We start from the raw sequence: 144179 nt of genomic DNA, 5'->3' as shown, positions 1-144179 counted from the left end.
TTATATATATGTAATCAGATATTTATATAACTGATTCACTTTGCTGTACACCTGAAACTATCCCAACACTGTAGTTCAACTATACTCCAACAAAAATTTTTGAAAAATATAGACATCTCTGACATGAAAAAAAAGGGTGTCTCATTTTATTTTTGCCTTCTCTCACCTCAGTTTCTTCCTTTTTTCAACATTAGCAACTAAAAAGGGGATGTTTAAATTCCATCACCCCAACCAATCATTCCCAAATGACCGCAAGAACATATTTTTATTTTCATTTCAAGTTTTGACCAAGGTTACCAAAAAGAACAGGAAGTAATAATCAAATGAAAATCCTAATGGTTTGAAATAAAACATGACACCATTACCACTAGAAGAGTTCTCTCTAGCAGGGTTCTTTGGAGGCAAATAAAGGCGAGAGGAAAAGAAATGTGTGTGTAAAAATGTTAATAGAAGCAAACAGAACACGAGAATTTTGCAAGTCTCAGCCCACCAGCAAAAGGAAGCACAGGGCTGAGTCAGCAGGATGATTGGGAAATGTGTGATTGTGGAGACAACCGCTTTGCCTAAATAGTAACAGGACAATATTAAAATCCGGTCTTTCCCCCTTGGGCTACGTGTGGTCTAATGGCTGGCACATCCGCTCTGCTAAACCTGAGTGGTGCTCTGGAGAACATTAGCTGTTGAGAAATCATTCTTTCCTGAGGGAACTTTAGAAGAAGGAACAATGAGATTGAAATTCATGAAGAATCTTGCCTGTGACCAAGGTGTCAAAAACTGCCTGCAATGCTCTAGAATCCTTTATGTGAAACTGGCATGGGTTAAGTAAGACTCCTCGGTTGTTGATTATTTCTGAGAATAATAAGTTCCCTTAAATCTAATTAAATCTGGGGGCCAAGGGGACATTTTGTGAACTTAGAGTCTGAGAGTTTCCAAAGCTTCAGAGTTCTGTTACATGGTATAGACTGTTCCTCTTTAAAGAAGAGAGCATGGGCTTGGGGAACCAAGGAATACCCGTGTATATTAGATGAACTAAACGAGACTAAAATAAAGGTGGAGAGTTGAGACTATTCTTAAAGCTCGGCCAATCATTCTAGCTGCCAATCAAAAACCATTTCTACTATACAACAGCCTGCATACAAACGTGTATAGTGGCTTTGCTCATAACTGTCAAAATGTGAAAGCAACCAAGATGTCCCCCAGGTGCTGAATGGATAAACAAACAGTGGTACATCCACACAATGAAACGTCATTCAGCCACAAAGTAAAATAAACTATGAAGTCATGATAAGACATGGAGAAATGTTAAACACATGTTACTAAGTGAAAGAAGCCAATTAGGAAGGCTATCTATTGTATGTACGCTTAGTTGCTCAGTCGTGTCTGACTGTGACCCCATAGACTGGAGCCTGCCAGGCTCCTCTGCCCATAGGATTCTCCAGGCATGGATACTGAGGGCGTTACCATTTCCTTCTCCAGTGGATCTTCCTGACCCAGGGATCGAACCAGGGTCTCCTGCACAGGCAGGCAGATTCTTTACCATCTGAGCCACCAGGGAAGTGATATATTGTATGGCTCCCACCAGATGACATTACAGAAAAAGCAAACACTATGGAGAGTAAAAAGATCAGTGGTTATGCAAGACAGGGGGAAAAGGGATGAATAGAAGAAGCAGAGAGGATTTTTAGGGCAATGTAACTAGTCTGTGTAATAGGACAGCGGTGAATACATATCACTACATTTGTTAAAACCATAGAATGCATAACACAGTCAGTCCTAATCAAACTACCAAATTCAGTTAATAATAATGTATTGAATTTTCCCCATCAATTGCAACAAATATGCCAGGCTAATGCAAGATGTTGCTAATAAGTGAAATTGTAGTGGGGTCGGGGGGAGGTGTTTGAGGGGGTGTGTGGGACCCTCTGTACTCTGTACTCATTTTTGGTAAACCTGAAACTGCTCTAAGAATACTCTCTATTTAAAAAAACATTTCTAGGTGTTTCCCTTTATATAATGCTCTCTTCAGTTCAGTTCAGTTCAGTCGCTCAGTCATGTCCAACTCTATGCGACCCCATGAATCGCAGCATGCCAGGCCTCCCTGTCCATCACCAACTCCCGGAGTTCACTCAGACTCACATCCATCGAGTCAGTGATGCCATCCAGCCATCTCATCCTCTGTCGCCCCCTTCTTCTCCTGTCCCCAATCCTTCCCAGCAACAAAGTCTTTTCCAGTGAGTCAACTCTTTGCATGAGGTGTCCAAAGTACTGGAGTTTCAGCTTCAGCATCATTCCCTCCAAAGAAATCCCAGGGCTGATCTCCTTCAGAATGGACTGGTTGGATCTCCTTACAGTCCAAGGGACTCTCAAGAGTCTTCTCCAACACCACAGTTCAAAAGCATCAATTCTTCGGTGCTCAGCCTTCTTCACAGTCCAGCTCTCACATCCATACATGAACACAGGAAAAACCATAGCCTTGACTAGACGGACCTTAGTCGGCAAAGTAATGTCTCTGCTTTTGAATATACTATCTAGGTTGGTCATAACCTTTCTTCCAAGGAGTAAGCTCTCTTAGATGTTGTTAAAGACCTTTCTTTATCTCAAAGAATACATAGTAACTTTGAGGCAGAGTGTCCCATTCAGGGCCTTGGAAAGGTGTTCTCATGCAGGAAAAAGGTGGAATCTATTTTAGTATCAGCTCTAGTTCCTCACTGAAGAGGTGTATGGCCTTGAGTGGTCTGGTACAGGTCAACCTTGCCCAAATATTTCTCAATTTCTCATCTATAAAATGTAGGTTTAGGGCTTCCCTAGTGGCTCAAACGTAGAGAATCTGCCTGCCGGCGCAGGAGACACAGGTTCGATCCCTGATCCAGACAGACCCCACATGCTGTGGAGCAACTAAGCCCAAGTACCACAGCTATTGCTCTAGAGCCCGGGAGCCTCACCTACTGAAGCCCTGGAGCCCTAGAGCCTGTGTTCCACAAGAAAAGCCAGCGCAATGAAGAAGCCCGCACACGGCAACTAGAGAGTAGCGCCCCCTCACCACTAGAGGAAAGCCCATGCAGCAACGAAGACCCAGCCTAGCCAAAAATAAATGAAAGTATTTTTTGAAAGATAAATCCCAATTGGTCATGATGTATTTGCCTTTAAAAAGTGTAGATTTTTTTAAAAGTAAGGCTTTCCCTGGTGGTCCAGTGGTTAAGACTCCAGCCCTCTACTGCCAGGGGGCATGGGTTCAATCCCTGGTCAGGGAACTAAGATCCCACCTGCTGCAAGGCGCAGCCAAAAATAAATAAATAAATAAAATAAAACAACTACTGAGCCCGAGCTCTGAAGCCTGTGTTCCACACACGAGAAGCCACTGGGATGAGCAGCCCATGTACCACAGCTAGAGAAAAGCCGCATGCAGCAGCGAAGACCCAGGGCAACCAAAAATAAACAAAAAATATACTAACTTTAAAAGCAATGCAATGCAATGGCCTAGGGAGATTTTTCTCTGCAAGAACAGAACATACTGAATCCTGCTAACAAATGAGAGAAATCGCAGGGAGAAACAGAGAGATGAATATCTCAGAAGGTTCACAGTCACAGTGATACCCCAGCAAGACGGCACTGAATGAGAGTCTGTCCTGTCTTTTTTAAGAACAGGAGTGTTTTCTGAGTGCCTCTCAGCCCTGATTTCCTGCTGATCCAGCGGCTCCAGCCCTAGAGCAAAGAGGAAACAGTGATGAGATGACCAAGTTTCCTGTGTTCTAATGGTGAGACATGTGTCCTTTGTGGAGACATCATTTCCCTCTTATTCACTGACTTTCATTCACTCAGTTTGGCCCCCTGCAGGCTGTGTGAGACTTGAAATTGCAGCCCTTACACATTCAAGTCCAGATTATCCTTCTTAAAGGGAATCAACCATTGTTGAAATCCCCAGATAATCCCCCAACCTCATTTGTGCTGTTTTTTTTTTTTTTTAATACTGCTTTCCCAGAAAGCCCAAGCTCTAAATGGAAAGAACAAGCAAAGAAGGGTTGATGGCTTTGAATGTCAAGTCTAATCCAAGAATCCAACCAAACATGGCATCAGGGCCCCAAGAAGCTTCCAACTCTCAAGCCCATTCCTCTCAGAAAGTCCCGGACCTTAACTTACAGCCTCAGAAGGAGCAAGGAGGCCACTTCTAGGCTGGAGGAAGCAGGTGCAGAGCAGCCCATTGCCATCAGCCCAGGTCGGAGCACAGGCTGGCTGCCTCTGAGACTGGGATCTTAAACTCTGATTTGGCTCTAAAAGCCTCCAGTGGGCAAAACCAGGAAATAACAAGAAAGAGCCAGAGTGGTTTCCAGAGCAATTGTGCCCAAGGGTCCTTAACACTGAGCAGACAGCCTGGGGACCTTGGTCCCAGGATGGTCCACTGCCGCCCTCTCCCCAGGATGCTATCTTTACCTGGTTGCCCAGGTAAAGCCGGAGGTACCTCACCACTGATCAATATAGCCTTCCGTGGGAGAGTTACCTGCCTTGTGCTTCTCCTGACTCTCCTCTAGAGGTGCTATGATGAATGAAAGTTGCTCAGTCGTGTCTGACTCTTTGTGACCCCATGGACTGTATAGTCCATGGAATTCTCCAGGCAAGAATACTCGAGTGGGTTGCAACTCCGTTCTCCAGGGGATCTTCCCAACCCAGGAATCAAACCCAGGTCTCCTGAATTGCAGGCGGATTCTTTACCAGCTGAGCCACAAGGGAAGCCCAAGAATACTCAAGTGGGTAGCCTATCCCTTCTCCAGTGGATCTACCTCACCCAGGAATCAAACTGGGGTCTCCTGCACTACAGGCGGATTCTTTACCAACTGAGCTATCAGGGAAGCCCATAAACCAGAATACTGGAGTGGGTAGCCTTTTCCTTCTAAAGGGGATCTTTCCAACCCAGGGATTGAACCCAGGTCTCCCGCATTACAGGCAGATTCTTTACCAACTGAGCTATCAGGGAAGCCCATAAACCAGAATACTGGAGTGGGTAGCCTTTTCCTTCTAAAGGGGATCTTTCCAACCCAGGGATTGAACCCAGGTCTCCCGCATTACAGGTGGATTCTTTACCAGCTAAGCCACAAGGGAAGCCGCTAGAGGTGCTAGCCGGCCACAAAACAAAGACACCACGCTAGCAGGATGGATAAAAGGAAGGTATGAGAGACTAGGGGACTGTGAGGAGGGTGGGAGGCAGGACAGTTGGGGAAATGAAGATGGGGTCTAGATTGGCAGAGTTGTGGACATGTCAGGATGCAAAACCCACCTCCCTTCCCTCTCCCCCTTCTTTTCTGGATCTTTGAATCATATTTTGCTCTAGCCCTGCCCCCCCTCTTCAAAACTCCGCTCCATTGAGTCTTCTTCACTGTCACCTGACTCTGGTAACCTCTCTTTCCCCCAAGCTTGTTGCACAATTTCAGTCTGAACTGCCAGTCAAGTGCTTGATGACATGCCTCTGGTTTCAAGTGTAAGAACCTGGTCCGTCGTCTAGCAAGAGGTCTCAGTTATTGAGGACAAGATTATGCTTGAAACGTCCCTTGCAGCTAAGACCTAGTACAGCAGTTAAGACCTTCAGCGCAATGCATGTGTTGACTCTCTAATTGCACTTCCTTTCGCCAGGCATTGGCAGAAGAACACTCGAGAGCTCCCCCTACAGGACCAACTGCAGGTTCAGGGGCCTCGTAGATGAAGGCAATAGATGGGGCCTGCCAGCCCAACCACGGAAGGTGATTGAAGTCGGTATTTCATCCAGAAATCGATGACTGTTTTTCAAACACACACGTACACTCGATTAATAAAACACAGAGTCACTTCAAGGCACTGATGACCTCTTATTAATTTTTTGTCATAGGGTGTTTTCAGGTAGATATTAGAAGTTTGGGTCCAAGACATTTTTTCACCTTGGAAAAAGAATTTCTACATCATATTAGAAGAGGTTGGAATGCCTGAGCCACATACCGAAAGCAGGCAACATGCTGCTCATCGGAGCACAGGGCCTTGAGTCCCCATTTATGACCTCAACCTCCTGCAGAGTTAGTGCCTCTGAGTGAATATTTTTTTTGGAACCTGCCAAAGATGCCCTTCTGAATGCGCAGAAGCTCAAAGCCCAGGGCAAAGTGTAAATACTACTGATGCAATCATCACCCTTGACCTCTGCAGTCAGACCCAATCTAGAAGTATGATTGGAGCAGTTCTACTTCCGCCGACAATCAACAGGGTCCAGTTGCAACCTTTCCCCCTACCCAGGGCAGATTATTCAGAGTCTCATCCTTGAATGGCCAGGAGGAAGAGACCGCAACACTTCATCGTATTTCCCAGCAGTGATGGAGACAGCAGAGTTCCTCCCACTCCCTGACCTAATGTACTACCCTTATTTTCACAAACTGGTGTGATAGTCATACCGAATAGAGCAGCGGTCCCCAGCCTTTTAGGCAGCAGGGACTGGTTTCATGGCTGACAATTTTTGACAGACCAGGGGCGTGGAGGGGGTGGTTTGGGGATGATTCAAGGACATCACATTTATTGTGCACTTTATTTCTAATATTATTACAACATCAGCTTTACCTCAGCTCCACCTCTGATTATCAGGCATTAGATCCCGGAGGTTGGGGACCCCTGGACCCAGTGAATTTCACTGAAATAAACAGACATCACTCGAATGCTATGATTATTACTTCCACTTCATTTCTACATGCTTCACAATCCAAGGGGCAACTGCCAAGTTAACCAACAGACACCCTAATTCTGACAGGGCTCCCATAGTTTATGATATCAACCTTTGCATTTGGGCAAAAATGCAGTGAGTCTTCGACTGAGATATGAGATAGTGATTCCTAACCCAAAAGCTGGGATCTAGAATTGAGCAGACAGAGGCTTGCAAGTTTCTCTATAGGGTGTCCACAACAAACCAAGCCAAAGTTTAAATTGCTTTAACAACTCAGTTCTCCGTGGTGACTTAAATGGGAAGGAAATTCAAAAGAGAGGGGATACGTGTGTACAAATCACTGATTTCAATTTGCTCTACCTTCACTGATTTCAGTTTGTTAGTGTTTGTAGACACTAACATAAAACTGTAAAACAATTATATTCCAATAACAATTAAAAATAAATAAATAAATAGCTTTAAAAAGTCCAGGAGGGCCAGCCAACCCCCATCCCCCCTCCCACCTCTACCGACTAGACCAGCGTTTATGAACTGCCTGTATGTTCAGTCACTCAGTTGTGTCCAACTCCTTGCTACCCCACGAAGGCAGCCCTCCCAGCTCCTCTTCCGTGGGAGTTCCCAGGCAAGAATGCTAGAGTGGGTTGCCATTTGCTCCTCCAGGGGATCTTCCTGACCCAGGAATTGAACCCGTGTCTCCTGCATTGGCGAATGGATTCTTTACCACTGAGCCACCTGAATTACTATGTGCCCAATCACCCTGCCATGCTTCTTATTCATTATTGTGTTCAATCCTCCCCAACAGGTAGAGGATGCTATTCTTACCCCTGTTTAGTCAAGTACATTAATCCTCATGGGTTGTATAAGAAAACCCAGGTAAAGCACCTAGGATGCAAGAAAGTCAAACTCAAACCAACACTTTCTGATTCCAAAGTGCATGCATTTTCTACTGTACTACATTGCCTGTCAAAGAAAATAGTATTTCTTTACCAATCAGCTCTCACAGCAAGGGTGGACATGGACAGATTTGGAGATGGCCTCAGTATAATAAAGTGGGGAGATGCTTGGAAGGCTTCTTAAAAATGATGGCATCAAAAATTCAAACTGCCTGCTTCACACATAAGCCCCAGCCGAGGTTTTTAATCAATATGCCCAGGAACTAGCCCTGCTAACAGAGATTTCAAAAACCATATATGAGCGACTTCCCTGGTGGTCCAGTGGTTAAGAATCCATCTTCCAATGCTGGGGACACGGGTTCAATCCCTGGTCAGGGAACTAAGATCCCACATGTCATCGAGCAACTAAGCCCAAGTACTGCAACTACTGAGCCCAGGCACCACCACTGGAGAGTCTGTGCGTCACAACAAAAGATCCCATGTGCCACAACTAAGACCTGATGCAGCCAAATAAATAAATAAATAACCAAACATGAGCAAACTCTGGGAGATAGTGAAGGACAGGGAAGCCTGGCATGCTGCAGTCCATGGGGTTGCCAAGAGTTGGACACACTTAGCAACTGAACAACAACAACCAAATATGAGCAGACATGTCCCACTTATTCATATTTGTGACCTTCTTTAAAAAATGGACACTGAGTCACCGATTTGGGTTCTAAGTGTGAGTATCATTTCAATGGCCCTTGAGGTCTCTAGATGGAGACCAAGTCTGAGGACCCAGAGGATGGGCATGGTGCAAGATGGGGCAGCTTACCTGCTTCAGGAGCTGTCTTGAACCCTCCAGCACCCTCAAGAATGGAGATAAGAGATTGTGAATACTGTGAGCTGACTGCCACTACGCTGCTAGGAACACGGCTCTGTCCAAATCAGTCAGCAATAGCCCTTGTCTTCATGATGACTGTGGAGCAGTTCTCAGAACTAAGCAGTGGGGAGAAGGCCAAGTGGGGTTAAACATGACTCAAATAAAGCTATGGATAAATTGATTTTGTCTTTTATGCGAACATTTGTCCCAACTGAAGAATTACCGTGTTGGCATGAATACGCATTAAAAGAACAGAAGCTGAGTGTGTTCCAGGAGAGCTGTATAGACTCTACAGGCAGCTAATGACATGGTTTACTTCTCGAGAAGAATCAGCGCTCATTTTCAGAGTGACCTTGTAGTTTAAACTCTTGAAGTGGAGAATACAATGAACAAGCTCTTCCACTGAATTCATAAGTAACACACACCCAGCAGTCCTAAGCCAATTTCTGGGCTTTTCAATAGGCAGTTCTTTGCCTGTTGAAATCTGGGGTTGATCATTCTTCATGCATCAGCCCTCCTAAGCTACTAATATCTGCAAATAGTTCTTTCTTTACAGGTTGAAGACACTGATTCAATAACAACCACTTGACATGGATCATCCACTTAGCTGCTCTCAAAACAGGACTTTGACACAGAGGTCAGGAGGTTCTAATTTGCCTCATAGACACCTGGCTAAATGGATTTGTTCCTGAGCAAGACTGAGGGGCTCTAAAGACAGCCATATACCTGGCCACAACCAGCCTAGCCCTTTTAATGTGTCTGGCCAGCCCTGAGGCTCTGATTACTTGAACCCATGGAGATTTATATTGTATTCATAGGTGTTCACAGAGCCCAAGAATTCTACCACTCAAATTTGTAATCGCTGACTCAGAAATGTGAATCTTATTAAAAAGAAAACTATGATCCAGAGGTAAGATAAGTAACTTGGTAAGAAGCTTGATAAGTAACAAGGTAAGTAAGGAACTTGTCTAAGGTGACCTAGCTAGGAGGTGGGAGATCTGTTAAAGAAACCTGACTCTGGACTCCACTGCCCAACCTCACTCCTGAATGTGTGTTGCATCTAAGACAATGGTTTTCAGACTTTCTAGCATAGGAAATGGCAACCTACTCCAGTGTTCTTGCCTGGAGAATCCCAGGGAGGGGAAAGCCTGATGGACTGCCGTCTGTGGGGTCACTCAGTCGGAAACAACTGAAACGACTTAGCAGCAGCAGCAGCAGCAGCATATTAGAATCCCCTGGAGGCCTTGTTAAAGTGCAGACTGTGGGGCCCCACTCCCAGAGTTTCAGATTCCACATTTCCAGAGTGGGACCCTAGAATTTACACTTCTTAGTAAGTTCCTGGGGAATGCTGATACTGTTCATCAGGAGCCAACACTTGAAGAACCACTGTTCTAAGATGTACGATAAGGAAGGAGAAATTGCTCCTCGGATCCAAAAATGCAATAAATTTATCCCCAAGCTCAGAATAAAGAAGTTTGCTCCAGTTTCTAAGTCTGTTCTGGGCTAAGTAAGTTAGGTGAAATTGTCATCTAGAAGGCACATTTTGGAGGCAATGAAGTGTCAGAGGAAAAGTCTTCTACCCTTCTGCTGAATCACAGTAAAGGAGTTTTGAAACTGAGTCTGAAATCAATGAATGAAGAAACCAAACCTCAGACAAATGCAGAAGACAGATAGAGGCGCATAGAAGATTAACCAGGGTGAAGATAGCAGGTGAGGAGCCGGTGAGTGAGCAGGAAAACAAAAGTACTGGTCGAGGGCTGAAACGAGGAACTTTGGCGCTCACGCTCGGTGTGGCTCTGTCTGGCTCTGTCTGGCATGTGCAGTCAAGAACATAGAACAATGTTGACTCAGCCAACATGGAAAACAGTATGGAGGTTTCTCAAAAAATTGAAAAAAGAATTAGCATTCAGTTCAGTTCAGTCGCTCAGTTGTGTCCGACTCTTTGCGACCCCACGAACCACAGCATGCCAGGCTTCCCTGTCCATCACCAATTTCTGCAATTACCCTCCTAGGTACTTATCAAAAAAATAACACTCAAAACGAAACATGCTCCCCAATGTTCACAGCAGCATTGTTTACAGTTGCAAAGATATGGGAGCAATCTAAGCATCCATCAACAGATGAACAGATAAAGAAGATGTGATAGACATATACAGTGGAGTACTACTCAGCCTTAGAAAAGAATGACACTTTACTCTCTGTAGCAACATGGGTGGACTTGGAGGATATTATGCTAAAAAGTAAAATAAGTCCGACAGAGAAAGACAATTACTGTATGCTATCATGTTCCCTGGTGGCTCAGATGGTAAAGGGTCTGCCTGCAATGTGGGAAACCCGGGTTCAATCCCTAGGTCGGGAAGATCCCCTGGAGAAAGAAATGGCAACCCACTCCAATACTCTTGCCTGGAAAATTCCATGGACGGAGGAGCCTGGTGGGCTCCACAGTCCAAGGGGTCGCAAAGAGTCGGACACAACTGAATGACTTCACTTTCTTTTCTTTCTTTCTATCACTTATATTTGGATTAAAAAAAAAACACACAACAAACTAGAGGATATAACAAAAAAGAAGCAGAGTCACAGATGTAGAGAACAGACTAGTGGTTACCAGTGGGGAGAGGGAAGGGGGAGGGGCAATACAGGGGAATGGGGTTAAGAGGTACAAACTATCAGGTATAAAATAAGCTATAAGGATATATTATACAATATGGGGGATAGAGCCAGTATTTTACAACAACTATAAACATAGTCTAGCCTTTAAGAGTTGTGAACCACTATACTCTATACCTATAACTTATATAATATTGTAAAGCAAGTGTATTTCAATACAAACACTTTTAAAAATGAGAACATAGGAAAATGGCAGTTAGAGTGTTGATCTGCCATCAGAAATGCCAAAAGTTGGGTGTGGAGGGCAATGCAAGTGTTGGTTCATTGAGAGAGTAAGCAGAACCTAGCTGCAACTGGAGGCGACTCTTCTTTGATTTCTTAAATTATTTGGTCAGCATTTTGGGGGTGTTTCCTGTGTGCCAGGCCCTACACTAACTGGAGACTAGGACTCAAAACATCAGAAGGCGTTGCCTCTGTTCTTAAGGCATGAACACTCAAGGAAAAAGAAACTGTGAGTACACACAGCTCTGATGAACAGCATAAATGTTTAAGGGATGTATGCTATAGGTTAAGTTGCTTCAAGTAGTGTCAGACTCTTTGTGATCCCATGGACTATAGTCTGCCAGGCGTCTCTATCCATGGGGATTCTCCAGGCAAGAATACTGGAGTGGGTTGCCATGCCCTCCTCCAGGGGATCTTCCCAACCCAGGGATAGAATCCATGTCTTTTATGTTTTCTACATTGGCAGGTGGGTTCTTTACCACTAACACCATCTGTGAAGCCCTTAAGGGATGTATAAACCATATTAAAGGAAAGAGGTAACTTCTGCCTAGGAAAAACCTAGGTTTCAGGCTTCCCTTGGTCTTATCATTGACTAAATGTTACTTTACCCCAGGGTTCTGTCTTCACACTTCTTACTGCTAATGTCTATTGGTGACTTCCAAATGCTGGGTCCATCCTACAGGGTCATGACCCTGAATCTCCACCTCCAGCATGATTTCCCCCAAGCTGCATCTCCCAGGCTATCATTTCCAACTGTTATCTGGGCTTGGGTGCCTGGATATCAACACTTCATGTCCGAAGCTAGGTTCACTTTCTTTCACATTTCTAGTTGTATAAGCCAATGATTTTATCATCTAAACAACCTTCCAAGCTAAAATACTCAAGTGGAACTTGGTTCTTCCCTCTCACTCATTTTCTGTTCCTGAAGTCACCAGGATCTCTTATTTCTACCTCCACCATTGTGTCTCAAGGCTTCGCAGGTGGCACAGTGGTAAAGAATTGGCCTGACAAGCAGGAGACAGGGGTTAGATCTGTGGGTCAGGAAGATGTCCTGGGGAAGGAAATGGCAACCCACTTCTGGAAAATTCCATGGACAGAGGAGCTGGGCAGGCTACAGTCCATGGGGTTGCAAAGAGGAGGACATGACTGAGCTCATGTGTGCGCACACACATACACACACACACACACACACACTGTAACACACACACCGCGTCTCACCTGGACTTTTCTCTCTGTTATCGTTGCCTTCATCATCACTTCTCTGGGTTTCTGAAACCTCAGCCTCAAGTCTCACCCCTCCCTAACGGGCTGCCTTTCAAATGCTAGGAGCCTCTGGGCAGCTATTTGCTCCTTTGGGCAGGCAGCAGGATAAAGAAGGGGTGAGGACCCAGGGGCAGCATGTCATGGGATCTGTTCAAGGTCCAGCTAGTGCTGGAGGACCATCACAGTCAATGGAGTCAATGGAATAGAACCAAATCTTGGCCATTCTTGAATGTCAGGCAAAGGACATTTGACTTTACTTAGCTGACCATGGGGAGTGAGAGCAAGCTTTTGAAGAGAGATGTGATGTAATCAGAGGTATGCATTAAGAAGATTAACTTGGCAGTAGCTTATAGAAAAGATTATATGGAAAACAGATTAGGAGGAAGGAGACCAATTAGACATACTTAGAAAAGGCTATGTGATTAGCAATGAAGGTTGAAATTCAGTTGGCAGCTGTGGAAACAGAAAGTGAGAAGTGGAGGAAATATTTTGGACACAGAAGTGCTTTTACTTTTAAATTTTGGTGCTAAAGAGGGGGAGAATTCAAATGTAACTCCAGAGGTTTAATCCTGACCAACAGAGAGCATAGTAATGTCACTTGGAGAAAGAGTGATGGGGGCAGGAAGAAGGTGGGAGGCAATGGGGATTGCGAAGTTCACATTTAGACATGTTGTTGGAGACATGATTGGGATACTCAGATAGGAGAGCAATTACAGGACCAACGAGTCAGGCCAGAAAGAACCAAGTTGGATGTTTCTACAAAGAGGTGGTAGAGCAGCTGTGGAGTAAAGGCTCAAGATAGACACAGCTGATAGGGTACCGCTGGGTTTTGTGATGACAAGAACCCTTGCAGTAAAAGGCACTCTTGGAAGAGCGAAGTGGCAGGGAAGCTGTCACCACCACCGTGCATGATAAGAAGGGAAAAGTGACTACTCTTTTAGCAGCGGTGGGAATGGAAGGATGGGAGGGAGGTGTCACCTTGGCTGACATGAGTTAGTTTTCAGGCACAAAAGAAGGAAAGAGGTGGGGAGAATGGGTGAAATACAATGAAAAGTAGGTCATGGATGATCTTAAAAGAAGACAAATCAAGATCAAGGTCAAAGTGGGAACATCAGTCTAGAAAGGTGAAAACTAGGAGGGTAATTAAAAAAAGAATAATGGTCTGTCTTCTGAATGGGGGAGTGGAAGCAGAAGGGTCACAGAATAGTTCACAAAAGAAATGAAGGTTGAGTGTTTAATGCAAATCTAAGAATATATAGGAAGGGAAACAAGGAATCAATGAGGCATGGGTATGGATGTAAGAATAGGCAAGCTGAAATGAGGGTTACACAAGAATAAAATGAATTTTTTGAGGGCATGATCAAGGTAATTCTGTCACTTCTCCTTAAGCAAGCTTAGCACATTGCCATCTTCCTCCAGTCAGATGGTAGGGGGACACCTGGATGGGGAAATGGCAGAAGATTGAGGATTAGAGGTATAAAAGGTGCCTGGTGAGAAAAACTGAAGTCTGACTGTGGGGCACAGGCAGGCAAATCCCTAATAGGAGTAATGAGGACTCAAGGGTTTTTGGTCAGATGGGGAAGTTGGTACCATGAAAGAAAGCTCAAAAGAAATGCTGTTTTGGGGATAAACCAGATTTCAGTTACAATGAAGAGGTAGAGCACTGGGGACACCAGCTAAGGAAATGGGCCATCTGGGCACAGGAGGACCGAAGTCTTCCGGAACTCAGTGGAAGGAATGGGCAGGGGAGTGATGCAAGGGGCAGTGAACAGAGCACAAGTGAACAGAAAAGCTGAAAAGGGAGAGAAGAGCGAGTCTGCGCCCATGGGGACAGACAAGAGCAAGCTGGTTTGTATGTTAACCCCCCCTCCCTTTTTTTTCCCACATCAGGTCTCAAGGTCATGTCAACTGGAAAAATCAATCATACTTTTGCATCTTTAAGTGATGATGTAGATCGACCTAAGAATCCCTACCCTGTTACATTCTCTTGGTCCAGTGGTCCAGAATGTTCTCCTCTAGGACACTAAGAACCTTGTGTTTGGTGGAGTTTTTTTGGCCACAGCCCCCGATGCATGCAAGATCTTAGTTCCTGGACCAGAGATTGACCACGTGCCCCCGTGCCCCCGTGCCCCCTGCAGTGGAAGGGTGGAGTCTTAACCACTGGATCTCCAAGAAAGTCTAAGGACCATGTTTTGGGAAAGCATGGTTGTTTTGGGGACATTAAACTTGCGTGGTCTCCCTGGCCTCTGCCTTTAAGATGACTGCCCTTTCCATAAGTGAGAACGTCAGCTTACTTGGCTGTTGTTCTGATTCACTGCCTTCTGTCTTTCTGTTAGAGAGCCCCTCTTTCCTCTGCTTGGGTTCTAAATAGTGGAGAATCATCTGTCACTCCTGTTGCATCTGCTCCTTCCTTCAAAACCAGTGAAACCGCACCAGCTCACCTACTGTTACTGACCTTGTAAGAAGGGCTTTTGCTGAGGTCAGTGAGTGTCTCCTGATGGAGCCCAGCTGGCCTTTCCCTAGCGACCATTTGCTGGGTGAATTTGCCAAATCACATGGCTGATCAACGTTCAAAGTCAACTGTGCAATCTCAGAACCACTGTTTCATTTGAAATCTCAGAGATGGACTCTTACAACCAAGCTCACAAATACTGAAGTATCAATAAGAATTTGATGTAGTGACATCCCATGAGAAACTTAGCACCCCGCAGGCCAGAACGACAGATAATTTCTCTACATTTCAGGGAATTCTTTATGACATCCTTTCCTAATCCAGGGGAAATCCTGTTCATAAAATTGTAAATCTTCAATCCAACGACCAACATCCAATTTCCTCTTTATTTCCTTCCACTGCTAACCAATCTTAAGGATAACTCCCATTTTCTTACTTGACATATGCTAGTAGATTCCATTAGAGTACAGCCATGCCACGCTGGCCTCGGGTCCATCCTCTCTCTTTCCCCAGATTTTTAATCTCATTGTTCATAAAATTAAATATAGAGGATTACAAAGGAAATCAATGACATTGAAATGACACTTTAAAATATTTTTCAAATTGTGATATATGTGTATCGTTATTAACTACAAAATCTAGCATTGGATCTAATAACTACCATAACTTCAAAGCAGTGATGAGCATCAGTCAGTTCCGTCACTCAGTCGTGTCTGACTCTTTGCGACCGCATGAACTGCAGCACACCAGGCCTCCCTGTCCATCACCATCTCCCAGAGTTTACTCAAACTCATGTCCATTGAGTTGGTGATGCCATCCCACCATCTCATCCTCTGTTGTCCCCTTCTCCTCCTGCCTCAATCTTTCCCAGGATCAGGCTCTTTTCAAATGAGTCAGTTCTTCGCATCAAGTGGCCAAAGTATTGGAGTTTCAGCTGTAATGTCAGTCCTTCCAATGAATATTCAAGACTGATTTCTTTTAGTGTGGACTGGTTGGATCTCCTTGCAGTCCAAGGGACTCTCAAGAGTCTTCTCCAACACCACAATTCAAAAGCATCAGTTCTTCAGCACTCAGCTTTCTTTATGGTCCAACTCTCACAACCATACATGACTACTGGAAAAACCATAGCCTTGACTAGACGGACCTTTGTTGGCAAAGTAATAAGCATAAAAACCATTTCAAAATATATCCACCAACTAGATGATTATGAAAGTATCTGTGGTTTCTATTTGTGGCAAAGTCACAGATACTGCTAATAACTATTTTGTTTTGTTGTCCACATTTATAAAGTGGCTCAGATGGTAAAGAATCCGCCTGCGATGCAAGAAACCTGGGTTCAATCCCTGGGTTGGGAAGATTCCCTGGAGAAGGAAATGGCAACCCACTCCAGTATTTTTGTTCCATGGACAGAGGAGCCTAGCAGGCTACAGTCCATAGCGTTGCAAAGAGTTGGACAGAATTGAAGTGACATTGCACGGACACATTACAAGTTTTCTGAGTTTTACCCACAGACACTAACAGTTTGCAGACCCCAGCTTAAGAATCTCTATTAAGATGACTTGGAATGGCTCTGCTTTCTTCCATTACAGGCTGATTTTATAATGCATTTCTCATATCATAAGTTCTGAGTTTTTCAGGTGATTCATTTCAGTCTATACATACTACCCACAGTTCTCAGATATGTTCCCCATCTGTTTAAGAACATTGCTTTTTACATGTAAAAAGCACAAGATCATCATCAAAAACTGGAAACTGAAGCATCCAGCGAGTGCTGAGTGGACAAACACATTGTGGTATATCCATTCAAATGACTACTACTTATAAATTAACAGGAAAATTAATGAAACACGCAACAACATGGGTGAATATCCAGAGAATTTTATTAATAGAAATAAGACAGAATCAAAAGGCTACATACTGTATGATCCCATTTATATGGTTGCCTTTATGGGCAATGAAAAAAAGGAAAGGCAAAGGAAAAGACTTTTTCTGTGTTTATTCAGAAATTTCCAGAGGAAAGACACAGTAGACAAGACAGAAGCATTCCGAGCACAAGAAAAGTGTACTCTGTCCTGAAGTAAGGAAACGTTCTAGGCTCTCCCACTGGCTGGATGAAACAGGCCCCAAAAAATTAGTCAAGTCCCTTTGCTCTAATTCCTTGTTTACTCAGTAACCATCTGACTATTAATTAAATTGGTATTATGGTTTTAAAATGAGTCTTTTATGATTTTCTTACCATTAAGGAAATCCTCAGGGTTTAGTCACCTCAAGGGGAGCTGACAAAATTGCATTCTTTAGCCTGCAGCGATCCAGGGCCCCGTGTCATTCCCTTCCAGCTCCCTTCCCCCATGAGATTCAGTCCAAATACCTGGCCAACCAACTCGCTACTCTAGCTAATCGGCTTACTCACAAGAACATTAGTGGGCATTTCAGGTCAACAGGTCACTGAAATGCAGTTGCCAGGCACCCTCGGAAAACAAACGAAAAAGAAAGAATTTGTGATTTTTAAAAAATTAATAAATAAGCTTGTCCATTAAAAGGGTGAATGTAGAAGAATCGTAAATATTGAGCAGTCCCGAGTTGTTCATTAACTATCACATATGTCTGTAGTAAAAGGAGGAATTGGGTCATCAAATTGGTCTTTTCTACCTCAACTAAACATCTAGGTGGAGAGCTGACTCATTGGAAAACAGCCTGATGCTGGGAAAGTTGGGGACAAGAGGAGAAGGAAGTGACAGAAGATGAGATGGTTGGATGGCAACACTGACTCAATGGACATGAGTTTGAGCAAACTCCAGGAGATAGGGAAGGACAGGGAAGCCTGGTGTGCTGCAGTCCATGGGGTCGTGAAGGGTCGGACATGATTTAGTGAGTGAACAGCAAACATCTAGGCCTCAGCCCCATGCTCAGAATGTGAAGAAAAACAGTACATGGCTAAGACAAGACATACATTTATGGTGGAAATGTTTCACTAATACGCCTTTGTTTTCTGGCACTGGCTCCTTCGGCTGCTAATATTCCCTCTAGAAAGCACAGTTGCTACAGCAACCACTTAAGACTCCAGGAACATGGTGACCCTTGACCTTAATTCTTCTCTCCTGATGGACCCCATGTAACCACCTTTCTAAAAGAGCTTTCACAAACTCAAATAAACACGGAAAGGCAGGCCCTCTAATCTTTGGGAGTTTCTGTTTATCCTTATAACCCTCTTTCATCACAAATTGCCTCTTAGGCAAGAAACACTGGAGTTCTCTTTTATTTGGCATTGCCATTTGCTCCGTACAAACTCAAGCAAGAATGCACTTCCACTAGCTTCATTTCCTCCTTCATACTCGGCCTTGCTCTTCTCTCACCAAAAATGCTGTTAGCATCTTTTCCTGGGACTCTCTTACTTTTAATTCACATTATTTACATTTGCTCTTTTAGGTCTCTGCCAGAATTTTCTCCTTTTTTTATGTTAAAAATCATCTCCATCTCTGTAAGTTTATGGGTGATTCCACAATCAGATTCAAGATGCTCCCTGTAGTTTCAGTTTCCCTCGACCTCCTTGTGTTGTTCAGACTCAAAATTTATTAATGATTTCCAGGTCAGTGGTAGTTTAGAAGGCAAGCAAATCAAAGCAGCCAAGAGTGTGAGACTTGGAGGGTGCGCTGCTACAACAAACGCTAGAGTCAACTAGTAGGCGATGTAAATGGGTGGCGTTGGGGGTGGAACTAACACGAGGAGACAGATCAGACATGAATATCGGTTCCTGCGTTTAGGTTAAAATTCATAGATGGTAACCACAGTAAGATATTGCCTCATACCTGATAGAATGGCTATCATAAAGAAGATGTGGGTGCATGCTCATTCAATGATGTTTGACTCTTTGAGACCCCATGGACTGTAGCCTGTCAGGCTCTTCTGTCCGTGGAATTTTTAGGTGAGAATACTGGAGTGTGTTGTCATTTCCTCCTCCAGGGGATCTTCCCAGGGATCAAACCCATGTCTCCTGCGTCTCTTGCATTGGCAGGTGGATTCTTTACCACTGAGCCACCCGAGAAGGCCCATAAAGAAGACAAGAGATAATTAGTGCTGGCCAGGATGTAAAGAAAAGGAAAAATTTGTGTGCTGCTGATGGAATGTAAATTGGTACAGCAACTATTGAAAACAGTATGGAGGTTCCTCAATAAAATCCAGCATAAAATCCAGCAACCTCACTTCTCAGTATATATCCAAAGAACATGAAAAAAGGATCTTGAAGAGATATGTATACTCCCGTGTTCATTGCGGCATTATTCACAACAGCCAAGATATGGAAACAACTCAATATCTGTCTATGAATGAATGGATAAATAAGGTGTGCTATGTATACATACAATGAAATATAATCCAGCCATGAGAAAGAAGGGGAAAAAATGCCGTTTACAACAACATGGATAAACCTTGAGGGCATTATGTTAAGTAAGATAAGCCAGAGAAAGACAAACGTGGTATGATCTCACCCATGTGTAGAGTATAAAAAAGTTGAACTCAGACACAGAGAGTAGAAAAGTGGTTGCCAGGAGCTGGAAGAAATAGAAAGGGTTTGGTGAAAGGCTACAAGCTTCCAGCTATAAGATAAATAAAGTCTGAAGACCTAATGTAAAACATGGTGACTAAAGTTTATAATGAGCTTCCCAGGTGGCACTAGTGGTAAAGAATCTGCCCACCAGTTCAAGAGATGCAGTGGACCTGGGTTCGATCCCTGGGCTGGGAAAATCCCCTGGAGTAGGAAATGGCAAACCGCTCCAGGATTCTTGCCTGGAAAATTCCATAGACAGAGGAGCCTGGCTGGCTACAGTCCATGGGGTCACAAAGTCAGACACGACTGAGTAGGAGCACACAGGGCCAAGTTGGTAACATTGTATTATATAATTAAAATTTGCTAACAGAGTAGAACATAAATGCTCTCACTAAAAAGAAAAAATACATAAATACACAAGGAGATGGATGTTCATTAATTAGATGGTGGGAATCCTTTCACAAGGTATACATATACTAAACCACCACAATATACACCTGAAATATCTTTCAACTTCATTTGTCCATTACACCTCAATAAAGGTAAAAACCAAATAAGATTCATAAATGACAAAAGCACAGATGATGGATGATACATGGTGATTTTAGACCATTGTGACCAAGCAGTCAAAACGGGTAGTGTTAGGATGGGGAGACGTGGTCACAGCTACTAGAGTTAAGGCTGCGCTCCGTCTAGTCGAGGCTGTGGCTTTTCCTGTGCTCACGTATGGATGTGAGAGGTGGACAGTGAAGAAGGCTGAGCGCCGAAGAGTTGATGTGGTGCTGGAGAAGACTCTTGAGGGTCCCTTGGACTGCAAGGAGATCCAACCAGTCCATTCTGAAGGAGATCAACCCTGAGATTTCTTTGGAAGGAGTGATGCTAGAGCTGAAACTCCAGTACTTTGGCCACCTCATGCGAAGAGTTGACTTATTGGAAAAGACTGTGATGCTGGGAGGGATTGGGGGCAGGAGAAGAAGGGGACAACCGAGGATGAGATGGCTGGATGGCATCATGGACTCGATGGACGTGAGTCTGAGTGAACTCCGGGAGATGGTGATGGACAAGGAGGCCTGGCGTGCTGCGATTCATGGGGTCGCAAAGAGTCGGACACAACTGAGCGACTGAACTGAACTGTCATTGTGGAAGTCGTATCTGACTCTTTGCAGCCCCATGGACTGCAGCATACCAGGCTTCCTTGTCCCTCAGTATCTCCTGGAGTTTGCTCAAACTCATGTCCATTGAGTCAGTGATGCCATCTAACCATCTCATCCTCTGTTACCCACTTCTCCTCCTGCCTTTAATCTTTCCCAGCATCAGGGTCCTTTCCAATGAGTTGGCTCTTTGCATCAGGTGTCCAAAGTATTGGAGCTTCAGCTTCAGCATCAGCCCTTCCAATGAATATTCAGAGTTGATTTTCTTTAGGGTTGACTGATTTGATCTCCTTGCAGTCCAAGGGACTCTCAGGAGTCTTCTTCAGTACCATAATTCAAAAGCATCAATTCTTTGGTGCTCAGCCTTCTTTATGGTCCAACTCTCACATCTGTACATGACTACTGGAAAAACCATAGCTCTGACCAAAAGAAGGTTACAGTCTCAAAGTTCTGCAAAGTGGCCTGATTTCAGCTGAAGCATGTGTCCAGTTCAGAGAGTCCCATTTGAAAAGAAGCCCTGGCCACCAATTGGGATGTATCAGAGGAGGAAGTTCTGGGTGGTGAGGATTCTGGGAAGTATGTCTGAAAAGGAATTGTTCAGAGAAGCGGGACTATTTGGCAAATAGAAAACAAGCTGTCACTCACCTCTCAAGTGGCTGTTAGAAGACCAACAGTTTCAAACTCAAATTTTCAAGAGGCTGGGAGGGAACATAGATGAGAGAAACAGAACATGTGTAAGGAGAGAAAAATGCTCAAGCGTGAGAGTGCCACTAGCGATGTTACCTAGGCTTGGGGTGGAGGGAGAGGCCTGGGCATTGCAGAATGAGAGCCTGGTGATTATCATCATGTGTGCAAACAGGCCTAATGCTACATTCTTTTCTGATTTCCCAAGAGAAGCCAGAAATCCACATTTTTATGCAATGTCTCAATTTTAATTTTAACAACTGTTTCAAAAATTTTTTAAAGGCACATTCCTCAGGCCAAACACTGCGTCAATGGGCTGGAGGCAGCCCAGGGTTGCCAGTTCACAATGCCTAGGTTTTAACTTAGACATTTCTAGGCTTTAACAGAAGCAGCACTAAGATGCTTTGAAGGAAGATTGACTTGGGGTATGAGAGCCTATTCAAATGTTTAAGATCCATAGTCAAAAAACAGACTCCCCATCCAAGTTATGAGCATTGAGAAATAGTCCAGAGAATATTAGTTGACAATATGTGAAAGATATAAGAGAAAGGATTTTCTCCTTAGCAGAGATGTTGAACTCTTTTCTGTAAACAATAACTATACTTTATAACAGAATGAGGGCAACAGTTTACTAGGAGTTTTTGTATTATCACATGTAAAAAGTTACTAGAATAGTTCTTTGAAGTAGAAAAGTGGGTATTTCAAGGAATTCCCTGGCTTCCCAGTGGCACTTTCACTGCCAAGACCTGGGTTCAGTCCCTGGTCAGGGAACTAAGATTCTACAAGCTGTGAGGAGCGGCCAAAAAAAAAAAAAGTAGGTATTTCTGTTTTACAAATGTGTAAGTTTAGTATCTGAGATATTAAATAATTCAAAGAAGGTAATCCTGGGAACTGGACCGAGGTTTGGGACTCAGGTCATCGAACTTCAAATTCAAAACTCTTTCCTTTGCTACTTCAGAGTCAGACTCTAAGCCTGAGAGATTCCATTTCTAGCTATGCTCTCAACTGGATTTGCTTGTTGGTGGTTTCCTGAGGTCAACCAATTCCCCTGCACATTTCCATATTCCTAGAATGCCTTCCTGTCCCTTCTACCACTTTCTAAAAAGCTCTTCATGATCTTTTGTGTAGTGTCTTCCAAGCTGTCAACTAGGGGAATCCTCCCCCAGCTCTCAAGCTTGAAACTGAACTAGCCCTTGACATGTGGTTGTCCAAAATGACCGTCCATCTTCTCTGCATATTCTCCATGTATGTCTCTATCAGGACAAAACCTGTCTTAATCCATGAACAAAACCACATCCATACAGGTGCACACACATGCACACGAGAGCTGGTACTTAATCAATGAATCATCAAATGAATATGAATCCTGGACTTATATTCCAGGGACAGGAAGGCATTCTAGGAATATGGAAATGTGCAGGGGAGTTGGTTGACCTCAGGAAACCACCAACAAGCAAATCCAGTTGAGAGCATAGCTAGAAATGGAAGTCGGTCAAGACAAAGAGAATCTGTTGTCAACGATGGCTTCTAGCTCTCACGGTCATTTCTATTTCCATCCAGAAATTTGGATTCTGACAAAAGTCAGCTGGGGAAACTTGTTTCTGCACATACAGTGCAGGAGAGGCCATAAAAAAACTCTGGCTCTCTATATTTCAGGCTCATGGATGGCAGTTTTAAATGTGTCATTATTCCTTGGGTCGAGAATCTTTTCTCAAAAGAATACAAAAATTGTGGAGAAATTGCTGACTAAGCCAAACTTCCAAATGACTTTCAGTTTGGCTGAAATGTGGGTTTTTAAACTGTAAGCACTGCCAAAGGTTTTTCCTTGTTGACTCATAGACATAGATCAAATGTAGCGATGTTTTCCGGTGCACTGTATTTAAGTCTGTGCAGCCAAATGTCATTGGGCTTCCCAGGTGGCTCAGTGGTTAAGAATCCACCCGCCAATGCAGGAGGTCCGGGTTCGATCCCTAGGTGGGGAAGATCCCCTGGAGGAGGAAATGGCAACCTCCTCCAGTATTCTTGCCTGGAAAATTCCATGGACAGAGGAGGCTGGTGGGCTACACTCCATGGGGTCGCAAGAAGTCAGACACGACTGAGCACAGCCAAATGTCATTGCATGTGAAATAAATTATCACAACTTGCATCGATCATTTTAAATAAATGATAAAATGTGTAGAAAGTGGAAAAACATGCGTAGAAATATTATGGGAGAAAAAAAATTCCAAGAATGTTACTGCATCCAGACGAGCACAGAGAAGAATATTTTTGTTTGTTTTGATGGTTTTGTTTTGGTGATTTAGCTGGTCAAATGACCTGTTAAGAATATGTCCATAAAGGCTTTTTTTTTTTTTTTAAAAAAGGAATATTTCATAGAGCTAATGTTTTGATGCTCTAATCTCTCTAGGCAAGGTTCATATTTGTGTGGGTTACTTATTCTCCCTTTGTTGACTAAGTCAATAATCAGAATCAGCAGGTTTGGAGTCCGGTTGGCAGGGATCAGCAGCTTGGCTGGGGTGAAGTGAGTATAAAAGCCTGGAGCTGGAGGCAGTCTGCTCAGGGACCCAGCAGTTCTTGGCAGGATGGCTTCCTTCCGTCTGCTCCTCCTTTGCCTCGCTGGACTGGTGTTTCTGTCTGAGGCCAGCCCTGCGGTGAGTGTCTGACTCTCTTTCATCTGTCTCCTGCGGATGAAGTACAAGTGACTTCTTCCTGCTTTGCCAACCAGCTTTTGTTACTGGGGCCAGGGCAGCCGGCATCTATTTTTAAATGTCATTGATCCAAACTTCAGAAAGAATGAAGTTCTACAGAGCTTACTAAACTGGGGCTTGGGTCCTGGGCACCCTCCTCTATGACTTTGCAGTGGTGCCTCGTTTCCCTCAGGTGAATGGTAGAAATAAAGATCCGATATTCTGGAAGCTGTGACTACAGAAGCTTGACCTTCGATAAAGCTGATTTCCCTTTAGCTAATCAAAAAGTATGTACCGATTAATTCTTCAAAGGCTTGGTGCACAACCTTCTAGTCCAATATCTAATTCTTAAATCCCCTAGGACAGTGGACCCCAACCTTTTTGGCATCAGGAACTGGTTTCATGGAAGACAATTTTTCCACAGACTGGAAGGTGGGGGTTGGGGGATGGTTGGGGGATGATTTAAGAGTATTATATTTATCATGCACTTTACTTCTATCATTATGACATCAGCTCGACCTCAGATCCTCAGGCATTAGATCCCAGAAGTTGGGGATGCTTGGCTTAGAAGAATAAAACTATGAAAAGGATCATGAAATCATCTGACTTTATTTTACAGCAACTAGTAAGAAGAAACTGCTACAGCAGCAGCTGAGTAAAATGTTCTCAGGAAAAGCTATTTGGTTCTATGCTATACTTAGTCACTCAGTTGTGTCCGACTCTTTGGGACCCCATGGACCATAGCCCACCAGACTCCTCTGTCCGTGGGATTCTCCTGAGAAGAATATTGGAGTGGGTTGCCATGCCCTCCTCCAGGGGATCTTCCCGACTCAGGGACTGAACCCAGGTCTCCCGCACTGCAGGTGGCTTCTTTACCAGTTGAGCTACCAGGGAAGCCCCTATTTGGTCCTGTGGCATATTATATCTTTGCAGTAACTCCACTCAGATGAGGAGGCTTAACAAAGCCACTCTTTTCAGAGGGACCATTATCTCCCTTCAAGTTCATAATACACAACCCCAGGAGAGCACAGCATGTCCGGAGGCAGAAACTATTCTTTCTTTGGAGACAATTGTGTCTGTGTACACTGAGTAAGGAAGTTCATTAACCGTCAACCCGTCTGTCACTGAAAATGGGATTCTCGCATCTTTGCTGCCTTGTTCCTGGTCTCACACCACAAAGGATGCAGCCTGTGGCTCTGATCAACTTTGTTGACTTGTCACTTGTCTTCTCTCCACCCAGGGCGCTGGTGAATCCAAGTGTCCTCTGATGGTCAAGGTCCTGGACGCCGTCCGGGGTAGTCCTGCTGCGAATGTGGGTGTGAAGGTGTTCAAGAAGGCTGCTGATGAGACCTGGGAGCCATTTGCCTCGGGGTGAGCTGCCTGGGGCTCCCAGACGTGGGGCTTGGTTATATCTTTCCGTTCCCCCATCACTCATTGTTATGGCTTCACATAACCACTCAAGCTGAGAGTCCTTGTCTTGTGATGTTAGGAAACATGTACAGTTTGTGTTAATATATTAATGGAAGGAAAGCAATTGAGGGACAGCATGGACTAGGCAGATGGCCGTAGTTTATCTGGATCACACTGTTACCTAAAGGGGGACCCCGTCTAGGGCCCGAAAGTGGGCTCTTGTCTAACACTTGGAAATGAATTGTCAGAGGAGACACATGTGCTGACAAAGCAAAAGACTTTACTGGGAAGGGACACCCGAGTGGAGAGTGGCAGGAGGTCCGCTCTTACTCCTGGCTCTCAGTCTCAGGGTTTATGGAGGTGGGTTTGGCTTTCTTGGTTGTCTCTGGCCAATCATTTTGCTTGTGCCCATATTTGGTCTGACTCAAGGTCCCAGCTGATGGCAAGCACACCTCTCAGCCAAGATGGATTCCAGCCCAAGGGTTTCTGGGAGGTTGGCAGGACACCTGGTCTGGCATCTCCTCCCTCCGTTTGACCCCTCCTGAATTCTCCTGGTTAGTTTTTGGCAGCAACTCCAGGTTACTTCTCAGGACCTCCTATTGTGAGATGGCTCAGGCAAGAAGTTATTGTTGTGCCCTGGCCAATGCAGGTGGGTTCAGCCAAAGTGTCCCTCATAACATCATTCACTAAAAGAACCAGCAAGTAGACTGAAAATGTGGGCAGAGGGAACGTGGGCCCTGAGAAGGATGCCCTCTTGCCTGGCCCAGCTGGGAGTGACCAGAACCCCAAACAGCTTCCCATCGCCCCACTCCAGTTCACCACCTTCTGAGGTCACAAACCACTCAAAAAAGGTGATGAAAACTGTGAATTCCGTGCCAAGAAAAATGCACATATACATGCGCCTACAAAAATGTGTATTTAATTTCAGGAGCTCCAGGTTCCTAGATGCCTTCACATATCACTCAAGCTGAGAGTCCTTGATTTGTGCTATTAGGAAAGATGTAGAATTTATGTTAATATATTAATGAAGGAAAAGGAATTGAGGGATAGCACGGACTAGGCAGCTGTCCATAGTTTATCTGGATCATCCCAAGTCCAGGGCTGTTGTCCAGCGAAGCCTAGTGGAGCATCTGCTCTGTGAGGCTGGGATTGTCAAGCTCCATAAGAAAGGACACAGAAGAGAAAGATACATGACATCAAGCACAGACCCAGACCAGCCTTGCATTCCCCCGCACCAGGAGCCCAAATGATTTCTCCCCTTCACTGGCTGCTTTAGAACTTTCATTGAGTTTCTCCACCTCTACTAGTAACCATTTCAAAGAAAATACAGATTAGTAAATCTAAACCAACTCACTAAAAGAATGAACAATTAAGAAACCCTCAGTACCAAGCAATACTGCTAAGTGTTTATGTCTCCCAGCAAGAGAGTGTCTGTGGGTTCTAACTGAATCCCAAGAATCACACAATGACGCTTCATCCATCATTGAATGCTAAGTCACTTCAGTCGTGTCTGACTCTTCATGACCCTGTGGACCATAGCCCACCAGGCTTCTCAGTCCATGGGATTCTCCAGGCAAGAATACTGGAGTGGGTTGCCATGCCCTCCTCCAGGGGACCTTCCCAACCCAGCGATCGAACCCATGTCTCTTATGTTTTCTGTATTGGCAGGCTGATTCTTTTCCACAAACTAACTAAAAGAATGAACAACCAAGAAATCCTCAGTACCAAGCAATACTTCTAAGTGTTTATGTTTCCCAGGAAGAGATTTTCTGTGGGTTTTAATTGAATCCCAAGTCATCACATGATGACTCTTCATCCATCACTGGAAAGACCATTTTCTTTGGTGTGGTTTCAACTGAGTTTCTATTTGTTAATTCATTTATGTTTCTATAAAATGCCAAGCACACCATGGAAAGTAGTTAAGAGAATATTCTAAGCATGAGATAAAATGGATGCCATAAGCATTCAGATGTTTGTGGGAATTTTTTTTTCTGATGACAAAAAAAGGAAAAATCAATGTTTTCTTCCTAGCAAAGAACAAAGGTGGGAGAGTAATGAACAGAGCCATTCTGTTTTAGTCTGTCTGAGTTTTTGCTGTCTAATTGAGAATGATTTATAACACCAGCCATCAGACAGATTGTCATTTTAGTTGCTAAGTCAGGTCTGACTCTTTGCAACCCCCTGGACTGTGTAGCCCACCAGGCTCTTCTGTCCATGGGATTTCCGAGGCAAGAATACTGGAGTATTTTCTTCTCCAGGGGATCTTTCCAACCCATCGGTAGAACCCATGCCTCCTGCATTGGCAGGTGGATTCTTCACCACTGAGCCATCTGGGAAGCCTACCAAATGGGTTCTTACATGGAAATAGAAGTTGCTTAGTTTAGAAAGAAAAATGAATTGCCTAGTATTTGTTGATGGCACAGAGCTGCCAAGGAGCTTAATTATGTAAACAATGGAAGAGTCAGATACAGGTTTCTCCTTGCACTCTGGGGTCCCCACCATGTGCACCACCTCTGGAAGACACTCACACCACAGGGGAGAGGAGCGAGGCCCTGGGGTCAAAGGAACCACAGTCAGAGCAGCTCACGGCCACTTCCAGGGTAGTTACGAAACTTCACCCAGACACCAATGGTTGGCTGCAAAGTCTCTTTTGAAGTGAAACCTCATGAGAAAAAAAATCTACAATGAGCTTTTGGAAACATTCCTGACAAGTTTTCTGTTAGTTAATTTTAGACAGTCACTAGAATTTTCCCTATCCTGACCTAATTGAGGAAAAAAAAAAATATATATATATATATATATATATATATATATCTTCACATGGGTTGGTAAGATCCCCTGGAGAAGGGAATGGTTACCCTCTGCAGTATTCTTGGGCTTCCCTGGTGGCGCAGGTGGTCAAGAATCTGCCTGCAATGCAGGAGACTCAGGATCAATCCCTGGATCAGGAAGATCCCCTGGAGAAGGAAATGGTTACACACTCCAGCATTCTGGGCTGGAGAATTCCATGAATAGAGGAGCCTAGTGGGCTACAATCCATGGGGTCACAAAGACTCAGACACGACTAAGTGACTAACACACACACTCCCATATAACACACACACACTCCCATGTGTGTGCATGTTTGTCTGTGTGTGTGTGTCTGTGTGTGGTGTCACCTTGCCATGGCATTTATTCCCTCAATGCCTAACTTAACCTGGGCTTTTGCACCTTTTAGGAAAACCAGTGACTCTGGAGAGCTCCACGGGCTCACCACAGAGGACAAATTTGTAGAAGGACTATACAAAGTAGAATTAGACACCAAATCCTACTGGAAGTCACTTGGCATTTCCCCGTTCCATGAATATGCAGAGGTGAGTGTAAGGATGCGAACGTTGTGTTTTATTTTTTGTCTGTTTGTTTGCAATCCCAGGAAATGCGCCACTTGCACTTTGCACACCACAGAAAAGTCGAAGAAAATGTCAGGCTAGTACAGTGCCTTTCTCATTTCTCCAATCAGAAATCCACAAAACTCTGAAAAGCAAGCTTTTTCTCTGTTTGATGATAATTCATTCAGCAACAGGACCTGAACTTAAGAGATGCTCCTGAGAGATTTCATTCCTTCCCCTGAATGTGACTATTTGTCTGCTGAAAAAATACTAATAGACTGGATTATTAGGCAATGCTCCACACCCCAACTTAGGGTGTTCCACAACAAAAATTAGATGCATCATTTTACTTCTCTAAAATTTGACAACCTTTTTATTCTAGAACTCATCTGGCTTCCAGAGGTTTGGATAATTGAATTCAGACAGTACATACAGAAACAGTAAATTCAAAATAATAATAGCCACACAACAGATGAAACTTATCAAGCATAAACTACTACCGTTTTCTATATTTAACCTATTTGATCTTTGTAAACAATGCCTGCAGTCATTCCTATTATTATCCCCATTTTACAGGTGAAGAAAGTGAGGCACAGGGAAGTGAAGTAACTTGTCGAGGTCACGGGGCCAGTAACAGGAGGAACAGTAGTATTTGCCACCAGGGCCAAGGCTGGGTTTAGCCTCAGGTGTGCTTCAGCTTTCTTCCTGTGAGAAGAGCTAATAATATTAATAAAGACACAGTTGTAACCCCTGGTTCACACTCTGTTCCTCTGCTGATGAGGCAGTAGGAACCTCAAAGTTATCCTTATGTCTTCCTTGCCTGTAATTCCTCAAGTCATGTAAAACAGATGAGCTGCCACGGAAATAGAATCCAGACATGCTGGTCACAGTTAAAGATCAACTAATTGCATCAAAAATAGCTCAGCATGAAAGGGAACCATTCTCTCTGGCTTAGTCATGGATGAGACTTTTCATTGACATAAAACGGTTCTTTTAGTAGACAGTGTTGCCAGGGAAACCTTAGGCCTGTTTGAGTTCTGGGGCCCACAGGTCACCGAGGGAGCCCTATCTACCCAGATGCATGTCTCTGGCTACTTCTCGGCCAGGCAACAAGATGCGGAGCTCCTGTCTTGGGTGGTTTCAGGCTTTAGATGTTGCCCAGCACAAGACTTTTGCCCCTAGAGTCTTAGGCCCCACCCTGGAGCACCAGACCAACCCCCTGTACTCCTTATCCCCCCTGGTCTCAGCCTGATGAGACCATCTGAGACTCAGCACTGTCCTGCCCATGATCTGCTATTCTTGCCCATCAGATGTTAGCTTCCTAGCCTGCTCCTCACTCTTTCAGTATTCATTAAACAAACATTTGAAAAATGAAAACCTGCTATTGCTGAGAAGGCTGCTAGAAGCTAGAGATTCAGAAGTGAAAACACATCCCTGCCCTTGGGATGGAGGGAAAGTGACTGATGTAAGACACTGCAGGCAGGACCATGAGCCCAACTTGGAGCCTGAATGGATACGGGGGAGGAGAGAGAGCGTGAGGAGTCATACCTAAGTCCCAGTGCCTCACTTGGGTGACTGGTGGGTTCGTGGTGGGTTCAACTATAAGTTCCTTTTCCGTCAGCTTCTTCCAAAATACTGCCGTCCTTCAGCATTAGTCACCTCTGCCTTGGCCAACGACCCAGGGGGCCATATTAGACTAAACAAGACAAGAAATTCCCTTTGGAACTATTAGTCCTCTCGACCTCATGGATTTCTGAATGCAGATCATGCCATTTACAATTTTTAGGAAGAATCAAATGAGTCTGCAGGCCAATGTCATTACAAGAGATCAGAAATTCTCCTGACCTGCTTCCAGAAACTTGGCCTTTAAGGAATGCCCTTTCTCCTGCAGAGAGATTCTTTGTTTGGTTTCAGACTTTAAACTTTCTATTTTGTATTGGGGTATAGCCAATAAACAATGTCATGATAGTTTCGGGTAACAGCGAAGGGACTCAGCCACACATATACTTGTATCCACTCTCCCCCAACCCCTTTCCCACCCAGGCTGGCACATGACATTGAATAGAGTTCCATGTGCTATACAGTAGGTCCTTGTTGGTTGCCCATTTTCAATACAACAGTGTGTACATGACCTTCCCAAACTCCCTGACTATCCCTCCCCCCAGGTTTGTTTTCTAATTCTGTGGGTCTGTTTTGTACCTTAGTTCATTTGTATCATTTCTTTTTAGATTCCACATTTAAGGGACGTCATACAATATTTCTTCTTCTTGTAGAGACTCTTGAGCAATTCTCACCTCCTCCTGTTCTGATGATATTTTTGTTTTAAGTACAGTTTAATTGGATCTTTTTTCCTCCCATCCCCAAGTCATCAAGGTTTCCTTTGTCCCTATTTAAAATAAAAGGTGCTTATATAGTGTGTATTCAAAGTTCAATCCAGGACCTCTGTATAAAATAAGTAAAACTAAATACCTGCTTGCCGCCCTCTATCTCCCTTCTGAACTGTTATCTCAACTTGCTTCACTCTGGGCACCTAGACTATCCCAGCACTTGGAGTCTCACCTCTGTGAAATTTGCCTGAAGTATATAACTAATGGGAACCATGCTCTCATAGACATTTTGCCCAGTTCCAAAGCTTAAAAGAGCCCCAACATGCGTGCATTGCAGAATTCCAACATGATCTTCCATACTCTGCTTGCACTGTAAATAGAACCCTCCGATGCTTTGACTCCATATTTCATTGCATGTTATATACACAAAATACACTTATTCTTCTGCATGTTAGGAGATACAAAGGAATAGTAGGGGGAAAAAATGTCTTGAGTTTGGAGACAGGTGGCTTAATTCCTAGCCTGGCTCTGCCGTTTCATGAACGTGGGCCAAACACCCTAATTCAGAGGTCTGGTTCACTCATCTGTGAAATGGGAAGAATGCTCCCTTCCGGCTTCAAAATTCTAGGGTCTCTAAGTCTGCAGTGGGCTTGCAACCATCATTCTTAGGCTTTTGGGTCACTAATGGCAGTTTCTACATTCTCTCTTCCTTTTTCTAAAACCAAGAACATGAGACACAAGCACTAAGGAGATCTGTGACTTCCCTCGGTCAGGTTAGAGCCACCTTGATTATCAGTGCAAATTTGCGCCCCCAAAGAGAGATCTAATTATATGCGTGGGGGTGGGGAGTGAAGAATTTTATTGAAAGGGCTGTGCAAGGTTCCGACAGCTTAGTTGGCCAGTGTATTTGGAATTTTGCCTTTTGCACCCACTGTTTCAGAAAACAAGAAAATAAAAATAATTTCTTTGGCACTGGACTTCCCACGGTCTCTGAATGATTCATGGTTGGGGGCTCTGATTCACGGTTGGAAAGCGATCCTGTCTGTGTTCCCTGCAGGTGGTGTTCACAGCCAATGACTCTGGCCTCCGCCACTACACCATCGCTGCCCTGCTCAGCCCCTACTCGTACTCTACCACCGCCCTTGTCAGCAGTCCCAAGGAGTGAGGGCGCCTGCCTCGGTGGACTCAAAGGATGAAGGACAGGATTTTGTGTAACCAAGAGTATTCCATTTTTATTAAAGCAGTGTTTTCACTTTATAAGCTATGTTAGAAAGCAGGCAGAAACAATAAAACATGCCTATTAAAGCACTTCCCATTTCATTTGTCCTTGCTTTTTTTGATTCCCTTGTCATCCTTTCTCAAAAAAAAAAAAGAATCTAAATTTGACAGAGATGCAAAGGAACTAAAAGAAATATCTCTGGATGCATTCCGGGGAACTCCAAATTTCCAATGTTTTCCAAGCTAAGCACATATTTGTTCTGGTCGGCGGCTATTAAAAACACACATTCTGAAAATGAGAAAGCTATCTTTGCCTCTCACGTTCGGTGAATGGCGAAAGGCAAATCCTCAAGTCCTGTTCTTTATTCTGTGCATTTCCTTTAAGTGCTTTTCTGATCTCGAGTAGCCCAGCTCCACTGGGACAGGCTTAGAGTGACTCGAGCCCTGTGATCCGACTCAGACTAGGAGATGTAATCAGTGGACCCTCGCACCCCTAATTCACCTAGACTAACCCAAACTTCAGGTACTGAGAGACTGCTGTATGCCAAGCATTACTTTAGATGCTGTGAACCTAAGGATAGACAGAGTGCCTGCAAATGAAGCGCTCACAGCCTTTTAAGAAGATAACTGTGTCAACATGATTTGACAAGGGCTATGGTATGATCCAAGGCAGGCTTCCCCGATGGCTCAGTGGTAAAGAATCCACCTGCCAGTGGAGCAAATGTGTGTTCAATCCTTGGGTCGGAAAGATTCCCATGGAGAAGGAAATGGCAGCCCTACTCCAGTATTTTTGCCTGGAGAATCCCATGGACAGAGGAGTTTGGCAGGCTATAGTCCACAGCGTCACAAAGAGTTGGACACAACTCAAGCGACTTAGCACACATGCAGGATGATAACAAGATTCAACAAACGGAGAGAAGACAGTGTGTCAATTCTCTCCAGCCCAAATCCACAAAGAGGAACAGATCTGTGTGGTTGAAACCGCTGGACTTACTACTCATCTCAGCAAGACAGAACATACAATACTCTCACTAATAAAGTATTAGATCCTACAGAAGGATTTTATGCTTTGGCCGGGTGACTTGGGGGAGTCTAAGAAAGTGGAACTTCACTCTAGATTGGATGTCATTAGAAAGTGGGGGCAATTCCATGACAGTCTCTGTTTATCTGCAGGGCAGACAGACCAGTGCAGACACAAAGCTGTACTTGGAAAAGCAGACATAGTTACTCCTTTTAGTGAGAAGGGTGGTTTGCGATCTTGTGAGTTCCACAGTGATTTTTTTTGGCTTTATCATGGTCTTAGACCGACACTGTTTGATGTTCCATGAGACTGTCACACCCAACAGAGCAACAGTGACCCCAACCAGCTTGTAATAACCTTGAGGCCAGTTCCCAAAGGTCAGGAGCTGCCTCCCCACCTTCTTCCTCAATGTCTATAGAGCTGCTGATCTGCAAAATATCAGCAAATAGCTGAGATAGCTTTGTTGTGAAAGGGGGAGTGAATTAGAGAAATCCACGAAGTCTTGGTGCTAGTGGTAAAGAACCCACCTGCCAATGCAGAAGACCTAAGAAACGCGGGTTCGACCCCTGGGTTGGGAAGATCCCCTAGAGGAGGGCATGGCAACCCACTCTAGTTTCTTGCCTGGAGAATCCCCTGGATAGAGGAGCCTGGTGGCCTACAGTCAATGAGGTTGTAAAGAGTTGGACACGACCCAAGTGGCTGAGCCTGCATGCACACATGAAACCTTAGGCATCAGTGCTGGCCAGTGGATTGAATGGACCAGCCAGGAAGAGAGCTTGGGAACATGCGCAAAGGGCAGATTTGTAGTCAGCAACAGCGAGCTCAATTTTAGTCACACCAAGCTTGAAGTGATCAAGCCAGTTTTCAATCTCACACCTTGGAAATCAGCACTGGGTATCCACACACAGCCAGAAAACAAAACTAATATTAAAATACCTCCTGAAAGGAAATTTAGGATACATATGCTTTATAACCGGTATTTTGTTCACAAAGGTGACCCTTCTAAGAATTTTTATTTCTCACCCAAACCCTCAGTATTATAACCATTCCTTTCTTTTACGTCTCGGTTCACAGAGCACCCCACCCCCCTTAACCCCATGACTACTTCTTCCTGCCTTTCAAAATGGAAATGAGCTCAGAATCAATTCCATTTTCCTTGCACCCCATTCTCTGTGGGTTAGAACTGCCCCAGTTAATTTAAAGCCGAGGCAGATGGTAATTCATCTCTGGCAATCAAGGCAAATGCTGAGGTCTGTTCCGGAACCACTGTCGTCAGCAGGGAGAGCGGGGTTACATGTAGCTGCTTAAATAAGCCCTGAGATGTGGAGCTTCTTCCGGGGCTCGGCAGTCACCCACTTTCTGCTGCTGCCACTAATGTTGCTCCTGGGGAGGTTGAAGGTTGGGAGACTGGGTATAAGGTGGGAATGCAGTGGTGGGCTTGGGAGAGGGCACTGGGACTGTTGTGTAAGTCCTGGCAGCTGCCCAGATGAAGACTTGCACTGAGCTGAAAGCACAGGACTCAACTGCCTTCCTCAGGAAAGTGTATTTGGAAAATACACGGGAATGTATTTCCAAGCACACGGAAGATAGTCCCTAGTATATAATCAGGGCTCCGTAATTATCTGCTGAAGGAGTGAACAGAAAGTTGGCTCCAGGTAGGCAACTAGTTCTCCTCTGAGCCTTTACAAGTCCCTTGGGTTTTACCAGGGCATGTTCCCCTCTCACATAGACGTGGGAGAAACGGCGCCATGAAATGGACCAGTTTGTTGGGAAACACTAAAAGGCTATCAGTTCCTGGGAGTAATCTCAAATATTCAGAGCCAAGTTCCGCATCCTTGGAATGACTTCAAGAACGTAAGTCACTGAGAATGTCTACTGTAAAATCAGTTGACTTAAAATGTCCCATTGGGTGCCTGGCTAGCTCAGTCAATAGAGCGTGAGACTCTTAAAATGTTCCACTGCCTAGGCCCAGGACCAAGAGAAAAAGGACCTTCATTCAAAACCACAACTAAAGCCCACTGGGTGGGTTTTGCCTCATTGTCTTGAAAGGCAGGGACTCTCTGCTATTCCCGGCCTCCCCATAGAGAAGCACGATGGGATGGGGGGCCTGCCTGGGGCACTGCAGAGGGTCTGAGCCCTACAGGGAAGATGAGGCTTTGCCAGAGGCAAGACCCTGCTTGTCTGGGCATCCTCTATGTAGAGGCAAATACCCAGCAAATTTTGCAAATGCTCTATAACGAATTTGCTATTGTTCAGTCGCTCTGTCATGTCTGACTCTTTGTGATCCCATGGACTGCAGCATGCCAGGCTTCCTTGTTCTTCACCATTTCCTGGAGTTCGCTCAAACTTATGTCCATTGAGTCGATGATGCCATCCAACCATCTCATCCTGTCGTCCCCTTCGCTTCCTGTCTTCAATCTTTCCCAGCAACAGGGTCTTTTCTAATAAGTCGGCTCTTCCCATTAGGTGGCCAAAGTATTGGAGCTTCAGCTTCAACGTTAAGTCCTTCCAACGAATATTCAGGGTTGATTTCCTTTAGAATTGACTGGTTTGATCTCCTTGCAGTTCAAGGGACTCTCAAGAGTCTTCTCCAGCACCACAGTATGAAAACATCAATTCTACAATGAACATTACAGCTCTATCACCAGCATCCGTTCCATCCATCTCTTTTCCACTGAGTAACAATGAAAATGCTCTTAGCTCCCAGAGAAGGGGAATGGAAGCTTCTCCATCTAAGTCAACCAGTGAAATCTCACCATCTTTGCCCTGGTGTTTAGCTTAGGGGCACTTGAGGTCTGAAACGGCCCCATCAGAAGGAAACTCAGGGCTTCTCTTTCCTGATGAGATCAAACGAGATGTTTCCTCGAAGAACACAGCTCTGGGAGGTACTGGCAGCCATCTTATGACCACAAAGTGAGCAATCCTCAGGAGAGAGCCAGTTCCAAAAAGGTGGCAAGTCAGTCTTGATGACAAGGCAGAGCAGCTGAAGCATTGAGTATTTCTCAAATTTTCAGTGGCATTAACCAATAACATACTTATTTTTCAAGAGCATTTGATTCAGTTTCTGTAAATCAACTTTATTTATTCAAAACCATAACTTTTAAAAATGTTTTATGCTTTTAAAAAAGTTTTTAAGGTAATTTAGAACAGCTTTAGATTTACTAATTTAGTTATTTTGTCACTTGTGACCGAAACATCTCAGTTGATATTCACCTTGATTTTCAAAAGTACAAAAAAATCAGGAAGGGTTTGGAAATAGGCTTTTGCATGTATATTATTAAATTGAAAGAATTTATCCTTTGTTAAGAATAAAATTGGCAGTTTTCCCAAAGATACTATAATAATGTCCAATAAGCTAAAATTATAGTAAACCCTAGTTATACCAGCATAGAGTGTTAATAGACCACCATAAAATGTAGCACCATAGAATATTATTAATAGAATATGATAAACATATTGAAAGTTGAAACCATAATGTAAATTTTCATGCTGTAATTTCCCGTGAACAATTTCTAATATTTCTGTGATCTTTACAACTTTTTTGAAAAATTTATCTTATATATTACAGTTTAATTACACCCTGCTCATAATGTGATATACTTAGTCTCAACTTTTTGCACTTGTAGCTAGTGCTGTAATGAACATTTTTAGGAAGCATACAGATTTTTGCTTCTGTTGAATTAAGTGAATGACCTAACATTTCTAGAAGTTTATAACTCAGGCTGATGCCTTGGACATCAAGCTGCCTGGAAATGAGTCTTGTCTCCACCATTACAAGCTCTTTGATTTTGGACAGATTACATAAACTTACTTTGCCTTGGTTTCATTTGTAAAATGGGAATAATCATAGTACCACCTCAAGAGTTATTTAAGACCAATTGTCATAAGACACATAAAGGGGTTTAAAGCAATGGATGTGTGTGCCAAGTCGATTCAATCGTCCGACTCTTTGAGACCCCATGGACTGTAGCCCGCCAGGTTCCTCTGTCCATGGGATTCTCCAGGCAAGAATACTGGAGTGGGTTGCCGTGCCCTCCTCCAGGGGATCTTCCTGACCCAGGGATCAAACCCGAGTCTCTTTACATCTTCTGCGTTGGTAGGCAGGTTCTTTACCACTAGCACCACCTGGTAAGCCCCAAACATGCACCATATACATTATCAGGGCCTGTAACTACAAGTATAATTATTTGGAATAATATTAGAATATGAACACATTACTGTCATAAATTCTGACACTGAAGACTTACAAGTTCTTATTAAAGTTTTTTTGCCACTTTAATAGATATATCATATCTCACAATTGCTTCACTTTTTACTTGATTACTAAACATTTCTCCTGTATTTATGTTTCCTGTATTGTTTATTCCCTTTACTAAAATGTTTTTCAAGTATGTCTAACAGTCTAAAATGTTTGTGACTTATTAATTCACAGGGCATGTACATCAGTTTCCTTTTGATGATGTAACAAATACCACAAATTCAGTGGGTTAAAACAACCCCAACTTATTCTCTTACACTTCTAGAGGCCAGAAGTCCAAAATCAAGGTGTTGGCAGAGGTGTGTTCCCTCTGGATACTTGGCCTCACAAAGTAGTTTTCCTGGCCTTTTTAAATTTCCGGAGGCCACCTGCCTCCTTGACTCATCACCTCTCCTTATAAGGACACTTGCAATTACATTGGATCTCTCAAATAATCCAGGAAAATTTATCCACCTCAAGAGCCTAATTTAATCACACCTGCAAGGGACTTCCCTGGTGGTCCAGTGGCTAAGACTCCGAGCTCCCAATGCAGGGAGCCCAGGTTCAATCCCTGGTGGGGGAACTAGACCCCACATGCTGTAACTAAAGATCCTGCATGCCACAATGAAGATGGACGATCCTGCGTGTTGCAACTACGACCTGTGCAGCCAAATAAATAAATAAAGCATTGCACCTGCAAAGTTCCTGGCACAGGTTCTGGGAATTAGCATGCGGGTGGCCATTATTCCATCTATGACATCATACAGGTATTGATTTATCCAACACACACTGATTGAGACCCGGGGCTAGAGCTGTAAGGATGCATTAAGACAGAGGGTTTACCTGCAAGGAATTCATGTCTGTTCGTAAGCAATGGAGACAGACATGAAAGGGAAAGAGAGAGGGAGGGAGGGAAGAGAAAAGGCAGGAAAGGAAATGAGGAATGGAAGTCAGTATTGCCACAAAAAGAGTAAAATGCTACAGTAACAGAACAGAAACACTTGTTTTCATTCCTGGGATCCTGGAGGCCTCAACAGAGGAAAGGACAGCTAAGCTTGTCCTCCCAAGCTAAGTAGGAGGCAGGCACGTAAGTAGGAAAAAAACACTTCTGGAGAGGAGACTGAATTGCAGAGGTACAAAGATTTGAGAGTATATTAAATATGCACAGAAAGGCAAGCAATTTGGTTTAGTTAGTTAGAGGCTAGATTTCAGACCGAAGTAGCAAGAAGACTGAAGGGCTGTGCTACCAGGTTGAAGTCCTGTGGGCAACAGGGAAGTTCAGTTCAATTCAGTTCAGTCGCTCAGTCGTGTCCGACTCTTTGCGACCCCATGAACTGCAGCACGCCAAGCCTCCCTGCCCATCACCAACTCCTGGAGTTCATTCAAACTCATGCCCATTGAGCCGGTGATGCCATCCAAACATCTCATTCTCTGTCATCCCCTTCTCAGCATCAGAGTCTTTTCCAATGAGTCAACTCTTCACATGAGGTGGCCAAAATACTGGAGTTTCAGCTTTAGCATCAGTCCTTCCAGTGAGCACCCAGGACTGATCTCCTTTAGGATGGACTGGTTGGATCTCCTTGCAGTCCAAGGGACTCTGTAGAGTCTTCTCCAACACCACAGTTCAAAGGCATCAATTCTTCGGGGCTCAGCTTTCTTCACACAGTCCAACTCTCACATCCATACATGACCACTGGAAAAACCATAGCCTTGACTAGATGGACCTTTGTTGGCAATGTCTCTGCTTTTGAATATGCTATCTAGGTTGGTCATAACTTTCCTTCCAAGGAGTAAGCGTCTTTTAATTTCATGGCTGCAATCACCATATGCAGTGATTTTGGAGCCCCCCAAAATAAAGTCTGACACTGTTTCCACTGTTTCCCCATCTATTTCCCATGAAGTGACGGGACCAGATGCCATGATCTTTGTTTTCTGAATGTTGAGCTTTAAGCCAACTTTTTCACTCTCCTCTTTCACTTTCATCAAGAGTCCTGTGGGAAACGGGGAAGTAAGTGAAGGTAAATAAATGAGCTGCTTTGACCCAGGTTTTCGAGATCTCAGTCTTGAGTCTAGGGTGGACTGACTGAGGGATGCCTGAAGGCTGTCACAACTGTCCAGGGGAGGGTAGTAAATTCCATTTATACATATTTTAAATTGATATGTAGTAAAAGAAATGGAAATGAAAGAAATAAACTAGTTGATTTCAAAGTTACCTTCCTGATCTAAAGTTCTGTGGTTTCATGATTCCATTTGTTCTCCCAATGGGATTGGGAATTATACTTTAGCTACTAGGCCTAGAATAAAAAATTGTATTTGCTGTACTCCCAGTAAATGGAGTAAATAAATTCTAATTTCCCCTACAGGAGTCCTGGAGAAGGAAATGGCAACCTACTCCAGTATTCTTGCCTGGAGAATTTCATGGGCAGAGGAGCCAGGCAGGCTAGAGTCCATGGGATCACAAAGACTCGGACGCGACTGAGCAACTAACACTTACAGTAAATGACTCATAAAAGAAGTATTTAGATAAATAGCTACTAAAATTTTTATTACTCCTATTTCCTCCAACATATACTAATAAGCCTAGTGTTTTCCCTTACAAAAGCAGACTATAAAAGCAATGCCATATTTTTTTGTAACCTAGAAGCAGCAAAACTCCTCAGACTACAGACTTAGAAGAACAAGCAATGCTTGCTGTTCAGCTTTTCTTTTAACTTAAAATTATTGGACTTTGAAGTTAAAGTCTAGAGTCAGGCATTCATTTCTAGAAAGGTTTTTATACGACCTTAACAATGCAAAGTAAATTGTACAAAAAAAGAAAAATGCTCAGTAAAAAGTAGGGAGAAAATAAGACCCTGCAAAATGCATTAGGGACATTTATATAATGCAGCAAGAACAGTGATCGAATAGGAATCATCATCTTTCTACTTGTTAAGGCTGATCACCAGCTAACGAAAGACAAACTCATTAAACATTTGTTCTGCTTTGTTCTAATAATTTTTAAAATTTGTTTCTGTTTAAGATCTATTTTAGGGTTTGCTTTTTAAATTGGATTTTTTGATCATATAAACAACACTGACACAGTTCCAGTTCCTATTTAAAAATGTATTAAAGGCTCAGTCTCACTGCCAGTCCTGTGCCCTCCACCCCCTGCCACTCTCTCCCCACAGGCCATTTTTATTAGTTTCTGGTTTTTTCTGCTAGGTTTTGTAGGGAAAAAAAACACCACAAACAAGAATGCATATATTTTTATTTCCCCTTCTTTTAGACACAAAAAGTAGCATTTTAGATAGTGTGTGAGCTTTATTTTTTCCCAGAGGACACTACTAGTCTGGAAATCAGTACATATCAGAATGAAGAATTTGCGCCTCCTCTCTCATATGGCTGGAGAGGGGCCCACGGAGTAGGTGACCGGTGCCATTCAACCAGCTGTCCCCTGAAGACATTCAGGTGCTCCCAAACCTCTGCTACTCTTATGCCTCCATGAATAAATGTGTACGTCTGTTGTTTCGTACCTGTAGAGGTGTGTCTTTAGCGAAGACGCCTAAAGAAGTATTTCTGGAACAAAGGGCAAATTCATCATTTTGCTGGTTATGGCTAAATTCCCCTCCAGAGGTTGTGACATTTTGTATATTATGTATGAGAGCCCTTGATTCTCTACAGTCTCACTGATAGTGTTGGTGAAACTTCTGGATTTTTGCCAATCTGGTAGGTTGGAATTGATACTTTGATGCGACCTGAATCTGCATCTCTCTTATTGCCAGTGGAGTTGATTATCGTTCATATAGGTAGTGTTAGTTGCTCAGTCATGTTCGGCTCTATGTGACACCATGGACTGTAGCCCACCAGGCTCCTCTGTCCATGGAACTCTCCAGGCAAGAATACTGGAGTGGGTTGCCATTAAAAAAAAAATTAAATTTTTAATTGAAGGATAATTGCTTTACAATATTTTGTTGGTTTCTGCCAAAAAACATGATGATTTTAAAATTCTGAAGTCACTGTAGACTCTCATGAAGTTGTAAGACATAATACAGAGAGATCCCTGGACCCATTACCCAGCTCTCCTCCCTGTGCTCACATGGTGCAAAATTAGAGTGCAATGTCACAGCCACCAAACTGACATTCACACCATCAAGTCCAGCAGAGTTCCCAATCTTCCTTTTTATGAGCCTTTTTTTTGTGAGTTGGACAAATTGGGGTAAATGCATCCCATTCACTTCTCCCACCAATGACCAAACGACAACCATGAAAGCCTATCGGGAGATTCTGAAAGGTGGGGTAAGGAAGACCAACTCCCTGGGGACCCAGAGACTCAAGTAACAACTCAGCCATGAATCCTGGGAGTTCACTTGCCTCTTCATTAGATATCCCAGGCTGGGTGCTAAAAAGGTCAGCAACATAACTGACCCAAGTAGAAAAAGCCCCACAAGCAGCCTGCTGTCCTCAGCCTGAGAACCTAGAAGGGTGCAGAGCAGCAGGCACCATTCAACCATACTGTCTGTTCTTCAGAAGAGCACCCCAAGAACAGCCAGGGCACTCCCTGCCCCCACTGGGGAGCAGTGGTGGCCAAACCTGTTCCCCACTAGCACCCACCCCCATGCCCTCAGTGGTGAGGAGCCTGTGGGAAGGAACTCTGGGGACCCCCCCTCCTGTATGCAGCCTCAGACTTCTGCCCCCTTTTCTATTGGGTTTCCAGGTAGGTTATAAAATACACAGGGCTTCCCTGGTGGCTCAGTGGTAAGGAATCCGCCTGCCAATGCAGGAGACATGGGTTCAATCCCTGGTCCAAGGAAGATGCCACATGTGAAGAACAACTAAGCCTGTGTGCCCACAACTATTGAGCCTGTGCTCCAGAGCCTGGGAGCCACGACGAACACCCTTGCACGGAAGCTACTGAAGTCCACGCACCCTAGAACCCATGCTCTGCAGAAACAGAAGCCATCACAATGAGAAGCCCATGCACCACGAGAGAGTAGCCTCCACTCGCCGCAACTAGAAGAAAAGCCCGCACAGCGACAAAGACCCAGCACAGCCATAAATAAATAAAATTATATAAAAAATGAAGGGATAAAGGGTTGGCCCCTATGAGAAGCCCTTGGCAAGCATCTCCCTTACTTGGCTGTAGTCCCCTCGGGGGAAAGAACCTGGTCTTATTCACTCTCACGCCACCAGCACAGCCACCAGCACACCACAGTGCCTGGGACAGAGCAGGTGCTTAATAAATGGCCTAAAATATTGGAATCAGAGACTTGAGACTAGGCTGCCAGAAGCTGCTACACAGACAGAAAGACTGCAGTTACCCTATGCCAAATGACATTTATACAAGGTCAAGGGATACAGGAATAAAGGGGAGGTCTGGTTACCATAGCAACCCTGTTCTGCCTGAACAAAAGTACTCAGGGGATTTCTAAGACTTCAGGGAAACTAACAGCCGCCACCCGCCATGATGTTTTCTGATTCTAACGATGGTGATGGTGGAAGGAGAGAGAAGAGCAGGTAAAGGAAGGGAAGAAGGGGAGGGAAGACTGTAAATGAAGCAAATCCTTGGAAATGAACTAAGTAAACTGGAAATAACATTCCAGACATAAGTTAACACCTTCTCTTTGATAAATCAAGCAGGTGTTTTCAGCATCTGCCCTCAAACTCTTTCATCACCATATTTCTGCCTTGAGACATTTATTTTACAGTAGGGATGACTGTCACGTTCCTTGTTAGATTTTTTAATTTAGCAAGCAAAAATTATCTCAGCAGTGAATTCTTTGTTATTCTGGTTTTTTAGTTTTATAAACTAATCCACTTTAATTTTTTAAAACGTGGTAAATCTGTAGGTGGAACATAACACATTCTGACAATGACCTTTAATAAGGCACCGATCCTACTTAACACAGTTCAGTAAGAGGGTATGACGGGTGTGCATTAATGAAGCAGTCACTGGTACCGCTGCGGTGGGTTCTGCTCTGTTAGATGGTAAACAGTCTCCCCTGACAGAAGCATTCATTCACTGAGCACGGAACTAGATGCTGGGAGCACAGAGATGAACTGACACAGATACCTGGAAGTCTCCGCACACACCTGGCGGACCATGTGCTCAGTTTTGCAAATACAAGAGATCATCTGGTGTATGTGGCTACTTATTTACAACTGAACAAAATTAAAAATCCAGTTCCTTACTCATTCCTGCCACGTTTCAAGTGGTGAACCACCATGCGTGGCTAGTGACTCTCATACAGTAATATCACAGAACACGTACATCATCTGAGGATATTCTACTGGGCAGTGCTGGAAAGTGTCCTAGAGGGTAAATTACTGCTCAGAGCAAAGAGAGGGGAGGAAGAAAGGAAGGCAGAAAAAGAAGGATCTTCCAAGAAACTGAGAAGAGAGTAAGTGAAGAAGCCACACCCAAAAGGTAGGAGAGAAATAGGAGTTCAGGCCCAGGTGGACGCTGAACTCCTTCAGTTGTAAGAGAGAAAACTACGGAATCCTTTCCATGAGTTCAGTATTGTAACAGGTGCTTGCCACATCATCTGCTTAAGATCAACAACAAAGCCAGATTCTCATTTGCCATACATTTCTTCTCATGACTATTATCGCCAAGTTATAATTGTGTACTTTCGTCAGTTTACTAATTGTTTACATACATTCTCATGCATAGGGTAATCACTGACTTCATTTCCTAGCAGAATTAAGGAGCGTAGTACCATTCTTAAAATATGATCCAAGACAATTTGTATGAACAGAATTTCACTCTAAAACTGGATATTGACTTAATATAAGCCAAGTTTGTGGTCAGAGTCCAGCACTGTGCAAAGTGCTCTATGAGAATTAGTTACTTTAATCATCTGAGTGACCCTTGGGTAGTTCTCTCATCCTCCATAGAGAGGCCAAGAAATCGAGGGCCACAGTAGTTTAAAATTTTGCTAAAATATCCCAGGTGCCTCAGTGGTAAAGAGTCTGTCTGCTAATGCAGGACACACGGGAGACAGGAGTTGGATCCCTGAGCTGGAAAGATCCCCTGGAGGAGGAAATGACAATCCCCTCCAGTATTCTTGCCTGGGAAATCCCATGGACAGAGGTGCCTGGCGGGGTACAGTCCATGGGGTCACAAGAGTCAAGACACGACTTAGCAACTGAGCACACAGCTAATAACAGTGAATCTGTGAATTCAAACTCAATTCAGTCTGATTCCAGAGTCTTCACTTATCACTACCACCTTTCAACAAAGTTCTACTAAGAGGTAACCGCAAATCAAGGCCCACAGTTGCAGAAAAGCAATTATTTCAACTATCCTTCTGACATGTAGTGTTTCCAGCAGAGAAATAGTCTATTTCTGGCTTTTTTGAAAACTTATATTTTAGTACAACCAATTAACGTTGTGACAGTTTCAGGTGCAAGGCAGAGAGCCTCAGCCACATGTATAACATGTATCCATTCTCCCCCAAACCCCAAACCAGGCTGCCACATAACATTGAGCAGAGTTCCCTGTGCTCTATAGTAAGTCTGTGTTGGTTATTTATTGGCTGAGAAATATTCTGCACCTGGAAAAAAGTTGCTCCTTCAAGACACTGCGTTGGCTCTCTAATAATGCATGAGTGAACTATACAACTGATGTCTGCAGAAGGCACAATCGAGCACCTCACTTGACAGGAAGATCCCCTGGAGGAGGGCATGGCACCCCACTCCAATATTCTTGTCTGGAGAATCCCATGGACAGAGGAGTCTGGCGGGCTACAGTCCATGGGGTTGCAAAGAGTCAGACATGACTCAGTGATACATGGGTTTTCAAGTGTCCCATTCTGTCAGTTTTACACAGAGGACAGTAAACTCCCTGAAAGTAATTAATGTCTGATGCTTCTTGGAGATCTTCCAGAGCACAGACTTCCGCTGACGGAGTTGAGAAGATTAAATTAGCTATGGAATTCAGGTCCACCAAAATGTATCTTAGGAATGCGTTGAGAAAGACACAAATTTTACTTTTCAACCCATATATTTTTCTTGTATTAATTTGTGGGTGATACAGGACTATCTTTTCTGAAGTCACTTAAATCAAGTGCACCTTAAGAAGCACCTTTTCTAAAAAAATAACTTTGGTCCAGAATATCTCCACAACCTTAAATCCATACAAGGAAAAGCCTTCTTTTGCATCTATATGAGATGATGGGTGTTCAACTAAACTTACTGTGGTCATTATTTCATTATGCTGTACACCACTATTCAGACAGTGCTATATGTCAATTATATCTCAATAAAATTGGAAAAAATAAGACAACAAAAAAATATAAAACCATTACATGATGCTGGATTATTCATCAGAGGACACACTAATACTATAGCTAGGAACCTGGGGCAGACTAAGAAAACTCCATTTTCTGGCTTAGCAGGATTTGAATACCTAAATGATTAAGATTTAATAACTGGCTTTATTTGTGATATATAATGACCATATCCCAGTAAGTCACACTATCCATAAAAATTAATAACACTGAGAATTCATTACACAAATAATTCAAATTGACAGAAGTCATGATCTCATGATCTGGTCCCAAATGCAAATCCAGTCTCAAGGTATTTCTGAGACTTGACTTCCTTGATGCTTTTGAACTTTGGTGTTGGAGAAGACTCTTGAGAGTCCCTTGGACTGCAAGGAGATCCAACCAGTCCACTCTGAAGGAGATCAACCCTGAGATTTCTTTGGAAGGAATGATGCTAAAGCTGAAACTCCAGTACTTTGGCCACCTCATGAGAAGAGCTGACTCATTGGAAAAGACTCTGATGCTGGGAGGGATTGGGGGCAGGAGGAGAAGGGGACGACAGAGGATGAGATGGCTGGATGGCATCACTGACTGGATGGATGTGAGTCTGAGTGAACTCTGGGAGATGGTGATGAACAGGGAGGCCTGGCATGCTGCGATTCATGGGGTCGCTAAGAGTCGGACACGACTGAGCGACTGAACTGAACTGAAAGATCTTCAGATTCCTGCCTACAACACACCAGCTTACTGAAGTTGTGCAGGGAGAAGAAAGTTATGCCAAAAATGACTTCTTAACTATTCATTTTGATACAGTAAATTACTAATTGTATTGATGAACAGTATTTAAATGTCACTGTGTGTCCTCTGAGGTCCAAGCTATGAGGTCATATCTAAATGTATTTAACTGACACTGCTGCAAAGGTAAATGTGATTACCTCATGCTTACAGTGTAAATCATAGTACAACCACAGTATTCAGCAATAATCCACCTGAAAATCAGGGACACAAACACAACGAAACCCCAGACAACCCCAAAAACAGGTCCTGAGAAAATAATTACATCATCACACAAGGTCTTTAGAACATTATATTTCATAAAAGACAATGATAAAAAAGTACAAACATTTCCATGAGAAGCAAAAAAAAAAAAAAATGAGAGTACAAGAAATTACTAGCATTTATTTCAGTGCATTTATATAGAAGCCTTTTAGATCTTAATAAATAAAATAATCTTAAGTACACTTCCTTTTTCTGATAAACACTATCACCATTTCAGTTCTCTCATTGGCATATTTGCAAATACAAGATAATACATCTAGAGTACCAGCATTTGTCTGAAAAGTACACAAAGAAATGTAACAGAGACAAACAAGGCCAAATAAAATGACACACAATCTGCTTCGACTTGTACAGAACCTCCAAAATGAAGGAGAATATTGAACCGGATATTTTTCCATTTTGTTTTAAAATGGATTATCAATACCTTGGCTAGGAAAGGAGAATAAGCAAGTTTTAACACATAATTTTGTATTTACATAATATGGCAAATAAGGGTTTATTTTTATGGAACACCTTTTCACAAACTACAAACAGAAATTTATATTTAGACTAAAAAAATATTCATTAAACCCCAGTTTTGGCAAAGACTTAAATGACAATCTCCACTGTGAATGAGACATAATGTTACAGCGAATGTGTACACTTTTTCCTTTTCTTTTCTACAAACAGGCCCATTAATCATTACTACTTTCTCTAGTCGAAAGGCACTGTATAACTTTCCCAGCAGTGCTATAGGGAGCTCAGAATTATGTTTGTCTATATACATTTCTTGCCTTTGAGACTAAAAAATACAACGCATAAGTTAACAGAAGACGTTTAAATAATTTTAGAAAGGTTTTCACTTCCTTGACTTGATTTATTTAGAACTGAAATAAGATGTTTCCTGTAGACATACCTAGCACTGCACCTAATCGAGCAGGTAATCAATACATGCACGCTAATAAATCCACTGAACTATAAAGATAGTCTGCATTTGTAATGTATTTGTTAATTTTTATGGGACAGAGTTACAGGCTGGCGGCTGTAACTGGTGGCTCGGTCGGTAAAGACACCGTCTGCAAGGCAGGAGACCCAAGAGACCAGGGTTCAGTCCCTGGGCTGGGAAGATCCCCTGGGGAAGAAAATGGCAACCTATTCCAGTATTCCTGCCTGGAAATCCCATGGACAGAGGAGCCTGGAGGGCTACAGTCCATGGGGTTGCAAAGAGTCGAACACAACTTAGGTACTAAACCACCACCACCACCACCATGGGATAGAGTTCTTTTCATACAGGTAATTGGCAAAGCTCTATCACATATATGCAAACATAAAAGTTACTATTTATATGCAAAAATCAATTTGAGGTCTGCACTTAAAAAGCAAAACAAAGGACAAAAAGCAAACTAATGAGATGGCTTTCACAGGATGCCACACTGTATCCAAAACTGAGAAAAGCAAAATAGTTATGGCCCTCACTTAAACCAAAATGACTAATAGACTTAATCCAAGAAAATAAGGCAAATCTAGTTGAAGGGAATTCTCTTGAAACTATTAAAATGTGTATCAAAATGAGAAGATTCCAAAATGTGGGCAGCTCCATATTAAAGAGAAAAATATGTTTTCCTAATAAGACTCAGAAACAGCCCCAAATTCCCCCATGACTAAAATATTTAAGTATTATTGGGTTAATTATGCTCCTATGCCCCTACTATCTTGTTAGTCATCAACAAATGTTAACTTTTTCAATCTACTTTATTTCATTTTATCAAATTAAAAAACTACATTGGCTTTGAGAGACAGATACACAATTTAAGAACAAATATCTTGCTTTCCAGAAGGTTTGACTTTTCATCAAAAAGTGAAAAACAAATATTTTGGAAATATTTCTAAGAAATAAATGTAGAAAATTTTGTTTGTCATAACAGAGAGCTATCAGTTTTTCTCAAAGTGTAAGAATTTCAATTATTTTATGGTTTTGTTTGCAGTCATTTGTGTTATCAATATCTGCCATAGAAAATGAAAATTTTAAAATTAAACTTACAACCTGAGACATAACTAACTATATCTGTGTCAGGTGAGTGACCCATTTTGTTCCTCGATATTGAAGGTTCATTTTATAGATACATAATTTTTTGTTTTAAATTTGTGAAAATATCTTAAGACATTTTAAAGAATCTTTGGTCAATCATAATTGATAATTTCCAAAGTAGGATGCTGTTTGGTTTTGTTATGAAAATGCCATCCAAATTCAAGAATAAGTAATACACTTGATGTCAGGTAGAGAGACCTGTTTTTAGAGAAGTGTCTTAATAAAGCCAATGCATTTAAATAATTGGTAATGTATTTTTATATAATTCTATTAATTTATGTTTTAGTGAGGAAATTTTAACACCAGAGATGTAATAACTTAAAAGTGAAAAAAATACACGCAGTTTGAATGAAACCAGCCAACATTAAAAAGGGTCCCTTCCAAACTTGAAGTTCGATGAGTCTGATAATTAAACTTAAAATCTGCTTTTACCTACTAAGCATTTATCTTCATAAAAATAGAACATTTAATGTTTTATCTAATAGTATAATTCATTTGTATGTTTTAAGTACTACTGGGTTTTCCATAACTCAATCTTTTAAAAAATTGTTTTGCTTTTTTCTTAAATGAAAATTTTTTTTGGCTCTTCTGAACTGGAAATAATAAAAGTGCTATTCACTGTGAATTAAAAAAATACAGTGCACAACCACACGCAACCTTGGGAACATTTTTTGAGGCACAAAATCCCTGACACACACACCAGAGGTACATGAGAGACATTTAACAAAGAGGTCCTTTATATCATGTCACATCACAACTTTTAAGATTTTCTCAGTAAGACTCATGCAATATGCATAAATAATATGGTTGTGATTTAGCAAAATCTGATGAGATTGCAAGCAACGGAAAAAAAAGGTAATCCTGGTAGGAAGAAAAGCTATTTAAGTCCTTTCTTCTTATCCTTAAAAACGTTACGGAAGCTGTGACTTCTTCCACACAAAAAGCTGAAGGGCTAAAGCTCAAAACTAGTGTAACAGTGTACTGTATTAGTTGGCTGTCAATTATTGACAGTTCCTTCATTTCACACAAGGTTAACCTTTGTTTAGCGACATAAATTTACAGGGTTTTATTCCATGCAAATAAAAAATGTTTATAAAAGTCCCATAAAGGCATCACCTGTTACATGCAAAACTGTAACACATCTTATTTTTCAACAATTTGAACACATTAATTTACATCACATATGTACAAAATATGTTTAAATGGAAATAAAGCATTCTCTTGAATTAAATTATAGATTTTAGTATAAAAATTTTCTCTTCGTAGGGAGCTCCTGTAACTGCCAGACTTAACTGCATCTGGTCTCTGCAGTGCTCGCCAGGGGGTGTGTCTCGGTAAAAGATGGGTGGGTGGAAGAAGGCTGACTGTGTACAATCCCACAAATAACCACTGAGAACGCAGGCTCTTCTCACCACGCAGAGCACTGTGACGCATCCATTCACTGACCTCCACTAGGGGCGCACTCCCAGTTTCCGATCCAGCATTGCGGTCTTGCCAGGAGAGCTACTTCCTTTAATAGTCTTCGATTGGAGCTAACTCTGGCATGAGGTTTACAGATATATTTGTATACAACCTATCAACCAGTATTTTTGGCGTGTATACTAAATTGTTCAACCCATCGATGTACTGGCGCTCTTTTGAGTATCTGAGTAATTTATACCTACAGCATTAAAGAAAAAAATTAAAAGTAACAGAAACATGTTTCAAAAGAAAAACATGAGAATATGCTCAAGGTCATTCTTATCAGTAAAGCATTTAAAGCTCTTTACAATTTTGGGTTCTTACACATAATTAAAAACCATTCTACACCACATTCTAAATTAGCATTTTTACTAGTCTTAAAATGCTACCTGAAAAATAATTATTTTGTACTCTTACAACTTAGATATCCTTAAGAAATAAAATGCATTAGGCTTTATGCTAAGGAAAAACTTTTTATATAAACAATTAACGAGGCTCTTTAACATATAGGGGTGCGTATGTGTGTAAGTATACATACATGTGTATGTATCTTTTCAAAACAAGCACAAGGACTTCCCTGGTAGCTCAGTGGTGGAGAATCCACCTGCCAGTGCAGGAGACACGGGTTTGACCCCCGATGTGGGAAGATCCCACGTGTCGCAGAGCAGCTGAGTCCGCGTGCCACACTTACTGACCCGGCATGCCCCAGAGCCCGGGCTCCACAGCAAGAGAAGCCCCTGCAACGAGAGGCCTGCGCACTGCAACTAGAGAGAAGCCCCCACCTCGCCACAACTAGAAAAAAGCCCACAGAGCAACAGAGCCTCAGCACAGCCAAAAACAATAAATAAATAAACAAAACTATTTAAAAAAACAAGCACAAGAATGCCTTACTTTTATAAAGAAAAACAATATCGACAGATAATTCCCTTCAAAAGTTTTTTTTTTTTTTTTGTGGGTAGTGTGATGCATTTTTAAAAAGATCTTTCATGTGTTAAATAACTTTGAAACCTCGCTATCTAAAGATGATATTAAACTTACCGTCCTAAGAACTGGACTTCGCCTCGATGGTGATGAGGAATAGATTTGTATTTTCCCAGGTCCCCCTCTGGTCTTGTTACATTATATCCAGCATAGTGAACCCTAAGATACAATACACGGAAATGAAAATACATTAAGAAATAAAATATAAAAATAATTATTTGAGTTCTATTTAAAATACAAGAGAATGCTCGAATGTACGTGCTGTCAGTAATTTCAAAAGGGCACTCAATGGAAAAACAGAAAAACACAAAATAGGATTTAGGAACCACAAAGATTTTCCATCCCAAAGAATCCTTTCCTGGGATAGAAAGTACAGTTTATTTAACAGAAAGGAAATCATCAGAAATTCCAATTTTAAGTAATCTGTACCTCAACATACCTATTCCAAAGGTCATCATCTTCCCCTCCCCAGCCCCAGAAGGCGTTAGGAAAACCATTGATCTTTCTGAACTGTTCCACTGTCAGTCCACTTACACCACCAAAAAACTCCTTATAAGGAAGACTACAAAAGAAAGCAGAAAACAGCATTCTAAAAGTGAAGTCAAGACAGTTCGCCACATGAAGTTGACGTTTAGATCTACGTGCTTTGCAAAATATACCTCCATTTCCATATAAACAATCATGTTGATTAAATCATATTTTTGGAAGTAAAAAGCACACCAAGAAACAAAGCGTCTTCATATTCTAGTGAAATAGGTACACCTAACTGTATTATATAAAACACTTGTGGTAACTGAAATTCACTGTTTAGTATTGCTACTTTGTAAGACTCAAATCAAAACCTAGGGTTCAAAAAATGGTCTATTTTCACACCAAAAGTAAACTTGATCAAATACATCAATAGGTGCTAATGCAATGTTAGATGTTACCAAGCTAATTTCCTAATTGATCTTTATTCATTAAATACATTGTTAGATAGATGAGGATAAATATAAACTAGTAAAAGCAAGTCTAGCATTTAATTTTGAAAAAACCAGCTGCCTATCCCTGCAATGCTCTTCCCCAGATACCTATGAACCCTGGGATTAGTCTGTATGCTAAGTCGCTTCAGTTGTATCCGACCCTTTGAAACCCTATGGACTGTAGCCCACTAGGCTCCTCTGTCCATGGGATTCTCCAGTCAAGAACACTAGCGTGTGTCGCCATGCCCTCCTCCAGGGGATCTTCCCCATCCAGGAACTGAACCCACGTATCTCCTGTCTCCTGCACTGGCTGGTGGGTTTTTAAAAAAAATTATTTATTTTAATTGGAGGCTAATTACATTACACTATTGTACTGGTTTTTGCCATATGCTGACATGAATCAAGCACGGGTGTACATGAGTCCCCCATCCTGAACCTCCCTCCCTCCCCATCCCATCCCTCAGGGTCGTCCCAGTGCACCAGCTTTGAGTGCCCTGTTTCATGCACTGACTTTGGACTGGTGATCTATTTCACATATGGTAATATACATGTTTCAATGCTATTCTCTCAAATCATCCCACCCTTGGCTTCTCCCACAGAGTCCAAAAATCCAAAAGTCTGTTCTTTATATCTTTTGTTTTTTTTATATCTTTTGCTGTCTCGCATTTGGGTCATCATTATCATCCATTAGCACCACCTGGGAAGTCCTAGGATTAGTCTAGGTAGATAAGATGACTTTATTCATTAGAAATCAATATTTTCAAACAAAAATTGAGAACTTTTCATTTCTATGACACTCATGATTATCTTTTAGCAAAAATCTTTATTAAAATTTATTAAATTTTAATTTATAAGATTAAATAAAAATCTTCAGTAAAATTTAGTAAACAAAAAACAAACAGATTTTTTACCAGCTGAGCCACAAAGGAAGCCCAAGAATACTGTAGTGGGTAGCCTATCCCTTCTCCAGCGGATCTTCCCGACCCAGGACTTGAACCAGGGTCTCCCGCATTGCAGGCAGATTCTTTAACAACTGAGTTCAGGAAAGTCCTAGCAAAAATCAATTCACCTGAATATAATGTGACTCTAGCAGGCTGACCACAATTGAGTTTCTAGAAGTGCAAAGAATCAGATCCTGAACCAGGGTGATCTTCCCAAGGTAATGCCAGACTTGGATTTCTGATACCATGGTAAAAAGGAGCTTTTCTAATGATGACAATGACCAGTTTTTTTTTTTTAAAAAAAAGCACTCTTTTCTCATTTCCAAGCTGATTCGCCAGGTCCTACCACAGAGACTTCCTGCTTCTCGAGCTCTGCAGGTCGGGCAGCGGTGAAACAGTGACGGAGCCAACATCTCCCTGCTCCAAGCTATCTTCTCTCCTCTCCACTTCCGTTAGCCAATAAAAACTGTGATCTATTTCCCAGATCAGGCCTGCCTGCTTTAATGTCAATTTAAGTCTACTATCACAGCTCCAATGATGGTATCATTTCAACATATCTCCCATCACAGAACGAAAAACGTGTTTCTTAATATTAAAGGCAGGTCAAGAAAACACAGCTTCAGAAGAAGAGAAAATGGGCTGCAGAAGAGAGGGCTTTCCCTGCACTGGAACATCCGCGGAGGAGGGGAACACAGGGGAGCCAGCCTGTGCCCTGCTCCTGCCTGGGCAGCCCAGAGCCTGGGAACTCGCAGAACCCGTGGGGTGGGCGCTCCTGCTCCCTGAACAAGGACACCAGCGTTCAGAGATGCACGTCCTGGGACAACCAAGCCCTCTGACTGCCAAATGTAAAAGCCAGAAACTGGGTCCACACTTCCTTGACCGTAGAAACCAGGCTTTCTTTCCTACCACCCCACGCTGAAACCTGTGTGTGAGGAAGCACCAGGATAATAAGCAACTCTATGGACCAGCTCCCTGTGAAGGTGGGCTGGAGTGACAGGTATTCTCTAGGCTCTTGGACCCCCTCAGATCCAGGCACATAAGGCTGCTTCTATTTTAATGATATAATTTTGCAGGTATGTTGCACCGTTTCTGGCTTCCCGGGCGGCTCAGATGGTAAAAAACCTGCCTGCGAAGGCAGGAGATGGCAGGTTCAGTCCCTGGGTCGGGAAGATCTCCTGGAGGAGGGTCTGGCAACACACTCCAGTATCCTTGCCTGGAGAATTTCACAAACAGAAGAACCTGGCGGGCTACAGCCCATGGGCTTGCACAGACTTGGGCATGACTGAGCACAAGCATGTTGTACCGTATCAGGAAGACTGCCGTTACTTACATATACATGTATTTATCCAGCTTGGCTGCAAAGTGACGTGGCATTTCTCCACATCCATAATAGTTTCGGTCATTTTCAGGTAGATGATCCACATCGTGGAAGATGACACAGTCCCAGATGCTGTCTTTCATGGCCTCTTTGAAGCCCACGTTGAAGAGCATTGCTCGGTTAAAAGGCTGTGTACCAGTCTACACGGAGGAAAGAAAAACGGAAATGTACTCAGGCTCCGCCATGACATTTTTCTGTAGCTTTCTAACTTCTTGAATCATGGTCAAACAGCAAAAATAAACACATCCACATCAAATAGATAAATGCTTTAGGATTATCAAATATACTATTTGAATTATTACTTTATTTTATACTTTGGTAACACATGAGAAAACACTATTATTATCAAGTCCATTGGGAGATCATCACATTTATATAATGATGGAATTCATGTTTCTGTTTTACTTCAAATACATCAGGATACAGGTTATTTATGACCAGGAAAAAAAAAAAAAAAACAAAGCCACCGAAAATAATACAGGTTGCATTTTTTAGTGAAGCTTTCAATATGGTGTCAAGACTAGAAGTGGGAAACAAAGTGAATCAGGAAGCAGGGACCCTTCTCTTACATAATAAGGCCGGGGCGGGGGGTGCTAACTTTGTATTGCTTATAATAGACACAAAGGTATCTGCAGAGACAAAAACAACTGGAACTTATACAAAACCCAACTACCTTTCTTACAAACATTTCCCTTTCAGTTCAGTTGCTCAGTCGTGTCCAACTCTTTGCAACCCCATGAACTATAGCATGCCAGGCCTCCTTGTCCATCACCAACTCCCAGAGCTTGCTCAAACTTGTATCTTTTGAATGGGTGATGCCACCTGATGTGAAGAGTTGACTCACTGGAAAAGACCCTGATGCTGGGAGGGATTTGGTGGCAAGAGAAGGGGACGACAGAGGATGAGATGGCTGGATGGCATCACCGACTCGATGGACATGAGTTTGAGTGAACTCTGGGAGTTGGTGATGGACAGGGAGGCCTGGCATGCTGCAGTTCGTGGGGTCGCAAAGAGTCAGACATGACTGAGTGACTGAACTGAACTGATGCCATTCAACCATCTCATTTTCCTTCGTCCCCTTCTCCTCCTACCTTCAATCTTTCCCAGCATCAGGGTCTTTCCTAATGAGTCAGTTCGTCGCATCAGGTGGCCAAAGGATTTACTGGAGCTTCAGCTTCAACATCAGTCCTTCCAATGAATATTCAGGACTCATTTCCTTTAGGATGGACTGGTTGGATCTCCTTGCAGTCCAAGGGACTCTCAAGAGTCTTCTCCAACACCACAGTTCAAAAGCATCAATTCTTCAGTGCTCAGTTTTCCTTTCAGTCCAACTCTCACATCCATACATAACTATTAGAAAAACCACAGCTTTGACTATATGGACCTCTATCAGCAAAGTAATGTCTGCTTTCTGCTTTTTAATATGCTCTCTAGGTTGGTCATAGCTTTTCTTTCAAGAAGCAAGCATCTTTTAATTTCATGGCTGCAGTCACCATCTGCAGTGATTCTGGAACCCCAGAAAATAGTCTCTCACTGTTTCCCCATCTATTTGCCATGAAGTGATGGGACTGGATACCATGATCTTAGTTTTTTGAATGTTGAGTTTTAAGCCAGCCTTTTCACTCTCCTCTTTCATTTTCATCGAGGCTTTTTGGTTTTTCCTCACTTTCTGCCATACAGGTGGTGTCATCTGCATATCTGAAGTTATTGCTACTTCTCCTGGCAATCTTGATTCCAGCTTGAGCTTCATCTAGCCCAACATTTCACATGATGTACTCTGAATAGAAGTTAAATAAGCAGGCTGACAATATACAGCCTTGACGTACTCCTTTCCCAATCTGGAGCCAGTCTGTTGTTCCACGTCCATTCTAATTGTTGCTGCTTGACCTGCATACAGATTTCTCAGGAGGCAGTGAAGGTGGTCTGGTATTTCCATCTCTTTAAGAATTTTCCACAGTTTGTCATGATCCACACAGTCAAAGGCTTTAGTGTAGTCAACGAAGCAGAAGTTGATGTTTTTCTGGAACTTTCATGCTTTTTCGATGATCCAATGGATGTTGGCAATTTGATCTGATTCCTCTTCCTTTTCTAAATCCAGCTTGAACATCTGGAAGTTCACAGTTCACGTACTGTTGAAGCCTGGCTTGGAAAATTTTGAGCATACTTTGCTAGCATGTGAGATGAGTGTAATTGTGAGGTAGTTTGAACATTTTTTGTCATTGCCTTTCCTCGGGATTGGAATGCAAACTGACCTTTTCCAGTTCTGTGGCCATTGTGTTTTCCAAATTTGCTGGCATACTGAGTGCAGCACTCTCACAGCATCATCTTCTAGGATCTGAAATTGCTCAACTGGAATTCCATCACCTCCACTAGCTTTGTTGGTAGTAATGCTTCCAGCTGCTGCTGCTGCTAATAAGTCGCTTCAGTCGTGTCCGACTCTGTGTGACCCCATAAACGGCAGCCCACCAGGCTTCCCTGTCCCTGGGATTCTCCAGGCAAGAACACTGGAGTGGGTTGCCATTTCCTTCTCCAATGCATGAAAATGAAAAATGAAAGGGAAGTCGCTCAGTCGTGTCCGACTCTTAGCAACCCCATGGACTGCAGCCCACCAGGCTCCTCCGCCCATGGGATTTTCCAGGCAAGAGTACTGGAGTGGGTTGCCATTGCCTTCTCCAATAACGCTTCCTAGGGCCCACTTAACTTTGCATTCCAGGATGTCTGGCTCTAGGTGAGTGTGATCTGGGTCATGAACATCTTTTTTGTATAGTTCTTCTGGGTATTCCTGCCACCTCTTCTTAATATCTTCTACTTCTGTTAGGTCCCTACCGTTTTTGTCCGTTATTGAGCCCATCTTTGCATGAAATGTTCCCTTGGTATCTGTAATTTTCTTGAAAAGATCTCTAGTCTTTCCCATCCTGTTGTTTTCCTCTATTCTTTGCATCGATCACTTAGGAAGGCTGTCTTATCTCTCCTTGCTATTCTCTGGAACTCTGCATTCAGATGGATGTATCTTTCCTTTTCTCCTTTGCCTTTTGCTTCTCTTCCTTTCTCAGCTATTTGTAAGGCCTCCTCAGACAACCATTTTGCCTTTTTGCATTTCTTTTTCTTGGGTCGGTTTTGATCAATGCCTCCTTTACAATGTCACAATCCTCTGTCCACAGTTCTTCAGGCACTCTATCAGATCTAATCCCTTGAATTTATTTGTCACTTCCACTGTATAGTACCCAGGCAAGAGTTTCTATTTTTATTATTCTTATTTATGATACAGAGCAAGAACAATTTAAGAGACAAACAAAGTGGGAACTTACTACACAGAATCCAACTTCCTATATTATAACCACTTCCCTTTACTTACAAGGGAAATTATATAAAGGTACATTGGCAATAAAAACTTTCATTCTACAGCTAAAGAAAATTAGAGCAAAATTACCTATGCCTTAGCAATATTTCTTAGCAATCATTTCCAAAACTTACAACAAAAAAAGGATTATGACAGAAGCAAATGAGATACACAATGCAGTCATCACCAGTGCTCCCTCAACAGTGCAAAATTACTAAGTTTTAGCCCTGAGTCCTGCACTAACTTGAGATAACAGAAATCACTTTATTGTTTAAAGCTTTTCCTCACCAGTGAGATGGAGAGGATAAAAACGAAAGGCAGTTAAATTATAATGTTATTACTGGTACATCATCGGTTTGAACAAATGACTTTAAGATTTAAAAATATTGTTTTTATTAAATGTGGACCTAATATTTAATGGCTTATAATAAAAATAAGTTCTATATCTAACGCCCTTCATCTTCCAAAAGCAATACATTTATACACATCTAGAAGTTTATTCTAGACTCACCTCTATATTTCAAGGTAATGATAGTTCTAATATCCCCTTGCCTCATTCACTTTTTAGACACTATTGATTTCTTATCATGGTCACTGAGGATTTATATCTCCACACTCATTGCCCCTCCATCCACTCTCCCAACAGAGTTATGTCACAAATTTTTGTTAAATCAATGGTGTTTGCATTACTACAACTATGTAAGTATTTGTGTTGAATAAATTACGATTCTGTTTTCTTCCTCAAACTGGGATTAATAACTGTCTTCACTTTTCTTAATATATAACTGTTGTTATTTTGTACAAAAGCCCCCAAAGTCATGCTGTTTTGTTAATAACTGATGCAATCATTCAAATACATCAAACCATCTATCACTTCCTCCTCCAACCTCCAAGCTCAGCTCTAGCTCCCACTGCCCTCACATCCTGCTCCAGTCTGGCCTGGTCTGAGCAGCTGTGGCCATCATCCTGGGCCTCCTCCTGCGCTCCCTACATCAGCTGTGTCCTTCACTTGGCTCTGTCAATCTGTTGAGGAACTTCCTTCAGCAGCTTCCTAGGTCAGGATCCATGGGGAAAATTAAATATATACATATTTACATAGCATATATATATAAATATAGCTATATATATATTATGCTGTGTGTGTGTATATATATATATATATATACATACACATATATACATCATATACGTACATATGTCTGTGTGTGTGTGTGTGTGTGTATATATATATAATATATAGGCTTCCCAGGTAGCTCTAGAGGTAAAGAATCCACCTGCCAATGCAGGAAACATAAAAGACTAAAACATAGGGGTTTGATCCCCTGGAGGGGGCAGGACAACCCACTCCAGTATTCTTGCCTGGAGAATCCCATGGACAGAGGAGCCTGAGGGCTGCTCTCTATGGGGTCACACAGAGTCAGACACAACTGAAGCGACTTAGCAGCGTGCGTGTGTGTGTGTGTGTGTGTGTGTGTGTGTGTGTGTGTGTGTGTGTGTGTGTGTGTGTGTGTGTGTGTGTGTGTGTGTGTAGAGAGAGAGAGAGAGAGAGGGTTTCCCAGCGACTTAGCAGCGTGTGTGTGTGTGTGTGTGTGTAGAGAGAGAGAGAGAGAGAGAGAGAGAGAGAGAGAGAGAGAGAGAGAGAGAGAGAGGGTTTCCCAGCGACTTAGCAGCGTGTGTGTGTGTGTGTGTGTGTGGAGAGAGAGAGAGAGAGAGAGAGAGAGAGAGAGGGTTTCCCAGGTTGCTCAGTGGAAAGGAATCCACCTGCCAATGCAGGAGATGGAGATTCCATTCCTGGGTTAGGAAGATATCCTGGAGAAGGAAATGCAACCCACTCCGGTGTTCTTGCCTGGGAAATCCCATGGACAGAGGAGCCATGGGCAGGCTACATTCCACTGGGCTGCAGAGAGTCAGACAGGACTAAGTGACTGAGCACACACATATATGTATGTATGTATGTATGTATGCATGTATGTGTATGTGTGTGTGTGTGTGTGTGCATTTAGCTAATGAGTGAATGAAAATGCCATCAGTCTACTTGCACACTTGATTGATACACTGACTGGGTAAAAAAATTCTAGGTAAAAATTACTTTCCCCTAGAATCTTAAAGGCATGTGGCTCCACAATCATCTAGGTATCAGCACTGCTGAGAAGGTTCACATGATTCTGACACATAATCATGAGCAACTGTTCCTACAGAATGTTTTTGTTATCTTCTCTTTTTAATTTGTATTAAAAAATTTTAAGGTAGTATGCTTTATAGATCTGTATTTTATTCATGGGTACATGTGGACCCTTTTAATCTGAAGACTCATGTCTTTGCTTCTGGGAAAATATTCTTACATTATTTCTTTGGTTGTTTTACCCCTCCCCGTCCACCCCCCCCTTTTTTTTTTTGCTATATTTTTCCAGAACTCTGATTAGGAAATACATTCTTCATCAACTGATGTGTAACAAATCACAGCAAAACCGGTGGTTAATCACACCACAGCATTTACAATGCTCAAAGCACTGTGATAGGCAATTCTGACAAAGATCCCTGATCACTGCTCCGTGATGTGTGGACTTCAGCTGGCAGATCCACTTCCAAAATAGCTAAGTCACAAGGCCAGTAAGAGTGCTAGCAAGTCGATTTTCTCCTGGGGTTGCCTGAGTGTCTTCATGACATGGCAGTTGGCTTCCTGAAGAGCAAGAGATCCAAGAGACCAAAGCAGAAGCAGCAACGTCCTTTATGATCCAGCTTCGAGAGGCACACACTGCCACTCCTCAGCGTGCTTCCCATGGTCACTGGGGCAGGAGGCCACACCAGGAGACAGGGCTAGCTGGGGACCATCTTGGAGATGGTCACCTCTGTGCTGTACTGGTACTTTCTGATTAACTTTCTTAACTTCTCCTGCTCTGATTCTAGTTTAAGAGTTATCTTCTTAAGTTTGTCTACTGAAAGCTTTGTTTCACTTATCCCATTTTCTTTTCTAACTTTTTCTGATTCTCTCTCTCTCTCTCTTTTAATGAAGTCCTGTTTTCATTTCACGGGCTCATTATCTTTCCTTTTCTCTCTGTGGATAGTGATTATGAATTTGTATTACTATTAATTTCTTTTTTTCAAAAATGTGCTCTCTTCCTTCCACTGTGTCCATTTTCTATAATCCTTTTTGTTAGCCTGGCTTTGTCTCCTCTTGTGGGAACTCTTGGCTTTCCATCATGGTTGAGAGTAAGGCACTAAAAAGCGAAGGGGAACCTCCACATAGGTACATGAGATTGTGGTACAGCACTCACACACTCACACACACACACACACACACACACACACACACACGCACACACGCACACACATGCATATGCTCGAGCAAAACCAAACTGAAGCAAAAACAGAAGCCCCATTTCTCCTCATTAGTATCCTATGTGCCCACAGCTCAGAAAATGGCAACGCCCTTGTTCAAGACAAAAAGGTTGCATCCTGGTTGACCGTTCTCCATCACTCGAAATGTACACCTGATTCAATAGCAAAAGAAGGAAGAGACAGAAATATGTGTACTATCCTTCATATATAACTGGGGGTTCCGAGCTGCTCGTCAAAGGACTGGCTCTTCTAGGCACCAGTCCAGCAGGAAAATAACTCTTCACATTTCCTACATGGTGAAGATGTTACTTGCTCAAAGCCTCACACTATCAAATATACAAGCCTGAATTAATACTGATCAAGGCTGAGATTCAGACTTAAGAGGTTTAGAAAATAAGGATCTTAGCTGCTTTGCAGATTTTTTCATCACATACACAAAGTGATTCAATCGTGTCAGACTCCCAGACGAAAAGCCTTTAAAGACACAGGTAGCTATAGGTATCTCATCGTCCACATTATGAAGACTCACAAAAAAGGAAACTAGCAGTTGGTAAAACAGGCCTAGAAGTTTGGCTACCGTGTATGTGTGCTTAGTTGTGCCTGACTTTTTGCGACCCTATGGACTGTACCCCACCAGGCTCCTCTGTCCATGGGATTTTCCAGGCAGGAATACCATTGCCCTTTCTTTCTCCAGGGGATCTTTCTGACCCAAGGACTGAACCTGTGTCTCCTATATGTTCTGCATTGGTAGGTGGATTCTTTACCATTGCACCACCTGGGAAGTCCCATAGCTACCAAGAAAGTGGCTAAAATGTTCAATTTACTATCAGGTTAAAAAAGTTAATTTTGATAATATAGGCAGTTGCATTAAAAAGCACATATGCATTATATATTAATACATCATCATATGAACAGGAAACAGGCCTTAAAAGAGTGATTTACATACAGACCAAGTTTAAGTTATATTAAATGCCAAGTATTTTCAGGGTGGGAAATGTAGGCAAAAAAGCTAAGAGTGAAAAAATAAACTAAAAAAAGATGGAGAATCAGCCATAAAGGAGCTGGGAAAACACACTAAATGGAACAATCTTAGGAAGAGAATTTGAATATTTTCTAATATTTCAAAAACAAAAAATCAGAACCATCTAATATAAACTAGGCCACTTTCTGTCTACTGATAAATAAGGAAATACGCTTTTAGTCAGATTTAGTAAAAAGAAGGAACAATCAGGATAAAACCAGGTCAACAATGTTAAAACCAAAAGTATCCAAATTACAATGTATTCAAAACATGAACAAAATGCACCATTTTAGAAACAGCATATAGAAATCAGTGATAAAATTCAGCAAGGACTCTAGTGTTTGGGAAGTGAGAGGAGGGAAAGAACAAGGAAGAAATCCACGATGACACCCTAAGGACAAAACTAGGTGATGACAGAGGAGGAAGACACAGACGTATAGAGAATATTTCCAAAAGGGTTAGGACCAAAGAAAACTACACATTGAATCCCCAGACAAAAATATTTACAGAGAGAAAAACGAGCTGATAGTACGAAGAATAATTACATGTGTATTTTACTTTAATAGGTAAGACATTAGGTTATTAAAAATGATAGAAGCATATCAACTGATAAATGGCTTAACCAAATGTGGTATACACAATCCAAAACGGAATTGTATACAAATACAAAACCAAGGTAATAAGCATCTCTAATCACACAATATCTAAGAGTTTATTAAGTTCTAGTATACCTAGTTACCATTTTGAAAATTATTCTCACCTGTTCAATGACGTAAAAGGCAAATTCCAGCCGCTGTTTTTGGAGCATCGGGATCAGATGCAAGAAAAAAATTGGAAGATGTTCATGGCGATTGCGGAAAGGAATGAGGACTGCCACCTTTAAAACAAAATAGTCACATATATCAATAAATACAGCAATAAGCCCTAGATGTAAAGATAAAAACTGACCCTTGAAATCCTCTTACTTAAGAATTGCCTCACCAGAGATCCAACAGTGAACACAAACAAACATGGCCCCTGCTTTTGTACCATTTATGCGCCTGTGAACCTGCAGTGGTATAAACGGGCCATCCTAAGGACAGCGGTCTTTCTCCCATGAAAACGACAGAATCATGGGAAGATTTGAAAGCAGAGATATAACCGTGTCAGCAAACACTACTGGAGAGGGCAGACTGGAGAAAACCAAAAACGGATTCAGGGTGCTGGTTAGAAAATGAATGCAAAGTCCAGGCAAGAGGTGTCGGTAGCTTGAGAAGGACCAGAAGGGTAGGAGCACATAGATGTTTGAAACATTTAAGAGGCGAAGTACCAGGATCTGTTCATGGATTGGATATATAAGCAGTGAGTGAGAGGGATGTGTCAAGACTAATTCTAGGTTTTTAATTAGATCATAAGTAATAACTTTATGGATTTCAATTTGCATTCAGAAGAGATTCCACTTGAACATCTAGTATCTAATATGGCTTATCTGCCTAGAGATATTATTAACAGACATAGCATGGAAATAAATGAAGTTTGATAATTATATTAATATTTTTCATTTAATAAAAAGGCATAACTAACAAGATATTGTAAATCAACTAGAGTTCAATAAAAGGATGCTGAACAAATAATAAATTCCAAAATCATGAGATTTTCAGAGTATGAGTCAAAATATGTCTAATAACAATGCTTATGTGTCATTCTATATTCTGGGTTTTTTAATAAAGCCTAATAAACTGGTTAAAGAGAAAATGTGGGATATATTAAAACTTCAACTATACCAAATACTTTTACTAATGAATGAACAGATGTAAATAATTGACAGAACATAGGTTTAAGATCTAATCCTACTTGCAGAATCAGGACATAACATTAGAGACATAGAAAACAGTAATGTTTACCTGTGTATTTTACATTACCAGGATCATACATGAGAAAAAATTTCAGATTATTAAAATAGTTTTATTTTAAAAGAGAACAAAAGACGGTTTCAGAAAACTGACATCTGAACTAAAAACTCCGCCACTAATTTTTCCTTAATGATGACAAAGACAGTGGAAAAAGAAAGAGACCTATGTCTGCTGGAAGCTGACATTTTCATGTCCACACTGTGCCAGGCTTGGTACGTGGCAGGAACTAGAGAGGTTCTGGCGTATCTGCCAGCTGCACTTTGGGCCCCATTCTCTTTTGGTTTGCTCCATAAGGAATCTCTTGGCTTATCAGCCTAAGGACCACAAGACTGCCAGAGCAACTCGGAACCCAGAGCTAGGGGGTCCCTTCCGTTCCACACACAACGGTCGCTGCTGGTGCTGGGCGCTCGCTACTGACCCAGGACTTGCTGATGGGCCTCAGGATCAACTGCTAACATATTTACAGAATTCCCGAATCTACACAACTCAGCAGTTCAGGAGCCCCTAGGCTTACTCTCAGGACAGAAAACTGTTATGAAAAGTAGAAGGAGAAAAAGGAGATGGATGATTGAGTACCAACCTCTACCAATGACCTTATCTGATTTGTATCAGTGCAGTAACTTCTTTGGGCTTTCCTGGTGGCTCAGATGGTAAAGAATCTGCCTGTAATGCAGGAGACCTGATTTCTAGCAAATTAGGCTTGAGCTTGCCCTTCTTGGTTTTGAATTTGGCCACAAGTTGGCAGCCTATGATATAAATGGGCTATAAAAGCAGTTAAGGTCAATTACAGATATGGCTGCAATCCATGAGGCCGCAGAGTCGGACACAACTGAGCGACTGAACTAAACAGATATTTAAGGAAGTAGTGGTGGTGTTAGTTGCTCAGTCGTGCCTGACTCTTTGCAACCCCACGAACTGTAGCCTGTCAGGCTCCTCTCTCCAGGAGGAGGAATTCTCCAGGCAAAAATACTGGAGTGGGTTGCCATTCCCTTCTCCAGAGGACCTTTCAAACCCAGGGATCGAAACCAGGTCTCCTGTGTTGCAAGCAAATTCTTCACCATCTGAGATACAGGGAAGTCCTATATTTAAGGAATAAGCTATTTTAAAAATGTCGAGTCAAATTAAAGACAGCTCGTATTAATTAAGTACAATTAGGCTGAGTAATCAATTGAACATAAGAATAGACAAAGGTAGTCATGGCCCCTAACACAGTAATTTCTCCAACAGAACATTTAAAATACTGAGTTTTTTTCTTTCTTAATCTTGTGTGGAAACTGAGAGTTTATAAGAGGAAAAAATGCCCCACTGTCACAGCAAGTTCAAAGTTAAACTGACATTTTTATAACAAATACATGCCCACATTTTAATGAGGCAGATAATAAAGATTTTGAATATGCCTGAAGTTTTTATTAAAACAAAGCTAAACAGCATCTAAAGATTCATTTGGTATATCCCTCCCTGTGGCTTGGAATGACTCTCAATAGTTTATAGCTCACTTTCTAGAAAAAGAAGCTCTCGGTATGTGGCGGTAATTTATTTCGAAGTTTGATAGCCTTTGTTTCAGGAGATTCTTCCTTACATGTGCCCTAATTTGCTGCTGGAGCCACTTTCCTGTTGATGCATCTCCACTGGAGATGGAGAACATCTGATTATTATCTTTGGAAAAACAAGGCATCTTCGTGAATCTCTCCACATCTCTTTAAAACTGCTAAACTTACTGAATTTATGCACCTATTTTTCTTCCCTGCTCATTTTCTCCTACACTCACCATGAAGAGATCACCAAGAAAAATGTTGACTACATACATTGTCCCCACCAAGATTCTGTTCTACTTTCAGACTTTAATCACACCTCCCGCTACAGGGTCCCTAAATGACTCGGCTTCCGATTTGCCTAGCTGTCTGCGACCAACTAAGACAGAACAGAGCAGAAACTGACAAGCCTTCACTCCGAATGTCTGAGGAAGGAGCTCAACAATCTTCATTTTTACCAAACACCCCAGGGAGCTCTGGAGCAGATGGTCAAGAATCATCTCTGAAGAACCTCAGACCAGAAGCACAATTCTAGGCCTCCGACCAGATAAGCCCAACAAGTAGCTGCCTGGTTCTTTAAAGCCTTCAGGTTTTAGACCAGAGTGGTTCGGGCCTCCACCTGGACCCCGAATGGAACACAGGTAACGTCATAGGTAAACACTTCAATGATCTGAAAAGCATTACCTTCCTCCTTTCAACCTCCCTTTTAGAAACCACCTTGCCTCTGTAAGGCATCTGTCCTGTGCTAAACCTTCAATGGGGACCTGTGGTGCTCAGAATACCTAGGAATTGCTGAAACCACTAGTTTTAGCAGATCTCAGTTCCAATTAACTGGCCATCAACAAACTGAGTTTTTTGTTTTTTTTTTAAGACAACTTAGTTGTTTTCTTTAAAAAAAAAAAAAAAAAAGATCCTCAAATATTAAGAATCAACTTGGCAGCGGATGTTTCACATAAATCTAGTTGCATCTTCTCTCTCACCTCAGTTCCAAGATTAAAATGGGACATTATCAGAACGTAAACAGAGGCTGGGGTCGGGGGGGAAGGTTATTTGATTAAACATGGGAAGTACAAGTCATCTCTGAGCTATCTCCAAATTTCCTCCCATACCTTGAGCTGCATAGCTCGGAAGCTGAGACTAGACATAACTCTAATAAGAGCAACAGTACCATATAGTTCTTGAATAAAAATAAGCTAATTTTTAGAATCCTGAATTAGCTGGCTCCTGAAACACCACTTTCAACAGTGTTACCTACCCATCCACTGGAGTTTACAGTCTACTAAAATCTGTAAGTAGGAGCTACCTATGTGTGATACATACCTCTCTCCCAGAAAATGAGAAGAAAACAAACCCTAAAACACTTTAAAATGCAACATCTGATATAGACCACTAGAGAGAGGACAAAACACTCAATTTTTCTGACCCCAAGTTATCCTGTGATACCACACAATGCACACCTGAGGGGGATGCATCGCGCGTGTTAACACATCTGAGGACCAACCTCCACGCTCTCCCACAGCCTCTGTGATTGAGGACACTTTTCCCATTAGCATTCAACATACATACTCATCACCCAAATAAGAAAAATAATTTATTTTGCCCAGGACATTTTAAAAAGTAGTTATTATGTAAACTGGGCCATATTTTATACACAAACATGATAAAATCAATCATGAAATCAATTTATCATCTGAATCTGCTCTGGAAAACAGCATAAGGCAACTGTAAAACAGAATGCATAGCCAACATTTGTACTAGAATCCATTTCAGCAGTTTTACAACTTTTTTGAGGAAAATAAAAAATTATTTAATAATTTATAACAAGGCATTTATCTGTCTCATAAACTCAACTCGGCAAAGCTGGGTTTAGTGCTTACCTTACACGAGAGACTGGTGTCTACATTAGGGAAGCCAACATGAGTAATACAGATCCCCAACACCCCAAACACAAAGGACTCAAGGCCAGTCAAGTCAGACAGCTTTCATCAGAAGCTCAACAGCGTACAATTCTCCTTCCCAGGAGTGATTATCGTTTTTTGGTACCAAAGGATAAATATTTTAACAAAATACTAATATTAAAAAATACTAAAAATACTAAAAGAAGAACTGAAAAATGTTCCCAGATTAAGGTTACATCACAGCCCTTCGGGATATAACATCCGATTTAATCATACATCTGATTTAATCATATGCAGTTTTCACTTGAATGGCATAAATGCTACTTCCTATTCAAACATAACAACATTACATGGGCATGCGCTTATTAACCAGTTTCACAGTGTTGAGAGCAACTCTGACTTAAACCACGGTTTTCAATTTTTTTTTTTTTTTTTTTTAAGCAGCAGGGGCACGCTGACTCCCTTACAGTTTTTCAAACACAACATTAAAAGTAGGATTCTGACATATCAAAAAGATGAAAAGCTTACACTCTGCTTTCTGAAATAGAGGCGAAAAAGGGCCCAAAGTTGTTCTGTGTGTCCTGCAGGGACCGCCAAGCAGCCTCTTTAGAATCCTGGGACTCAGGAGCCCCAATGCTAGACCCAGCTGGAAACCACTGGCTCCAGGCTTCGGTGGGGACACGCCTGCAGGTGTCAGTAACCATCAGGGGCAGCACTGGGAGGCAAAGAAATCACTGCCTCTCTTTCAAACAGAACAGAAGACCATTTGTTTCCCAAGCCAGTCCCAAGTGAGGAACTTATCAGCAGGCTCTCTGAGACTGAACACAGGAGCCTAGTATTTGTGTAAGCACAGGTGTAGCTCATCTTCACAGGTAACACAACTAACCCACATCTGAACTGTCAATACTTAAACACTAAACACCAAACTGTCTTCATTTATCAAGACACAGGGATTCCACTATATATTCTAAATTGAAAACACCTTTCTCGAATGCATAGTAACAGTCACATGATTTATGAAACAATGGACCTCACCTTCCACCTGGGTTTACAGTCTTTAGGCCTCCAGTGACCTCCTGGCTCAATATCTAAATCCTTGGAGAAGAGCTGATGAATTTCATGAAAACTGACTTCACTTACATTGACATTGAGGAATCCCCCTAGAAGGTCAAAAATGTGAAGAACCATTTTAATATGAAGTCAGACAAACAACATTCAGTAGCACGGTGGCATAACATATTTGCTGGCATAGTACCATTTAGTCCTGTTTTCACCATATAATTGTTAATACCACCTTTCAGTGTTACTTTGGATGATAAATCATATGGTTACCCTACTATCTTTGGCAAATCAGCCAAAGAAAACCAAAGCACTTAAGCTTTTTACTTTCGAGTAATATGATGAATATTATAGTATTCTTTAGTAAATGTTTCCAGTCATTACAGTATAGCTTATCATTTCAATTTAATCAACTATTTAGAAACCATTTTTAATTTCAACATACTCAACATAGAAGACATGAACGCCCAGTATATAAAAGTTAATTAAGCAGTTAGTTTGGGAGCTGAATCCTAGCTTCTGTGTCTTAGGGAAATTACTTAACTTCTCTGTGCCTCAGCTTCCTTATTTGTAAAAAGAGATCTGCCTCCCACTGTGGTCATACCCATTAGATGCTGGGCACAAAGGTACACCGGCAGGAAATTTAGCTGTTACTACTGTCATCCAGTTTACTGACATTTCTTAAGAGAGAATCTGCAAACACAATTCAACAAATTTATTGTGAGCACCTACCATGTATTACCATGACATGCAAAATGAAAACTATAAACTTCTAAGATGTTCCTGGTCTGCTAGGCACTCTCTCTTCAAATTAACAAATAAATGATATTCCTGGAGCTGTTTTACTAATAGGTTTTCTAACATATACTATGGAAACAGGAATGACTCCTGCATGGAAAACCATTTCCATTAACTCAATCAAAACCAACCAAGAACTACAGGCACATACATATGTCTATTCTTCCCCAAATTTCCCTCCCATCCAAGCTGCCACATAATGCTGAACAGAGTTCCCTGTGCTATATGGTAGGTCCTTGTTGGTCATCCATTTTAAATACAGCAGTGTGTACATGTCCATCCCAAACTCCCTAAGTCTCCTTTCCTGCCATCCTCCCCCTGGCAACCACGCATGAACGGCTGAGTCCCTTTGCTGTTCACCTGAAATGATCACAACACTGCTAGTCAGCTATACCCCCAATACAGAATAAAAAGTTACAAAAATTAAACTTAAAAAAGCAAACAAGAACTAAGGACTAACAACTAAGTTCTTTCACCTCCTTGTCTCATAAAATGCAAACCAACAAATATTGAGGCTTCCTATTTCAAGGCGTCTGAGCTCAGTGGCCATGATTCCATACATGCAGTCAGCCAGCCCTCTGTATCCATGTGAAGTGAAGTCACTCAGTCATGTCCAACTCTTTGCGACCCCACTGACTGGGGCCTACCAGGCTACTCTGTCCATGGGATTTTCCAGGCAATAGTATTAGAGTGGATTGCCATTTCCTTCTCCAGGGGATCTTCCCAATCCAGGGCTCGAACCCGGGTCTCCTGCATTGTAGACAGAAGCTTTACCGTCTGAGCCACCAGGGAAGTGCATGTATCCATGAGGTTGGCTGAAATCTGTGAATGCAGAGCCTACATGTGGAGGGCCGACAGAGTAAGGTAAGGACATGAGCATCCTCATATTTTGGCCCTTGATCCAATGCCCCTCAGATACCAAGGGACAACTGAAAAACACACGGTCGCTCTTCGAGAGAGCCCCTTTCCTTTCCTCCTGCTACTTTCTATTCTGTAAGATTTCACAGCCACCCGTCTTCCCATCTCCCTCCTCAACCTAACGAGGCAGGAACACAGTCACTACCATTAAGCACTTAGGCACTACTTGTTTCATTTGTTGTGTGCATTCTCGGTCATGTCTGACTCTATGCAACCTTGTGGACTATAGTCCTCCAGGCTCCTCTGTCCATGGGCTTTTCCAGGCGAGATACTGGAGTGAATTGCTATTTCCTACTCCAGGGGATCTTCCCCACCCAGGGATTGAACCAGCATCTCTTGGATCTCCTGCACTGGCAGGCACACTAGAAAGAAGTATTTCAAAACGCAAATGGCTTTGCTACATAGAGTAAGCTAGGAAAAAATCTAAAATCCTCTCGCGTCTGTTCCTCTAATGTGTGCTGTGACAAGACATGCAAAGTAGCTAATCTTAGAAAGGGCAGATTTACCTAATCTGTGAACTTGCAGAGGAAGGACAGATCAAATGCAAGATCCACCAGTCGATGTGAGCATAGACTCTCATGACTCAGCTGACAGAAACAGAATCTATAACTGTAATCAGATAAAATCCACACAAGTAAATCTGATGCATTTCTTGGTATGCATGATTCCCCAAATGATAGTAATTAGACTAAATAAGTAGTTCACATAAGGAACCTAAGTTGGTATTCTTTATGCACTGTTAAACCAATTTTTTTGCCTTTTGCCCAGCTTTATAGCTTCAACAGCTGCAATCATCATTACTGTCAGCAGTCTGCTCCAGCATTATTTGTAGTTTAATTTTCATTTTGAACACACATGCGCCAGCAAATTAAGAGGTGGGCCTTATATCTTTCTCCTCAATGGGGGAGGGGGCTTCAGTGTCCATCACTTAACAATCTCTGATGCCTGAGGCATCCGAAGTTCACCTTCCTCCCCACAGCAGCCCCCCCATTCACATTCCTCAGAGACCCTCAGCATCTTTTCTATTTGCTTATTGCTCTTTGCTCTGAAATCTTAATATCTTACGGGCTGAAGGCCAAACATGACCCAGTGGCATGAGGTTGTCATGCCAGGAGTAATAACAACCTCCCTACTGGGGGGTGGGTATGAAGGGGTGGGGGACAGGCTCCAGGATAGACACCACCACCATTGGGAACAGCAAGAGTGTGGTCACAAAGAGAGAAGGAAAAATAAACACTGATTAGCGGAGGTGGGGTGGGGTGGGTTGATGAGAAAAACCAACTTCTGTTTCTCTGAAAACACAGCCATTTCTTTCTGAGTTGCTGCCTATGCATTTCACAGTGTGACCACCCTGCTCACACCCGGAGTCTGGACATTTAGATAAGAACTTGAGTGCAAAATGCCCATCACTCTGCTTTTCCTGGGGAAGCTCTCAAATAAACACTCAGAGTTAAGCCTCCACCCCAACCACCTTTAAGTGACAGGTGCATGTTGTCCTGCTCTCCATTTGCTGGCTGGTGAGCTGGGACGGAGGGCGGCCCCCACCCCGCAGCTCCCTGGGCCCTGGCCCCCTCTGGAATCTGTGAGTAAATCCTGAGACTCTACTTCCTTTTTGTGGTGTACTGAAACTGCACCTTCCATCAAAATGACCCCCGAGCTCCACTTCCCCCAAGTGAGAGCTCAGATGCTAAGGGAGCCACCTGCCAACCAGTATGGGTGGCCAGTGCCCCCTCATTCAGGAGGTCATCATCTCCATGTTCTTAATACACCAGCTCCAGCTGCTCAATACACTTGAGAAGGAGGATGGGATGGTGGGTACGGCTGGGGCCCCATACTCCTAGATGCCGAGGAGTTGCAAACGGCTAACTTCCTCCTCCAGGTTGTTCAGTCTCTCGGGGAAGGAACCACTGCTGGCTGGAGGTCGGCTCCTCTGAGTTGCTGTGTGTCGCTGATGCCAGGCCTGGCAGAGAAGCCTCCCTCCCCTGCCGAACTGCTGGTGCTGTGCCGGGTCAGCTTCCCCCGCAGAGCCCGGCCAGCAGCCCCTAGGCTGAAGCGCCTCTACGTCACTTTATTCTCTGAATGAGACCCCACCTGGCGTCGGCTGTGAAGGTGATCGGCTATAACCACCTGTGGAAGTCTGGGCGCTGGATGGTAGGGCTCTGCCCCTCTCTCTCTGGGCAGGGGCGGAGGCATGGGCCCTGAGGCTCTAGGAGCCAAGGAGAGCTCCCTGGAGCCCTGGAGCCAGAGGGGGAGGCCAGCTACGGGGCCGCTGTGTTGGGTCAGGACTGAGTGCTGAGCTTGGAGAGCTGCTCTAACCCTTGAGAGGTGCAGCTCTACCAGGGCCTTCATGGCACCCAGGAGGCAAGTGCATCATACACTGTTGAAAGTGGGGCCCCAAGCCCTGGGTACCAGCTCCTCCCAAGCCCCCAGAGGAGGTGAAAAAACTACTAGAGGGACTTCCCTGGCGGTCGAGTGGCTAAGACTCCATGCTCCCATTGTATAGAGAATCCGGGCTCAATCCCTGGTCAGGGAACTAGATCCCACATGCCGCAACTAACGCCAGGCACGGTCAAATAAATAAATACTAGAAAAAAAAACAACTACTACTGGAAGCTTGTAAGATCCTCATGGTCTGGGCATTACTGGTGGCATACGCACATAGCAAGTTATGAACCTATGTTCTCAGTGTCTGGAGCTTTCCCAAATGTGTCTGTTAATGCTGCACTAGTAGAGGCGGGTCCCAATCCCTCGGTGGTCGACTGGGACCCCCTGGAATGGGAGGTGGCAGCACAGGAGTTGGAGAAGGGGTGACTTCTGCCCCAGGTGTTCCTTGTTACTATGCAGCATATACCAAAAGGTCCAGCAATGGCCAGTGTGAGTGAGGAATGAGACACCTAGCTATACCATGATAGAAATGCAAGAGTTTTGTGTGTTTTTTTTTTAAGAAAATTCATTCAAAGGGAGAGGGAGAGGGCACCAATTGGCTCTTAGAAGTCTTTGGAACTGGTTCCGGGCTCTGTTTACAGAGAAAGAGACCCTTCCAAGCCTACAGAGACAGAAGTAAGAAGCTCAGCCTCCCTCATGAGATGAGCGACAGGCTCCGTACTGGAGCTCCGGAGATCCAGGTCCCTGGTGACTTAACCTTGGGACAGCTGAACACAAGTTAGACGCCTCTGTCCAGGTGCTCTTCAGCAGACAGCGGTCCCATCCTGGAGGAAGCTGCTGTCACCTCTTGCGGTGCTACATCCCAGAAGCAGAACCCAGGATCCCACACCTGATCCCTGAGAGTGACAGCCACCAAGACCCCTGCCCTAGGGACCCTGCAGGTCCCTGAACTTGTCCCTTCCTCTGGGGGATGATCACCTGTTCTCTAATTATCCAGTGGGATGTTCTCACTGACACTGGAGGCCAAATTGCATTGCTTCCCTGGAACTGCTCCAAACAGACGTGAAGGGCACCGTTATGAGGCATAACAAGTAGGACAACAGATGTCACTACTGAAACCATCTTTCTTAACAACCTCCTGGTGGTGGCCATCTACCCCGACCCTTTCCTGGCACAGCTATGGATGCCCTGACCACACTCATGGAGTCCTAGGACCCAGACCTGGTCCCAAGGAGTACAATCTCCGCCATCTTGGGTCTCACCGCAGCCATCTGGGGAAGACCCCTGACTTCTCCTCCTTCCCTCCACTTCCCTGCACCCCTGTTTTCACACCAGGGCCGTTCAGTCTCCCTGGGAACACCTGCATCACTGAACAGAATCCCGCAATTCTTTGTCTGCCACTTCATGTCAAAGCCTGAGACATTCAGGCCATTACACTGGCAGTAGGTCAGCCACCTCCCTCCCTCAATGGGACTGAGGTGACTCAAGGTGCCACCGCTCTGGGCACCAAACAACACGTCATTACAGCAAACCCCAACCTGTGAGCCACCACGGCCAAGCACACCGCACAAAGCCCAGCCTTCAGGCAGCAGCAGCGGCAGTGAGATTCTTTAGCACAAATGGTGTACTCAGTGGCCCAGGAAGAAGGTGTGTGCACGCTGTAAGGGGAACCCTCTCTGTGTGTACGTCAATAATTCCACACAAACTTTACGCAAACATTCAAAAGATGGCCCAATAGGTACTAGTATTCCACAATCTCGCCTGGGTTTTTAAATCAAATACCTACCTGAACGTTATCCAAGGGCTTAATTTTTTTGGCTGGACCCCAAATAATAGAGTGGGTGGCTACAGACGGGACTGCAAACTGGCATTTGTCTATTGATACTGCCAATGGCATTTCTGCTTTGTGTGCTGGTGAACAACACCCTTGCCAATGGCCTTTAATATCTCCACCATTCACACAGTGTCTGTGATCTGCCCTGAAGATTAATAATGCTGAGGCATCACGGGATCAATTGTGATGAGAAAAACAACCTTTGTTTTCCTGAGCTGCTGCCTCGGCATTTCACGGTGTGATAACCCTGCTCACATCCTGAGTCTGGACATTCAGATAAGGGGTTGAGTTTGGGATTCCTGCCAAAAAGCTCCCACTTTGCTTTTCCAGAGGCCCCTTTAATAACAACCACTTAGAACTAAGGCCAAGAAAACTCAGTGACCTCTGCCCCAACCACCTTATCAGCAACAGATCCCTGGTGCCTGCTCTCTACCTCCGGGGGTGGCAAGCCACCCTTCCACCAGCTCTCTGTGCCCCTGCCCATGAGTAATAAACCTCGTGACTCTTCTTTCCGTGTGAGGTGTATTGAAATGGCACCTTGAATCAAAACAATCCTGTGGGTCCCACTTCCCCAGAGTAGAAGCTCTGATGCTGAGGGAGCTCCCCGCCAACCACGTGTCAGGAGCTTATGCCCCTTTATTCAAACAGGTCATAATCTGCCTATTATTAACTTCATACACCAGCCGCAGCTACTCAACACGTGGTATCAGAAAAAAATACTTATTCCTGTGCACAGAAAGTGAAGGAAAAGGGACAAATTATAGAGAGTGGCCAGGAAGAGGCACTTCACAGGTGAGCGAGTGGTGACACGGTTTCCAAACTACCCTCAGAGGAAAGAACCTCACAGGTGAGCCTGTGGTGGGACCCCAAGTCCCTCCTCCCACGGTACCCACCAAGGCTACTCTCATCTCCTTACATACCTGGTGTTTCACTCAAGAAAGTGTTCCACCCGCCAACACTATTGGTGGGAATGTCAACTGGTATAATCACCACGGAAAACAGCATAGTGAAAGTGTTAGTCCCTCAGTCGTGTCCGACTCTCTGAGACCCCCTGGACGGTAGCCCACCAGGCTCCTCTGTCCTTGGGCTTTCCCAGGCAAGAACACTGGAGTGGGTAGCAATTTCTTCCCCCAGGGGATCTTCCCAACCTAGGGATTAAACCCACATCTCCTACTCTGGCAGAGAAGTTTCCCATATACTGTAGGGAACGTCTTTCTAGGATATCACCCCAACTCTTCATTTTAAGTGAAACACTATTCTTCTCAAACCGTGCTCATTGCTTAGTCTCTGAGATCCACAAGGTTGGGGTGAGGCAAATAAGAAGGTACACTGTAGACTTTTACCTACACTTCATAAAAAATCATTACTTTCTTTTTTCATAAATTTACCTCCTTTGAAGTTTCTGGCTTTTAGCCAAACTACCTTCCAAAATGCAGCCACATTCAGCGACATTCACCTCCTTCCCTGGACATCCTCCTGGTAACATCAGCTCTGAATTCACACCCTGAGCCCCACCGTCACCTAGAATGACTGGCAGCGTCAGCAGTGACAGCCAGCCAGTCCTGGCTTTAAGTTCTCTCTGCTGTCTCCCCATTTTTTCTGTCTCCCTGGTCTCCTAAAAAAGCAATAGCTAACTTTGGTGGAGTGGCTGAGGATCACCAGTCCTGCCTGTTGAGAAAGAAGGTCTCGGGCCCATTCTCAGAGCTCCTGTGTCAGTAAATGGTCACATTTGTGGGCAGCCAGCTTTACATGTCAACACATTTCAGGGCTTGCACAACTGCCCACTGTTGAGTCCTGCCTCCCAGAGGAAGAAGCTAGAACCTCTCCCAACCTCTCAGCAGAGAGAAGGAGTCAAGTGATGAGATGTACAGATGGTGACGCTGAAGCAGACGTCACAGTGACGGCAGAAGCTTCTGGTGTCAGGGGCCCCAGAAGTGGCACCTCTGGTCCCCAGACCTACACAGGCGTAGCAGGAGCTGCGATCCCAGCCACATGGCGGCAGGAGATTCTTCCCAGAGTGGTCTGGGCCTTGCTCTGGCTGCTCAGCCTCTGAACTGAACTCCGCAGCCACCCAGGTTTTCTGGGGCTGCCTGATATCTCTTTATGGATTCCCTTTCCTCTTTAACCCAATCAAGTTACATCCTGTGGTTGGCAACCCAGAAACCTTTCTTTACGGCTCTGAGCTTTGGCTTAGAGCAGGGGTCCCCAACTTCTGGGATCTAATGCCTGATGATCTGAGGTGGAGCTGGTGTAATAATGGAAACAAGTGCACAATAAATGTAGTGCGCTTGAATCATCCTGAAACCATCCCCCAACCATTCCAAGGAATAACTGTCTTCCACAAAACCAGCCTCTGGTGCCAAAAAGGGTGGGGACTGCTGGCTTAGAGGCCTGCATTTTTAACGCTCCTCCTCACTGCTTCTGGCACACATTGATCATCTCTGGACCACACTTGGAGCAACACAGCTCCATGAGTTTCACCCAATCACAGCACACCTGTGGAGAAATGGGCTGAATGTATGTGGTCCCCCACCTCCGAATTCACATGGCAAAATCCTAACCTCAAATGTGACGGTGTTAGAAGGCAGGGCCTTTGGGGAGTGATTACATCATGAGGATGAGGCCCTCATGAATGGGATTAGTACCCTTATAGAAGAGACCCCAGAGAGACCCCTTACCCCTTCCACCACATGATGCCAAGCAAGAAGACAGCCATCAATGAACCAGCAATCAGGCTCTCATCAGTTATCAAACCTGCTGACACTCTGAACTCAGATGTCCAACCACCAAAACTGAGAAATAAATATCTGCTGTTTAAGTAATCCAGTCTATGGTATTTTTGCTTTAGCACCCCAAACAGACTAAGACACACCCAGATACTCAGACACTGTTATTTTCCCTCCCTTCCTGACCTGCCACATCTGCTCAACAATTTCCCATGCTCAAATTTATCACCTGAGAAATGCCACTCAAATTCTTCCCCCCAGAAAATCAAGTAAGCACATAGATTAAACTCATCATTGAGGTGATAGGACCCAACTGATTGCCTTAAACAGAATAAGCTTTCAACAGAAACGAGAGTCACATTATCTGTAGCTTCTGACCACCCCTGTGTGGGGAGGGCTCTCTTGGCTAACAGGTGAGTCAGCACCTTTTAATATATGATTTATTGACTCCACTTTGCATTCCCTACAACTACTTTTTAAATATTTTGCATCTCATGGTTCACGCTACCCGGTCCTTCGTGGCCGACCCCTCATATGCATGTGGTCCCTACTCCATTGGGAACGTAGAAGCAACAGGGCTGAGCCCCCTGGACTTTTCTCCCCCTCATCTCCAAATGGGTCTCACTCCTGCTTGGAGGAGGCGGTGTTCCTCCTAGTCCCTACCAGTGCCTCCCCAGGAGCACATTCTGTCTCCTGCCACTTTCGCCATGATCCGGGCTCCCTGGACACCTCCCTCCTCCTCCCTTCACTCGCATCTCAGTCTGTCCACAGCGTCCTCCCCCGCAGAGCTTAAAACTCACTTAAGTCCATCTCCTCCTAAATCGTTCTTCCCTTAACACCACTTCGTCCACAGACTCCTTCCCCCAAGTCTCCTTCCCTTTCCCACAAAACTTCTTTTTGGTCATGACCTGAGGCGTGTAAGGATCTTAGTTCCCTGACCAGGGGTTGAACTTGCACCCCACTGCATGGAAGCGCTGAGTCCTAACCACTGGACCGCCAGGGAAATCCTGAACTTCTTTGTTTTAAACCAACTAGTTTTTACACGCTTCTGGGTCAGGATACCTGGCCTTCTCAGGACAGGATACCTGGCTTCTCATGTCACCACCCCACTGAATCATGCTGGCTGTGGTCCCGTGAGTGTAAGATGTGCCCAGTTCAACAGCCTCTCACAGACACTCCCTTTACTGCTCTGAGATACGGGACAAGGCAGAGCCTACTCCTTGTCCTTCGGGACACGTCCCCTGACCCCCACCCCCCGCCTTCCCTGGCTTCTTTCCCTTCTTTGCTGACCCTCGGGCTCTGATTTTCTTCAAGGGCCCACTCATATGCAGCCTTCTTCCAGGCTCACTTGCTACCACCTCCAGCCCAGATCTCTCTGAAAAAATTCAGATCCCAAACAAAGTCTCCTGAGCTTTCAACAGAAGAAGCCCAACACCGAACTCATTCATTTCCCCATTCTCCCAAGTGTGAGGTTTATCCTGCCATCTGCCTTTCGGTTAACCACCACTGAGCCAAAACCTGGAAATCAACCCTGATTCCTCAGTTGGTCACCACATCGGACCAAAAGCATCTCTCTTCTCTTTAGCACCACTGCCCGGCACGTACCCCAGCCGCTCCTCCAGGCCATGGGGAGCTCCGTGTGGCTCTTACAGGGCCTGGTACTTCCCCACTCTTGTTCAATCTCAACTGCTCATCCGAAGCACCTTTCTGAAGTCCTGTCCTAGTCCCACCATGCATCTCCTGAAAGCAGGTAAAGGTTACATTTCCCAAAGTAGTGTTTTCTGCTTTGTTTTACCCGTTTCTGTCCCTGGATTCTTGGAAAACCATGCACCTTTAGAGATGCACCCCGGCTGGAAGTGAACCCTCTGCACACGCGCTCAGGGCTCCACTCCCCTGATGCCCACCGCATGGATGCCCAGCAATTCATGAGACCCAGGCAGCCCTCAGACTGGTGAGTCCTTTACACAGTGGCTCAGATGGTAAAGAATCTGCCTGCAATGCAGAAGACCCTGGGCTGGGAAGATCCCCTGGAGAAGGGAATGGCTACCCACTCCAGGATTCTTGCCTGGGGAATTCCATGGACAGAGGAGCCTGGCGGGCTACAGTCCATGGTGTCGTGAAGAGTCAGACACGACTGAGTGACTGAGACTACGACTATTTCACCTTGCTGTGTAGCCTCACTTCCCACACGTCCCACAACACACCCACCCCAGTCATAGCCGACCACTCCCCACTCTCAGGATACAGAGCCTCCTGTGCCTACAAGCTGCCCCTTCAGCTATCTACTAAACCATCCTGCGAGACCCACTTTCAGCATGCCCCCTCTCTCTGAAGTGTCTCTTTCCTTACAGAAGCAAGTGCTATCTCCCTTTTGTCACAACCTCTTCTCTGGGTGTGTCGCCTGCTCTGCAACGGCTCCCGTGGCTTTTCTCTACGATAAACACAGGCATGACGGTTTGTTACAGTAAGCACTACTTGAGCTTGTCTGAAGTTTATTTGCTTATCTTTTCCCTCTCTGCTCATTTTTCACTTGAACTATTTAAACTCATCTCAAAAAGTCCTTGTGGCTTTTGTTGTAGTCCTAAGGCTAGCAACCATAGAAACTATCAACGTTAAACCACAAAGGCAACTATTCCAAAAACGCTAGGACGAAATGCATTACGGGGTCACTACAGAGGCACTCTCTTTGAATAGGAATTGAATGACGGGAAATCTACAGGCAAGTATGTCTTCATTTTAATGCAGAGTGTACAGCTGACATTTTCTATCACTAACCTCACACAGACAAATCAAAACATCAATACTAAGCATTATTTTTCAGCTCCAGATAAAGTGAATATTATTAATACGGAGTGCTTGCTCAGGCACTCAGTCCTGTCTGACTCTGCAACCCCAAGGACTGTGGCCCGCCAGGCTCCCCTCTGTCCATGGAATTCTCCAGGCAAGAATACTGGAGTGTGTTGCCATTCCCTCTTCAGGTGACTACGGAAAGTCTCCTGTAAACTTAATAAAGCTGAAAGTGGATTTGCCCTCTGGAGAATCTATAAACCCTAACAATAAAGAAGTATTCACTCATATTGCATAAATAATACCTAAAATAGATTTTATAATGTAATTGACTGTGAAATAAATGCTGAAACCCATGCAGTCAACTGTATGTGAATTCCAACTGGAGAAGTTAACTCTTTATGGTAATAAAGTGCCAGAAAAATCAAAAAAGTTACAGCTAGATAATCAAACAACAACTTTAAGCCCTAACCTTATTTTCAGTGATTACAGGGAAATTCAGTATCACTCCTACCTGAATGGTTTTCATCTAAGTAGATCATCTTTTTACACAGTTCAGTTCAGTTCAGTCGCTCAGTCGTGTCCGACTCTTTGCGACCCCATGAATCGCAGCACGCCAGGCCTCCCTGTCCATCACCATCTCCCGGAGTTCACTCAGACTCATGTCCATCGAGTCCGTGATGCCATCCAGCCATCTCATTCTCTGTCGTCCCCTTCTCCTCCTGCTCCCAATCCCTCCCAGCATCATAGTCTTTTCCAGTGAGTCAACTCTTCACATCAGGTGGCCAAAGTACTGGAGCTTCAGCTTTAGCATCATTCCTTCCAAAGAAATCCCAGGGCTGATCTCCTTCAGAATGGACTGGTTGGATGTCCTCGCAGTCCAAGGGACTCTCAAGAGTCTTCTCCAACACCACAGTCCAAAAGCATCAATTCTTTGGCGCTCAACCTTCTTCATAGTCCAACTCTCACATCCATACATGACCACTGGAAAAACCATAGCCTTGACTAGACGGACCTTAGTTGGCAAAGTAATGTCTCTGCTTTTGAACATACTATCTAGGTTGGTCATAACTTTTCTTCCAAGGCGTAAGTGTCTTTTAATTTCATGGCTGCAGTCACCATCTGTCGTGATTTTGGAGCCCCCAAAAATAAAGTCTGACACTGTTTCTACTGTTTCCCCATCTATTTCCCATGAAGTGATGGGACCAGATGCCATGATCTTTGTTTTCTGAATGTTGAGCTTTAAGCCAACTTTTTCACTCTCCTCTTTCACTTTCATCAAGAGGCTTTTTAGTTCCTCTTCACTTTCTGCCAGAAGGGTGGTGTCATCTGCATAGCTGAGATGATTGATATTTCTCCTGGCAATCTTGATTCCAGCTTATGTTTCTTCCAGTCCAGCATTTCTCATGATGTACTCTGCAAAGAAGTTAAATAAGCAGGGTGACAATATACAGTCTTGACATACTCCTTTTCCTATTTGGAACCAGTCTGTTGTTCCATGTCCAGTTCTAACTGTTGCTTCCTGACCTGCATACAGATTTCTCAAGAGGCTAACAGGTTAGGTGGTCTGGTATTCCCATCTCTTTCAGAATTTTCCACAGTTTATTGTGATCCACACAGTCAAAGGCTTTGGCATAGTCAAGAAAGCAGAAATACATGTTTTTCTGGAACTCTCTGGCTTTTTCGATGATCCAGCGGATGTTGGCAATTTGATCTCTGGTTCCTCTGCCTTTTCTAAAACCAGCTTGAACATCAGGGAGTTCACGGTTCACGTATTGCTGAAGCCTGGCTTGGAGAATTTTGAGCATTACTTTACTAGCATGTGAGATGAGTGCAATTGTGCGGTAGTTTAAGCATTCTTTGGCATTGCCTTTCTTTGGAATTGGAATGAAAAGTGACCTTTTCCAGTCCTGTGGCCACTGCTGAGTTTTCCAAATTTGCTGGCATATTGAGTGCAGCACTGTCACAGCATCATCTTTCAGGATTTGAAACAGCTCAACTGGAATGCCATCACCTCCACTAGCTTTGTTCATAGTGATGCTTTCTAAGGCCCATTTGACTTCACATTCCAAGATGTCTGGCTCTAGATTAGTGATCACATCATCATGATTATCTGGGTCGTGAAGATCTTTTTTGTACAGTTCTTCCGTGTATTCTTGCCACCTCTTCTTAACATCTTCTGGTTCTGTTAGGGCCATACCATTTCTGTCCTTTATCAAGCCCATCTTTGCATGAAATGTTCCCTTGGTGTCTCTAATTTTCTTGAGGAGATCTCTAGTCTTTCCCATTCTGTTGTTTTCCTCTATTTCTTTGCATTGATCGCTGAAGAAGGCTTTCTTATCTCTTCTTGCTATTCTTTGGAACTCTGCATTCAGATGCTTATATCTTTCCTTTTCTCTTTTTACACAGCCTCTCCTTAACTATTACTTGGGGAGGTATGGAATTCAATCACTTTGTGTGACATTATGACAAGATTTTTATAATTAGGTATTTTATTATGCTTTTCTCTGTCACCGATGGGAAAAAAATCTGCTAATTAAAAAAAAATTTAAGGATGCATAGATAAGTAAAAATAAATGCCTTCACTCTACACATTTCTCCTAGGTTTCTTACGCCCCTGATCATTGTAAAATCTGGCTCCATCATTCAAAGGAATGAGGAAAAGGAGAGGGAATAGCAAATTAACAACCACCAAGCTTCCGGCGCTGTGCTTCTCTTTATCCTCATGAAGTTCACATATGATTCCAGATTTTACAGACAGGCAAACAGGCTCAACTGTGCAGCGGTCACAAGGCTAGTGAAGGGGTCTCCAGGGTGGCTCAAACCAGCCTTCTTGGTAGAAGCCTCAATGTGGTAGCTGTGCCCGTGGCCCCCTCCTCAGGAGTTTCTGCATGTGACGATATTTTCTGTTAAACGTCCCATCATGCTGGCCACAGCTAACTGGACAAGGGATTGGAGCTGGACGCAAAGCCGACAGAACCCTGAAAAGTCCTTCTGTGAAAAAGTAACTGGTCAAATTGATATGATCTTCTTCTTCAAAAGAATTTAAGACTGATGGAAGCAGAGGGAACGAGCAGGAGCACCAAGACATTCCGAGAAAGGCAGGGAGGGCAGCTGTGATGCCATCTTTCAAGCCCCTGACAGGAGCGTTCATGAGTTACGGGGCTGGGGGACAGGGTGGGGACAGGACGGGGGACAGGACGGCCTGGCCAGCAGATGCTCCGAAACAAGACTTCAATTAGCACCCACAAAGCACTAATTAAGAAAGCGGCAGCTAAATCAAGAACAGAAAGACTTCCTAAAACTCTCAACCCCTGAATATGCAAATTATGAAAATGAAATTATTATAATCAATATTTCAACAGAGCATCACCCAGTGGTTCCAGCACTGCACAGACAGAAACATTCATTTTTAGAAGGCCTAAACTGCAATGACAAAGTTGACAAATATACAGGCACAAAAACCACAGCTTCAGTCCCTATTATGGGACAGTACTGGAAGGCACTGGCACCGCACTCCAGTACTCCTGCCTGGAAAATCCCATGGACGGAGGAGCCTGGTAGGCTGCAGTCCACGGGGTCGCGAAGAGTCCAATGTGACTGAGCGACTTCACTTTCACTTTTCACTTTCATGCACTGGAGAAGGCAATGGCAACCCACTCGAGTGTTCTTGCCTGGAGAATCCCAGGGACGGGGGAGTCTGGTGGGCTGCCGTCTATGGGGTTGCACAGAGTCAGACACGACTGAAGCGACTTAGCAGCAGCAGCAAAGAAGGTTACAGTACTAGAATCAACTGAGATTTGAAAAAAAAAAAAAAAAACAATACTGAGGCCCCAGGCTTCCCTGATGGCTCAGTAGTAAAGGATCCACTTGCCAGTGCAGGAGACACAAGTTCGATCCCTGGTCCAGGAAGACGCTGCATGTCGAGAGGCAACCAAACCCGTGAGCCACAACTACTGAGCCTGTGCCCTAGAGCCCAGGAGCCGCAACTGCTGAGTCCACACGCTGCAACAACTGAAGCCCGTGCCCCCCAGAGCCTGTGCTCCGCAATAAGAGAAGCCAGAGCGACGAGGAGCCCCAGCTCTGCAGCTAGAGTAGCCCCCACTCACCGCAACTAGAGAAAAGCCCTCGCAGCAAGAAAAACCCAGCACAGCCAAAATAAACTAATTAATTAAAAAAAAAAACCTGAGGCCTCACATTCAATTAATAAAAATCAGAAACTCAGGGGTTGGGCCCAAGAATTATAAACGTTCCCCAGGCTACAGCGCAACCAAGATTGATTCCAGATCAGTGGGTCTGTGGCCCAAGGATCACCAACATCAACGTGACCTGGCAGCTTGTTAGAAGTGAAACTTCTCACACCCCACTCCACATCTACTGACCAGAACTCTGAGGGCTGGGCACAGAAACGTGCACTTTACAAGACTGTCCAGAGATTCTGATGCACCCAAAGTGTGAGAGCCATGGCCTTAGATGGTGAGAAAAGGTGACTCTTACTTTTAATTATAGTTATACACTATCTATCAAAAATACACTGAAAAATCCTATAAATACGCCAGGCTAACTTCCTCAATAAAGAAAAGTTATATAAAGACATAAAAACACACTTACTTAGGACATTAAAAATAAGCAATTCCAAATAATGTTTATTTAAATTTTAACTATATAAAGATCAAGATACTAACTTATATGTATGAAGTATGCTTAAAAGCAGGGCGGGGGAGGTGCAGACACAAACAATGAAAACCTGCAAATAACAGCTCCGTGGCTTCTGAGTGATTATAGAGCTTTTTTTTTTTTTAATGATAATGTATTATCTTCATAATTTTGAAAAAAAGACATAGTATCTTGCCCTTATCTCACATTATACACAAAAATATAAAACAAAATTATTAGAAGTAAATAAGAGAGTATTTATATGGCTTTTGGGTAACAAGGAAAGCTTTCTTGAGACCAAAAAAAAGTGAAAGCCTTAATGTGATTGATACACTTAGAAACATAATTTTAAAATACATGATTTCATAAACAAAATGAAAAGACAAGCCAATTACAACACAAATAGCAGACACTAGGACACCGCTAGAATATATAAAAAACTCCCACTGATCCATACAAAAATCTAACTAACCAATAAGGAACCAATAAAGCAGTGACTGAGTCACAGGGGAGAAAATTCAAAACCACTCACAAACACAGGAAAAGTCACTCAAGGCCGCTAGTAATGAAGAAAAGTAAACACTTAGACAAGATATCTTTTTAAATTTATCGTAATAGCAAAAAGTGTTTTATCCATAAGAAAGGCAAAAATCTTAAAAGTCCATCAGTATCAGAGCAATGCATTCGTGCTTTGCTCCTGGGGATATCAATGGGGATAGCTGCTGGGGAGTGCAACCTTGCCAGCCAGCCCAGCAATAACGCTTCTAGGCACAAGGAAATGCCTGATGCTGTCCTTACAGCGCTGCTTTGTGATAGCAAAGTATTAGAAACAAACTAAATTTTCATCAGCAGAGAGAAAGGTAAATGAAATATCATACATTTATTCAAAAATACACTCTACAGTGGGCTTCCCCCGTGGCTTGGTGGTGAACAAGCCACCTGCTAGGCAGGAGACACAGGAGATGCAGGTTTGATTCCTGGGTCGGGAGAGCCCCTGGAGAAGGACATGGCAACCCACTCCAGTATTCTTGCCTGGAAAATCCCACGGACAGAGGAGCCTGGAGGGCTACAGTCCATGGGGTCGGCCACGACTGAGCACACATGCACACAGTTCACTTTTTTATACTGCATGATAGTTAATGACAATAAATGTATCAACATGGACAGTTCTCAAAAAATAACTAAGAAAGCAAGTTACAGGAAAAAATGCAGTTTTAAAACCACTTATATAAATTCTTAAAGCCTTTGCAATATTCTAATTTTCTATCTATATAAAAGATATTAAAGTCACTCTAAGAGTAATTTTAAGAATACACATGAAACTCACAACAGAGGTTATTTCTGGGTAAGTGAAAAGCTTTTCTTCAGGTTTTCAATCCTCCTCTTCACTACAAAAAAATTGCTCTGCACCCCCCCAAAAGTCAAATATAATAACATGCTACACGATATGAACATGAGCACCCTGATAATGACCTAAGGGTGGTGTGCTCAAACCATGTGAATTTTATTATGTTATTATAATACAAGCACATACTTGAAGTGAAAACGAGATGAAACTTACGCATGTAAGGCAGTTTTTCTGGGCAGGGGAGGTATGGTGAATACGTGAAGTTTTCCGGAAGATATGTTGTTGTTTGAACAAGATAATCACTTGAATTATTGCCCTCAGGATAATCTTAGACAGAGAGAGAGAGGAAAAAAAAGTTACGACCAAAAAATTGCCTTTTGCTTTGCTCCTAGTATGAAATATGTGGCTGTCACTGTGTAAAGACTACACTCTGCGATCCACAGCAGCACTTAAAAGGCAATTATCTAGAAAGAACTCAGGAAAAGCAAACTACACCTGCCAGGACTGCTCTCCCATTCACCCTTTACGGCTGCCAGAAGGGACCTCTCAGCATGATTTCCCTGGGGACCCTGGGATGAGTCTGGGAGCAGAGCAGCCGGGTCCGTGCGTGTACACACACAGCAGACGCATTTGCCACCAGCAGAAAACACCTGCTCCCATCCCTCCCCCAGCCGAGCTAGATGCAAAGGGGGAGTGAAAGTATACCAGGGGGGCGAGAGCGTGGGCTCAGCAGTTGTGGTGCTTGGGCTTAGTTGCCCTGTGGCATGTGGGATCTTCCCCAACCAGGGATCAAACTGGTGTCCCCTGCACTGGCAGGGAGATTCTTAACCCCCTGGCCAAGGAAGCCACCACAATGAGAAGCCCGTGCACCACAACAAAGAGTAGCCCCTGCTTGCCACAACTAGAGAAGGCCCACGTGCAGCAATGAAAACCCAGCACAGCCAAAAATAAAATACAGTAATATATATACATGTATATTAATATATATACAAAGTGCTCCAGGGGGATGATCACCGCTATCAGGCAGCCCAGGGTGCTCTGGACACCCACATGGCCACAGCACGCTGCATTTGCAGCCAAAGAGAGTAGACGGTGGGAGTAATGTTTTCCTCACCGCCTCACACTTAAGAAACTGAGATTTACCCACTCAACTAGCTTCTGCAATACAGCCCAGTTAAAAGTCTTAAATTGGTCATACCCAACCCGTGGGCTGCAGTTTCTGGAGCACCCTGGAGCTGTTATTACATTAGGTCTATTATTTTTAGAGTCAGCAAATTATGGAACACAGAGGTACTGGTTTAGAGTGCCAAAATCAAGTACTGAGTTCAAATCCTGCGCCAACACACACTAGCTTGGTGGTACAAAGCAAGAGAAGAAAAGTTTCTCTTCTGCACCTGCCTCCTGTTGTCATTTTCAGATTTCAGAAAGGTAAGTGTACAAAGTGCTCAGAACAACCCCAAGTCCATATGCATATTCAGGAACTTCAGCTGGGAGTGACTGCTTTAGAAATGAGCCCCTCAACCTGGAACAATCAAGAGCCTTCGGAATTTTTTAACTTGGAACTGAGGAGATCACGTCTCAGTCCCTTTCTGGAACAAAGTTCCGAGCAATTCTGAGATCCAAATCTGGGAACCATGACCTGATAGCTTCCTGCTCTGCAAGACGAAGCCGGCCTAAGAGAATGAGACCAGCACACAGTAAGAGCCGAGAAATGGAAACAGCTGATTACACCACTGTCTCTCTTCTGGATCACAAACTCTGTACCCACAGGAAATAAAGTTCCAGCAGCCACTTTGGAAAATACGAAGACTTTATTTCAGTCCTCAGTAATCTGCTCTAATGAAAAAGGCATTCCTATAAGAACTGGCCAGCAAGAAGAGAATTAGGAAAGGGGAAAATGGACATATGACTTAAAAGGGAGGTCTGCCTACCAGTGACCAGCAAGCAGAAGAGTGAGGGTCAAAATCACAGGCTTACTGAACTGCAAAAGTTAAACCTTCTCACCGCAGACTCCTGGAAATTGAATATGAAGCACCTGAGAAGAATCAAAGAAACCTAAATACCTCTGGTCCATGTCACGACCTAACAAACATTCATGCATCATCAAAATACAATGAAGGGAATTCCCTGGCGGTCCAGTGGTTAAGATTTCTTGTTTTCACTGCCAAGGGCCCAGGTTCAATCCCTCGTCAGGGAACAAAGCTCTGCAAGCCACAGGTGTGACCAATAAATAACAAAGTAAACTGAAGACATTCTTAAAAAAAAAAAAGAAAAAACAACAGTAGATGGAGATGCAGCCTGGGAGCCAGGAAGACACTTTGGAGCAAAGACACACACCCTTCAGGCCTACCTGCTGGGAGGGGGCCTGCAGACCAGAGCCCCTTATTAATAAGTGGAAACTCCTCATGAATTTGGCAAGTTGTCAGTCAGGTTTGAAGGTAAGTGTATTACCAGAAAACCTCAACGTGACAAATAGGGCCCAGTGACGGTACAGTGGCTAAGACCTATTCCACCAGAAAGTGAGAAAGCCCCAGTAACAAAGTCCTCTCCGACTCACGCCTTTCTCCAGGGAAGCCTGCAGACCATTTGGTAAGGAAAGCCCTTTAAGACAGAGGACTGAGGGGTTCAGTGGACATAACCCGTTTTTATGCCAATACATGCAGGGACAGACAAAAACGACAAAAACAAACCCCTCTAGGAGGCCACACCTGTATCTCATCCATAGATATCCGAAAGATTTAAAGATACGAAGTTCCAGATGTTCAAGCTGGTTTTAGAAAAGGCAGAGGAACCAGAGATCAAATTGTCAACATCCGCTGGCTCATCGAAAAAGCAAGAGAGTTCCAGAAAAACATCTATTTCTGCTTTATTGACTATGTCAAAGCCTTTGACTGTGTGGATCACAATAAACTGTGGAAAACTCTTCAAGAGATGGAAATACCAGACCACCTGACCTGTCTCCTGAGAAACCTGTATGCAGGTCAGGAAGCAACAGTTAGAACTGGACATGGAACAACAGACTGGTTCCAAATAGGAAAAGGAGTACGTCAAGGCTGTATATTGTCACCCTGCTTATTTAACTTATATGCAGAGTACATCATGGGAAATGCTGGGCTGGAAGAAGCACAAGCTGGAATCAAGATTGCCGGGAGAAATATCAATCAACTCAGATATGCAGATGACACCACCCTTATGGCAGAAAGTGAAGAGGAACTAAAAAGCCTCTTGATGAAAAGTGAAAGAGGAGAGTGAAAAAGTTGGCTTAAAGCTCAACATTCAGAAAACTAACATCATGGCATCTGGTCCCATCACTTCATGACAAATTGATGGGGAAACAGTGGAAACAGTGTCAGACTTTTTTTTTTTTTGGGCTCCAAAATCACGACAGATGGTGACTGCAGCCATGAAATTAAAAGACGCTTACTCCTTGGAAGAAAAGAGTTATGACCAACCTAGACAGCATATTCAAAAGCAGAGACATTACTTTGCCAACAAAGGTCCGTTTAGTCAAAGCTACGGTTTTTCCAGTGGTCATGTATGGATGTGAGAGTTGGACTGTGAAAAAAGCTGAGCACCGAGGAATTGATGCTTTTGAATTATGGTGTTGGAGAAGGCTCTTGAGAGTCCCTTGGACTGCAAACAGATCCAACCAGTCCATCCTAAAGGAGATCAGTCCTGGGTATTCACTGGAAGGACGGATGCTGAAACTGAAACTCCAATACTTTGGCCACCTGATGTGAAGAGCTGACTCACTGGAAAAGACCCTGATGCTGGGAGGGATTGGGGGCAGAAGGAGAAGGGGACAGGGGATGAGATGGCTGGATGGCATCAGTGACTCGATGCACATGAGTTTGGGTGAACTCCGGGAGTTGGTGATAGACAGGGAGGCCTGGCGTGCTGCGATTCACGGGGTCACAAAGAGTCAGACACGACTGAGCCACTGAACTGAACTAAAGCATGACACAAGTGTGCGTGCCGAGTCACTTCAATCATGTCTGTCTTTCTGTGACCCTATGGACTGTAGCCCGCCAGGCTCCTCTGTCCATGGGATTCTCCAGGCAAGAATTCCAGAATGGGTTGCCATTTCCTTCTCCAGGAGATCTTCTCAACCCAGGGAACAAACCCTCATCTCCTGCAATGGCAGGCAGGTTCTTTACCACTAGCGTCACCTGGGAAGCTTCAAAATAAATGTCAGGAAGTCCAGTAAAGTTCTGATTCTTTTTTCAAAATCCTTTAAAAACTGTAGATATATATATATATATCAAATTTCTAGTAAAACAAACAAACTCTTCTCCTTTTACTGGGAACTCAAATGATGCCAGCCAAGCATCTACTCTGTACTGTGCATTTGTAGGAGCTGAAAATAGAAGATAAATAAGCTTGTCCCTGGGAGTCCACTGCCTTTCTGTGGTCCAAAGGCCCATTTTCTTATAATCCTAAAGAAGACAAATATTAACACACAATCCCAAAGTAATTTCTTAATGTCATATAAATTTAAATAAGAGCATTTTCTTACTATACATAATTTATTAATTCTTGTCATTAAAGCCCGGGCCCCCTCTTTTAGCCACAGACTCTGACTCTAAATCCACATCCAAGTCACAAAGGTTTAAAGCTCTGCAGACCTCTCTGCAAAACAGACTGTTAACATGGCTCTCTCTGGGGAGTCTCGTGTCAATGGGAGGGCTGGAGGATTGTTTTCACTTTTTATTTTCATGCTTAAATGACTGAATTTGTCACGAAAGAAACCATGGATCCCTTTTATCAATTTATAAAGAATCAATTTTAAAAAACCCTCAGAGACATGCAGTATCATTAAATTTTATCCTTTAAATAGAAAGTTTTTTAGCTAAAACATGTGACTCTTGACAACATCCTTATAAATGCTCACAAGAGCATTAACTCATTGTCAGGCTAATAAAAATGTCTGTACCCTTCAGTAATGCATCCAGTGGTAGTTACATCATCCCAGTGTATTGTGTATATAAGAACTATGCACCCCCTTGCCATGTCTGTAAATCTCTTTTAATTGAAATCAAATTGCCTTTGATTTCTAAGATCTAATACAGCATCTACAACACAGAAGACACTTACTACAAATGAATACTTCACAACTGAGAATGTGGCCAACAATGATTTAAACTCTGGGAGACTATGATGTAATAAACCCACAAAATTGTTATTTCTACCAAAGTGCTGAGGCCCATGTGGCACACCCCCAGCTTCAAAACCCAGGAGCTTTAAAAGGTGATGCATGACACACGCTCCAGAGGCCGATCTACCACAACCGTTGTAAAATGCAGACACTATTTCATCTAATGAACGGATGAAAACACAGTGAGACCTGGGCCCCTGCCTTCTTCCTCCCTTTCAGAGCTACACCGGAAAAAAAAAAGGAACCCAGAGTGAAAACTGTTAGACAAGCCCCTCCTTGGCTCTCACTGGATCTTAGGAGAACAGGCCAAACGAGCCCTCTCCAGGGCTTTGTTTCCCCTGCGGCTTAAAGCAGGTAATGGAAACCCAGGGAGTGTTCTGGTCTATTTACTGCTTGCCATGTCAGGCTGGCCAAGTCCGAGGGCCTCCCACCATGCACCCGCCAAATGAGGAAGTGTGCTGGCTTATTCCTAACAGGCCTACTGGCTCTAACAGCACGTGACCTTTGTCATCCGTTCTGATAACTGCCCACTGAATACATTTTGTTTTCCTAATTTGACTGACTCCCAGGCAAGGTACCATCTGATTATAAAAGTACATGATTTCTTTACAAAAGTTTTATGTAAATCACTTTACACTTGATGCTTCAGAATGTCACGCACAGGTTAAAAAATCCTATTTGGAATTAAATGTACTTAGAAATATCACAATTTGCCACTAAGTGTTAAATATTATGCTTTTTGCTAACTAGTTTTATTGGCATGTAACACTGTATTGTTTAAAGTGTACCACATAATGATTTGATACTTGGATGTATTGTGAAATGATTATCACCAGGCTAATTAATTAACATCCATCACATGGTTACATATTTTTTTCTTATGATGAGTATTTTAAAGATCTAATCTAAGTGACAAATTTTCAGTGAGTCAATACATATTCCTCAACTCTTCCCTGGAGCCCAATTAGTCCTTTGTACACCTTACTGACCACTGTCTCCTTTTGGGCAGATTTTATCTGTACACATCTGCACAGAAATAAATCACTGCATTATAAGTAGCTATTTACAGTTCCAACTCTCCCAGAAGATCTCCTAGAGATCTTCCATAAAATGAAGATCTTTTATTCTTTTTGGGGGTGGGGGGTGGGGGAGGTAGGAATCCTTTATTTTTGAATTGTACTATCTGCCTTTGGGGCTTTCCTGGTGACTCAGTGGTAAAGAATCTCCATGCTGATTCAGGAGATTTGGATTCAATCTCTGAGTCAGGAAGACCCCCGGGAGAAGGAAACGGCAACCCACTCCATGATTCTTGCCCAGGATCCCAGGGACAGAGGAACCTAGCAGGCTATAGTCCACAGGGTTGCAAAAGATTTGGACCTGACTTACAATAATATCTGCCTTTTACAGTGAATGCTACATGCCAGATTTTCATTTTAGTCTTATAATTCTATGAAACAAGGTAAATGAAAAAGCTGGGCATAAAGAACTTGCAGAATCTTTTAAATATTCACAGGTTAGTTGGTATAACAACAAGTACTAGATCCAGAATCTTTTGATCCTTAAACCAGAGAACATCAGCAGTAGGGAAGACAAGCTCTCGCCCTGGTTGACCAGTTACAAGCTGTGCAGCCCTGGGTCGGTCACTTCATCTGGGCTCTGTCGTCCCAGATGTATAATAATGGGGTTGAAGCAAGTGATCTCTAATGGTCCTTCTAGATCTCAAGTTTCAAGATTATTTCAAGATTATTTTCCCTAAAAAATGTAATGTGGCAATGTGGGAGAAAGACCATGCTGTTGGAAAGCACAGCTTCGAAAAGATGTTTCTCTTCATGTTGTATCTCCAATATCAAGCTGAGTATTAACTATACTAGCTGCTCAATATAAATGAACACGGCAGTGCTTCATAGCTACGTATTCAAACTCCATTTTCCCTTTCTTCCTAGGTAGAATGAAAGTGTTACTCAGTCGTGTCTGAATCTTTGTAGTCCCATGGACTGTAGACTGCCAGGCTCCTCTGTCCATGGGATTCTCCAGGCAAAAATACTAGACTGGGTTGCCATTCCTTTCTCCAAGGGATCTTCCCAATCCACATCTCCTGCATTGCAGGTAGATTTTTTACTGTCTGAGCCACCACGGACAGAATCCCAATTTCATTCAGAGCATCAGGAGCCCAGCTCAAAGACTATCATTCCCAGTCGCCCTCACAATTAAGTATGTCACTTTGCTGACAAAGGTCTGTATAGTCAAAACTATGGTTTTTCCAGTTCAGTGCAGTCGCTCAGTCGTGTCCGACTCTTTGCAGCCCCATGAATCGCAGCACGCCAGGCCTCCCTGTCCATCACCAACTCCCGGAGTTCACTCAGACTCACGTCCATCAAGGCAGTGATGCCATCCAGCCATCTCATCCTCTGTCGTCCCCTTCTCCTTCTGCCCCCAATCCCTCCCAGCATCAGAGCCTTTTCCAATGAGTCAACTCTTCACATGAGGTGGCCAAAGTACTGGAGTTTCAGCTTTAGCATCATTCCTTCCGAAGAAATCTCAGGGTTGATCGCCTTCGGAATGGACTGGTTTGATCTCCTTGCAGTCCAAGGGACTCTCAAGAGTCTTCTCCAACATCACAGTGCAAAAGCATCAATTCTTCGGTGCTCAGCCTTCTTTACAGTCCAACTCTCACATCCATACATGACCACAGGAAAAACCATAGCCTTGACTAGACAGACCTTAGCCGGCAAAGTAATGTCTCTGCTTTTGAACATACTATCTGGGTTGGTCATAACTTTTCTTCCAAGGTTTTTCCAGTAGTCATGTACAGATGTGAAGTTGGACCATAAAGAAGGCTGGGTGCTGAACACTCAATGCTTCTGAACTGTGGTGCTGGAGAAGACTCTTGAGAGTCTCCTGCTTGGACTGCAACAAGACCAGACCAGTCAACCCTAAAGGAAATCAACCCTGAATGTTCACTGGAAGGACTGAAGCTGATGCTGAAGCTCCAATACTTAGGCTACCTGATGCAAAGAGCTAATTCATTGCGAAAGAGTCTAACGCTGAGAGAGACTGAAGGCAAGGGGAGAAGAGGAGGCAGAGCATGAGACAGCGGCACTGACTCAGTGGACATGAACCTGAGGAAATTCCAGGAGACAGTAAAGGACAGGGAAGCCTGGCACGCTGCCGTCCATGGGGCCGTAGAGTCACACACAACTTAGCAACTGAACAACAGCAACAAGCCATGAGTGAAATTACCACGTGGGACGTCTGGGAAGGATCTTTACCAAGGGGGAACTGTTTCTTTTCCCTTTCTTCCAGTGCTCCTTCTAATGACCCAAGACCAGAATGAAGCCCGGAGACCCCCAGTGTCTCAGCCTGTGAAACATGACAGAGCAGAAGGGGAAAGTGTGTGAAGAGTTTCTCAACAAAAGGAAGTTATCCAACCTCCAGACTTCATTTACACAAGAGCATAAGCCTCGTGTGTTTAAACCACTGTAGTCAGCTTTCTCTTACAACCAAACCCAATTCCTAACTGACAATGACAGTTTCCTGAGAAGAGCTGCACCATCAGTAAAGGAACCAACTGAAAGGCTTCCAAAGGTTCATAAAAAGCAAACTTTAATCAAAGGATACATTCGTTGTTTGGTCTTCACTGAAACTCTGATTTAGTGAGGGGAGGAGGGAATTTCCTTTCAGTTGTGAAGTATTGCAGTTGGGGTTGGAGGTGGGGTTCATCTTGCCCAAATAACTAATTCTCCTAATGAAGCACAATACTCACACATATAACTTATTCACACCCTGGGAAAAGAACCTAATTATACATAGATTTTATAAGCACTCACTCACACAAATACAGTAACCTAAAGATGCTTAATACTTCTGTTCAGTTGAACGAACTTTTAATGAACACTTTCACAACCAACTTATTCAACCAGGACAAATCCCAGTGAAGCTTTTAAAATGTTTCAACTCTAAAATTGACCTATTATTCAGAAGACTAACTCAGGCAGAAGACCAGTTCATGAGACTTTCACTGTACTATTAAAATACCAACTCAGATGAGACCATCCTTCTGAAGGAAATTTCTTTAAAGTTAAAAGGAAGAAGAAAATTAAGGGTGATTAAAAAACATTGATTGGTGGCATCAAAGCACAAATTAGGCAAATGACTAGAAAAGATTTTGTAGAAGCATGTGTGACACTGAAATTAAGAATCAATATGCAACAGTCTTGAGATCTGAGAAGGGTCTAAAACTATTACCCACCTTAACATACATTTTAAGAAAATGTACCTATGACTGGGAGGGACAGGGACTTCCTATTAGCAAGTTGGGGGTGTGTGTGTGTGATTTATAGTGACACAATGAATGAAGAACTGGTGACATAAGTTAAATCTTGAATTTTAACTGCTTAAAATAATACAGTGGATGCAACAAGTGACAATCAGCCACTGAACCCTTAAAACAGCATCTAATACAGCTTCCAGAGACAATGTGGAGAACACTGCCACAGAGGAGCACATGCATTCTTCCACAACAGGAGAGCTACTCACATTAGCTCTACCGTCATTAAATCATGAGTTGGGCCTATTACTGAGGCTTTAACTTCCTGTGATTCTGATGGAGAATCTTCAAGTTATATTTTAAAAAGGCAAGAGCAGCTACTGATTTCCAATGTTATATGATTTCTTCCTTTTGCTCCTAAAAATGCCATACAATGATTAACACTCTTCTGCAACTGAAACAAGTATTTTCTACACAAAGTTGGCAAATCATCTTAGGAATTAAAATGGGCATGAAGAGAGATGGCAGCAGGGCTAAGATGTACAAATGACTCTCTTTGTGGTTAATTTGTCTTTAATATGGAAGGTGAATTGAAAAATACAGGTTATTTTTCATATTTTGCTTATGCTTTCAAGAATTAACCTAAGTATCTTTATACAAAACCCCATCACCTGGGTGATCACATCTTTTACGTCCTAAAATACTTGACAGTCCTCACAGTGAAGGGCCCTCCCAGTGCAGTCAGGAGACCTTCCTCTTTAACAGGAAGTTACTTGGAGGCAAGACAAAGATGAAGAGATTTGGTTTACTAATTTATGATGACAAGGCTAAGAAGCAGAAGTAAAGCAAAATTAAAGCAGGAAGCAGTCTTACCTGTACCGTTGAGTGTAGTGTTTTTATTTGTGTACAGTCTGATCATATGTCCTATTGTTTTCACATTTTCTCTTAACATTATTCCTCGAGCTTGTACCATAAAGAGATATGTGTTGGCTATAAAAGAAAAAAAAAAAGAATGACATGACTCAATTAGCTTTTTTAAATTAAAAAAATAATATTCAGAATTGAGGAACTGCTCAACAGACCCGAACTGATTCAATCAGTACATCGAACAGGGAAAACAAATATAAAATTACTATTTCCCATTATCAAAAACTCACAAAAACAAACTCCTTTTAAAAAACACTAAAATGAAAAATTAAAAGTAGTAATATCCATCCGTCAACTAGAATGAGACTAAATGAACAATCCAAAGTATCATAATTCCTTTATCCACATATGATTTTCCACTATAAAATATACTCAGGAATTTCAGAAAGGCATTCTTTACCACATTCAACCACATAATCCTAAAATTCATTTCCTCTAATTTTGTATTAATACCCTCAAACCAACGACTCCACAGAGATAAAAATTCCCTCATGAATCATAAACATATGTCACAAATCACCATGTCTAATCTGGATACGGATCTTTCAAATTCTCAGTGTTGAGGGGCACACATAGGATAATCTCGAATCACAATCTCTTTTGGCAATTTCTCTTGATTACCTGAAATTTTACACTCTCAATCACAAATCTACCTACCAGGATTGTAAAAGCAGACAAAATCAAAATCAACGTGGCAGCACTATTTACAATAGCCAGCACATGGGAGCAACCTAGACGGCCAATGACAGAGGAATAGGTGAAGCAGACATGGTACCTATACACAATGGAATATAACTCAACCCTCAAAAGGGACAAATCTGAGCTGGTTGTAGTGAGGTGGATGAACCTAGAACCTGTTACACAGAGTGAAGTCAGAAAAACAAATCATCTATTATCATCTATAATATCATCTATTAAAGCATTCATATGGAATCTAACGGAGAAGGAAATGGCAACCCACTCCAGTATTCTCGCCTGGAAAATTCCATGGACAGAGGAACCTGGCGGGCTACAATCCATGGGGTTGCAAAGAGTTGGCCACAACTGAGCACGTCAGCATGCAATCTAGAAATAGTACCGATGAACCTATTTACAGAGAAGAAACGGAGACACAGACGTAGAGAGTGGGCTGTGGACAGAGCGGGAGAAGAGGTGGGACAAATGGAGAGAGTAGCATTGACATGTATACATCATGTGTAAAACAGATAACTAGCCTGGCGCTCTACGATAACCGAGAAGGGTGGGATGATACACGCATAGTCATGGCTGATTCACATTCATGTATAGCAGAGACCTCCACAGTACTGTAAAGCAACTGTCCTTCAATAGAAAAAAAAATTTAAATACATCATTAATGGTCTCATTTTAAAAAATCAACGCGGCATTTTCAAGTTGTTAATTTCAATCTCCAAGGTAAGTGCTTCAAGAATAATTTCTATTTTTTCCTCTGGGAGAAACTGGTAATTGGACAAAGATTACAAAAGTCACTGCCTTTTGAGACGCCAGGCCTCCTCAGAAAAGCACAGAAGTCTCAAGACCCTTTCCTTCTTGGTCCTGATTCTGCTAGTGCTGGGCGTAACTCTGGACAGTGCACCAGATCTCAGCTCTCTCACCTAAAAATGGCAGTACTACACCGGGTTTCTTGGAAGCCCCTTCTACGCTAAATGCTCCAGGCATAAAGCTAAAAATCATAAGCTCCATTCAGGCAAGAGGAGGAGGCTCATTTTCACAGCAAAACCAAGAAACTGCAAGGCTTGGTTAATGACTCTTTCAATTTTAAGATAAGCTGCCTCTCAACACACTAATGGCACTCTTGAAAAATGAATGCTGAATTAAAAGATAAAAAATGCCAACTCATTTTCTGGGCCCAGTTCTGCCTCTTTGAGATGGCACAGGGAGATGAGCAAAATGTTTGCTACCTCCTTTCTCCTTTTATTGAAATCTGAACTTGCTCGAAGTACAAATGAGCAGAGAATAAACAGAACAGAGAAATGGAGTAAACTAACACTTTTTTTTTTTTCACCTTTAATCCATAAGAGAGAAACGCAGGTTTCACATAAGCTCCAGCTCAATCATTTTTAGGCGCCTGTCCGGAACCTGCCTGCCAATGCAGGAAATTTAAGACATGGGTTCAGTTCTTGCGTCAGGAAGAACCCATAGAGAAGGGCATGGCAACCCACTCCAGTATTCTTGCCTGGAGAATCCCATGGACAGACAATCCACAGGGTTGCCAAGAGTCGGACATGACTGAGCGACTTAGCACACATGCACCACATCCTCTCTGGAAATCAGTCCTATAATTAGATCTAACTTGTTTAGGCTTGAATTTATTAAACCAGGCTTACAAACCCCACAAGTTTTTATTAATTTCTGTTTTTTTAGTGGACTTTCAAAGACAGATGAGACAAAGCAAAAAATGAAACTAAAGAGAACAGCCAACCAAAAATGTGGTAAAATGTTCAAGAAAAGCCAAAGTGACATTAGCAATTCTACCTAAACCAAGATTTCAACTGAAACGACGCAGAGAAAAAATGAAATGGATTACGAGCATCTACTTTACCCTTATCTTGGATCATTTAATCCTAAAATTATATATGAAATTTGTTACCAGTGGTGTAAATAGCCTATACTATCTGTTACGCACCAAACTGGGGCGAAAAAGAAACCTGGAGAAGCAGGACTGAGTCAAGAGTTATTAGGCCAAGATCAGTACTGGGAGAAACAATACTGCCCCAAACAAGGATACACAAAGTAAGAATACATGTGTGTCCTGGAAACAGAATTTTCACAAACTACATAGCTTTTTCTTTTAATTAACATACCTACTCTAATAGGGAAAACTGCTTGAATCTTGTGTGCTTAGTCGCTCAGTCGTGTCCAACTCTTTGCAACCCCATGGACTATTGCCTGCCAGGCTCCTCTGACCATGGGATCCTCCAGGCAAGAATACTGGAGTGGGTTGCCATGCCCTCCTCCAGGGGATCTTTCCCCACCCAGGAATCAAATCCAAATCTTGAAACCAAGTCAAATTTAGGAAACAAGGACGATAACAAGCATAGAAAAGGACAAAGTCAAATTTTCCTAAAAACTTTCAAAATATCAGGTAACCAAACTGTTAAGAAAAAAAGAAAAAAAAAGATTACTGATGGCACCTGCGACAAGGGTGATTTACCAAAAGCATGTGTTTACTATGCATTAGACAGATGGAGAAAAAATAAAGGTGAGACACCAAGCTCTCCAAACAGAAAATCTATTAGTTTATTTTAAATCATTCACAGCTAATTGAGTTACATTGCTTAGGTTAATGGTCCTCATGGGTTTAATCCCTAAAGATCAAAACCCATTAAGGAATGAAGCTGTATTTAAATAGAGGCACTGTTAACAGGAGGAAGGCCATGTGTCAAAGTGTTTCAAGGCATAAGAAACCAGCATGGAATAATCCAGACTGACTACCAAACATCATAAAACTATAGTAACCCACACTCAGGTAATTCTACATGCCTGCTAATCATCATTGTTGTAAAACAGAATGTCTTATTGGCAAGCCAGGAAATCCTTGTCTAAAATTTCTATTCCAGGGACTACCCTGGTGGTCCAGTAGTAAAGACTCCATGCTTCCACTTCAAGGGGCTAGGGGTCGATCCCTGGTAGGGGAATTAAGAAGCCCAAATGCTGCAAAAAATAGTTTTTTAAAAAGAGAGATTTTTCTATTCCATTTTACAAGTGACTACATTTCAGAAAATAGGCAATTCTTTCCCATGCTTGCCCTTTGGTCTCAAGACAAAAGAACACTAAAAGCCAGTCCTGCTTCATTAAAATGATGTCATGTTCTCTAATTTGGTTCATTTGCTATTTGCCTCTGCACTGTGAGACATAAATTTCGCTTATTTACCTAGTCTGTTTTCCAGGGGTTGGAAGGGAAGCTATACCTTACGGGGAAAAACACTTCAAAATAGCAACACTTTACAACAGCTTGTAGGCATCTTACCCTGGGTTTATGAGGAAAGAGAGTTATGAACATGCCTCATTCTCAACGTGAGAAAACTAGGGAATGTATCTGCTGTAAAGTTGTGTCTCCACACCCTTTTCCACATGCAGCTTCGCTCCTTCAAAGCACAGAATGGATTCAAGTCAAGGAGCTCTGCAGTCTGCAGTGATCTGGCAAAGGCTTCCTAGGCTTTGAAGGACTCAAACACAACATCCCTCTGACCTCAACATCCTTGTTCCCGACTGCCACAATCTCCAGGTCCTTTAACAAATCAGAAGTCAACTGCACAGCTGATTCTGAGAGGGAGACTGTGTTGTCAGACATTCTCACACGCAATTATAAACACAGTGCTAGAGCTAAGACGTGGAGAAGGCGATGGCACCCTACTCCAGTACTCTTGCCTGGAAAACCCCATGGACAGAGGAGCCTGGTAGGCTGTAGTACATGGGGTCGCAAAGAGTCAGACATGACTGAGCAATTTCACTTTCACTTTTCATGCACTGGAGAAGGAAATGGCCACCCACTCCAGTGTTCTTGCCTGGAGGATCCCACGGACAGGGGAGCCTGGTGGGCTGCCGTCTATGGGGTTGCACAGAGTCAGACACGACTGAAGCGACTTAGCAGCAGCAGAGCTAAGAAGAGTGCGGTACAAATACAATTGGGAGAAATGTTCATACAAAAGCAAAAGTGGGAACCATGGTGATGAATTACCACAGGAAAAATTATCTAGAAAGGAGATAAGAAGGTGGAGTTCAGACCACAAATAGAAGATATAAAACTAAAAGACCTCAAGATGAATTAATCTGAGCTGGAACACAGTGAAGAAGCCACTGGACAAAAGAAAAAGGGAATGGTCAACCATGACAAATGTCAACACAGAGAAGAAGAAAGACAATAAGGAAAAAAAGAAAAAAGCTTGAAAAATGAAAAGCTAATACCTAGCACTTAACTCTACTGGGCCTCCTCAGAAATTCTTTATATAAACTAATTGACAACCCTGTAAGGTACTAATATTCCTATTTCACAGATAAGGAAAATGGAGTTCAGTGATTTGCTCAAGGTCACACAGTAATTTACTAGCACGTAGTGGAAGTAGGATTTACCCCCAGCAGACAGCTCCAGCAACCCAACTCTTCATCACCATCCCAGTCAGCCTTTTAAAATAATATTACAGGGACTTCCCTGGTGGTTCAGTACTAAGATTCTGCTCTCCCAATGCAGGGGTGCCTGGGTTCAATCCTTAGTCAAGGAGCTAGTTCCTACACGCTGCAGCAAAGATCCAAGATCCCAAATGCCACAACTAAGACCTGATACAGCCAAATAAACATTTTTTAAAACAAATAAATCAAAGTGCTATTAGATCCTGGTCAACCTTCAAGAGAGCAGTTTCACCCAACTAATGGGGAAAAAAAGAAATTAGTAGAGAGTTGTGCAGACAAAGTGAAAGCAGTCCAGTGCTGGAACAGGTTAGAGAGAGCCAGGTCAAGGGACGTTTTGTTGGGCAGGAGGGACCGCAGCATGACCTGAGCAGAGCAAGGAAAGAAGGAATTTAAAGTGAAGGCTCTAAGCGAGTAAGGCGAAAGAGGGAGAAGAACGTCTCCACTGGTGGGACGGCACGAGCAGAGGCTCTCGGAGGCACAGCTGCAGAGGACACTCGGAGATGAGCCATCCAACCTGAGGAGCGCTGGCAGCAATGGACAGTAAGCTGTAACGGTCCCAGGACGTAAATGGTGTGAAGAAACAGAAAGGCGAGGAGAGGACTCGGGGGTCACTGTGAAGATGAGAAATAACATTAATGGGGACCTCCCTGGTGGGCCAGTGGCTAAGACTCCACGTTTCCAATGCAGGGGACCTGGGCTTGATCCCTGGTCAGGGAACTAGTTCCCACATGCCACAACCAAGAGTTCACATGCAACAGCTAAAATAAATAATTTTAAATACTTCCCTATGACCAGTTAACTAGGTTATTCTCAACATTAAAAAAAGTAGTGGTAACATTAATGAAGGTGAGAAAGTCCCAGATGTAGAAGGTTAGGAAGACTGTGGTCTGCAGAGAAGGGGGATGGGGTGGAACAGGAAGGCTCTGAATTGAGCATAACTCAGAAATCATCCCAGGTGTGGAATGTTGGAGGGCGTGGGTTTCTAAAGAGAAGGGAAATGAATCAACATGAATTGAATACCTCCATTCATCAGGCACTGAGCTAAATGCTATGAATTACATTTCATTTAATTCTTCTGTAGCAGGTTGAACAGAGGCCCCCCAAAAGATGTGTGTGCACATCCTAATTCCCAGACCTGCAAATGTTATCTTATTTGGAAAAGGAGTCTTTATAGATGTAATTAAGTTAAGGATCTCGAGATGAGGAGATCATCCTGGATTATCTGGGTTGGCCCTAAATCCAATGAAAGTACACATACAAGAGCAAGGCAGAGTGAGACTTCTACACACACATACATGCACTAGAAAGTAAAGTGAGGATGAAGGCAGATTAGAGTGACTGGCTACCAGCCTAAGAAGCCAAGGAATGCCAACAGGCACCCAAAGCTAGAGACAAGGGAGGGTCTCGCAGGGCCTTCAGAGGCTGCACAGCTCTGCCGACTCCTTGACTTTGAACTTCTGGCCAACGAAACTGTGAGGGAATGCCTTCCTGCTTTAAGCCACTCAGACTGTGGTAATTTGTATTGCAGCCCTAAGAAACAAATATACCCTCTCAGGAAACAAGCACAACTTTCCGCATTTTAAGACCAGAAAACTGACTTCCCTGGTGGTGAAGTGATTAAGAATTCACCCTCCAGTGCAGGGACACGGGTTCAACCCCTGGTCTGGGAAGATCCCACATGCCTCAGAGTAACTAAGCCCATGCACTGAGCCCGCATGCCGCAACTCCGGAACTTCGCCGCAAGCCACAATTGGCTCAGATGGTAAAGCATCTGCCTGCAATGCGGGAGACCCGGGTTCGATCCCTGGGCCGGAAAGATCCCTGGAGAAGGAAATGGCAACCCACTTCAATACTCTTGCCTGGAAAATTCCATGGATGGAGGGGCCTGGTGGGCTACAGTCCATGGGGTCACAAAGAGTTGGAGACGACTAAGCGACTTATCTTTCACTGTCACCACAATCAAAGAATCGGTGTGCTGCAATGAAAGATCTCACATGATGCCAAGATCCCACACGCTGCAACTAAGACCTGCTGCAGGCAAATAAATAAATATTTTTAAAAAGAGATCAAAAAACAAACTCAGAAGTTACACAGGTAAAATTTTAAAAACTCAAGGACTGCTCTAAACGACACTGAGGCAGCAATCTGGGAGAAGCAATGATTGGAAGTCCTACAGGAGAGAGAGAGACTAAGAAAAAGAAAACTTCAATGCAAAAAGTTATGAGGGAAGTGACAACAGAGGGGATTAACTGATTGCAACCAATGCAAGGAAGATATCAGTAGTAGTACTTCAAAGTCACAGGAGAGAAAATGGTTTCCCATATAATCTACAGAACAATGTAATGAAATAAACAACATGGAAAAAACCAAACCACTTCATATTTTTGTTCTTGTTCAGTCGCTAAGTCGTGTCCAACTCTTGGTGACCCCATGGACTGCAGCCCACCACACTCCCCATCCTTCACTATCTCCCCGTGTTTGCTCAAATTCATGTCTGTTGAGTCAAAGATGCTGTCTAACCATCTCATCCTCTCCTACCCTCTTCACCTTTTGCCTTCAATCTTTCCCCGCATCAAGGTTTCTTCTGGTGAGTCGACTCTTCACGTCAAGTAGCCAAAGCATTGGAACTTCAGCATCAGTCCTTCCAATGAATATTCAGGGTTGATTTCCCTTAGGATTGATTGGTTTGATCTCCTTGCTGTCTAAGAGACTCTCAAGAGTCTTCTCCAGCACCACAATTTGAAAGCATCAATTCTCTGGCGCTCAGCCTTTAGAGCCCAGCTGCATATATACATCCCTTGATAGTAACCACAAACACTTGAATCATGTATTCTATGAACTGCTAAGAATTCACAATAACCTTTTAAACATCTATTTCACATGTCTGTAAGTTTTCTTCTTTCCACATCTAGCCCTTTGTTCAATGAGTTCCCAGAAATTACTCGTCTGAGTCTGTAAAAGCTAAATATATTATCTCCTAATAATAATGCCGTAACCTCCAGGATGAGGCCACATGACATATGAAAGAGTTCAAACTTTGCCTAAAACCAAAGCATTGCTTAAGTTAAAAACAAAACATAACACACTTCTAGGCTGTGCAAATGATTCCCTTTATGTCAAAGCACTTTTTAAACATACCATGGTGATAATAATTCAAAGTCAAGTATGGGCTCAAGAAAATCTGCAGAGCAAGTAATTACTAGCCTATAATATCCTCCTCCCCATCCTTCCAGTAAATCACAGACTGACTAATAAGTAGAATGAAAGAATTCTGTGCTCAGAATCCTATTTTATCAAGCAATCATGAATACACTGATCACATACAGTGCAGATCTATTTCAGATCTTAGCCAATAGCTCAAGCTTTGCTGATGTAGGCACCAAATTCTTTCCGACAGGTGTTTTTTACCACTTCCACTCTGCAGTTTAACAGCCTTAAGTTATTTGAGGATAACTTTTCTAACAGTCTTATTAAAGACGTTCAAGGTAGAGACATGTGTTTATTCACAATAAATATGTGTTGAATAACCACCAACTGCCAAGCAGTGTCAGCAACTAAGGAGCCATGGGGCCCCTCTGTAAAAACCAAAATCCTAAGAAAGGGTAAACTGCCTAAAACATCGGAATTACTTCTACAACAACCAGATGACAAGCTCAGCCTGGTTTAAACTTAGCTGAAAATTCAAAAACCAGACTCTGAACACATGATCTAACACATGACAGCTTTCAGCACTGTCCTTTGTTAATTCATTGTTACTCACTTAAACATATGGCTTCTTTAAAGTGCGACAGGAGCCTAAAGACTCAAGAGTTATAAACCACATGGGAGAAAAGTAGAATCAGGAGGAAATGAGGGAACCAGGAAAGGAAAAATGCAGGCAATTACATTTTTAATCTAATCAGTAAGGAAACTTACCTAATGAAATTACAGACTAAAGGATGAAGCCGTAAATAAACACACCCAGGAAACACTATAAATCTGCTGAAAATAAATGACTTCAGAATGGATTTAAGGTGAATGAAATGAACCACTACCCACTTGAGAATGCTATCATAATGAAGAGGACATAAAAGGGAGACCTATGTGAACTATATGCTTTATAATTATCCACAATTTCCCTGGGTTTTCACAATTAAAATACCGTTCATAATCTCAACTTACTTATTCACGAAAGGAGAATGACTCTAAAACAAGCAGGAGAGAAGGGGACACAGCATGGAAAATAAATTTCAATGATTTCTGAAGCCAGAGCATACTCTCAAATTAAAAAACAAGGCATCTTTTAATTCTCTACTGCTGGTCCTCTTGACTGAAATGAAAATGAAGTCCGAGTTCTCTTCCTCCAAGTCAAGCTGGACATTGCACTATGATTAGAAGTCATAATATCTGAGCCATTAACTTAATTACCAAGAAGGCAATATATAAAACATGATTTCAGTAAAGAATTATTAACTCTAGCAAGCCTCAAATACTTAAAAAGAGATAATATTTCAATCAAGGTGTGATGGTACAGTAACAAACTTCACAGAGGTGCTTAACTGTGAACATGTTATAGAGAGATTTTTATAAGTCTTTTGTTTTGAAATTATTTCCACTGGCTAACATGTAGGGCCATCAGTTCAGTTCAGTCGCTCAGTCATGTCCGACTCTTTGCGACCCCATGGACTGCAGCACGCCTGGCCTCCCTGTCCATCACCAACTCCCAGAGTCTACTCAAACTCATGTCCATTGAGTTGGTGATACCATCCAACCATCTCATCCTCTGTCATCCCCTTCTCCTCCCACCTTCAATCTTTCCCAGCATCAGGGTCTTTTCAAATGAATCAGCTCTTCGCATCAGGTGGCCAAAGTATTGGAGTTGCAGTTTTAGTCCTTCCAATGAATATTCAGGACTGATTTCCTTTAGGATGGACTGGTTGGATCTCCTTACAGTCCAAAGGACTCTAAAGAGTCTTCTCTGACACCACAGTTCAAAACCATCAATTCTTGGTGCTCAGCTTTCTTTATAGTCCAACTCTCACATCCATACATGACCACTGGAAAAACCATAGCTTTGACTAGATGGACATTTGTTGGCAAAGAAATGTTTCTGCTTTTTAATATGCTGTCTAGGTTGGTCGTAACTTTCCTTCCTAGGAGCAAGCGTCTTTTAATTTCATGGCTGCAGTCACCATCTGCAATGTGTTTGGAGCCCAAAAAATAAAGTCTCTCACTGTTTCCACTGTTTCCCCATCTATCTGCCATGAAGTGATGGGACCAGATGTCATGATCTTAGTTTTCTGAATGTTGAGCTTTAAGTCAAGTTTTTCACTCTCCTCTTTCACTTTCATCAAGAGGCTCTTTAGTTCTTCTTTACTTTCTTGCCATGAGGGTGGTATCATCTGCATATTTGAGGTTATTGATATTTCTCCTGGCAATCTTGATTCCAGCTTGTGCTTCATCCAGCCCATCATTTCTCATGATGTACTATTTATATTGATCCTATTAACTGAATTATAATGTATCTCTCTAATAATTAAAAACATTAAATAACAAATTCAGGATCAACCTATAGCTCAATCACATAGTGGGTTCATAAAGAAACACATGATCCTAGTTGCCTTAAGTTTTCTGTACATTCTGCCCATTTTTATTCTGGAGGAAAGAAATTCTTCACCATGAAAACTCTTTTTCCAGTAACATACAATGCTATAAACAAATTACTCTGGTTTTTAACAGGTAAGATTAGCTAGATGAAGGATCAAATGAGATAACCAATTTCAAATGTAAAACTATTTCACACTAAAGGATTTCCCAACTGTTTGGGGTGTGTGCCAGAAATAAAGTTCCCAGGGTGAAGGACTAATTAAAAAAATCAATCAGGGACTTCCCTGGTGGTCCAGTGACCAACACTCCATACTCCCAAAATTGGAGGGTGAGGCAGGGTTCAATCCCTGATCCAGGAACTAGATCCCACATACCATAACTAAGAGGGCACATGCCACAACTGAAGATTCTGCATGGTAGTTTCATTCCCAGCATGCAGGATCATTTACTTGCCACATGTGAACTCTTAGTTAAAGCACGTGGGATCTAGTTCCTGGACCAGGGATCAAACTCAGGTGGGAGGGAGGGAGAGACACGTGTATACCTATGGCTGATTCATGGCAGAAACCAACACAATATTGTAAAGTAATTATCCTCCAATTAAAAATAAAATTTTTAATGCAAAAGAAAAAAAAGACCCTGCACACAACTAAGACTTAATGCAGGCAAATAAATAAATAAATATATTTTTTAAAATCAATCAGGATCCCAATTAGATTCTCTAATGATAAGACCTCGGTTGCCTGAAATAAGGCTTGAGCACCCTCATGTTTGAAAACTACTGCTTGTAGTAATTCTCTAAACATCACTAACATTTGTAACAGGCCAAAAAATAGAAGTCTCCTTTCACAGTTTAACTTGTATAAATACATCCTCTTTTATACAGCTTCCTAATTTATGTGCAATTCATTCAGACAATGAAGAATCTATGTTTCATCCTCAAGGAGTATATAACATAAAGACTGGATTGAGAGCCAAAGACTTTTACTAACTTGACTATTTAATCATGAAAACCAAGATGTAAGCAAAAAGTCATATCCATTATCCCTCTGGAGGAAAAAAAATTAATTACAATTTAGATTTAAAAGCACTAAGTTATGTTTTCTTAAACATTTTGCCATGCCACGTAGCCAAAAATAAAACATTTCATAATTTCAATTTACTTATTCATGAAAGGAAAATGCCTCTAAAACCAGGAGAGAAGGGGACAGAGCGTGGAAAATGAATTTCAAAGATTTCCACAGCCAGAGCATACTTTCAAACCAACAAACAAGGATAAACATCCTTTCTTGCCTACTTTAACTGAGGAGGGTTTTTGCTATGGCTTAAACCAAACACCATCAAGTTCTGCTACAACCAAAAACAAGTATGCCCATGAAACACAACAAATCAAGTCGGCCCAATGTAGGATATACATGCTACAGAAAAATAAAACTGGAATGCTACCCGAAATTCTCCAATGGGTCTAAAACATGAGGAGAAAATACCTAATAATAACTGGAGTAAAACTCTTGATTTCCCAGTGGCATGTTAATGGCCTTGTACGTATTCTCAGAAAACTTACTTTTAACCTTCAACTGACCCAATCTTCAACTCTAACCACAATATTACCCACATATTATTCTGTTATTATCCTGAGAAAAGGCAGAAACATATCTTTTATATACTCAATCACTGGGTCTTTTGGGAATTAAGAAAAAAAAAATGATTCAGAAGCAAAAGGAGAAAGAAGAGGGAGAAAGAGCTGGGGGCAGGGTGCTGTGATGAAACCGGTCAAGTGCAGTTCAAGCAGTGGTGACAACACTCAGTTCGGTCTCAAGTGGCGAGGGAAACGGACCAGAGGGAGAAAACTGGAAATACACAAGGCCTGCGGGGCTCTCCATTGACCAGGAATGCCCAAGCAGGACCTAGGCAATCCAAGTTCTAGAACAATCTCTCAGAAATGGATACAGCAGGGGAAGGAAAGGGTGGGATGAATTGAAAGAGAAGCACTGAAACAAATACATTACCACATGTAAAACAGACAGGATTGGAGAGCTGCTGTGTGACACAGGGAGCTCAGCCTGGTGCTCTGTGACAATCAAGGGGTGGGATGGGGTGGGAGGTGGGACAGAGGTTCAGGAGGGAGGGGAACGTACGTACACTTATGGCTGATTCACACTGTTGGAGGGCAGAAACCAGCACAACATTGTAAAGCAATTATCTGCCAATTACAAAATAAAATTTACTCATAAAACAGTAACATGGACAATGGTGTGAAGCACTGTGAGATTTCAATGAATTCATTTTCCCTTTAAAACTACCTGATTCCTCACAAGATCAAAGAATTGAGGTTCACTTCTGCTGGAACAATACAGCTGAATTAACATATAGGCTCAAGAACGGTGGCCAGAAAATAAAGTAAAAATAAAAGAATGGCAACCTGATGGAGGTAAGCAATTTCTGAGATGGCTCCCCAGCCCATGACTGTGCACTGGCCCAAAATGACTCTTTTCTGACAAAGACAATATGGCCAAAGTGATGGGGTTGTAAATACCCAGTGGAGAGGCTCCGGGACAAGGAACTGAGTGAGGTCTCTAGCCAACTACCTGCAAAGAACCAAGGTCCTCAGTGCAACAACCCTCAGGGGGCAGAATCCTACCCGAGTGCACACGGCTGAACTTGGAAGTGGATTCTTCCCCAGTGGAGCCTCCAACCACAGCTCTGACCTACACTCTGTAGCCAAGTAAGAGACCTTGAACCAGAGCCATCTAGCCAAATCATGTCCAGATTCCTGGCCACAGAAACTAGGAGATAACATATGTTTGTTGTTTTAAGGCCCTAAATTTGGAGGTAATTCCCTGGTGGCTTAGTGGTAAAGAATCCGCCTGCCCATTCAGGAGACGTGGGTTCAGTCCCTGGGTTGGGAAGATCTCCTGGAGAAGGAAATGGAAGCTCACTCCAGTATTCTTTCCTGGAGAATCCCATGGACAGATGAGCCTCCACGGAGTCACGGAAGAGTCAGACACGACTTACAGCGACCAAACAGCAAACAGGCAACAAAATGACGGACTCTGGCATCATCCCCTGGAGAAAGGCATGGCAGCCCACTCCAATACTCTTGCCTGGAGAATCCCATGGACAGAGGAGCCTGGCGGGCTACAATCCATGGGGTTGCAAAGAGTCGAACACGACTGAAGCGACTTAGCATACATGCTTCAGCTCTAGGAAAACAGGGACCACGTGGATCCTGTTCAATGCAGAACCAGACAAACATGTACGGAGGAGTAAATCGATGCTTTCAGACTGTGGTCCTGCAGAAGAGGCCCGAGAGCCCCTTGGACAGCAAGATCAGATCAGTCAATCCTAAAGGAAATCAACCCTGAATATTCACTGCAAGGACTGATGCTGAAGCTCCAATACTTCAGCCACCTGATGCAAAGAGCCAACTCACTGAAAAAAGACTCTGAGGCTGGGAAAGAGTGAAGGCAGAAGGCAATGACAGAGGTTGAGAGGACTGGGTGGTATGACCAATTTACTGGACATTATCTTGAGCAAACTCCGGGAGATACTGATAGACAGGAAAGTCTGGTGTGCTGACGTCCATAGGGTCGCAAGGAGTCAGACACAACTGAGCAACTGAACAAGATCACGTCATAATTTGTTCCCTTCTTCAAATCTTTAAAGCATGTCCTCACTCCCTGAAAATCCACATAAGCTCAGGTCTTCCCATCTTCTAAGATCCCTTTGATCCCACGTTCCTGGAAATCAGCCACTTTCATCTGACTTTATTAATACTATCCAACCTCAGGCAGTCTTACTGGTGCCCTCTAACAGCACAAAAACAGGTCCCCTAGTGGCCGTCACAGAGTTCCTACTTACCAAATCCATGATTCTCCTTCAAGACTTTACCCTACCCCACTGCAATGCTTGTCTTGCTGATCATTTTTATTTGTCGATGGATCCATTTTTGCAAAGGCCTCTAACTCTCTTCACTTTCATGGTACCTCTCTCCCTTCATTTTCCTGTTTCTATTTCTTCACTCACCCTAGGCTGATGGATTTCATCCCTGGCTACCTTGTCTTCAGCCTCCACAAGCTCTCCCTGGGTGGCCACCTGAACTTTTCCACAGTGTTGATCACACTACCCCCTTTGGGGGCCGGGGAGTGAAAAAGGTAACAGCCTCATGGGAAATCCTTCAAACTACACTTGTTTAGTCACTCAGTGGTGTCCGACTCTTTCGAGACCCCGTGCACTGCAGCCTGCCAGGCTCCTCTGTCCATGCAAGTTTCCAGGAAAGAAACTTGAGTGGTTGTCACTTCCTCCTCCAGATGACCTGCATCTCCTGCACTGCAGGCAGATTCTTTACTGCTGAGCCACCAGAGAAGCCCTCAAACTACACTTGAGCCTCCATCATACTCCCATCTGACACCTACTGTTCCATATTTACGAGTAACTAACTTAGTGAGTCACTTGCATGAGTTTTATTAACTCAGATGTGTAGGGGAAAACAGGTATCTATCATCCACCTATACGCTGATGACATCTCTCTCCTGTTAGACCTCTGTCGTGGGCTCTAAGCCCTTTTTTCCATCTGCCCACCTGCTGACAAGTTCTTCCTCGCTATCCTACAAGCATCCCAACTCAATTTCTCTAGAAGCAAAATGGCCCCCTCAAGGCACCTGCCTTTCTACAGCCCCTTCGCCCCACTAGAATACAAGTGTCTAGGCCACAATACAAGCATTGTCTTAAAGCATCTCCCTTTCCTTCAATTCCACTGTCCATATTCTTCAAGTCTGCCTTGATTAGATTCAAGTCTTCTATCGCCTGAGCCACTGAAATAACTTCCCACCTGGTCCCTCTGTCCTGTATAAACTGTACTCCAGGCTAGAAGAACTGCTCTAAAACAAAGGATTCCAGCATTCCCAGGTTCAGAATGTCTGATGTCTCCTGCTACTCACAGGACAAAAACATTAGCCTGGGAAGCCTGTCCGGTAAGAGAGGCCCACAAAAAAGAAATGCCCAACATGTGGCCCAACCAAAAGAATCCTCAAAAGGAGTCACAGTGACCAGAGAACTTGGTGAGGAAAATAACTAAGAGGAACTTTGAAATACCAAGCAAAGTGTAACAGCTTAAAACCACAATCAGGCTCACCCCCAGGAGGGTGAAAGGCTGTGATGAGAAAGCTGCTGCTGCTGCTGGTAAGTCGCTTCAGTCGTGTCCGACTCCGTGTGACCCCATAGACAGCAGCCCACCAGACTCCCCCGTCCCTGGGATTCTCCAGGCAAGAACACTGGAGTGGGTTGCCATTTCCTTCTCGAATGCATGAAAGTAAGAAGTGAAAGTGAAGTCGCTCAGTCGTGTCCGACTCTTAGCAACCCCATGGACTGCAGCCCACCAGGTTCCTCCATCCACGAGATTTTCCAGGCAAGAGTACTGGAGTAGGGTGCCATTGCCTTCTCCGATGAGAAAGCTACAGGGCAACAAACAAGCTACTCTCTGAGCAAAGTGACAGAAACCAGCCAGAAATGTCAGGGAGGCTCTGAGCAAGGCTCTACTAAGCCATACCCTCTCACAACACACCCTCCATGCCCGGCCCATCCATCAACAACTCCACCTGTCCCAGCCAGGCATCCACCCACTTGAGAGCCAAAAAGTGAGGCACACAGCCCGGTAATTCCTCGAAGGCCCCACAGGAATTCACACCAAAGTGATCCAACCAGATTCTTCCTCTGCTCAAAGAAAGAAAGAGCCTATCAGCAAGTCAAGCAAAGGTCAGGATGGCTGGTGAGTCAAATGGACAGCAAAATCCCCACTCCCAGGACAGCTGAACAATCTTCCCCACGATACTGCTCCACTGAGTCAAGGCACATCAATGTCTTAATCACAGACCACTTTCATAAAGCTGTGCGAATCGAGGCCAGTCACTCTCAGCCAGGAAGTTTAGGGACCTAAAGAGCCAGAACACCAGGCTGGGCAGGGGAGACCCACGAGTCTTCCCAGTCTGGCCAATCCACCACCCCACACCTTAAGTGGTATCAGACGGAAATATTCCTACTTTCTGGAACCTACCTTTGTTCCTGCTATTCCCTCCGACTAGAATCCCTCTGCTCAGTCCAGATAAATCCCATCTGTCACCTCCTCAGGAAATCCTTCACCAGCCCGCACACTCCACTGCGTGCTTTCCGAGGACTGGCTGCAGCCCTGGCAGGGTACTCACCCCACCACATGAGGGAAGGTGGCCTGTCTTAGCCATCTGTCTTCCTCAGACAAAGTCTATCCCATCCAAGGTGCTCTATTCATGTTAGGTGAATGAATCTATGTCACTTCACCTACTCCTCTGATATGACAGCAGGAAAATGACAATGCTATGTTATATTGGAAACATTTCCATGCTAAATGGAATTCCAGTTTCAATTCAGCCAAGGCAAGACCTTTGAGGGAAACTTTGCTCATCATTTTGCAATCACAAAGGAAGAAGGGGCTTCCCAGGTGAAGAATCTGCTGCCAACGCAGCAACACAGGTTTGATCCCTGGATCAGGAAGATCTCCTGGAGAAGGAAATGACAACCCACTCCAGTACTCCTGCCTGGGAAATCCTATGGACAGAACAGCCTGGTGGGCTACAGTCCACAGAACCACAAAGGGTTGGACACGACTGAGCAAATGAGCACGCGTGCACTACTATATGGTACTAGAGAGGGAGGGAGGAACACGGGCGATGGAGACTAACAAGAGTCACTAAAATGACAGGACTGTCTGGGGGGAGGCACACAAGAAAAATGAGTCTCTGGGCAGAAAAGTGAGGAAAATACAACTGACAGCTACTAAACAGGTTGATGTGGATACAGCTCATATGAATTTTTTTTTTTTAACAAAAGAGATTTAAAACATTTCAGATCAATTAAAAAAACTCTCTTATACAACATGTATTTTAGTCATAAGAAAACTCTGCTCCAAGATGTTAACCCAGGCTAAAATATGAATTATTTCCAAAAGAGTCTATGGACATCTAATGTAAACTAGCCGTAAGAAACTACTTAGTTTAGGGTATGTCTCATTAATAAGATATCTGTGATGCAGAAGTAGGAAATCAAACTTATGGTTATCAAGAGGGAAGGGGGAGGGATAAATTGGGAGATTGGGATGGACACATACACATGAGTGTATGTGGGGATGGCCAAGAAGTTCCTGCAGGCTTTCCCGAATGAACTTTTTGGCCAACCCATTATCAATTAGGTAACTAATAAGGATCTACTGTGAAGCATAGGGAACTCAACTGAATACTCTGTAATGACCTGTATGGGAAAAGAATCTAAGAAAGAGTGGATATATGTGTATGTGGAACAGATGCACTTTGCTGTACAGCAGAAACTAACACAACATTGTAAGTCAAGTATACTCTAATAAAAATTAATTAAAAACAAAAGAAATCTGTGATGAAATGGGAAGCACATGTAAGGCATTTCAGCAGCATACCAAAGGACCGTGGTTATCTTGAAAATCAAACCGTGTAATAGATCATTGCACTGTGAGCTGAACTAGCCACATTTTTCTCATGGAACATCATTTTTACTTAAAGATACAACTGAAGAGTCTCCCTGATGGCTCAGTGGTAAAGAATCCACTTGTCAATGCAGGAGACATGGGTTTGATCCCTCGTTCAGTAAGATCCCACACGTCTTGGAGCAACTAAGCCCACGGGTCACAACTATTGAGGCTGTGTTCTAGAGCCCAGGAACCGCAACTACCGAAACCCACACACCCTAGAGCCCATGTTCCGAAACAAGAGAAGCCACCACAATGAGAAGCTCATGCACCACAGTGAAGAGTAGCTTCCAATCGCCTCAACTAGAGAAAAGCCCGAAGAGCAACAAAGATCCAACACAGCCAAAAATAAACTAAAAAAATTTAATGTGACATTTTTTTTTTAAAGGTACAACTGCAAAACTATGGTTATTTAATTTCTGTATCTGACCTACATTTTCCTAAAAAGTAAGCAAAATGAGCTTGACATTCTGTCAGAAAAACTGATAGTATGTGTTACCAATGACAAAATCAGAGCTTTCAAACAAAAATATGAATTTTGGAAAACTGCTTCTCAATAATTAAAAGATAAGCGGGCTTTTTTTTTTTTTTTGCTGCTAAGTAATACTAGTTTGAGAAACAGATTCAGTTTAACAAATCCTTAACATTAAGTTTTGGTTTTCATTCTTCTTACTGGTTTCAATCAATCTTTTTAAGAATAAATTCAAAGACCCACAAGAATAATTTTAATCTAGTTGCCTAGAAGACAACTGCCAAAATTTTTATGACTTATCAGTGGCTGTTCTATGGTAAACATTAAGTATGCAAATAAGGAAAATGTCTAAGTATTTCACACCAACAGAACTTTAAGAATATATACACAATACATTAATACAATAACAAAAACTGGCTGATTATGAAGTGAAAAATGGAATTCTGAGTTCCTTTGGTTAGCTTTTTGAGTAACATAATTGTAATGTTACTCAAAATACCAAGAAAGTGACAAAACTGTTAGCTCAGCGCAAAAAAAAAACCTTTTTTCTCCAAAATCTCTCAAACTTGAAATATCAGATAAACTAACATCCTCCAATGATGTCCAATCTTTAAAGAGCTACAAGTAAAAAAACTGCTGTAGAATGAGTAGTTAATTGATAAGATTTCCAAAATGGCAGAGGATCTTAAGAAAAAGCCTGCTGAGTATTTTGGCTAACAACTCTGGAATCCACTGAGCTATCGCTGTCATTTCTGCTACAGGCTTCAGGAGGTGTCTGATTTAGCCTAAAGAAAAAAAAAATGCAATAAAAGAAAATACTATGTTAAAATATTCACATTTTTTTCAAACTTTTAACCTCAAACTTCTATTTTGGGTTATTAAGGTTTCAACAATTTATGCCTTCTCAAGTATCATTCTGAGCCTATACATCTTACTTGAACCTGAAAATTTAATCAAGAAATGTCACAGTGATTTTTAGGAAATTCAACAGTCCTGATGAGGTCTGGTGATGGTCTGTTTCTTATGAGAATGCCACACTGGTACCTTTTCAATCAAAGGTGCTGAGAAACTAGGATATTTAATAAAGAGGCTAATTCAAGCAGATTATACAAAAGTGTGTTCTGGACCAGAAACAAACAAACAAAAACAAAAAACTAAACAGTTACCATTTAAGCTATTTTGCATAATTGTTCTTTTAATTATTATTGTATTTCAGAATTCATCCTGACAGGTAGCAGAAGTTACCTACGCTTGAAAAACAACCCAAGCAGACTAAATAATGGAGCATTGTTTTTAATAGACAACTCATCGCCTAAAAATTCCTTAAGTGAGGCACAAATGTTCACTGACCCCATTCTAAAAAAGTGACCTGGAACACTACACTAGTACATTCTTGAGCTCAATCACATTCCTTACTGTGGGTTTCCCCATCGTATTTACAACCAGTTAACATAGCTGACGGTATTTGAATAAGCACTAAGTCTAAGCTTAAAAACTTAATATTAAATGGATAAAAGTGTCAGGAATACTCAACAAACCGTCCAGGGGTATCTCAGGTCCATCAAAATGAGGTCCATCAAAATGAGATCCATCATACCGCACTTTGCTCTGTCCATTTAAAGCAGTCTAAGTTAGTTAAACGTTCATTAACAAAACTCACGTGCCAAAACCATGCCCCAAAGCGGGTTATATGACACGTCTCATTTGAAATAAAATGCCTTCTGCCGGGCCCCGGTACATACCATACAGCTTCCCAATCCCATAAGTAACATGCTACACTTCCTTTACCGCTACCGTGGGAAGGGAGGGTGCCTGCGTGCTTACCGATGCCCGGAGCCACATAGATGAAGTAGAGGCAAGACGAGGACAGGGAGAAGAAGAAGATGAAGGCGAGGAGCGAGCGATTGGAGACCCGCATCATCCGCTTAAGCACAGACATCTTCCTCTTCCCGGCCGGCAGCTCGGGCTGCACTCTCAGGCCGGACTTGGGGGCACCGTCCAGGCCCTAAACTTCCATGAATGTGCTAAAAAAAACACCACCACCCCGAGACTGCAGCGGGGCCGCGCGGGGAGACTCTGGGGAAGCGGGAAGGAGGAGAGAGGAAGGAGCGGACGGAATGAATGAGAGGCTGGGAGGATGCGGGGCGGGGGAAGGGAGCGGACGCGGGGCCCGGGTCCGGGGACCAAAGGACCCGAGGAGGCCGTGGAAGGGCGAGGAGCGGCGTTCGACGCGCCCGGTGGCGGCGGGAGGAGGGGCTGCAGGTGGGGAGAGGCGCCGGCTGCGCGCCGCGGCGCCCCTGCGGAGAGGCCGGCCGACTGCAGCACGCGCGGCTCCCCCGCGGCTCCGGCTGTCTGCGCCCGCCGGGGTCCAGGTCGCGAAGCCCCCGCGCTCGGGGTCCGGGCCGCCCGCGCCAGGCAGGCCTGCGCCGCCTCCTCCTCCTCCTCGGGGCCGCGGCGTCTCGTGCCTGCGCTGGGCTAGCGTGGGCGCCGGGGCCGCAGCCGGCGCGCGCGAGGCGCGGGGGCCCGCAGGGGCCCTGGGGGCCGAGGAGCTGGGCGCTCGCCGGCGCACAGCCTCCTCCTCATGCCGCGCGGGGCCCCGGCGTTCCCCGGCGGCCGCGGGAGCCGAGCACAGGCGAGGGCGGCGTCCCGGCCAGCGGCGAGCGCGCTCCGGCTCCGGCTCCTGCCTCCGCCCGCTGTCCGCCCGGCCGCAAGGGCGGCAACCGCAGCAGCATTACCGCCGCCGGCCGGGGGTGAAGCGCCCCCGCCGGCGCCGCCCCCGCACGGCCCGCGGACACCAGGCGGAGAGCCGCGGGACGACTTGCGCGGCGGGCAGGGCCGAGGAGCCCAAAGACGGGGGGGGCCGGAGCCGCGTCCGGGTCGCTGAAGAGGCGAACTCCAGAGGGCGGGGGGAGCCGCGAAGGAAATCGGGCCGGCGACGCGTCCGGAGACCCCCGGGGGCTCAGCGCGCTCGCTCGGAACTGCAGGCGGCGCTGCGGCGGCCGCGAGGAAACCTGGCGGCCCCCGCCCACCCTTCCCTTCCCCTCCCCTCGCCCGAAACACCGCGCCTCCTGATTGGCCCGCGCCGCCACCCCCGCTCCCCGCGCGAAGACCCGCGCCCCGACCGCGTCCTGCGTCACGGCGGCCCCCGCCCGCGCACGGGGTCCCCGGCGCTCGCCGCGCTCTCGGGGGCTGAGGGACCGCTCCTGAGCCTCGGATACGTTCCACCCTGGGGATCGATAATGAACGATGCTGTGCTTGTATCTCAACGAGGAGGCTTCAGTGATGTGCGTTCCTCCCGAAATATACTCTCCGGAAACAAGGTGTTTTCTGATCCTGGATTAATGAAACCTCCCATCCCGCACTAACTATAGAGATATTACCGTCGGGATGTGATAACGATCTGCGTATATCTCTCATAATAGAACTTGCCTTCTGCTCTGAAGGTGAGCCCTGGGTAGCCCTGCTTTAGCTGTATCCGTTCAGGCGGCACAGAAAAGACTTCTGTGCAACCAATGTGCCCTTAAATGCTGCCGTACCAGCCAGCTTCAATGGGCAAATTGCTTTACTGCACCTCCAAGGTCGTGGTCTATCCTTTGTTCAAAAGCTACTTTTTTCCTACTAGCTCGTCCTTAGCTATATTACATTTTTCCAAAGTGTGTTTGTGGGTGTTTCTTTTGCAACTAGTCACGTAGGAGGTGGCTGGATGCCCCCTGCTGCCATTACTTGCTCAGTATTTCTAGATGCAGTGGTATTGAATTACCGCTTGATTGCCAGGAGATTTAGTATCTTCTTAGCAAGAGACCCATGCCTTCCATCGACTCTGATATAGCACTATGCTCTGTGGAGCCCGAAATACCTGAGTTTATAATTCTGCCAAGACCCTTTATTAACTGTGAAACTTATGCCGAGCCACTACCCTCTCCAAGCCTGTCTTCTCAGTCTTCAAATGGTGGGTGTGATACCAGCTTGCAGGTTATGGGATTAAACCTGATAACTGTGCAAAAAGCTAAACATGAGTTCTGGCACGTAAGGGGTTTCCTTACATCTCTTTAGAGGGTTGACTGGATAGAATCAGCAAATTCATCTTCATTTTGCTTTTTGGAGTACATACAAGTTATTCTCTGGCTAATTTGATATTTAGTGTAAAAGTACGTGACATTTTTGTAACAGTTTTGTAACATCTGAAATACAAAATGGAGCAATATATAAAATAAGAGATAAAAATTTCTTGTAAAAAAAAATAACCTATACAAGTGAGAAAGAAATCCATGAATAGTGAGAAAGCAAAATTGTCTTGTTTCCCTCTCTCACCCTGCTGACTTTTATCTGTCTTTATTTTCACCACGTCAACTATTGTTTACAGTGCTTAATACCACTAATACCACTGCTGGCTTGGCAATGGATAATTCTCAGGGAAGATTGGGTTTTTGAAAGGAAAGTTTACTATAAAACTGAATGAGCAGATTAACATCTTAGAAATTAATGATTAATCTTATTTTAAGAACTCTGAAGCCTCTGTATAGATGGGCTTGGCTGGCATAGACAACTGCTGTTGCTGTCTATCCCGGGTTCACTGCAGTACTTAGAACGGATTAGTCCTTCCCTGGATTTGAGCAAGTACTAGAAAACCAGTTTAGTCGGTGTGCTCTTGAGCACCATTGGTCACCAGCGACACAGATAGGTAACCATGCCTCTTGCCTAGCAGCCTGGGGTTGAATCTCAGTCATTCTGGTCAAGTAACCTCAAAGGTTACTTAAAACTCCCTGCGCTTCCACTTTCTCATAAGCTAAAGAAAACAATCATAGTACCTGTTAGGATCATCGTGAGGATTAAATTGAGTGAGTCAGTGCTTTAAAAAGCTTGGGAGAACCTGGTACCTAATAAGCACCATTTGAATATTTGTTTAAAAATTTTTTTTAATCTTTCCTTTAGATCACTCTGTGCCAACAGTAACAAGTTGTGCTGGTCTATTCCTGTTTAAAAACACCTACTGAGTCAGCCTTGAAGTCTCAGTCTCTAATAGTCTGAAGTATGCCTCAAGGTCTCAGCTTATTTATAAAGCAAAGAGCAATGAAATACTCAGGACCAAATCTTTTCAGCCCAGATTATCACCTGATCCTTTCTCAGGAGCCCGGTAAGGCCCACAGCAGAAGGGTGACCTACTCAGTTTCATTTTATGATACCAAAGAGACCTTAAACTTAAGATGGTGAGACATAGTAGCAAGACCCAGTAAATGTCATGTTAGCTGTTTTGAGCTGAAGTGAAGTGAAAGCCGCTCAGTTGTGTCTGACTCTTTGCAACACCACGGACTATACAGTCCTTGGAATTCTCCAGGCTAGAATACTGGAGTGGGTAGCTGTTCCCTTCTCCAGGAGATCTTCCCAACCCAGGGATCGAACCCAGGTCTCCTGCATTGCAGGCGGCTTCTTTACCAGCTGAGCCACCAGGGAAGCCCAAGAATATTGGAGTGGGTAGCCTATCCCTTCTGCAGCGGCTCTTCCCGACCCAGAAATTGAACCAGGGTCTCCTGTGTTGCAGGCAGATTCTTTACCAGCTGAGATACTGAGCTGAGGAGAGAACCAACTTAATTAAGTTATAACTAATGGTTTCCTATTTATATTAATCAAAAATATGTTACTGAGATTGTAATTACCATGAAAAAAAGGGAAAATGTACTTGTTTAATGAGATGGGTGACATTTCACTTGGTTTATGCTGAGATAAATAATATCCATTAAGTGTTTTGGCCTTGCTCATAACCTTGGTTAAGTAAAAATCAGTAAGTTATTTTCCTTGTGAATTTGGGGGAAAGAGAATGAAAGAGCACATAGAATCTCACTTCTATGATTGCTTAGGGTTCAGACCTCCATATAACAATCACTGATTAAGTATAGTAATTTTACATGTTTAAGTACACGGTCTCAGCATCTAAGATTCATTTCAAGAAAATTGTTAGGTTGATAAATTGTGCTTAGACAGTTGAATTTTTTTACTTACATAATTGGAATGTAGATTGTATGAATTAGATATTGGCTTTATTTATAAAATGGAGTACATATTCCAAAATATTATTACAGAAACTTCCCTTAAATAAAGTCCATTTTCCCACTGATTTCCATTATAAATATAGTCAGAGTTCTGCTGAGAAAAAAATATTAGTCCCTATCTTTAAGTTATCTTACATTTGAGATCAAACATAATCCCCTTAAAGCCAAATTTTAAAAGTTGTATATATAATTTTATTATTACATTATATTATACTTAAAGTTGAAAAAGAAAACCACCATAGTGGCAACAATCCCTAATTCAGCAGTTGACCCAAATTTCATACTCATCTTACATTGCCTTAATCTTTTCACCCTGAATCCAAGATGATTCTTCCACATCATAAGAATGCCTGCTAGCATTTTCAAGTATTCAAATCACTTTCCTATCATTTTCATAACATACCTTTGGGGTAGGCATGGCAAGTATTATTAGTATATCATTTGGGCATGGGAAAACTAAAGCTCAGTGAGGTACAATATCTGGCCTTGGGTCACGTGGTGATGAGTAGTAACAGAACTGAGGAGAGAGCCAGAATGTTAACAGCTTCATTCAGTGCCCTTTCCACAAACTACACTGGCTCCCATTTTCACACATATTTCTTTCCCTGTCTGGGCAAATGTTTGATTTGCTGCATATTTTCAATTTTTCTAGAAATGAATATATGCAATCCATTTTTTTCAAACTTTCTCTACCAGTTTTGTCTCAGACATCTGTTTCAGGAACTATATTCATTGGATTGGAACCCACTCTAGTATTCTTGCCAATAGAATCCCATGGACAGAGCAGTCAGGGGCGCTACAGCCCATGGGCTCTCAAAGAGTCAGACACAACTGAATTTCTGAGCATAACAGGGTGGTGCATAAAGTTAGGGCCCAATTGTTTAGTCCTTGCCTGTCATCAGTTGTTAAGTCAGAATGAGAAAAAGAACTGATCCTGTTGGCTCCATCCATTCTTCTCAGTTTCATGTTAGGTTTAGTCCACAGATGGCTGCTGCTGTTGCTGCTGCTGCTGCTAAGTCACTTGAGTCGTGTCCAACTCTGCGACCCCATAGACGGCAGCCCACCAGGCTCCCCCGTCCCTGGGATTATCCGGGCAAGAACACTGGAGTGGGTTGCCATTTCCTTCTCCAATGCATGTACATGAAAAATGAAAGTGAAGTTGCTCAATCATGTCTGACTCTTCGCGACCCCATGGACTGCAGCCTACCAGGCTCCTCCATCCATGGGATTTCCAGGCAAGAGTACTGGTGTGGGGTGCCATCGCCTTCTCCACCACAGATGGCTGGTTTTGCCTTAAAGGGAATCTGAGCAGCCACTGATTTTTCCCCTGAGAAAGAAGCCTACCAACAGCAATGGGATTAGAATCTGTTTGGAAAACTTGGAGGGTAGAGACAGACGACAGACGACAAAAAGCAAAAATAGGAGATTGAAAAAGTAGGCAAGTCACATACCAGGCAGTGCACTGTGCCTTATGTGGAGAGGACACTATTCTGGCTTCTTCAGGGTAAACACAGAGGCTGTCTCCGGACCTGCTTGAGGCTTCCTCTGAAAGCTGAGGAAAATCAGAGTCCTGGCACATGGTGCTGTATACACCAGCTGGGCAACTCAGCCCTAGAGAGAAGACCCATAAACTTGGCTACCGAACAGACAAATATACACATTCCTAGGGCAGCCTAGAATTCTGAACAGCAGTTAGTCCTGGGTAACTCTGAGAAAGACCTTTCTTGTTAATATACATATCCATAATATAAAGGCTTCCCTGGTGGCTCGGCTGGTAAAGAATCTGCCTGCAGTGCAGGAGATCTGGGTTTGATCCCTGGGTTGGGAAGATCCCCTGGAGAATGGAACAGCTGCCCACGCCAGTATTCTGCCTGGAGAATTCCATGGACTGTATAGTCCACTAGGTTGCAAAGAGTCAGACACTGAGCAACTTTCACTTCACTTCATAATATAGAGAAGGAAAAAACAATGTCTGTTGCTTGATGCAGTTAAAAGAATCTGCTCATTAGAGTCAAAAGAGCCTACCCTCAGTCACTTGATTTTTTTAAGAAGTCATTTCCTGAACACGGTTCTATTTTGATGATTTATAGTTATTTCCCAGGACTCAGTACGAAAGTAAGACAGTAGATAATTAGTGAATGAATTAATTAACACAGTCTTAACTTTTACACAGTTATGTATAGTCTTCAGTTTAGCGTAACAAGGAGTACAAGTTAGTTCACCTTGTCTCTTCCAGAGGTTTTTTATCAAAAGGGCCATCTTTATAGGTGAATGACTAAGAAAAGTAGAGGATAAAATAAATAGGTGAAAGATGTATGCTATGAAAGAGTTCTCTCATATCAACAATCTTAACAGCTGTGACAGACGAAAGCTTTTTAAAAAATGAAATTATGACACAGAATAGCTTTTAATGAAGGACAGTGATAGGCCACCTTCTATCCATTTATTTTCATATTTAACATATGCCTCACAGGATTTTCTCAGTCTGTGACTAAATCATTCTGGGAAAAATACTGGTTTCAGAGCTTAAATGGGTAAATGTTGAAGTGATAAATAGGTCTCAGGTAAATTCAATGAAGGATTTCAGTGCCTCTGTGTCTGGAAATGGAATTTTGGAATACTGAGGTCCTGGCATGCTGATATCCCCGAGTTCATATCCACATGCTCGATGTAAGTTATTGTAACAAGACATGTGAAAAAGGAAGAACTTGAGATACATCAGAGCTAACTAAAAGAAAGAAACCAAAATGTATTCATCCTAAAAAGCATGAATAATACCAGCCTACCATGACCAATAAGGAATGCCTCCGAAATGCAACCACCTGGCAACATTAAACAAATTATTGACAGGTTAGAGAAAAAAAATACAGTGTCTTTTTTCAATAGGTGAATGTATAAATATAGCACAATTTATTTACCTACCTTGTGTGTTAGTCACTTAGTTGTATCCAATTCTTTGTGACCCCATGGACTGTAGCCTGCCAGGCTCCTCTGTCCATGGAATTCTCCAGGCAAGAATACTGGAGTGGGTTGCCATTTCTTTCTCCAGGGGATCTTCCTGACCCAGGGATAAAACCCGGGTTTCCTGAATTGCGGGCAGATTCTTTACCCTCTGAGCTACCAGGGAAGGCTATTAATTGTTAAAGGACATGGCTTTTCAGTTTGACTCAATTATGAATAAAAATATATTAACATATACACATACTATACATTTCATTTTGGTTATATACCTAGTAGTCAAAATTCTAGATTTTATGATATATGAAAGATCAGATTTCAGAGACAATGGCAGACAATTTCCCAAGATGATTACACCAGTTCACAATCTCATCATCAGCATTTGAGTTCAAGTTGTTCACTTAACCAACACTTAGTATCTTCAACCCTATTAACATTAGCATTTCAGGTAGAATGTGATGAGTGTCTCATTTTGGTTTTAATTTGCACTTTTCCTGAGGGCTAGTGGGATTGAATAATTTTTCATAAATTTATTGACGTACAATGTCTCCTGAGGCCTGAAAAGCATAGGATACAATGAAACAATTTCTGATGTTGAAACTCTTCATAAAATAAGGATGAAGATATGTCCTAGTTTGTAAAGAGCTATTGCAAGCAAATTGCATCAGTATGATTAATGTAGAATCATACTCACTCGAGTCACAAGAAGATTTGGATTGGAAAGAATTAGCCAATGCACTTGGATAATAAAATTAAGTGCTAAAAATAGAAGGTGATAAGAAAAATTATTATTTATAGGTTTATGATTACCATAAAAAGCATTAACTGGAAAACATATTATATCTAATAGAGATTAATAAAGAGCCACTCAAGAAGTAAGTCAGAAGGAGAAAAAATAAATATCATATATTAATGCATATATATGGAATCTAGAAAAATGGTACTGATAAACAGATTTGCAGGGCTAGAATAGCAATGCAGACTTGGAGAACAGACTTTGGACATGGCAGGGGAAGGACAGGGCAGGACAAATGGGGAGAGTAGCATTGACATATATACCCTACCGTGTGTGAAACAGAGCGAGAAGGAAGCCGCAGTACATACAGCCGGAGAGCCCAGCTTGGTGCTCTGCGGCGACGGGTGATGTTCCGGGGTAGGAGGGAGGCTCAAGAGGGAGAGGATGCATATGTATACCTATGGCTGATTCCCATTGTTGTGCAGCAGAAACCCACACAATATTGCAAAACAATTACCCTCCAATTAAACTTTAAAACTTAAAAAAAAAATACAGTTGAAAAAATAAACAGCCACTCATATATATATATATACACACACACACACACACACACACACACACACATACACACACATAGTTCAGCATGGGGATGCATCCTTAAATATTAGAGCTCTAACTGGGATTGATTATACAGAGTCCCATAGTTCCTATGGAGAAGTATTTTAAGCATTGTATTTAAGCAATTGCCCAGTCATCTCAGCTTTGCTTGTTTAGGATGTCCTTCAAAATGTCAAAAGATTTCTACCAATCTCCTAATTATCTTTATCCTCTGCTTCCTGAAGCATTTCCTTAAATCATCATAAGTTGCCAGAAAATTTATGTTTCTAACCTAGTGCCTAGTCCTTCACCCTTTTCCTTTTTAGTAGGGAGAGTACTATGGCCCCATAACTTTGGAAGTCAATTCGTGTCAGAATTATTTACCAGAACTCAAATCTCTGGAGAGGACAGAGCAGAGAAAACAATATATACAATAGAATTATTCATCTCAAGACAGCTAGGACATCCCTCACTGTTTATGATTAGTAGCAGTGTATTCCACTGGTACCTCATAGGGCTAACATATGATGGCACTCAGAGCATAGAGAAAGCCTGAGTAACAGGATGATATGATAGATTATTCTATATCTAAATGCATTGTTTATATATATATAGCATATGTATAACATATGCTTTTAAAATGTAAAGACAGGGAATTCCCTGATGGTCCAGTGGTTAGGACTCGGTGCTTTCACTGCCAGGGCCCTGGCTCAATCCCTGGCAGAGGAACAAAGATTTCTCAAGCCATGTGGCACAGCCAAATAAATAAATAAATATATAAAGATGAATAGCAAATGGAAGCTATAAATACCTGATTATATTACAAAAATAGATAAAATTGAATCAAATTACCTGGCACAAACATTAACCTTGGAAACTATATAATAAATACACAACAACAAAAAGAACTCAAGAACAGCAGAAAATACATGTAAGTAATATTTATAAATGGACTTCCCTGGTGGCTCAGGTGGTAAAGAATCCACCTGTAATGCAGGATACCTGGGTTTGATCCCTGGGTCAGAAAGATCCCCTGGAAAAGGAACTGGCAACCCACTTCAGTATTCTTGCCTGGAGAAATCCATGGACAGAGGAGCCTGGCGGGCTACAGTCCATGAGGTTGCAAAAAGTGAAACATGACTGAGCAACTAACACACATACCTACACAATACTTAGAAATAAACTGTAAAGGAAATGCATAAAAATAACATGAAGAAAAAAAATGGAGGCTAGACTTAAGGAGCTTAGAAATCACTATTCTGTCCCATCAACAAGCAAAACACTGAACACACTGGAAAAAAGTCAAAAACTTTTCTTGGATTCTTAAGAGAGATGAGGATACACGATAAGCTGCTATCCCCAAGTTTGGAGACACAAGCAAATACAGGGAGTTAGGACTTCCGGAGGCAGAAAGTGATAAGCAGAAACCATCTACGGAATCAGTGCTGGTGTAGGAAAACCTGACGGTAAATTAATAACAAATTGCTAGCACCTCTGTGGGCTTCCCTGGTGGCTCAGATGGTAAAGAAATCTGCCTGCAATGCACGAGACCTGGGTTCAGTCCCTGGGTCAGGAAGATCCTCTAGAGAAGGGAAAGGCTACTAACTCCAGGAGAATTCCATGGACAGAGGAGCCTGACCGTGGGCTACAATCCATGGGGTCACAAAGAGTCAAACAGGACTAAGCGACTAGCGCGCGCGTGCGCGCGCACACACACACACACGCTCAGTATGAACAAACCTGAGGGTTAAAACCTCTAGGGGGCCAGTCATGGAGGACTCCACACTTTTGTGACTGTTGTCTCCAGGAGCTCAAACATGTTCCCATAATAAATATCAGCAAAAAATCCCCTCATGATTACAGGAGAGCATTATGTTCTTAACAAGGCATGCCCCTAGGAGAAACTAGCTAACCAGAGTCTGACTGATTGAGGCATTATCAGAGCCTAACTGTCCTGGGGAAGGGAACTGTCCAACTCCAATCAGTTCCAGTCATCTGGTCCCACCTAAGGGGGAGGAAAAAAAGCTGAGAAACACTTGTGAAGTTCATAGCCCAGAGGCAGAGACTCTCTAAAAGACTGAGACCTACCCATCGGGGCACAGAACACTTTCCCTTCCCCCACATCCCTTCGTTACTACAGGCCTGCTTATAGTAATTCCTTTCGTGTAATACATCATGTCCAACTATCAAGAAAAAAACACTAGGCATATGAAAAGTTAAAAAGTGTAACTTGAGACAGAGCAAGCATCAGAATCAGACATGGCGGGATACTGGAATGATCAGACAGGGAATTTAAAACAACTGTAATTAATATGCTAAGGGCTCTAATTAATAAAGTAGACAACATGCAAGAACAAATAGGCAATGCAAATCCTAAGAAGTAAGCAGAAATGCTAGTGACAAAAAACACTTTGAGAAAAAATGAAGAAAGTCTCTCATGGTCTTTTTACTACAATAGACACAGCTGAGGAAAGACTCTATAGTCTTGAAAATATATCAGTAGAAACCCTTCCCCTCAAACTGAAAAGTGAAGAAAAATAAGACTGGGGAAAAAAAAAAACAAAACAGAATATCCAAGGACTGTGGGACAACATACACATAACGAGAAAACCAGGAAAATAAGAAATATTTGAAACAATAATGTCTGAGAATTTCTCCCAGATTAATGCCAGACATCAAACCACAGATCCAGGAAGCTCAGAGAACACCAAGCAAGATAAATGCCAAAGGAAACTACACCTAGAGATATCATTTTCAAACTGCAGAGAATCAAAGAAAAAAATTCTTGAAAGACCCAGAGGGAAAAAATACCTTATCTATAGATGAACAAAGATAAGAATCATCTTTGATTTCTGCTCAGAAATCAAGAAGAGAATGGAATGATGTAGTTCTTGAAAGATACTAACCAGCAAAATGCACACAAGAAGAAATAGAGCATCTGAATAAGCTTATATCTATTAAAGAAATTAAATCAATAATTAATAACCTTTCAAAACAAAAAGTATGAAGCCCAGATAGGTTCACTGGTGAATTATGCCAAACTTTCAAGGGAGAAATTGCACCAATTTTGTACATTTTCGTCCAAGAGGTAAAAGCAGAGGAAATACTTCTTAATCCATACAATGTGGCCAGCATTATCCTAACACCAAAACCAAAGATATTACAAGACAAGAAAATTACAGACCAATATCTTTCATGTCCACAGATGCAAAAATCCTCAACAAAGTATTACCAAATCAAATCCAACAATGTCTAAAATGAATCATGTGCTACGACCAAGATGGATTTATCCCAGGTATGCAAAACTAGTTCAATATTTAAAACTAATGTAATCTATCACATCAACAGGCTAAAAAATAAAAATTACAGATTATATCAATAGATACAGAAACACATTTGACAAAATCCAACACTAACATCCACTAATGGTAAAAATTAAAAAAAAAAACCTCTCAGTACACTAAAAATAGAGGAAAACTTCCTCAACTTGATAAAGACTAGCTACCAAAAAAAAAAGAAAAAAACCCTACATCTAGCATCACATTTAATGATGAGAAACTCAAAGCTTCCCACTAAGATCAGGAGCAAGGCAAGGGTGTTCCTTCTCACCACCCATTTTCAGCATCATACTGGAAGTTCTAACTAATGCAACAAGGCAAAAAAAAAGGGGGGGGGCATAAACGATATACAGATTGGGAAGGAAGAAATATAACCATCTTTTACAGATGACATGATCAATGTAAAAAAATCCAAAAGAATCTACAAAAAGCAAGCAAACAAACATTTGAAACGAATCAGCAATTATAACAAGTTTGTGAGGTACAGGGTTCATATAAAAAAGCCAATTACTGGACTCTCCTGGTGGTAAATCTGCCTGCCAATGAAAAGGCCAGAGGTTAGATCCCTGCTCCAGGATTCCACGTGCCACAGAGCAGCTGAAACCCGTGAGCCGCAGCTACTGAGCCTGTGTGCTACAACTCCTGAAGCCCGTGTGCCAAGAGCCTGTGCACTGCCACAAGAGCAGCCACCACGGTGAAAGGCCCATGCACCGCAGCGAAGAATAAGCTCACTCCCCGCAACCAGAGAAAGTCCACGCTCAGCAACAAAGACTCACAACCAAAAATAAAAACAAATTCTTTTTTAAAATCAATCACTTTCCTGTATACCAACAATGAACAAGTGGGATTTGCAATTAAATACATAATACCGTTTACATTAGCATCTCAAAAATTTAAAAACTTAGGTATAAAATTTAACAAACAATGTACAAGGTCTATATGAGGAAAACTACAAAACACTGATGAATGAAATATAAAAGCTAAATGGAGAGATATTTCTTCTTCATGGATCGGAAAACTCAATATTGTTAAGATGTCAGTTATTACCAAATTGACAAACAGACTCAATGTCACACCAATTAAAATCCCAGCAAGTTATTTTGTAGATATCAACAAACTGACTCTTATGAAAAGGCAAAAGACCCAGAATTGCCAATTCAATATGGAAGGAGAAGAACAAAGTTGGAGAACTGATACTTCCAAACTTCAAAACTTATTATAAAGCTGTGATAATCAAGCTAGTTTGAAATTGCCAAAGAACAGACAAGTAGGCTCACATAAATTTAATCATCTGATATTTGAAAAGGAGCAAAGCAATAACATAAAGCAAAGATAGTCTTTTCAACAAATGATACTGGAATAAATAGACATCCACATTAAAAATTTAAGCTTATACTCTTTACAAAAATTAACTCAAAATAGACCAGAGACCTAAATGTAATATGCAAAACTATGAAACTCCTAGAAGATAACATATGAGAAAAACTAAAATCCCTTGAATTTGATGATGACTTTTTAGGTACAACACCAAAAGTATGATCCATAAAAGACATAATAAGCTAGACTTAAAACAAATCTTCTCTGCAAAAGACAATGTCAAGAGGATGAGAAAACAAGCCACAGTCTATGAGGAAATATTTGCCAAAAATACATCTATCGGATGTATAATGACCATTATACAAAATGCACAAGGAACACTTGGTGCTTACCTGGTGGTCCATTGACTGAGAATCCAATTTCCAATGCAGAGGACACAGGTTTGATCCCTAGTCAGGGAACTAAGATCCCACATGCTTCAGGGCAACTAAGCCCGTGAGCTGCAACAAAGACACAGTGCAGCCAAGAAAACAAAACAGAATATACAAGGGACTCTTAAAGCTCAATATTAAGAAAACAAACAACTCAATTAAAAATAGGGCAAAGACCTTAATGGACATTTCTCCAAAGATTATAGATAGCAAATAAGGATATGCAAAGATGCTCCACATCATGTATCATTAGGAAATGCAAATTGAAAAAAAAAGCAACAAGATACTACTACAAACCTATAAGAATGTCCAAAATCCAGAATACTGACAATACCAAATACTGATGAAGATATGGAGCAACTGGAACTCAAATTCACTGTTGCCGAGAATGCAAAATGGTATAGCCTCTTTGGAAGACAGTTGGGCAGTTTCTTGCGAAACTAAACACACTTTAACCATATGATGCAGCAATCACACTCCTTGATATTTACCCTAAAGAAGCTGAAAACTTATGTCAACACAAAAATCAGCACACAGCTACTTACAGCAGCTTTCTATTTATAACTGTCAAAACTTAGAGGCAACCAAGATGTCCTTCGGTAGGTGAATGGATATATAAGCTGTGATCCATCCAGACAATGGAATATTATTCTAGGCTAAAAGGAAGTGAGTTATCAAACCATGAAAAGTCATGGAAGAAACTTAAGTGCATATTACTAGATGAAAGAAGTCAATCTGAAAAGTCTACATACTGTATGATTCCAAAACTCTGAAGACAGTGAAAAGCCCAGTGCTTGCCAGGGTTGAAGAGAGGCGAATGAATGAATAGGCAGAGCACAGAGTGTTTTTAGGGCAGTGAAAAATACTCTATTATACTGCAGTGATGAATGAGTGTGTGTGTGCACACGCTCGCTCAGCTGTGTCCAGCTCTTTGGAACCCTGTGGACTGTAGCCCACTCAAATCCTCTGTCCATGGGATTTCCCAGGCAAGAATAATGGACTGGGCTGCCATTTCCTTCTCCAGTAATGATGAATATATGTCATTATGCATGCCTGCTAAGTTGCTTCAGTCATGTCCCACTCTTTTCAACCCTAAGGACTGTAACATGCCAGGCTCCTCTATCCATGGGATTCTCCAGGCAAGATACTGGAGTGGGTTGCCATGCCCTCCTCCAGGGGATCTTCCCAGCCCAGAGATTGAACTTGCATCTCTTTATGTCTCTACATTGGCAAGTGGGTTCTTTACGACTAGGGCCATCTGGGAAGCCCATATGTTATTCTACATTTGTTCAAACCAATAGACTGTACAACACCAAGAGTAAACCCTGATATAAACGATGGACTTTGGGTGACAATGATGTGTTATTGGAGGTTCATCGATTGTAGCAAATGTACCACTTCTGGTGGAGGATGTTGATGATGAAGGAGGTTGGGGAGATATGAATAAGTGGAAGCTGAGAGTACATGGAGAAATCTCTGTACCTCCCTCTCAACTTGTCTGCAATCCTGAAACTGCACTTGAAAAGCAGTTTTAAAAAGGCCAATCTCTTAAAATAAGGGGCCAATTTAAAAATCAGTTTAGGGACTTCCCTGGTGGCCCCGTGGCTGAGACTTTGAATTTCTAATGCAGGGGATCCCTGATCAGGGAACTGGAGCCCACATGCTGCAATGAAGGTCAAAGATCCCTCATGCTGCAGCTGAGAAGTGGCACAGCAAAATAAATAAAAATAAGGTTAATTCATGTTGAAAATCAGATTTTTTAAAGTTAATTTGCTTCCCCCCAAATGGAGATCAAATAGAAGGCTTGAAAATGGAAAGGGTGGGAAATGCAATATGATAAAGATATGGATCTCCTTAAACGTGACAATGAATGTTAGAGAATGACCAGGTTAGAGAGTTACAGTCACTTCTCCCAAAATAGATGCTTTAAGACAGGACACACAGAAATAAGCAGGCCTCCAAATCAAGAGACAACTCTCAAGATGTAATGTAACAATATCCATGCGTGCGTGCATGTGTGCGTGCTAAGTTGCTTCAGTCATGTCCAACTATTTGCAATCCCATGGACTACAGCCCACCAGGCTCCTCTGTCCATGGGATTCTCCAGGCAAGAATACTGGAGTGGGTTGCCATGCCCTCCTGCATGGGATTTTCCTGACCCAGGGATTGAACCCACATCTCTTCTGTCTCCTGCATTGGTAGGTGGATTCTTTAGCACTAGAGCCACTTGGAAAGCCCAACAATATTCATAATCACTACCAATTATGTTTCCTGTATTATTCATCTGACAAGACAGGAATGATATGGTTATTGTGAGGGTGAGAAAGATGATTGATCTATCTTTAAATAAGTGGACTTGCTCCTTCAGGAAGATGTAAGGTGAAGAGGAAACATTTCCCAGCTAATCAGCTCAGGTGTCTGAGATGGAGAAGGTCAGCACTTGTAAACACTTTACCTTCCTAGGTGGAAGCATTATTGCTTGCACTAAACATAATACCCCTTTGCTCATTATCCAGAGCACAGATACATCCCCAGCAAGACTGGATATCTTTAAACACATCAACCTTTTCAGGAGGCTAGAGGATAGAGAATGATTGCTCATAGTCTCTCCAGACTTCCCAGTGGGTTAAAAGAGACAAAGTACCAAGGAAAGTACCTAAGTGAGTTCAGAGTCCTTTACTGTATGATCTTCCCTAGTCAAATGATAAGCAACCATAGGGTTTAGTTTTTTAAGATATTTTTGATATGGACCCATTTTTAAAGTCTTTATTGAATTTGTTGCCAAATAGCTTCTGTTATATGTTTTGGTTTTTTTAGCCATGAGGCATGTGGGATCTTAGTTCCCTGACCAGGGATCAAACCTGCAGCCCCTGCATTGGAAGGCAAAGTCTTAACCATTGGACTTCCAGGGAAGTCACCATCTGTAGGGTTTTTGTTCACATGGATATTCACAACAACTGGCCATTATTACTGAGTTATTGTTGATTTAGGTTCTGGTCCTGATATAAGTTTTTTTTTTTTTAATAACTTGTTTCAGTGGAAAGAAAAACTCCCTATTTTGGCTTAACCCCAAATCCCACATTATCACAATAATACGCAGAACTGTGAAACTGGTAGGATGACATGAAAGAACTGAAATGTACCTTTCCACACTTCACATCCAGGCATCCCCACACCTCATATATCTTTAAATTGTAAATGGTAGAAGAATTTTATCAACATGAATTTCATGGTGGTTAATAAAGACACTTAATTTTAAACACTCTCATTGAATTCCTGACTCAATCCTATTTAAAATAACATTAAAATCCCCTAGGAGCCTTTATCATGTATGGCAATTCTCAAGAACCATGCAGTATGTGGAGAGGGAATATTAATACCATGAAATTTAAATTTCATCAAAATGAGATGGCCTTGACTTTTTTCCTATCTTTAAGAAAAAAAATTCTGGTCAACCCTCCTCCACTGCCACAGAGAAAAGGGGCTGAAGCAATAAAAATATTATACATGTAGCAGAAAGAAAGCTTGTTATTAAAGGCCAGGCTGGCAGAAAGAAGTTTCCAGTGTAAACCAATAAAATGAAAACAGTCTGCCACCTCTCCTGCCTGAAATCAACCAAAAATAACAAGGAGTACAAGAAAAATCTTCACTGATGCTGGAAAACACCTAAAACTCTGAGCAAGCCTATAGGAAGAAAGTCTGGGAAGACGATGCCCCATCAGAGAGAATGCTGGCAAAGGCTTCCTGCTCAGAATGTTTGAGACAGAGGTGTCAGAGCTCAGAGTTCTCTGAGGCTTGGAGCCCTGAGAGGCAAAACCAACAGTGCATCCGTGGAAGGCAAGCTGGTGCCAGGACGCGGAGACAGTCTCTCTGACCTCTTCTCACAACATGGCAGGGAAAGTATTCAACAGCAAAATATAGCCACACCATTTCTCTAAGAAGCAGGCTGTCGGTGTGGCCTGTGGAGACAAAACCTTGGATGACTTGTCGTCCTGAGATGCCAATATTTTATAATCTGAAGAGTTCAGTTCAGTTCAGTCACTTAGTCGTGTCCAACTCTTTGCAATCCCATGGACTGCAGCACGCCAGTCTTTCCTGTCCATCACTAACTCCCAGAGCCTACTCAAACTCATGTCCATCTAGTCGGTGATGCCATCTAACCATCTCATCCTCTGTCATCCCCTTCTTTTCCTGCCTTCAATCTTTCCCAGCATCAGGGTCTTTTCAAATGAGTCAGTTCTTCGCATCAGGTGGCCAAAGTATTGGAGTTTCAGCTTCAGCATCAGTCCTTCCAATGAATATTCAGGACTGATCTCCTCTAGGATTGAATTGTATGATCTCCTTGCAGTCCAAGGGACTCTCAAGAGTCTTATTCAATACCACAGTTCAAAAGCATCAATTCTTCAGTGCTCAGCTTTCTTTATAGCCCAACTCTCACATCCATACATGACTGCTGGAAAAACCATAGCTTTGACTAGACGGACATTTGTTGGCAAAGTAATGTCTCTGTTTTTGAATACGCTGTCTAGGTTGGTCATAGCTTTTCTTCCAAGGAGAAAGCGTCTTGTAATTTCATGGCTGCAATCACCATCTGCAGTGATTTTGAAGCCCCCCAAAATAAAGTCTGTCACTGTTTCCATTGTTTCCCCATCTATTTGCCATGAATTGATGGGACTGGATGCCATGATCTTCATTTTCTGAATGCTGAGTTTTAAGCCAACTTTCTCACTCTCCTCTTTCACTTTCATCAAGAGGCTCTTTAGCTCTTCTTCACTTTCTGCCATAAGGGTGGTGTTATCTGCGTATCTGAGGTTATTGATATTTCTCCTGGCAATCTTGAGTTCAGCTTGTGCTTCATCCAGCCCAGCATTTCACATGATATAGTCCACATATAAGTTAAATAAGCAGAGTGGCAATATACAACCTTGACGTACTCCTTTCCTGATCTGGAACCAGTCTGTTGTTCCATATCCAGTTCTAACTGTTGCTTCTTGACCTGCGTACAGATTTCTTAGGAGGCAGGTCAGGTGGTCTGGTATTCCCATTTCTTGAAGAATTTTCCACAGTTTGTTATGATCCACACAGTCAAAGTCAAAGGCAATCTGAAGAGTGGTAAACGCTAAGCCACACATAAGCTTACTAGGAACTTAGATTATACGGAAATTCACGAAAAAGCAGTGCAACATCTCCTAACCTGGGTTAGAATCATGCCACAAGGCAAAATGCCTCATGAAAATTTTTGTAGGGAACACCTGGTCATATAGACCCTCCTTAGGTGCACTCCTTGACCCTCACCCCTACTAGGCTGAGAGTGTGTGTGTGCCTACTAAGTCACTTCAGTGGTGTCCTGCTCTCTGCAACCCTATGGACCTTAACCCACCAGGCTCCTCTGTCCATGGGATTCTCCAGGAAAGACTACTGGAATGGGTTGCCATTCCTTCCACAGACTGGGAGTAACTCCAGATAAAAGAGGATTGATCAAGAAGGGGCCAGCATAAAACAAAAGAAAAACAGGAGGGGAAAAAAAAAAAACAAGAGTGTGAAAGATTATATCATAAAAGATTATACCATGAATGAGATCAGTATAGATTTTTTTTAATTAAAAAGAATATTCATACACACATCTGGAATATAAATAGAGAAAGAAATAAGAGTTCAAAGAATGACTCCAGGCTTCTCCACAGGGACCCTGACTTCTTCAATAATTTTCAGAAGTCACCAGGGAAAGAAAATATCATGCACTAATTTTATACCCAGAGAGTTTAAAGTTTTAAACACAAAAATATAAAAAGTGAGATGGTAAAAATACTGGAAGAAAGAAAGGTGAATCTTCATTATAGAATGAGCAAGGTCTTTGTAACTGAGACATTAAAAGAGATGATTAAGAAATGTTACTAAGCAAAATTTCAAATGTCCCTTAAGCAAAGATAAAAATCGAGGACAGGGCTTTCCTGGTGGCTCAGTGGTAAAGAATTCACCTGCCAGTGCAGGAGACACAGGTTTGATCCCCAATCTGAGATGATTCCACATGCCTCGGAGCAACTGAGCCTGTGCACCACAACTGTTGAGCCTGTGTGCTGTGGAACCCTGGAGCTGCAACTACTGAGCTCACGTGCTGCAACTACTGAAGCCCTCGAGCCCTAGAGCCCGTGCTCTGCAACAAGAGAAGCCACTGCAAGGAGAAGCCTGCACACCCCAACCAGAGAGTAGCCCTTGCTCACGGTAACGAAGACCTGGCACGGCCAAAAAGAAATAAATGAAATAAAGAATTTTTAAGAATCAAGGACAATCTGAAAATAAATATTTGAAACACATAAAAGAGACAAAGTATTAATTAGTATATTAAAAAATCACTTACATATCAATAAGAGATATAAGGAAAGGAAGTTCTCATGGGAAAAAAAAAGTTTTAAATAACCAGAAAGTTGTTGTCTTTTACTCCAAATGTTAAAAATGCAAATTAAAATGGCAATGAGATACCATATTCCAATTACTGGTTCGAGAAAGAATCAACCGCATTAGCAAGTGGCAGTATAAACTAGTACAAACCTCTATGGGGGCAAATGTCAGCATTATATTAACGTCTTAAATGCATATAGTTTTTGGTACAGCAATTACTAATTTTAGAAAGTATCCTCCAATCCTACTTGTACATATGTGCAAAGAAATGAACACAAGGATATATGTTTGCAGCAACGTTATAAGCATAGAATGACTGGAAATAACCTAACTGCCAACAATAACGGATTGGGTGGAAAAATTAAATCAGTGCAATTGAAAATTATGCTTGTAAAGGCCTAAGATCAATTTCGTATGAGTCAGTACAGCCTGACATCAAAGCCCCTAAAACTCGTGCATTTGGTGCTCCCATTTACATCTTCAGGATTCTAGCAGGCAACACTCAAACTGAACATCTAAGGAGTTTTCAATGGAAACTGCTTATACATTCTGGACAGGGGTTTCTCTAGAAACCCCTAGAGGTAGTACTACAAGGCACAGTATAATCACAAAATAGGCTTGAAGAGGGGAAGGAAAGGCCCAGTTACGTGAACTGGAAGGAGAGAGTGGTTGGAGAGAGCCACCAGGGGACCTTAGGAAGCCAGGCCAAGGCCCCATCTCTCTCTTCTCCCACTTAGATCTTTCAGCCTGAAGCCAGAGGTGAGGAAGTCTGAGGATGAATCAATTACAAAGCTCTAATAAGTGAACGAAAAGTACAGAGTAGGTCTGGAGGGGGAAATGGGAGATACGCAGAGCTCTGTTTTCTGGAAAGCAGAGTTATACACATACTTAAGCACCCAAAAATCTGGCATGAGGGGCCTTTGGAAAGGAGAATCATATAAAAATAAGAGTCTTTGGTCTTCCTTGGTGGTTGAGTGTTAAGAATGCACCTGCCAGTACAGGGGAACAGGTTTGATCCCTGGTCTGGGAAGATCCCACATGCCAAGGAGCAACTAAGCCTGCTCGTCACAGCAACTGAGCCTGCACACTGTAGAGACTGTACTCCGCAACAAGAGAAGCCACTGCAACGAGAAATCCTGGCACCGCAACTAGAGAAATCCTACAAACAGCTACAGAGAGCCAGCTCAGCCAAACATAAAAATAAATAAATAAAAAATTTTTTAAAAAGGAGCTGTTGAAGTATAAAAGAAAATCATATTTTCTCTGCTTTCTTTTTATTTTCATTTTTATGCATTTTTATTTTTTATTTTTATTTATAAACTCATTTTATTTATAATTTTATATTTATTTATTGTTGAATTTTTTGTAACTACATGTGTATGTATACATATATCTGTGTGTGTGTGTGTGTGTGTGTGTGTGTATAATTATTTTAAAACTAGCTGGTGGCAGAATTCAGGGAGAAAACTGTTGGTAGGTTATCCTGGCTGAAGAAAAGGGTATCAGGAAGGCAGAAAAGAAAGACAAAGAAAAACAAAAGAGAAATTATTTTCATAACAAAATAAGAATCATATGGAGAGGGCAAGGGAATCCAAGAATAGGTAGACAATAGGGAGAAGTGAAAAATTCGAGGAGAAATACAGGGGCCTGGAAAACGCTGGGTGGCTGAGCCCGAGGAGAAAGAAGACCAGGAAGAACCAGAATTGAAGAATGGGATGTGTACATGCCATTTTGTGTCACCCCAATCCTTCAGAAAAACCTTGTGTTTATGCTATGTGGATAGGGTAGGTGGGAGAGATTAAAGGAACAGAAATTCTGTTTGCTGTTCCAGCTGCTTCATAATAAGAGTGAAAAAGAGTTACAGACGGACAGACATTAAAAACAAATTTCATCCTAAACCAGATACAAGGCAAGACTTTGAAAAACATAAGCCCCTAGAAAGTCGTCATCGGTATCACATTTAAGGTCAGAGATCACACCAGTATTAAGAGGGAGCCTATATAGCTGGAGCTCTGAGAACACCTGGGGAAGCTGTGTGATGTAAATAGAATCAGGTGAGAGCCAAATAAGTGTATTCAAGGACAGACCTGACTCGGGTATATTTAAACGTCTAAGAATATATGCAGGAATATGTAAAGCTCTGAGCAGCTAATTTGCACTGGTTCTTTTGCATAATGGGCTTCCCTGGTGGCTCAGACTGTGAAGAATCCACCTGCAATGCAGGAGACCTGAGCTTGATCCCTGGGTCGGGAAGATACCCCTGGAGAAGGGAATGACAACCCCACTCCAGTGTTCTTGCCTAGAGAAATCCACCGACAGAGGAGCCTGCTGGGCTACAGTCCATGGGGTCACAAAGAGTCAGACATAACTGAGATACTAGCACACTTTTTTTTTATTTGCATAGCAGTAGGGTTAAGAGGTTTAAATATTATTCTGGGAGCTGAGAGTCAGTGCTTCATGACTCAAGATAATGAACTACCAAAACTTTTCTGTCATAATAAATCATGTACCCAGGCCCTGGGACTTTAATCCTTCTTTGTTATCTCTGTTTTCAACAAAAATGATGACGTTAATGACAATGACAAAAACTGAATGTGAAAAACTAGCCCTGCAAGTTTTGCAGTAAATGATAAATCAGAATATCAAATACAAAACATTAATAATAATTTTACAATTAATTAATAATCTGTAGAACTTAGAGGACTTTAAGATACATAGAAAAATAGAACTGGATGAGCAAAACCAAGATAATGTATAAAGGGGCATAAAAGAGCTTTTTCATATCAAAAAAGGCCTGCATCCTTCCTTACTAAAGTTTTTTACATGCCTTGTCCCAAATATATGAAATATGATAAAATCAAGTATTTGGACTTAATTTTCTAAGAGTGATGATGGATTGAATCTTTAGAAGACATAATATGTAGGTTTTTGCTCTCTCCTCACCACTTATACATATTTGTGAATTAACCAATTGGTTTAGGAATGCAGACAATGGTTATTGAAGAGTTTTTTATATTAGAATCAGGCAACCCATATGGACCTCATTTGTTGACAATACATACAATAATCAGCTGGGCTAAGTGGCTCTGGGTTTTGGCAAAGAGGAAAGAGTCATGTGACTAGTAATTAATTTACAGTAGGCATACAAAGTTCAATCTTTATAGATAAAACTCTATATTAATATTATGTTTACCCATCAAAAGAATTTGGCATAGCCTGTCATTTAAAAATCACGGATACAACAATGCCAAATCAGTCAAATAAGACAAAAGCTAGGTAATAAATATGAAACTCTATGGATTTGGTTATTCTCTATTTATAGATATTAATGGTAATAATAGCTATTTTCTATTTATAGATGGGAATATAGAGTAGAATATATCTGCTCTAACTCAGATCGCTTCATTGCCTTATAAAATATATGTGATTTTGCTTATTTGAATCTGATTTATCTCTACCAAATTAATGAGGATAATAAAATTATTTACACAATTTTGTTGTTGTTTTAGTTGCTAAGTCATGTCTAACTCTTTTGCAACCCCATGGACTGTAGCTGGCCAGACTCCTCTGTCCATGGGATTTCCTTTGCAAGAATACTGGAGTGGGTTGCCATTTCCTTCTCCAGGTGCTCTTCCTGACTCAGGGATCAAACCCACATCTTCTGCATTAGCAGGTGGATTCTTTACCACTGGGTCACACCAGGGAGGCCCCCACTTACACAACAGGGTGTGTTAAAAGATATGATCTGGAACTTGACTATAAGGCAACAAAGGAACATGGGTTTAGTTGTCCCTCAGCATGTGGGATCTTAGTTCCCAGACCAGGGATCGAACTCATGTTCCCTGCATTACCACTACGGAAGTCCTAGCATGAGTTTTCAGTGTCATACGGGGACACTGCTTAATCAGCCCACTCATGGATTATTTTATTATCTAGTGTAACTTTCCTTTGTTTGACATTTGTACAGAAATTTTGGTATGAGTACATGAATTAAGATCTTAGACTCTTTGGAGATAAGTGCTAACTTGAAGGTAGCTACAGTGGAACCACAAGTAATTTCTGTCGGGTAGAAAAGATAGCCCCAAAAGTAATTTTTTTAATTGCCCTACTGATCAATCTTATATTAACATTTCTCTCTTGTTGATATTTAGTCCCTAAGGCATGTCCTCTTAAATGCCTATAAAAACCTACTTCTTGAACAGCTTTTTTATCCTGCTGATTCTCTCACTAATGAGTTAATAAACATTTTAGCATGTGTTCATACTATTTTGAAATGATAATCATGTTTTTAGCTTCTTGAAAATTTTATTTAGACAGGTAGTTATGATGGTTAAATAAGATAATATACCTAGAACATAGTAAATGCTCCATCAGTGTTAGATTTTATTAAGCTTCAGGCTCTATAAAAGAAAAATGTAACGCTATTCACAGAGGGAATAAATATATGTATATACGGTATATAAATCTGTTCAATATGTATATATACATACATACTATATCTATTATACTGTTATAGGTATCCTATACATAAAACATTTACTATAGGAATCTTAGATAACTTCTAGGAAACCATATTTCCATATTCCTATAAGTGACTTTAATATTTTATAGAAAATATTAATATTAATAACCAATACCAATACACTCAAGTCTGATTTTGGCTTTATATCGCTGAACTGAAAGTGCTTAAACAGATCAAAGCAGAAATAATAGCAGTACCATAAAGTTAACTCTGAGAACTGTACTAATTCAATAAGAGGCATTTACAGACTTCTTGAGAAATACTAACCACATGACATGCCTAAATCACAAGAATCACTCATTTATGAATATCCGTCTTGAACAGACACTTACTCATATGGCCAAGGTGTGTGTAGGGGAGGTGGATAAAAGGCAGGAAGAAACAGCACAGAAAAAGATAAATAAGCACTACTTGTCTGTACTTCTCTCTTGGTAAAAGTAACCACAAAGTGTCTGGGAAACTATTTATTGGGTTGGCCAAAAAATTCGTTTGGGTCCCCATAGCATCTTATGACTGAATGAACATTTCGGCCAACCCAATGCCTTGCAAATAAAAATATGAAGGAAGACTTATCCTAAAACTTTTTACTCAAGGAGGCACCCAAAATGATTAACTATACCTCTAACTATGAGAAACAGTCAATTGATTTATTTTTAAAAATTTTTTAGGCATTTAATTTCACCTAGGGAAACAGAGGAGCTTCCCTGGTGGCTCAGTGGTAAAGAATCCGCCTGCAAGGCAGGAGACAGGGGTTCCATCCCTGGGTCAGGAAGATCCCCTGGAGAAGGAAATGGCAACCCACCGTAGTATTCTTGCCTGGGAGATTCCATGCACGAGGGAGCCTGGAGGGGTCCACGGAGGAGCAGAGTCAGACGCAATCTGGTGACTAAACAACAGAGGAAAAAGAATCTGTTTCTCCCTCGTCAATAAAATAGTTACCTGGCAGAAACCAACCCAACCTTGTAAAACAATCATCCTCCAATTAAAAATTTTTTTTTTAAATAGTCACTTATATTCCAAGATTCTATAGTGTTCAGATCAGTTCAGTCACTCAGTCCTGTCTGATTCTTTGCAACCCCATGGACTTAGTACATGGTAAAATATTTCAGTAGTGCCTGTGACCCAATGTGTCTGCCTTGAAAGATGATCATTTTATTGCTTCTTCACTCACAGAAGCTGATCAACTGATGTCATTAAGAGTTTTCACCTTCACCACAATGAATAAGGTGGGAGGGAAACTTTGTATTCTTCCCTGTTCTAGTTGAAAAGGTTAATTTACAGGACAAGTTAAACATGCGCTATCTGTAATTTAGAACATTTGTAAAGAGTAAGGTCAGGAAAGAGATGAATAAAACATTTTTCACAGTAGTAAATTATTTAAATGGTATTAACTAACTTAATCCTGTGAAGAATCTTCCCTGGCATTGTCGTTTAAGGACAAGGGCTTCTAGGCAGTTACTTATTTTAATATTTCCCCCCAATTATACATGGTTCATAATAGACTCATTATAAAAACGTGAAAACAGAGATATATTGAACAAAGAGCAAATACCACTTAATACCACTGTAGAACACCATCTGTATTTTTTTTTTAATATTATGCTTCTTGTTGTTTTAATCACTAAGTCGTGACTGACTCTTTTGTGACCCCCTGGACGGTAGCGTGCCAGGCTCTCTGGATTTCCCAGGCAAGAATATTGGAGTGGGTTGCCATTTCCTTCTCCAGGGGATCTTCCCAGCCCAGGAATTGAACCCGCATCTCCTGCATTGCAGGCAGATTCTTTACCACTGAGCCACCACAATATCAATTAATATACTATCAGTTCAGTTTAGTTCAGTCACTCAGTCATGTACGACTCTTTGCGACCCCATAAATCGCAGCACGCCAGGTCTCCCTGTCCATCACCAACTCCCGGAGTTCACTCAGACTCACGTCCATCAAGTCAGTGATGCCATCCAGCCATCTCATCCTCTGTCATCCCCTTCTCTTCCTGCCCCCAATCCCTCCCAGCATCAGAGTCTTTTCCAATGAGTCAACACTTTGCATGAGGTGGCCAAAGTACTGGAGTTTCAGCTTTAGCCTCATTCCTTCCAAAGAAATCCCAGGGCTGATCTCCTTCAGAATGGACTGGGTGGATCTCCTTGCAGTCCAAGGGACTCTCAAGAGTCTTCTCCAACACCACAGTTCAGAAGCCTCAATTCTTCAGCACTCAGCTTTCTTCACAGTACAACTCTCATATCCATACATGACCACAGGAAAAACCATAGCCCTGATTAGACAGACCTTTGTTGGCAAAGTAATGTCTCTTCTTTTCAATATGCTATCTAGGTGGGTCATAACTTTCTTTCTAAGGAGTAAGCGTCTTTTAATTTCATGGCTACAGTCACCATCTGCAGTGATTTTGGAGCCCCCCAAAATAAAGTCTGACACTGTTTCCACTGTTTCCCCA

At 42.6% G+C, this 144179-nt stretch overlaps 2 protein-coding genes across 2 annotated transcripts; one reads left to right on the top strand and one right to left on the bottom strand.

Annotated features, from left to right (window-relative positions):
• Nucleotides 1-23986: 23986 nt before the first annotated feature.
• TTR (transthyretin) lies at nucleotides 23987-32361 on the top strand. Its single transcript, XM_052660610.1, has 4 exons — nucleotides 23987-24055; nucleotides 25332-25462; nucleotides 28719-28854; nucleotides 32254-32361. Exons 1-4 carry the CDS (start codon nucleotides 23987-23989, stop codon nucleotides 32359-32361), a joined length of 444 nt encoding a protein of 147 aa, XP_052516570.1.
• An 18196-nt stretch (nucleotides 32362-50557) lies between these two features.
• On the bottom strand, nucleotides 50558-117323 carry B4GALT6 (beta-1,4-galactosyltransferase 6). Its single transcript, XM_052660492.1, has 9 exons — nucleotides 117209-117323; nucleotides 96597-96713; nucleotides 86515-86628; nucleotides 68826-68950; nucleotides 63229-63345; nucleotides 54721-54908; nucleotides 51927-52049; nucleotides 51545-51646; nucleotides 50558-50705 (listed from the first exon to the last, which is right to left on the bottom strand). Exons 1-9 carry the CDS (start codon nucleotides 117321-117323, stop codon nucleotides 50558-50560), a joined length of 1149 nt encoding a protein of 382 aa, XP_052516452.1.
• Between the last annotated feature and the right edge of the window lie 26856 nt (nucleotides 117324-144179).

The sequence above is a fragment of the Budorcas taxicolor genome, chromosome 22 (genome assembly GCF_023091745.1).
Source record: "Budorcas taxicolor isolate Tak-1 chromosome 22, Takin1.1, whole genome shotgun sequence".
Lineage (NCBI taxonomy): Eukaryota > Metazoa > Chordata > Mammalia > Artiodactyla > Bovidae > Budorcas > Budorcas taxicolor.
Note: the sequence above shows the minus strand (reverse complement) of the source record. Positions and strands in the feature narration are given on the sequence as shown.

Excerpts from the sequence above, each read along its gene's own strand:
- B4GALT6 (XM_052660492.1), bottom strand. The coding sequence starts at position 117,323 with ATGTCTGTGCTTAAGCGGATGATGCGGGTCTCCAATCGCTCGCTCCTC. Across the intron at positions 96,714-117,208 it reads CTATGTGGCTCCGGGCATCG|CCAACACATATCTCTTTATG; the intron begins GTAAGCACGCAG and ends TTTCTTTTATAG. Across the intron at positions 50,706-51,544 it reads GAAGTCCAGTTCTTAGGACG|GTATAAATTACTCAGATACT; the intron begins GTAAGTTTAATA and ends TTAATGCTGTAG.
- TTR (XM_052660610.1), top strand. The coding sequence starts at position 23,987 with ATGGCTTCCTTCCGTCTGCTCCTCCTTTGCCTCGCTGGACTGGTGTTT. Across the intron at positions 25,463-28,718 it reads TGGGAGCCATTTGCCTCGGG|GAAAACCAGTGACTCTGGAG; the intron begins GTGAGCTGCCTG and ends TGCACCTTTTAG. Across the intron at positions 28,855-32,253 it reads CGTTCCATGAATATGCAGAG|GTGGTGTTCACAGCCAATGA; the intron begins GTGAGTGTAAGG and ends TGTTCCCTGCAG.